Source organism: Colossoma macropomum, unplaced genomic scaffold (genome assembly GCF_904425465.1).
Source record: "Colossoma macropomum unplaced genomic scaffold, Colossoma_macropomum, whole genome shotgun sequence".
Classification (NCBI taxonomy): domain Eukaryota; kingdom Metazoa; phylum Chordata; class Actinopteri; order Characiformes; family Serrasalmidae; genus Colossoma; species Colossoma macropomum.
This window is the reverse complement of record NW_023494784.1, coordinates 16,113,734-16,257,912: the sequence shown is the minus strand read 5'-3', so window position 1 is coordinate 16,257,912 and position 144,179 is coordinate 16,113,734. Positions and strand designations below refer to the sequence as shown.

The window sequence follows — 144,179 nt, the reverse complement described above, 5'->3', positions numbered from 1 at the left end:
TATTATATGCATAGTATTAAAATTAAATGATTGACCATTGTAACTAACAAAACAATCATAACACTACAGAAACTTTACCAATTTCTTTCAGTAGTGACAATTTTAGCTAATTTTGAGCAGAACTCAAAAACGGTAGCCAATTCAAGACTAGCAAACACAGCTTTGAACAGTCATACACACTATAACCATAATATTTTTATCAACACACCAAAAAACGCACAAAAGTTGTGACAGTTCTTAATGTTACACACTGATTTTCAGACTTTGGGACACATTTACTTGAAAACAATGAGATCTAACTGCTCACCATGTGGCCATGAGGGACAGGGATGCACTCTCACTTCCTGCTCTAAAATACAGGGATGTGGCTACAATAAAACTCCATCTAGCTTCCAATAGTGATTATTTGATAAATGATGATTTTGTATATATTTAGCTTATTACTATCGTAGTTGATACCTTAGGTTTAGATAGATAACATTCCTAAGATCTGAGTACTTCAATGTTTTTTTTTATAATTTTGTTTTGAAATAAGTTTGAAATAATTTGGTAGAATTATCCATATAATATTATATTTCTAATAACTTTTCAAGCAAGTAGAATGTTGCGTAGACCCCACAGATGTTCAAGGAATGAAACAAGAAACCAACTTAAAAGCTTGTATCCTGAAAGGTACAGTTCAGTACATTTTCCTCTGAGAGTGTCCAGCTCTGTCTGAAAGGGGCTCCAACCCTTCATACAGCTTTATGGCAAATGAGGTGGGATGATGAACATTTTGTTACTCTGAAATCAGAATGTGCTCTTAACCAAACATTCTTTCTCTATTACCTTCTGATCAACGTACTAAGTACTGTACTACCTGAAAAATAAAAGCTAAATGATATCAGACTCAAATAGAGAAGTAACTTTTTTGCTTTATACTCAGTTCCACTAATCTTATATTGAACTGAGACCCTCTCAAGAGTCCTTTTATTTACCATTGCCTGATCTTAGTCATTGATTTTTTTTTTTTTGTGTGTGTTGGACCAAGAACAGATAGCATTAACGGAAATCACAACGGCGAACGCCAAAATGGCACAAATGAGCAAACAGGGGCTTCATGAATCAGGGTCTTTATATACTGGCCTGTGTTTAATCTCCAGAGTGTTTGGGTCTGCATATTCCCGCAGCAGCACCTGAAATAATACCACCTCTGGCACCAGGCCTAGAGTGGGGAGAGCCTAGAGAGCGCTGGCAGAGTTTCTAATGTAGTGCAGGACCCAGCCAATCAAATCCCTGTCCTGTCCAGCGCATGAGAGCCAAAATTTGTAAAGGAATCCTAAGCTACATGTTTGTGCCAACCCAACCATCTCACATTATGAAAAACTGTTAGCTGGAAAATAGAGTACAGAGAAGAGAGAGGAGAGTTCATGAGTTCTTCCAACTTAATGAAAAAAAAGATTAACTAGCACTGGGAGACTTAATTAGGTTTAATTAATCCATTAGTAACTTTAAATATCTTAAATCGCTGCAACAAATGGCAGCTTAAATTGCGCCTGTGCAAGAGAACAATTAATCTGCCGCAAAATAATTCCTCTACAAGATGGTTTACATGCTTTTATTCATGCTGGATGTAGAGCTCAGTTTATACATTTTTCCAGCCCTTTGTCATATTTACTATTGAGAATATGATATACTTTACAGGGTACAAACTGAGGTGGCGTCAACAGTAAGTGTAAAACATAAGACACAACACAAGGACCTCCACAGTAACTACACTACCAGTCAAACATTGAAATGTAGAATGATTTTCCTTATTTTTGGCCTGTTGTCCATTTTGCCTTGATGCCAACTTCAGCTTCATGAAGAGCCATTGAAGAAGTTCCATAAATGCTGAGACTTTGTTGGCTACTGAAAGGACGTTTTGGAGGGCATTTCAAATAGACACTGTAGCATTTTTGTTTTGGAAATGAAATTATACAAAAGCATGTTGCTATACCTTATACAAAAGGACTGTTGCTATACAGCTGTATCCGAAGTTTTGGCACCCCTGGTAAAATTATTTTTTGTAGATTTCCTAACAGAACAAACAAATTTCCACACATTGTACTGCACAAATGGTCATGTTTTATCATATTTATATCTTATACATTTCATTCAAGCTTTGCTGGATGTTTAATACAACATTTAAATTTTGTATCATACAAATATTTTTAATATTTCACTCTGTGTTTCCTGGGACTTTAAAGTTCATGGGCTTTCCAAACTGCAGAGAAACTGTAGATACCTCTGAATTAAATTCTGAAGCAGCCATGAACACATGACTAGGATTTTATCAGGTTGTCCAGCAAACTTAACTGTAATTTCATTTTACTTATTGTGTATTTCAAACCTGCCTGCTGGCGAGTAAATATATTTTTACTACCTACTACCTGAGAAAAAGGTAGGCTATTAGACGTGTTTAATGTGTCTTCTTGTCAGCTTCTAGCAAGCACCGCACACTGGACCACTGCGCAGTGTGTTTTAGTGTGTGTAGATAGAATGCAGTGCAGAGACACCACATTCATTCAGCTAGCTTACTCTTCATAAACTGGCTGTTTCGAAGCTGAGAGATGGGAGGTGAAAAAGCTTAAATGTAGCAATGTTCATTCAACTCTTTAACAACCTTGTGATTCAGAGGATCCAGTGATATTCGAGAGAGGAACATTCATAGGACAAAACGTTTCAGCTTTGGAACATTTTTGATAATCACAGAATACAATAGAGGCAATTTTCAGAAACTCCATTCATTCTTCTCACAGAGAATTTGTTTTTAGACGGAGTTCTTTATATGGACATAAGAGCATGGTGCCGACTACAAAATGATGACACGACTTCAGTCGTCTATGTAACTGCTAAACCGTTTAGGGTGGAAGTCAAAATTCAAGTGAGAAACTGACGAATAGGAAACCTGTATAACTGTGGTGGTCAGTGTGCTTAGTAGGAACTCAGGAAACTCTTCTAATGAAACTTAAGTATAATTCTAACTTAAAATGCCATGAAGCTTCCTCTGTTTTAGGCTTTAAAAGTGTGCTGTCTTCATATTAGTATCATACTACATTGCATCTATAATGTGGACGTTTCGTTACATAGCTTTATATTTATCGCCAAATAGAACAACGTACCTCAGAGTCTCACACTCTGTGAAATTTAAGTTATTGTAATTGATGCTGTGTCCCGAACCATGCACGCCTCACATACTACACTAATGAGTGCACTTCTAATGGTTGCGCATTATATTTTACACACCATTTAGTGCTGTGGTGTGTAGTTTAGGATGCAATTCTGTGCTTTAAACAACTACACTAATGAGTGCACTTCCAATGGTGGAGTGCTATTTTTTTACACACTATTTAGTTCTGTAGTAAGAAGTTTGGGACTCGTTTCTGTGCTTTACATAACTAAAGTAATAAATGCACTTCTAATGGTAGAGCACGATTTCATTACATTCTATTTAGTGCTGTAGTTCGCGGTTCGGGATGCAGTCTGAGTGTTTTGAAGTCGATGCTGATGCTGCCAAATGATGGCAACTGAAAGCAGCAGGTAAGAACAGTTTGGGCATGAGTGCGATTAGACTGCTGTTTTAAAGGCGTTGCTGAATCCAGGTACAGGTTGTAAGTTTACACAGGTTTTGTGCAGTGGCATGTTAAGCATTTAGAACTGCATTTTGAGAGAAAAAGGGTCAGGCTGACTGTCTCACTTTGTTTAGCTTAGGGTGGCCAAGCTGCACCCAAGGTGCTCCTCCCCCTTAACTAGCCCAGTGTTGTTCGCCTTGGCAATGTGCGTTCATGAATTTGGGGCGCGAAGCTTCTGAAGGAGCACTGAAGGGATGGGTGTATTTGTTTTGTTGTTGAGTTCAAATATCGACAATCCAGATTCACTTACTGCCCAAACAGTGGATAAGGGCACTTTCAGGCAGGTAGCTTTTCATTATAACCATCGCCTGATTTATGAAAGTCTACACACTTTTGTCTCATTTTAATTGAGTATTCTCTAATCTTAGTCATGCTGATGAGTGACAGAGGGAATTTGGCCCCGTGTCAGGTCATATTTACGCCCCAGTGAAACAGGCATTCACAGATGACCGACTAGTACTTAATAACTGATGCAACTTTTGACTCTGTAGTTTCTCACCAGTCACAATCCTGACCAAGTAAGTCTCAATAAAAACAGAAGTTAAAAGTTAAAGTAGTAAGTTTTAATGTTAAAATAAGGAGAAGGCTTGAGATTACCCCTTCAGATAAACTAATGCTACAGCTAATGCTGACCATGCAATGTTAGCGAGCGAGACGGGGGACTCCTTGTGTTCTAAAATCAGATAATGTTTGTATTTTAAGTATGCGTAAATAAACACATTGCGCCTAGAAAAAGCCAATAAAGGATGTTTTTCAATAATTGGGAAACGCCTGTCAGTGACAGTGGAACCTAGAATTGTTAATGGCCTCTGCTTTTCTAAGACCATTAGGTATTTACTTAGTGAAGGGCTTTCCCTCTCTGCAGTCAGCCTGCTAGCCTCTGTGGATTCCCCACACAGCCCTAATAAACCCATAGATTCCCTGTCTCTCCTTATTTGCTATGTGGTCTTTGAGGAGTGGTGGGGAGAGAGGCTCCCAAATGATGATTTATACATCTGTTTACATAGAATTTCACCCATGATTGGAGCTATAGGTCTGCTAGCTCGCATCCATTAGCCTGACAGCAGGTAATTACATAAGTTTCCTCCACTCGGAATTTCACTCCCACAATTATGGAGGCTGTCAGCCTAGCTGAGTCAATGCAAATGTTCAAGCTCTGTGGGGGGGTCATGCCCTCAATGAGGGATTCCCCGGCCAAGCACCACAAGGCCAGGCACAACACCACAGACTGAACCACAAAATAGAGACTAGGATTGTATGGAACAGATGATGAAGAGAATTCAGTTCAAATATTCAGAGCTTTAAACTCCTTAAATGGTCAGGGCCTGCAAATAGGTCCACACTTTTATTACACAGAGAAGAATAATTTGTCTAGTTCGCATTGAATAGTTATTGAATAACAAGTCTTAGGATGTAATAACCCTGGGATTTTAAGGGGGTAAACCATCTTATTTTTAGCAAATTATTAATTTGCGTCAAAAGATCAAAAAGAAGTCAAATTAAGTTTCTGCTGCAAGTTTTAGAATTAAAATATAACATGATTCTGACTGTGTTTTTTTTTTTTTTAATTTTAATTTTTTTTTTAAATTTAAATATAATTCCTGTTAATCAGTCTCTACAGGTCTGGGGATGTACCAAAACGAATTTTTTCAGACAGAATACGAGTAAGTGTACAAGTTTTTTTCGATAGTTGTTGGTGTAGTTGTTAGAATAAACGAGTGCAATGTATCTTAATAATTAAATCATTAAAATCTGGCTGATTAGTTACCTTGGATTAAGTAGAGTGAGTCTTGTTCCACATCAAAAACGCTTTTCTGTACAGTTGTAGGGCTGGGCAATAAAACAATAACGATAATTATTGCCATATAACTTTCCTTGATAGAAATATAAGAAATGTTTGACAAATGTTTGATATAATAGATCATTCTCACACTTCCACATTCTAGCGATGCCACAAGAAGGCACATGTCCGAGTTTTTCGACAAGATTAGAGAGCAGGGGTCAAGGAGTGAAATGAGTTGCCAAATATACTTTAGCAACATCTGAAATGTGGAGTTATATATTGCCTGTTTGAGTGGAGCGATCAGTGATCTGTTCTGCTGACCAAGTGTGTGAGATAAGTGGCGTAACTGTACTGGCCAGCGAACTAACTTCTATCCTAACATCCTAACAAGCTTTAGCAGCGTTAAATCACGTCTGCTCCACGCAACTACAGAGCTGTGTTGCAGCACTCATATTTTAGTATTAGAAAGAGCACTGCACTGGTTTAAACGAAAGTAAACTAAAGATGCTGTACTGGCATTGGAGAGTGAGAGAACGCTAGCTTCACAGGCTAGCTGTTTTTAGCAGCTGGCTAACATGAATCTGCGCTCTGTCACTCGCACAGCACGGCGAATTGATGTTACTGTAGATCAAACAAGACAAACAAGCACCGATTTCAGTTCAAACTTACCTAAAAGGAGGACTTTGTTTGTCCAGTGTGAGAAAATCACACTGCAGTAAAGGCTTTTACACAGTGAGCGTCAGATATACTGCGGTTTTTCCATCCCTCAAAATATTATGATAGAATAAAGAGATCCAGACGTCTGCTAGCTGGTGTTTAAATACTGTAATATGCTCTGACATGGATGCAGTAGGAGTGATGGCAGTAAGGCAGTGTGATCCATCATGGACGTACCGAGCCAACTAATGTTTGCTCTTCAGAAACTGTTGTTGAGAAACTAAACAGTTTAGCACTTGCTAACAGCTAAGCAGCTAAACAGCTAAAAATAATCTGTTTTCTTTCTTAAATTATGTACATTACAAAAATTGCAGCCATGCTTTTCAAGCTTGTAAAAGCAGCTAACCAGACACTTTCTCCCACTCTCCCATGACAGATTTGTGAAATGTTCCACTGTTGGGTGAGTGTTTGCCATGTTCTGACCATAAAGGATAGTTTAACAATTAACCACTCAGGAGAAGTAATAATGAAAGAAATAATGATTTGACATTTATCGCGATATGTATTGATATTGACAGATATGAAATTTTTTATCGTGATAACATTTTTGGCTATATTGCCCAGCCCTAGTTGTAAGCATGTATCATAGTTTGATCCCCACTCCTCATCTCTCTCTTTGAGCAACAGTCTCTGTATCACAGTGACAACAGGAATCACATCCAAGGCGAATGTATCCGGGGACTCACTTGTTGAGTTTCGCATCTTGTTGGAGTCTTTTGTTTGGCTGGTTAAGCTGTAGTTGAACATTGTCTAAAGCCAGACATACACTGAAATATTATTATTTGGTGGCTCATACTGTACGTTTGGCTAGACCACCGTGTACAGACAAAGACTACAAAAGCTTTGTCTGATTCACATTGTATGTATAACACAGCCAACTACTGACAGCTCTGCCTATGAACAATTTCAAATAAAACTGTACCATCTCTATACAGCCTATTTTACAAAGACAGCTTAAAAATCACTGTATTAACGTTTATACCTTGCAGTTCTGATCGAACAGAGTAAAGTCAGCATATATGGACTTAATTTCTGTAAATGTCAAGTTTAAAAACAGGCCAAAATCATACAGTGTATGCCTGATGGGAGTATGATAAGGTGGAAGGTTTAAAGTCACTGACGACTTTGTGCCCAACTGCCACAGAGTCAGTTACACTTAGCTGTGCGAGTAGACGCTCAGTCAATGCCAGCTTAAGTTGTTTGTTCATTAGCGCAGCAGCATACACTACGCTTACATCACATGGTATCAGTTGGTATTCGTGCATTTTTATGGGGTCAGGTACAAGTAAATGAGCACAATATCAGGCTGATGCCTGATACCAGGATTGGTATTGATGCATCCCTAAGCCAAACAGATAATCCTAGTCAAAACTGGTCTATAAGAGATGAGGAACTAATTGTACCTGGTCCCATGGCGCAGGAAGGCCTTCTCATTTTTATTGGGCCCCTCATATAAATACAGACACAGTTGCACATCCATCATAAACAAAGAGATACAGTTTCTTAACCTCACCAGTTAACGTCTATCAACACTACACAACACTACACAAAAAGCTCTGACGTCTATTTCATAACGAGTCTTATCCATAGTAAGTGTTTTCCAATGGACTCTTCATAATTTCAAAGATGACATATTAATTAAATATCATTTTGAAAAAACAAACAAAAATAGCAAGTAAACAAGCAAATTACTTTGTATGTTTTTTATTCACTGAAAAATTCGCCAAAAGATCCTAGACATGCCACTGAGTCAAAATATTCATTAGGTCTTTACTTATTCAAGTCATTATTAGGTGCACAGAATAATAACTGCATTATATATGGAGGACAAAACCTACTTGTGAATTCTAAAAAAAACCAAACATATAAAAATGAAAATAAATAAGTGAGAAATAAGTGTTTCATAATAAATGTGTGGCAATCCACATATAGTCCCAGTTAAGTTTGATGCTTTGTTGATTTTCTAAGTGTCTATTTATTTGCTATTTAACATAAAGGAAAAAAAACAAAACATAAAATACTAAATGCACCAGGCCACACGTTATGTTTTATTTTCCCCAATATGTTAAATTCAGCAAATAAACAGTAATTGTGTATTAAAATGTGCAACCGTGTGTTATCTGTAGAGGATGTATACTTATTTTAAAATCAACAAAACATAATTGAACCGGTGTGCCCAAACTTTTGCATATATCTGTACTATGCATTTGTTCACTCACATGCTTGCTTTATATTTTTAGAATAAGAATAATGAAAGGACTGGACAGTGGTCAGCTGCTTGTACATCAGAGTAGGCTAATGCAGGTCTTTGCTGCATTGAGCAGTTAATCAGGGCTAAGCCTCAGAACTAGTAAAAAGCTCTGAGAGGAGACCATGACATGTGAAACAGGTCACTAGCCAAGCTGTTTCGCTTCATTAAAAGGCAGACTTCTGGAATTTCCCCAGAAACACTTACTTTGAAGAGCTCTGAACGGTCTCTGTAAAACCTGTCCGCTGTTTTCACTGAGGTCCCCCTTCTGCTTAGTAGGTAGAGTTTTTTCAGTCAAACTTTGAAGTTGTATATGAACATAAAAGCTATACTGAAAACAGCCGAGATGTAAGTCTCACTCTGACTTGGCAATACAGGCCTGATTGCAGTAGCGGAAGCGACTGAGTGCTGGTGCTTATACCAGTCATTAGCCCACTGATGGAATCTATATATGCTGCACCAAAACAGTAAAGAATACATCTTGATTATGAATGTGAATATGCCCAGCAGCAATCATTGGAACAAACACTCTTGGAGACATTTGTTCAGGAGAGAGTAAGAGAAAAAGACTTCAATTTGCCACGCAGGTGTTGACTGGTGTCCTTTGCTGTGTACATTGCTGGTGCCGCCCGGCATGATGAGTAATCTTTTAAAACAAATCAGCTGAATTAGTGCTGATTGCAATCATTCTCTGTGCGTTACATGATGGCGTTTTTTTGTGAGCATAGACAAGGCAGTGTTTCACAGTCAAGACTAAATTGAATCCAGAACAAAGCCGAGTCTTCTACAATAAATACAACAAGTTGAATAGTAAACCATCATTATGCACGATAGTGATGATGTTTAGGCCGTTGTTGGGTTTTTTAGTTGTCTCACTACAATTTTTCTCTATTTTACTTGTAAATCCTTCTCAAACAATGTGGTTATAACTCAGTATACAGTACTGTACAACTGTCAGAGACCACTCTTCATTTATTTCCAGTCAAAACAGTCAAAGTAAGTCAAAAGAAAATAAGTGAAAAAACAGGTTTTTAAAACTGGAGTTCAAAAAGTTATAAAAGATATAAAGAAAACTGGGCTTCAAAAACAGTCCAAGACCTGGTAGACCACTAACATTGTCCGCATCAGATAAACAGCACTTAAAGCTTTTTATCTTTGAGAGAGAGGAGAAAATCAAACTACACTTTTACTTCAGATCTTGTATTTTTGTCCATCCTTCCACTGTGAGCTCAACACTATGAATCTGAAAGGATGTGTAGCTTTCAAGAAGCCATTACTGAGAAACGGAAATAGACAACAAATGTGCACTAGAACACTAAAACTGGACATCTAAGGTGTGGAGTAAAGTTTTATAGACTGATCAGTCAAATTTACAGTTACCTGGATCGTGAGAAGAAGAAAATGCAACCAACTTCTAAGACTGGAGGTGTGAAAAAATCCCTGCAGATTTATGTTAAACTATAAAAAAGTATCCTAAAAAAAGAGTGGAAGCTGCAATAAAGCCAAAAGGTGGACCCGCTAAATACTGAAAAAATGCTATAATGTTTGTTGTTGAGACTTTTGTGTAATTTTCTGTGTGATGTTTTCTGTTTGAGAAGTGCATAACTTGTACAAAATGTCCTTTTTGACTGGAAATAACATAAACGAAAGGGTGGTCTCTGACTTTTGCCAGTACTGTATTTCACTAACATTATAATTTATTGTTCTTCCTCATCTCTTTAAAAGACAATTGCATACATTTGTTGTAACAGTGAGGCTTTAATAAGAGATTGTGTCGAGTTTAAGGCTGTGGTCAGGCTTCATTAGTATGTAGCAAACAGCTCCCTGCCATTGTGACGGAACTGTGGCCACTGACAGCGGGCAGCACTTGAATGGCAGTCTGATTAGAGGATGCCTCCAGATGCCCCATCTAAACAAGACTGTGTCCTGTCTGACCTTTCATTTCCTCCTCTGATTAAAGCCTTCCAAATACTATGCCTGAAAAAAGGCCAGAAAGTGAAAGAAAACTTGGAAAATTTCACTTCAGACCACTCCATTCACAGCCAAAGAATACTGCCAAATGGTGCACTGCCGAGCAGAGAAGCTATCATTTTCTTTACACTGCTGTAAAAGCTGTCATCAAAGTACACATTCTTTATTCGGGTGGAGACGTCAGCTTGCTCTGATTTCAGAGTAAGAATCATACTTTTCCACTTTGCTTCTTCATGTCTTTTCATAGTTTAAATTTGCATCTTTAGACTTGTTGAAAACAGTTAGACTCAGAAGCCAAAGGCATGAAGATCCTGATATATACCTGCCTTTGACGTTTCAATTGCAGCCGTAGTTCCTCCAGCATTGACTGCTTTGTGAACTTGCCATTTCCAAAGAAGCAATTACAATGAGGTACACTTTATAGCATGTTGCTAAACCTCTTGTAATTAGAGCAGAGCAGAGTTTTGTGTCTTCAATATCTTATGTTAATGTTTATCCAATACCTAGTCTTGTGGGTAACACTTTATTTGAAGGCTATATACACTGGGACCTTATAAGACATGCACAGACATTGAACAACATGGGCTATTTACAAAACCATACTTAAGTGTTTATGAACAGCTTATGCCAGTAATCATGATGGCACAAGATGCATGAGATGTTTTATGAGGTATATCACATTATACTGACATAAAGGGCCTAACATGACAAACATTTGTTCCATTTATAACACTGTTATGAAGCAAGTAATGAAAGACAGAGGCCTAGTTAAGTATCTACCACATATCAGTTCTGTATATTTCAACTTAAAGCACAAAAGTACAATTTCATTTAAGGAGGCTTGTGAGGCTGCAGATATAAACAGCTAACTTTTTCATGAGTCATTCAAAAATAATATAGCTTTCAAAAATAGTATAACAGAAATGTAATTACTCACAGTACTTTTACTTTTGATGCTTAAGTAAGTAATTTTATACTTTTGTATTCAAGTAAAAAAACTGTGCCATCAAGTCCTGGTGACCATATGGATGGTGTGTCTCCAGAACGTTCTGTCTTCTCTTACAGTTTCTCGGCTTCTTAATGGCTCGTTCATGATTATGTCCATCCATCTTGTTGTTGGTTGTCCTCTTCCTCTGGACATGAGAGATGTGGAGTAAGATTTTATTCGACATCTCTAAACTGGTCTAAACTTATATTGAGATTACTTGGATTGTAAGAAGCAGAAAATGTAACCAACTTCTAAGACTGAACTTTTTCCATTATTCACTGAAAAATGAAAAATGATATCTCTGACTATGTCCATCCATCTTGTTGCTGGCTGTCCGCTTCCTCTTTTGCCTCTTTTACTTTACCAGTTTCAATGAACTGGTTCTTCTCCAGAAATAGTTTTATCTTATTTGGTTATTTTGGCTTTTAGAGAAAGGCAAAGCTTGATTTGGTCATGGATCCATGTAAACCTGTTTCAGCATTAACACTCTGATATATACCCACCTTCCTTCCTCCTGTATTGACTGCAAGGTTGTGACCTTGCCATTCATAATGGATCAATTACAATGAGGCAAGTTTGATAACAAATGGCTAAAACTGTTGTGATTAGAAGTGCGCAGGTTTTCATGTCTTTGATATGCCCCATTCAGTGACACCTTGTTATACTGGATCGGAGTGTAACTAGGCCATAACTAGGATTAAGAAAAGTGCCCTTCATCACACAGTAAATAATATTTTATGCCTATATATGTCTCTATCTATCTATCTATCTATCTATCTATCTATTAGTATCATTATGTCTATGTATTCATAAACTCCAGTTACCCTGTTTAATATAATTAATCATTTAACTATTTAAGCAGCCATTTATTTTCTTCTGAAAATACATGCTGAGGTCTATGTATACTAAATCAGTTGATAGTTACATTGATATTATTTCATTTATCTTTCTCTCAATTTCTCTGTTTTTCTTTTGCTCTCTTCCTTCTGTCTTCACAGATTGCTGAAAAAACATACATTACAAATACTTTATAAAAGTCTGTCTCTACCCAACTCCAGCTAACAGGAAGGATGACATTCATACAGTCAAATGTACCTGATGATTTATGAATTACATTACATGCCCAATGTGCTAGTTAACAATGAACGTTCTCATGCTGGTGGTATTTTGTTATGAGTACGTAACATATTGCAACTTTGAACCATTAATTTCTCATCTAATCGCTAATATAGCCAACTACATGGCTTGTAGCCCAAACTGAACAGCTACTGGAAAAAGACTAAAGCATGATGATTTAGCTAGCAATGTTATGGGTGGTCCAAACAGAAAACGTGTTATGGGGGTTGCATTTCATGCATAATCCATTAATTACCCTCATAAACTCTCACATTTTATCATAGCTGTGTTGTTTGTTAGCCTATGTGTTGTATACTTGTAATATTACATCTCAAGAAGTTGCTCTGGGTAGTGTTAGCATAGCATCTCATTCAGTGGTAAACATAGTGGTCAGTCTGTGGCCAAACCACAGCTGTTGTAACCGTAGCTGAGAGACTGTCACTTAGTGTGTGAAATTCTCCTTGGAATTTGGGGGGTCTCACGTTGGCTGGTTACTTCAGCGCTGGCTAACTGCTAACTGCTAACTCACTCGCCTTAGCGGTGCTGATGCTAGCTTCAGTGGCAACCAAATGTTTGGTTCAGCAATTCTTCTCCTGTAAATGCTCTTTTCTGGTTTGGTAAAGCTCTCTATCACACATTAACTCAGATCTTACACATCTCCTCTTTTGTCTTTGGTTTGAGAAATAAGTAACAGTTCACTCTTTCCACTGAACTCTTGCATAACTACAAGCTTTCATATATACAAAAATGCAAGTTGTAAGATTGGCAGGTTTTCAGATTTACAAATATGTAATGGCATATTGTACATTTTTTTCAGAGGTATTTGGGGCATAGTAACAGTTGTTAGGCAATAAAGGACCAACAGGGTGAACTAATTTGCTACAGCACCACCCTGAGGCATAGTTAGTCTCTTTGCTGAACGCTTTGCTGTCACCGTTGTCTGTGTAGTCTTGTCGTGTCCACACTGAACCTCATAAAACATTTCCGAAACTTGCGATGACTTCAGTGTCCTCACACTAGTTACAAACATGACAGATGCTGATAACGAACTGAAGGCTTGAGGACAGCAACAGTTGCTAAGCAGTGATTAGAGCACTGACAAGATAAGGTGGCTCAGAAAATTAGCACGGCTTTGAGTATAATGATTTGATTGGCCGTAACACAGCGACAGCTCACAGAAACAAACCATATGTTACCATCATAAGAAAAGTGTCCAGTGCAGGATCTGCAAACTGTCATGAGAAGTAAGAGTGCATGCGCGCTGTGGCAGTATGCTTTAGCTAGGATGCTTGCTAAGTTGAGTTTTTCAGTTAGCTGATTTTTGGTCTTTGTGTACATTTCAGCGCTCAGATTTTAATTTGTTAGCTCCATTGGAGTAAATGTGTTGGGTTGTGAAGACTGGGTGCGTGCTTTATAAGGAAGTGTGGCATTAGTTGTTGGGTTTATGTTAACTGTTCTCATTAATGAGTGTGTAATCTTGATATTGTTTCGTCCCAATTGAAAAAGAATATATGCTTATAGCAGTGCCATATGGTTAGTGTGCTGCCAGCATGCTTATTGCTTGGTTAGTGTGCATGCCAGCTGCATGCCAGCATAGGCCTTGTGTAACCTGCTGTGATTTCATGGAAAATTCACTGACTACCCAGACAAAGTAGCTGGTTATGGGCCCACCTAATATTTGTGCCCAGAGGCCGATAAATTGATGATCCAGGCCTGCTTCTGTTAAAACGAGTGACTCTTGCCATTTGCTCTGAGTGGTAGGGAGTAGGTTTTCTTTATTTGGTTTCTTGGAAGCCTCATTTGCTTGAGCTTCTTCCTGAATTCACGCATGATAAAACACATCTGGATTCACACAGCAAGATTCTGGCGCTGTGCTGGTTTGGGGAGCACCGCTGTCATTTAATGTCAGCTCTCCCTGCAGCCAAACCCTGGAGGCAGATCTCCCCGACCTGAGTGTGTGCTGCTCTGTCTTCTTGACTTCACCAAGTGTTTGAGGCAAGACTGATGTAGCCTCAACTTGCCATGAAGCACAGGCTTCCAGAGGTGAAGAGGTGAAAACCCTTAATGACATTCAAATAGAAGTGCTTTACTGATATGATTTTGCTGCATACAATATTGTTGACCGTAAAATGTGAAACAGCTGGCGATGGTGGTCCCAGGACAGTATTCTGTCTAAAAGGAAGGAAGTCACAGACTTTGAGCACCAAGGCCATAAACCTCCTGCAATGTCATTAATAGGGATGAATTAAGGGTCGTAATGTCTGTAAGTGCTTAAGCAAAGATGCTCTGCATGAAAGAAGGTTGGAGTTTTGTTCTGGCACCTGCACAGACATTGTTCACTGGGGAATTGAACTTGCTGGATTGGTGTCTCAAATATAGTGAGAGGATTAATTGTTTTGTTGCAGCTCAAAGAACGGTACACGATCAGCTGGGGAACCATTCGTCATGTTGAAGCTACAGGAGCTGGAGCAGCATTCTCCATTTATGTACAGAACATTTCACAGAACGTTTCCCATAAGCATTGTGGGGTTTTAAACTGTTATACAACCAGTGGATTGAAGGCCGTCATAGATTATTTTAGTAATCAAGTAATCTACTGATATTTTTGCTGATTAGTCAAGTTAGTTCTTCAAACCTAAAGGCCAAACAATGAAAATGGGCTTAAATGAATAATAACAAACTATGTAGGGCCATTCAGTGTTTCCAGAATACACATAAACTAGGAAGCCTTATATTATGAACATGCAACAGCCATATATACCTTCATCAAAGCCATGCACACCATTGGCAGTGATTAATGCAGAAGTTAATAATCGTTTTATGATTACCCTCTTAGCAAAAGTGTTCTATATAGTACCAAAAATGGTTCTTTGGCTTGTGACAATAGTCTACAGCACGTTCTCCATCAATCTGAAGAACTCTTTCACCATGCAAAGAACCAAGCAAAGGGTTCTTTCAGTTTTCATGGTTCTATATGGAACCATTTTCTTTACTAAAGAACCTTTGAAGAACCATCTTTTTTAAGAGTGAAGATTTTGTTTATCTAGCTACCAACACTAAGATAAAGGTAATTTCTGCCTGCATCCATATGGGATTTCCCATGTTGTGGAAGTGGCCGGGGGCGGAAATTGTTTTTTTATTTATTCTTTTTTTTAAAATTCTGAAATACCTGTTTCTGGTGCTTTGAAATATGCCTCAAAACCTTGCACGTGCCATACGCCAATATATTTTAAGAGATGAAGACTTTTTATTTTTCTCTGAAGCTTAACATTGCTACCTTAAATCAGTAATCTTTGACCTTCGTTGTTAAAAATGAAAGATCAAAAACCTTCAAATTCAGGAATTCAAACAAGCTTTTCAACAAGACAGAGACTAAAAATAGCCAGAATGTCAGCTGCTTATCAAAACAATAACTCTAGCAACCAAAATACTGAACTACCTCTTTCACGCCATGATGATCTAGACTGTTAAAAATGCCCAGTGTCTAGTTATGTTTACCTTAGATAATTTGATGTCGCATACTGTTTATATGTAGATAGGTCTACCTCGCTAGCTCACAATGAATGGCTGACATTAGGAGACTAGTTGAAGCTCAGTATCAACACGAATCACATTGGCTAACATGCTAATTCATCATGGACTTTTTAGACTGAGCTTACTGATTAAAACTTTCAACAAAAAACACTAGAATGGCCAAAAATGTCATTTACATCACGTAGACCAGTTATCCAATTGAATTGCCGCCCAAGCTTTGAGGAAATTAGAAAGCAAAAGCTACATTTTTCTTGCCTATTGTGGAGCTACCACATTCTTGGCTACTTTTACATTCCAAACACACTGTGTGCATTACCACAGAGACTTAGTGGGCAGACCCTGCTGCAGAATGGGCTGGAGGCTGAACTTAAGATTCGTTCACCAGACCCTTTGCTATATGCACACACTTTAGAGCAGTGTAAAACAGCTATACACATCTTCCCTATGAAAATAGATAGAGTTTTTGAAATCTGAGACTTTGAAATATTTGAGAATGTTTTAACCTGATAGCTCTCTGCTAGTCTGCTAGCCTAGATCTAACTGCTAAACAAAATTGCATTCTTATGTAGGGCATGTTTAGTATGGTCTTGTGCCTTTTGCTTCATATTATGCAATTTCTGACTGCAAACATACACTTCATAGCCTAAAGTATGTGGAAATGTAGACATCATATTCATATGTGCTTATTTATCAACACATTTCATGCCATCTAAAACCATGGGTGCTAACCCTTAAAATCCTAGGCTTATTACATACTAAGACTCATTATTCAGTAACTACAGGGACAGGTTGTAGAATTGTGCAATAAGACTTTGGGCCCTGGAAGTGGTTACTATGGAGTTGATCCCCCGTTTGCTACAATAACAACCTCCTCTCTTCTACAAAGACTTTCTACTAGGTTTTGAAACATGGCTATTGGCTGATATTGGGTGAAAAGGCCTGGCTCGCAGTCATGTATCCAAATCATCAGTGCTCTGTGCAGGCCAGTCAGGTTCCTCTACACCAAATGCAACACACCATTTATTTATGGACCACATTTTGAACACAGTAGGCACTGTGTATTTGGGCAAGTAGTGTTCTGAAAGGGCTCTGCCAAACCTAGATTTGTTCATCAGACTACCAGATGGTGAAGTGTGATTCATCACTCCAGAGAACACTGTTCCACCATTCCATAGAGTCCAATGGCAAACCTCTTTACATCACTTCAGCCAATGCTAGGCACTGTGCATGGCACTTGTGCGCCTTAGCTATGGAAAGACAATCCATGGAGCTTGCACTTAATGTGCTTTGCGACAGTCCTAGATATTGTTTACTCATTAGAAGGGGTGCTTACATACTCCATAGAATGTATGATGGACGCAAGGGACTTGAGTGCTATAGCTGTTCCTACAGCTCCTCTTGTGGAGAGTCCTCAGCCTGCAACAGAGAATACGCTCATTATTGTTACCATCTAGACACTGCTGATTCACTGAGTAGGTCAGTTTTAATCAATAACTTTTTTAAAATCAAGTTTAATCAAGTTACTGTGATAGCCTATGAGTTGACCATTTGTTAGGGTTGTTGAAAAAATTTAAATTTTTTGGTGAGGCTGACTAAAATCAACAGCAATGTCCGCTCTTTCCCTCAGCCATTGAAACAGCCTACACTTCTACTCATGGGAGGGTTTTCTTTCTTTTTGTTGAGGAAAAAAAATCAAGCACTTCATTATTTATATTTGTCTTCAGTGAAAAGCATTTTCAGGATAAGCCTTGAGATCAAAATGTCTTCAAGATTTTAAAGAACACATTCGATCGGGTGTGTCCAAACTTTTGCCTGGTACTGTATATGTAAACTTGAGTAGTTCTACCAATGCATGACGTAAACTGAGGCAGGGTAAAAAAAAAACATAACATAAACCCTCCTGTTTGCTTGCATGTTCTTTCTGTGAAAGCTACGGGTTCAAAAAAGTGGGTTCCTATTGGTCTAATCCACTCTGTGCTCAGACAGGACCACTTTCTTTCACTCATTCTGAAGGTGAGAACAAATCCAGGAGAGTCACATGGCAGTTAAGCGTGGGGTAAACACACAAGCCCTCCGGGTGGTTCTCCGTGACGTTGTGGAAGCTAATCAATAAGGCAGGAGGGCTATGACATCATTAGTTGCTGTGGTAACGGCGGCACGCAGACGGCGCTTATCTGCTTGGCAGGCTGAGAGGTTGTCAGACAGGGCGTTGCTTGTTGTTCTCTCTGTATGCCTGAAGCCACAGTAGCCACAGCTGTCAGTGTCGGACAGATTTTACCGCCCGCGCTAGTGGACTGACGTTTCCAGTGATGAACATAAGCCATAAGATGCAGGGGCCCTCTGCACTTTCATACACTGGCACAAAGAATATTTTGCTGAAAATGATCACATTCTCCATTTCTAGCTGGATTATGTGTAAATATTTATTGGAATATGTTAGGACCTGCAAATGATTAAAGTAATTAAATGTGATTAACTGTACTGTTCTGAGCAGTTCATTTTGATAAATTAATAGTTGTGTTTGCTCAATGTTTAGCTTTTAAAAAGCAAGTTTTCTAGCCTTGTAAGTGGGCAAAATGCACTTCATAAGAATATACACTGATCAGGCATAACATTATGACCTCCTCCTTGTTTCTACACTCATTGTCCATTTTATCAGCTCCACTTACTATATAGGTGCACTTTGTAGTTCTACAGTTACAGACTGTAGTCCATCTGTTTCTCTGCATACTTTATTACCCCCTTTTTACCCTGTTCTTCGATGGTCAGGACCCCCAGTGGACCCTCACAGAGCAGGTACTATTTGGGTGGTGAATCATTCTCAGCACTGCAGAAACACTGATGTGGTGGGGGTGTGTTAGTGTGTGTTGTGCTGGTCTGAGTGGAACAGACACAGCAGTGCTACTGGAGTTTTTAAACAGTGTCCACTCACTGTCCACTCGATTAGATGCACCTGTGTTGTTGGTCCACCCTGTAGATGTAAAGTCAGAGACGATAGCTCATCACTTGCTGTACAGTATGAGCTAATCATCCTCTAGTCCTTCATCAGTGGTCACAGGACGCTGCCCACAGGACGCTGTTGGCTGGATATTTTGGGTTGGTGGACTATTCTCAGTCCAGCAGTGACACTGAGGTGTTTAAAAACTCCTGTCTGATCCACTCATACCAGCATAACACACACTGACACACCACAACCACGTCAGTGTTACTGCAGTGCTGAGAATGATCCACCACCCAAATAGTACCTGCTCTGTGAGGGTCCATGGGGGTCCTGACCACTGAAGAACAGGGTAAAAGGGGGCTAACAAAGTATGCAGAGAAACAGATGGACTACAGTCTGTAATTGTAGAACTACAAAGTGCACCTATATAGTAGGTGGAGCTGATAAAATGGACAAGTGTAGAAACAAGGAGGTGGTTTTAATATCAATATCATTTACTATGTTATTATAATATTATTATGATTGGTGTTTGAGTTTACCTTCTGGTGGAATTGTGCTTAGTTGATATTTCTAGGTGAAAACGTAGCTAATGGTGAGATTTGCCTCAAATTTTTATATCATAAATCAGTCCTTCATAGGCCTGTCACTATCAGTACATTTTAGCTGATGATTAAATGCCATATCAATAATTGTAATTGTGATTAACAGTATTTGTCTTTTGTGCAGTGGGTGTAGAAACAAGGAGTTAGGTTCAATATGATGGCAATAGTCACTTGTGTAAGATAGTAGGTCAAATTTAGAGAAAATAAGTCATTATTATGAGATGCTAGGTCAATATTCTGAGACAATAAATCACTATTTTGAGATACTAAGTCAATATTTTGAGACACTAAGGCATTATTTTGAGACACTAAATCAATATTTTGAGACAATAAGTCACTGTTTTGCGATAATAAGTCAGTATTTTGAGACAATAAGGCACCATTTTAAGATACTAGATCAATATTTTGAGACAATCAGTCACTATTTTGAGATACTAGGTCTATATTTTGAGACAGTAAGTCAGTATTTTGAGATGCTAAGTCAATATTTTGAGACAATAAGTCACTATTTTGAGACACTAAGGCACTATTTTAAGACACTAGGTCTATATTTTGAGACAATAAGTGACTATTTTGAGACACTAGGTCAATATTCTGAGACAATAAATCACTATTTTGAGATACTAAGTCAATATTTTGAGACACTAAGGCATTATTTTGAGACACTAAATCAATATTTTGAGACAATAAGTCACTGTTTTGCGATAATAAGTCAGTATTTTGAGACAATAAGGCACCATTTTAAGATACTAGATCAATATTTTGAGACAGTAAGTCAATATTTTGAGATACTAAGTCAATATTTTGAGACAATGGCACTATTTTGAGATATTAAGTCAATATTTTGAGACAATAAGTCACTATTTTGAGATACTAGGTCTATATTTTGAGACAGTAAGTCAGTATTTTGAGATACTAAGTCAATATTTTGAGACAATGGCACTATTTTGAGATATTAAGTCATAATTCTGACTGCTGTCAGAAAAACTCATAGCATTTGGTTTGGCCAATGGTGTTGGCGTGTCGCTTGCTGGGTGAAAGCTACAAGCAATGACTCATAAGAATATATAGAATTCATGTTATTGTTCTCTTCTATTGTCTTCAGTATCACTGCGCAAGCACATCATGAGTGAAAATTGGCTCTAAATGTGTGCTGTGATGATATAGGTGCATAATTAATGACACATTAAAACCTGATGATTTCTTTCTCATAACGCTTCTTGCTTTAATGTAATATCACACTTCCTCCTCCACCCCACCATGAGATGATGAATTAAAGCAATTCAACTTGAGTCTGGGATTGGAAGAGACTGAAAAAAGAATGGAAAGCAATTACGACATCAACACCATTTAATGAGCTACAAATCACCTAATTGTAAACCTCCAGCACATGTGCTGAGAAAGTGTGACTGGAGCGTGAACATAAACAGGGGAGGTTGTTTCCAGCTGTCTGAACACACATTTATGATAGGCACTCATAACAGTGCATTTAACAGCAGTGGATCATTGCGTATTTCTCAGAACTCCTCAGCTATAATAGGCTGCCTAATGACAGAAGCGCACTCTCAGTTCCTCCATTACATGCGGGAGCACAATAAACACTCAGGCAGGCTGCCATACACATTGCTGAGCCTGGTGTTATATGGGACACATAATAGAGTGTGGAACTGCTGCATGCGTGTTGGATGTTAGATGGGTTGCTAGGAGTCTTGCAACAAACATCTAACATTATGAGTGCTATTAGATGTTTGTCAGAAGATTACTCAGGCAGCGTAGTGGAGATGCACTGGCTCTTTATGTGAATAAAGGTTAATAAGTTTCGCCTTGTCTTTTATATCTGAACTGCATGTTTTAAAAAGTGTTTCCATTTATTTTTAGGACAATTCAAAATGCCAGCTGTCCTTTACGTTGTGTGAACATTTCATGATGAATGAACCAATAGAAACAACCGAAAAACATATGGAATAAAACCTTGTTAAATTAAATTGGAAAAATATTGTTAAATTAATTTACACTGAAATCACCATACAAAACTCTGGAATCATGATTTGGAATAATATATATTGTTGTACATTCAGTACTGTGTAAAAGTCAAAGATTATTTATGTAATTTAAATTATTTAATTAACAGTCAGAATGGCCAATAAGGACAAGTTATTAATTTTTCAGCATCAGAAAAATGAAGAAAACATATATGTAACAGAAAATTATGCAAAAGCACGTGCATGTATGAAATAATTCAATTATCATGGTTATACTCTATAACTTCATAGATTCCAAAGACATTTTAGGAGATGGTAGGAAAAGTGAAGAAATAGCCAGATGTAGCCAGAATGATGAACAGAGCAGTAGATGGTTCCATAATGACTGAGAAAGCTGAACAACAAAGTAAGAAGCCACAAAAGGCTGTGCGGTACTGTGATTTTATCACGGGGGTCTCTAAAACTCCCTTCCCTTTGATGAAATTGCAGTAACACACAGCCTCAAGTGGCTTATTGCTTTTATAAAATGGCGGCCAACATAAATTACTTTCTGAAAAATTGTGTATTTATCATATTCTAAGTTATTATTCATAATAATCGCATAAACAAGTATTCAGCCAAGAAATGTAGTTCCTTTAGACTATGGTATCATTGCCAAGCTACCATGCACTGCTGAATGAGAAGAATGAATGAGAATGTGACATTTTTTAGACTTTTATACTGCCATTTTACAGTTAATCATACCGTAAGTACTTTAATTCAAGCCTGTGATATTAATGTTGGAGTTGTTTAGACTTTTTGCTATCTTTTAGCCTGTTAGCTAATTGACCAGCCTGGTTCTTGTTAAGAACATAAGTCGCCCCTCAGTTTAAACAAAAAATGGGTTTTTACCTCATCGGTATACTTGGTGGTCCATGTGAGCAGCATGAGAGTCAAAGATTATTCCATTAACAGCACAACGTTTTTTTTTTTTGGTGCACTAATACACAATTCAGTCATAGGTGTGCGTGTATCGTGGATTTTAAAATGGCTTTGACCATGGCTCAGACTTTAGGCCCAGAACTGTCTGTTTTATAAAATAGAATTAACATCCAGAATTCTTTGTATTTGAGAAGTAGCGATCCAATCTCCAGGAAGATTACTATAAAAATGCTGTAGATAGATAATTACAGTACATTGTTTATCTTTCAACAACTTTCCCTGTTGGAATATTGTACTACATTAAATCAAATATCTTAAAATACGTTCTGAAGTTTTTGGGTTACACACTATGAGATATTATTGAAAAAATGAACAGGAATATATGACAGGTAATTTCAAAATTTTGAGTGGTTGTGTACATCTTCTCTTCTAAAGTTTCCATTTCTGAGACACAAGGTTTAGTTATGACAGTATTCACTGTATATTGTGGTGAATAAATCTTTCCTTTTGCTTGTGTGTGTGTGTGTGTGTGTGTGTGTGTGTGTGTGTGTGTGTGTGTGCGTTTGTGTTTTAGGCTTGTGCTTGTGTGGCCAGTGCACATGCCATCCACCAGGAGACAGCCGCGTTCACGGCAAGAACTGTGAGTGTGATGACCGGCAGTGTGAAGATGTGCATGGAGACATCTGTGGTGGTAAGGAGTCACACAAACATACATATTCAAACATCATGATTGTCCATCATAGACAGGGTTTCCATTCAAATGTTTCACAGATTTCAAAAATAAGTAAAAAAAGTTTCTATAAGCTACATTTATGTGCAAATTCCCAAAGATAACATCACACGCTCGCACCGTACAGCGCGAAACAAGAGTCCATTCGACGTGCATGGAGTGGAACCTTTATTAGCTCTTGGTAAAGCAGTGTTGACAGGTCTCTCTCAGTTGTACATAGCTGTAACCCTAACAGCTTAGAGACACCATGAAAAGCAGGTAGTAGCCTATTTAATGAGTAGCTGTCTCACTTCACTGTCGCCTGCTGAACCCCTGCAAACGTCAGTCCAGATGTTGATGGCTGAGTCTCAATTTGCATACTACTGTGCTAATTAGTTGTTCAAAAAAGTAATGGCCTAAATTGGTGGTGTACTAATTTGACATGCTGTTCATACTGTTTGAGATGCAGCCATTGATTTTCTTCTGCTATGTTTATTACTAGATGAAGTGGAACGGCGTGACTTCCATTACCGCTACGTCAACACTCATTCGAAGAACTTGTTTCCATCACTGTTTTCCACATTTCTCTTTTACCTAAAAAATGAGACTGCCTTTTCCACCTCACACATGTGACATTTAGCCATTTTTCAACATTTATGACTTTTCCATCCAATTTTTAATGCGCATTTTCCGAATTTGCGTAAAAGAAGTGGATGGAAAACCCTCAACAGACAACAGACAGAATGACATCATTCTAGCAGCATTTCATGCACTAACTCCATTTTATGTCAATGTGCAGTTGTATATTGGATTTTGTGGTTGCGATTGTATGTTGTGGTGGGGCACGCCCCAGTAAATCCTGTTTTTTGGCACACTTTCTCTCCTTTTGTCTTAAGATTTGTTTTCCAGATGGGATGGTGCCAGTCAGACAGGAGAGACACCAGGTGTCTGTGTTGTTTTCCATCATTTCAATGTTATGATCTCTGTAGTCTTCACACTGGCCTCAGGCAAACCTTTGGCATACATTTTTGTTGGCCACAGAGCATCTGAGCTAGAAATATTTGTCCAAACCTGATGGGAACAACACTTTTGAAATATCTGTGAGGCTCGGGTCAAGTTCACATTTCCCTTTTGGGTTTCTCAGAGCCCCTCTCCCACCTTTAAAGGCCCTTCTTAAGGCCTTCACATATGCAATTTGCTTCTGTATGGCATAAATGAAGGAATTTAATTTCTCGATTTCCTGCTGTGTTCATCAAAATTATATTACACACTTCTTTATGTAAAACTAATCGTGTCTGAATTGTACTTATTACACTCCTTTTAATACTTTTCTGGGAAAGTTTTGGAAGCTGACTAAAATGTGTGAAATAGTTTGCCAGAATCTTAATATTTGACCACCATTAAGCAACTGTGCAGGCTCTGTGGATTTTGGGCTTGCTTTGTACTTTGTGTGATTTAGTTTTTCCCTATTTTTCATTCTTCCTTCCTCTCACAGTTACCTTAAACAGTGTTTAACTTGGTATGCTGGAGTTACATGTGTTGCAGCAACACTCACCAACATCCACATGAGCAGAAGGAAAAGAACACATCAGCCTATGGAAAATCTATCCAAACCAAAACTTTTGAAGTGTTGTCAGAATGTGTTCATTAGTGAATACGACTGTAATTATTTTAGATTTTAGCTAATTATACCTTTTTTGTTTGTCATTAATCTGATTAATCCACATAGGCCCACAAAATCAGCAGGCTGACAAAATCGAATCAGAACCAGAAACTTTCTTTGACTCTACAACGATCCGTTTGCTTTATATCACACAATAAAGTGTTACAAAACTGTTATAGTGTACAGGTTAGTTCATTTTGTTTGTAAGGTATGTTTTTCTGAGTAAAAGAAACCACATGCCTTCACATCTTTAAATGTCCTAAGTTTTTGGGCAAAGGGTGTATCGTGAAAATGTTCAATTTCTATATAAAAATACAGCCCATAGGATTAAAAATACAACCCATTTTCACTCGTTTTTTTGGTATTTCTGTGATCCATTGGCATGATCTACCATGCTAACTTTGGGCATCAGAGTCACACTGAGCCCACCTGCCCTTCTGAACCAACAGCAGGCCAGCTGTTCTTTGCTTCAGCTTTTTTGTCTGGGCTGATCACTGTATGATTGACAAGTCCCCACTGAAGTAGAGTTTGACTAGCGCAATATTTAAGAACAGTATTTTTTTTTATATGAAATAGACCTTTGTTACATTATGCTGTACTATATTATTAATTCTTATTTGCACAATATAAAAGGAACAGGGAGGAAACCAAACATATATATATATGTATGTGTGTGTGTGTGTGTGTGTGTGTATGTATATTTGTATATGTATCCAAAAGTAAATGGAACAACATAAACAAAGGACACATGGCTAAAACAGGGAAGACAAAACCGGACAAGATGTTACAATCTTTGCCTTACATCATATTTTTTGATAAACTCTATATTAATAATATATACTATTTACTCTATACTATTATCAGCTTAATTTCAAGGGTTCTTTTCAAACGTACGTTTTGAGAAAGCACATAGAAAAAAAAACAATCTGGCTCCTTTTAATGTGCACCAGAGGCTAGTAACTCCTACATCTACAGTTCCATTGTGTTTTTAGGTCCACTGACTACATGCACAGTTAACTGCAACCACTATTTTCACACTATTTTGTTCAGCACAAATAAAAATGTTCCATTTCTGTTGTGTTTGGTCTTCTGTTGTTCTGCTTCAGTAATACTTAGAGTAATTCTTACTTACTTTCACCTGGACAGCAATTTTCAGAGCGTTAGCCTTCAAAAGAGACCAAGATGGCCCTATTTTATTTTCACTTTATATGCTTGCTCTTTTAATCAGATGTTTTAATATCTCTTTCCGTTTTTATGCGGATGATACGCAGTTGTGTCTTTCCGTAAATCGAGTAGCTATTGTGAAGCACTTTGTAGCTTTGTCTTAGAAAAGTACTATATAAATTAAGTTTACTTACTTACTAGATTATGGTTGTAGTCCCAAAGGTTTAAGAAAAACAACCACACTAATGAACTGTTATCATTTCAGGATTTGTCCTTTTGTGTTTAATAAAAAGGAGAGGATCAGTGTGTCGCTAAGGTATCAAAAGGAATCCACAGATTCAGGCTCAATTAACATTCTAGAATGAGCTTTTGTCATCCAGATGATATGCCCAAAGCTCCTGAGCTATTGGCATGCCACAATGCGCTTTATGCAGAGGGAGCTGGTGCATTCAGAAATCCCTGTATAGGAGATTGACTGTTCACAGCATATGCAGAGGATGTTTGGAAGGCGTTGTGTGACTTGAAGTGTGTAGAGCTGTAAGGACTTGATGTGTTTTCTGTAGGGGGTCACATTGAGCGCTGTAGCGTGGGCATATAAAGAGTTCTGGGAAGTGCTGGGTGATGAGCGTGCAATCATCCTCAGTTCATGCAATTGGTCTGGCTGTGACCTTCCTTCAGGCTCAGAGTATTCTGCTACAGAATGGGTGAAACAGAACACCAGCACTGTTATTGTTTTCAAAAATTGCTGTGGGAGATCAGCAAGATAGCTGGTAGGGGAATGGAGAATTTTCCAGAATTTGAGTCTTATTGTCCCTGTCTTAATCTGTACCTGACTGTGCATGGCATAGAGCAGTCACAAATACAGAGAAAGACGGCTTGTTAGCACTAATAGTGAAGGAGAATGAGAGGAAATAGAGGGATCTATTTCTAGAAGTTAAATTTGTTGACTTGTTCCTAATATACACTATGTTTTATTATGGGCTATTAGGTTGTAAGACCACATGAAAGTGAGTACACAGTCACAGTATTTGGACATTAACCCCTTACATGGCCAGGGCCTGCTAGCGGGCCAAAGCTTTGTTACACACTTCTATTACCTAAGAATAGCTCATCCAGTTTGCATTGAACTCCCTGTAGTTACTGAATAATAAGCCTTAGTATGTAAAAAGCCTAGGATTTTAAAGGCTTAGCTTAAAGCAGCTGAACTGTGCAGTACGTTGCTTAATACAGGTGACTAACAGCTGTTAAGATTTAGTGGCTCTGTTGTTTTTTTCTCTAGCATTACCTTTTTCCATATTTCACACAGATCACTAAGCTTATAAGTCAGACTTGAGGAGTAATGACAACAACTAGGAAACTAGGCACACTTTATACCCTTTGGAGCATCTGTAGTAGTAATCGCGATTTATTGCTTTAGTGATTTGACAGCCATAGTTTACACTCACAGGGATGTGCATTTGTAGATGAAAGAGCCACTCTTAAGAGATCTGGAGTTAACGATTTCCCGAAGATGAGTGGAAGGACCCAATCAATGCAGGACAAGGCATTAGTACAATTACAATGTTCCCACCCTGTTTTAGCCACTGTTCATGTCACTCCTTAATACACACATATCATGGCTTGAAAGCTGCCTGCAAGGAAGAGAGCCTCCAAGAGGTACTGGGATGTAGATTCAACAGATCGATGCAGTTTGATTGGACACGCTCTCTGAAATCTACAAATCCAATTGAATTTGTGAATATTTCAAAGCCTTTGAAGTTTATCCTCCCTTTCTGAGAAGTTTGCACTCTTGATTGGGAGCGCTTAGGCACGAAGCTCAAAAATGATGAAAAGTGCTATTGGACAACTTGAAACTTCAGCAATTTCATTTTAATTGACATTTTGGTGATTGTTTGCCCTCAATGCCTAAGAAGCACAGTGTGGAAAAGATCTGACCTAATTGGTGTTTCTGCGCTGGTAAAGCTTGGAGCTGTTACATCCCTGTGACTGGAGAAGTGCAGAACAGATTAGCAGTGCTGGCCTCTACAGTAGGGCAAGGCAGCTGTGGCAGAGAAGGCTTGTCAGGTCTAAACCTTACCTCAGATTTAATGTGGGCTACATGCAGTGACCACTTGGAGTGTATGTGGGAAAATGATTGTGTCACATGTGCTGGCCCTGTCCTGCATAGAGCCCTGGGCCAGATGGCTGTCATCCCTTGCCATGACTTTCACTCTCAGGCCAAGGAGATTATTGCCTTCTATTTCCCTTCCATCTCCCCTTGGAGCTGGTGTCACTGTTCCAGACATTAAGGAAACTCAATAACACAACACTAGCCATGTTTGAGCTCTAAATCATCATATGCATCACATGTTTCAGTACAGCATGCGAACTTCATTGGTCCATTGACCAAAACAGTTTCTGAGTCCAACTCTGCAGTTTTTCAAAAAGTTAACTACCAAAAAGTCTGGTTAAAAAGAATAATTTCATAGTGCCTCTGTCCTTTTTGTTATGTTAAGTAGTCCCAGCTCGGTGTGGGTTTACAGTCCAAAATTAAAGTCCATATTAAATACAGTGCAGTTAACGATCTGTAATGCCATAGCTATTCGTGGCCTGAAGTCCAGGACAGCATAATTGGTGTCACTCTCTAGTTGGGTAGGACGACCCTCCCTCTCCTTCCAGCATTCAGTGTGACGTTAGCCGATGCAGTGTCTTTTAGCTGATGTAACAGAATTCACAGTTAGCATTCTCCTCCAAGTGTATTGAGCTCTCCAGTGAGGTTGTGTTAGTAGCAATTTAGAAAGACGTGATGTGTCTCAGAGGAAGCATGTACCAGTCTTCACCTTCTAAGCTCGGTAGCATTATGTGATAGACGGAGACCTAGCTAGTTGGTGGGAATTGGCAATGACTGAACTGGGGAGAAAATTGGGTAAAATAAAAAAATTAATTAATTAAAATAAATAAATACAGTGCAGGCAATAAATTTTTGGACGTTTAGACAGTAGTTTGGCACATTATTCAGAAGAAAGAATGCACTGTTGAGCATAGAAATAGAAAACAGCCTGACACAACAGAAGACCACAGCAGTTGATCAAACAATAATTTCAGTCTCGGATGGCGACTCAAATCAGACGGAAAATCTTTTCACTTTACACTCTAAAAATTAAAGGTACTTCAGTAGCTTGGACTCACCAAGCACTTCATTAGGAACACCTGTACACCTACTCATTCACACAATTATCTAATTAGTCAGTTGTGTGGCAGCAGTGCAGTGCATAAAATCATGCAGATATGGTTCACATCAACCATCAACCATCACAATGGGGAAAAAAGAAAGATCTCAGTGATTTAGACTGTGGCATGATTGTTGGTGCCAGACAGGCTGGCTTGAGTATTTTTATAACTGTTGATCTTCTGAGATTTTCACATATAACAGTCTCTAAGGTTTAATTAGAGTGGTGCAATAAAGAAAAAATCCGAGGAACTGCAGTTCTGTGGACAGAAACACTTTGTTGATGAGAGGGGTCAACAGAGAATAGCCAGACTGGTTTGAGCTGACAGAAAGGCTATGGTAACTCAGATAGCCACTCTGTACAATTGTGGTAAGCAGTAAAGCATCTCAGAATGCACAGCACATCCAACCTTGAGGTGGATGGGCTACGGTGGATGGGCTACAACAGCAGAAGAAGGGTTTGACTTTTGTCAGCCAAGAACAGAAAGCTGAGGCTGCAGTGACACAGGCTCACCAAAACTGAATAGTTTAGGCCTGGAAAAATGTACACTGTAAAAAATGGCTTGTCAGTTCAACCTAAAAAATTACTCCATGTGGTAAGAAGCAATTAAATTTGTTTTATTCAATCTAAATGAACACTTTGAATGAACAATTAATTAAATCAAAATCATTTTTGAGTTGAATAAAACTAGTCAATTGCTAGTCAAACTAGTCAAACATGTTACCACATGAAGTAACTGTTTATGTTGAACCGACAAGCCAGTTTTTACAGTGTAGCCCTGTCTGATGAATCTCGATTTATGATGAGGTACACAGATGGTAGGGTCAGAATTTGACACAAATAGCATGATTTCATGGACCCATCCTGCCTTGTGTCAACAGTTCAGACTGGTGAAGATGGTTTAATGGGATGGGGAATGTTTTCTTGGCACACTTTGGACCCGTTAATAGCAATTAATCATTTTCTTCATATCACTTAAAAATGTTTCGGAAGCTCCTGTTTTCGCATCTATTTTCCTTGACTTTCACCTTCCTTACGCAAGTAGATAACTTTATATTTATTCTGTTTAAAAAAATCTCCTGAAAAATGAATAACCTGTACTTATTGGCTGTTTAAGTTAAACAAATGAAGAGTGGACTTTAGCACTGAATAAACCTCAACAATGTGACACAACACATGCTACAAGATTTTGATACTTTCCTGAATGCCAGACCCTCAGAACATAAGCACTTTAAGCATACACTGATAATAAAATGCATTATAGCAATGTGATTGCTCTGTTTGAGCCAGGAACATTAAAGGCCATGTAAAGAATGCAGTAATGGTTGCATCATTGTGATATATTTTATGGGGCCACCACAGCATGGTCCACTGCAGGCAGATATTTCTTCTTTTTGGCGGTGGATGCAATATTAATGCTGCATGCATTCCGGAGGCTCATTTTGTTGTGCTGCTAAGTGGCAATGGCACAGAGGCCCGACGGGCATACTCGACCCACTGGCCTGTCTGGTATAGCCTCAGAGATGGACTTTAAATATGTATGGAGCTCCGCTGCAGCTGTGCTACACTGAAGCAGATTAGAACATGTTAACACAGGAGAGCTGGGGAACACTCTGATTCTCTCTCCCTCTGTTCCTTCACTCTCAGCTCACACATATTACAGACACGGCCGAGCCTCGCTCACTGATGAAAAGTTAATGTCAGCTAATTGCCCGGCTGATCCAGTTGGAGTGGTTTAGCATTCAGAAGAGGGCCGTGCTCAAAGGCTGTGGGCCCATTGTGGGGTTTTTCTATATCTTTGAACACAGTGAGATGTCATGCTGTTTGTGTGCATTCTTTTCACCCTCCAGTGCTAAAGCAATCGTGTCAACATTTCACTTCGGTTTCTTCCAGTATTCTAAGGCAGCAGTTAGCCACACCCACAGCTATATAGTGGGTTCTCTGAAAACATTTCTCCAAAGACTGACATGAAAGGCTCTGAGAATGTGAACGCACACACGCATGCAAATTGCATTGCCAGCCTCAGTAATGGGGAATCACAGGTGCAATTTAATTGAAAGGGTTGGGGTGCTGCTCTTCGAAAGCAATTAAATGCTCTCATAGGCTGGCTGATTGAAGCAGCCAAGTGTGCAGCTTCCCCCAACTGCACACTGCAGCCCTCCATACCAGTACCTCTAAAATAAAGCAGTAAAAGGAGGGCAAGTCGCCTGTGAAGAAATGGGGAAATATATATAATTTGAACTGTTTACCAAAATGTACAGTGGTACAATTATGTATACCACTTTATGTTGCATGTACCATTCTAGCAAATTAGTTCAAACTGTGCTCCAACAGTACAAAAACTATTAAAAAATAATTAAGTATTCAGACCTTAGGTATTTACAAGGATTATTGTGTGGAGTGGATGCTGATTCTCTGGTGTGAAACACAATGTTGACGTCATGCCTAAAAGACCATCAACCAATGATAGCTGAGCTAAACTGAACTTGTCAGTGTGTATGGACAGACTTATGTATGTATTCAACTTATGGGTGTATGTATACACTGTTAGAAATAAAGGTTCTGTGCAGGTACATTCTCTCTTTATCAAGGTACAAACAATGTAAATGTACCCTTAAAGGTACAACAGTGGCTTTAAGGTCCAATCGTGTACCCTAAATAAGTTTTTTTCCAGTGGAAAAGTATAGATTTGTACTTTTTCATAAGCTAATGATTTAAAAGAGAACAATAAAATAAAAAGCCTGGAGACGAGACGGGGTGTGTGGAGTCAATACAACTTAGAAAATATAATTTCAATGGATTATGGTATAATTATATTCCCTGACTAAAGGTACTGAGATGTACCCTTCAGGGTACCCCCCCATGGATAAGAGGGGTACTGCACCAGTGACAGTTTCGTACCTTTATTTCTGAGAGTGTACGTGCATGTAAGCATGTATTCATCTCATGTGTGTATGCATATATGTATGTACGTATATGTTCACCTCAAGCTCGCGTTGCCCTGCTGACCCCTCATTTTCAGTGTTGGCTTCATCCACGTTTTTTTCTTCCACTTGGCTTCTTCTGTGCAGAAAGCACACACCACCAGCATAGCAATAGCCTTGCTGTCATCCACCATGTTTGTTTAGACCTAAGTCATGTTAGTTTCGACTGTGCTGGACAACCGCATTCCAGGACGCTAGTGTCCAGCACAGTGCACCCCTAATGTACAGTGTTAAAAATGAAAGTCAGCTCAACTTAAAATTTTAAATTAAGTGATTATACTGCAATTCTTGAGTTAACTTAATTTGAGGACAGCAGAGTAAATGCAAACATCACTGAGGTTCAAACTCACAACCTTCTGCTGAGGGAACGGTGAATGTTAGTCCATAGTACCACTCACAAGCTACAGAAACTGCTTAGATTTCTGTGTCCTTAAATGATTAATACACTGTGGAAAAAAAATATATATTTGTTGTTTTAGCTTCAAAAAATAATGTAGTTACATGTGATGCAGTGATCTAAGAATTCACCCCAACATCAGGAGAGTGTGAGTTTGAAACCCAGAGATCCCACAGCTCTCCATATCTGGAAGTCCAAGGAGAAAATGCCTGGTGGGATTAAGTGATAGAAACAGTTCCAGCTAGTGAAGTAAAATGTTTTGCCTTGTTTACTAAACTTGAACTGAGATTTAGGAGAACATTTGACTAACCTAAGACATTTGAGTTGAATGAACTCTGGAGTCCTCAAGTTGAGTTAACTCAAGAAAAGCGTAATCAATCAAAAGTGTAATCAGTTACCTTATAATTTTAAGTTGAGCTGACTTCTCTTTTTTTTTTTTACAATGTGTGCTTTTTTGGTCAGAATGCATCCTGTTTGCTCCTGAATCCTTGTGCAAAAGTCTTTGTACATCTGGCTTCATGGCCTCCGGGCATCTATAGCAGATGCCAAACAGTCAGCTTCAAGAGTAACACGATCCTCACTGTTTGTCTTGTCTTTTCATTTTGAACAGGATGCTGCTGTGTTTCCTTGTTGGACTTTAATATCTAGGCCAATACCTACGTCTATAACGTCTCTGTCTAGTCTAGTCTTGGGGGAATCCGTGAAATTACATGAGAGAGGAAGCAGCACTGGCTGCAGGAGGAGCTCCGTTATTCACTGTTCTTTTTCCACTGAGGCCCTGAGACTCTTCCATGAACAACAGAGAAACTCCAGCCCTCAGAAGCTTCCAAAAATGTCTCATTTCCTCCCTGCCAACACTCGCACTGCTCCTGAACAGGACTCCCACTGTCCAGCTTTAGCCCAGCCTGCTGAGATCAACACCTTTGAGGTCTGAAACAGACAGAGTTGGCCACTCACTTAATGCAGGCTTTGCAGCAGAGATTTGAGTCACATCTAATGTGCCAGTAATGGGGGAAATGCCTTCTGAAAGCATCTCAATGTTCAAACGACTTCTTAAATAAGCAGTTGAGAAGACAAACACATATTGGCTTTTTGTGTTTAGTGGTACAAACCTCAGTGCAGCACTGACTTGATTATCCTCTCAAAGAAATCCAGGTAACAAGCTTGAAAGGAGGAGCGATCAATAGATAATATAATCGCCTCGCCATGCTTCATTCTGGTGGCAGTAAACGCATGGGGAGTTCCTCACATTGTTCAGCAGCTCAGAGGATGTTAGTGCAAGCCAGGTTTCTGTGTGGATTCAGGCATGGCCCATGGCTCAGGCTGCCTGGCTGGGGTAAAAGCCTAGCACCATGACACTAGTAGCCAGCCTTGAATGGAGCCTGACCAATATGAAAATGTTGTGACTGATATCAATTGAGAGGCTAAAATTCCTATATTCAATAACATCAGCCAAAATTTGATAATGCTTTGTTTTACAGTCTCCTAAGTTCTAGATATTAACCAGGTAAGTGTGAGGTACAAACTCCAAAGTATTAGATAATTATTTTGGATAACATGATGGGAACTTCTGACATAGTTTAATCGAATTACAAACAAGTTGTGGGAGTATGTCTTAGGTCAGTATTCTAACAAAAACAAAACTTAATCATTTGGGGCCTGACGTTATTAATTGATCAAGTTATGAAAGCAAAATTTTTTGCCATTCTTCTGCTAAGTCTGTGCAACCATATGGGTTCTTCGTCGTCATATTTGCATTTCATAATGAACGATTCATTTTGTAACGCGAGAACCGCGCTCTCTGTTTATGAAGCCATGATGCTGTAACATGAATATGAACGTTTTGCGCAATGTCCTTGAAAAAGACGTTGTCTAGAAAGCAGCGTAGTTCTAGTCAGTGCACTGTAAAAAATGGTTTATCAGTTCAGCATAGATAAAATGACAATGTGCCAACATTAAATTAACTAGTTTTATTTAACTCAATTAAATACTTTGGATAAGTCATTGTTTCAATCAAAGCATTTATTGGAGTTGAATAAAACTATTTTTTTAGGTTGAACTGACAGACCATTTTCTTCAGTGACCCAACTTCTTAGATCAGTGGTCACCAACCGACCTCCTGGAGATCTACTTTCCTAATTTAAATCTCATCAGATTAGTAAAGCAGAGTTTAGTTTCATATCAGTAAATGACATGCAAAATCATAACCTATGCAAAAGGCTATGATGCAAAATATACAAAAATGCTCTGGTTCATAAGTCTTAATAAGGTTTTTACCAGTACATTCTAATGTCCATCTAAAATAATGTGTTAGTTTTAGTTCAACTTTACTGACTGATATGATGGTCAAGTGTCAATTGTAAATTGTCAGATGTGTCAGATGTGAATTGCTACATTCCTTAAACTCAGAACAGCAGAAACATCATAAATAATATAAATATTGTAGTGTGGGGTGGAGTTTTGCTGGATTCTGTATGTTTATGTTATAACATTCTATCCTCCGGCTAATTGTCAGAATGCATTTGACATGAGTATGCTATTATGACTATTATGGTGTTTTGTGCTGAAATTGAGTTCAGGCCTTATTGTTTCTGTAACAGATGTGCCAAGGTCGTGATTGTCAGTAGTGTCTCTACAAAGACATCAATGAAACCATCAGATTTCCTGCATCAGAAGAGTAAAACTACCATGTGGTATATGGATAGGATTTTTACCTATTTTCAAACAACTGTACCTCATTATTGGCTGATAAAATTGATAAGCCAATAGATTGGTTGGGCACTATCTTGGTATCTGCCTTCTCTGTATTTGAACCAATGAAATGTGCCTGGATCAGTTGAATTGTTGCCTTGTTTTGTCAGAAGAAATAAGCTGTTTTCTTGTGCAGAGCTAGTGACAGTATGTGTGTCTCTGTCTGTCTTGTCCTCCTCAGGCCATGGCTTTTGCTCCTGTGGCCGCTGTATCTGTGGTGATGGATGGTTTGGGAAACACTGCCAGTTCCCCCGCAGCTGCAACATGACTGACGCACAGAGCAAGAGCCTGTGTGAGACAGCCCATGGCGTCATGTGCTCTGGAAAAGGTAAAATAGCGCTTTTCTAGAGCCACACTTTATCTGTGACGGTAAAGGTGGAGGACATTAACTGTAGAGGTCAGTTGTGGCTGTAGCATGATGCTTCACTTTAGCTGTCATTGTGGTTGAAGGTGGTCATAGTAGTCATAGTAGTATGCACCGTATTTATGAATTGCCAATGATTACTGGGCAGTTTGCATTATGATTTTTATGATTAATATAAATAAGTGCATATTTATATGATTCTACACCCTGACAGACACATATAAGATACATACATTTCTGTTAGTCTTTTCAAGTCTTTTTAAAGACTTTCTAGTTTATATTTTTTGATAAATATTTTGGAATCTTTGGAAAGCATTTTCATTGTTTTTTTTAAAAAAAAAACATTTTTATTTCTCATTCTAACTGATAGATTACTCAGATTATATTAATATAATCAATAGTTACAGCCCTATAAGCAGTCATTAAAGCACAGTTGTAAACTGTTCTCAGGGCCCCAGTCCAAATTTTTGCTCAACCCAACCCTCAGTACATAGGGATAGAACAAAAATGTGGACCATCTGGGAGGGGCTGAGGTCCAGTTTGAGAACCACTGAAATAAAGCATCCAAAGAGATGCTCAACAGCACTGTAGTCTAAAAAGATACATACAGCACATACAGTAAAGCACAATACATTGCTCACTGATAAATAGGAAAGTTTTGATAATAATTTTATCAGCGTTCATTTCAGCTCAATAAAATAAATAGCAGGGGTGCCCAATCCTGATCCTGCAGAGTTTAGCTCCAACCCTAATCAAACACCTTTGACCCAGATAATGAAGGCCTCCAGGGGCATCTGAACATTAGAGCCAGGTGTGGTGGATCAGAACTTTCCAGGTTGGTAGACCTCCAGGATCACGATTGGGCACCATTGATATTTAGCGTAATGGATAACACCAACAACCGACAAGAAAGATTATATTCCCTAGCAGGTACACCAGTGCTATACCAATAAGATTCCTTGGGAAAGACTAATATTACATTTGTCTGCCACTATCCCACTGTGTGACCACTGGAAGTCTGCTAAAATGTAAAATAGCATATAATAATGTAGATGTTCACAGTAATTGTCATGTCTTATTTAGCAATGGCATGAACATGTTAAATTAATCAGTGTTCTTACTCAAACTGCACTTCATGTATGGCTTATAGTATGAACTTTCATTTCTCTTTAACCATCTGGAAATGATTGAAAAGAGCTACCACAGAGCACATCAGCCAACTCAGCATGGTGGGTGCTACCACAATATACCTTGACATTAGTTGCATTTATTATTCAAGTATTTTAAGAAAGGCCTAATTGAAAGTGAACGGCCTAAAAACACAAAACTGCAAAATAAGGAAATCCAGCGTCCAGACAGAGAACATTGTGTCAGCAGAATTAGTGCTCTACCAGTGGCATCCAAATGGAGACGAGCACGTTTATCTCCCTCCAACACAGATGGGAAAAAAAGATCAGCCTCTTTTTCTCTCACATACTCACAAACACATTCATGAGGAGGATCGCAAACACGAGCATCTTGCCGTCTTTTCAAAGCCTGTAGAGGTATAAATAGCAGAGACGGGGGAGCTGCGGCTTTCTTCTTTGGGCTTTGAAAAGCAAGAAGACACAGGGAAATGCGTTTGCTCCCACCCTGCCTCAGAACCTTAACACCTTATTATCCTCTCCAACATAGACCGCTTGCCCTTGAACAGCTAAAGGACGCTTCATGTCAGGATTCCATGAGGCCGAGTCAGGAGAGCACATGCTTTTATTATCAGTCTGTAACCTGACAGTGTGGAAAAAACAGACTTTAAAGTGTAGCTCAAGTGGCTATGGAAGTCATATTTGATAAGCAGCCCTGTAATGCCTTATTTGCTAACATAAGAGCTGCTGTGAACAGTTCATGCCCAAAATGGTACTGAACTGTATCTGTAAAATTCAATATCAGTATTACCAAAAATATCACAGTATTACATAACTTGACATTTAGGTTTGCAATAATGAAGCTACTGAACCCATGCTACTCATACTATATGCTAAAAGGAAGTCTTATAAATCAAACATAGTTAATTAGCTAGGGCTGTTTTGTTCTGATTTGCTGTGAACTATGTACATTTTTTGTTAAAATTGAAATAAGTAGCATTACTGAGTCAGGAAGAAATAAAACACGATAGAATGTGGTGTCTGTGCACTGTTATGAGTCACGCTGTAGATAATTCTCGTACATCATCAGAAAACACGTCCTTCACCAAGTTTTGGCTGAGTTCTCTTTGAATACTCTTTCAACGCGCCTACAATCATCAGATTCATCTGCTTGTTGGGGTCCGGAGCACACTGCATGCAGTTTACATCACAAAGGTCTCCAAATCCCAAAAACTTACATAGTGTAGCTTTACTTCATAATATATTAAACATTATCAACTCATCAAAACAATCTGAAGCACATAGCAAATGTCAATCACTACCATTCAAAAGTTTGTAATCATTCGAAGGTCTGCAATCACTGTTTTCAACAATATAAAACCAGTTTAGTTGTAGGTAGATGTATAAATTGATTCCATTAAAATGCTACTACTCTACAACTTTATAGGTTTCAACTAATTAGTAGGAAGCTATAAAAAATGAAGAAATGTTAGATGTGAACAATGAACAGAGTTGTACATGATTCCATAATGACTGAGAAAGCTGTATGACATTGAGAATGTGATTATAATAAAATGAATGTGGTGATCAAATCTTGAGGCAAGAAACTTAGCAAGAAATGTCTATAAATGTATGGTTAGCTGATTCCATGATGTGGTGCAATTTAGCCTTTGCAAATCTTAAAAATATATTTTTTAATTCTTCTTTTCAACATTGAATCAGTAACTCAAGTATCTCAGTATCTCAAGGTTTCATGATAATAGGTTAACCCCTTAAATGGCCAGTGCCCACCAGCAGGCCCAAATTTTATTATTATTATCTCTACCCTAAGAGTAGCTCAGCCAGTTTGCATCGGAGTCCCTATAGTTACTGAATAATAAGCCTTAGTATGTTATAAACCTGAGATTTTAAGGAGTTAAATGAGAAACAGGGTTGAAAGCAACAAGGAAACAAAGTTTTTAGCATGGAAACAAGTTTTTAGCATGGAATTAGCAAATACATAAACTGTTGTTAACTAGCATACATGTTAATGACATGAGAGCATTAAGGACAGTGTAATCGTGACCTTGTCAGTCAATATCACACTATCATATGAATAATGAAAAAAGACTGAGAAAACATACTTTTCCTCTCCCCATGATCTTCAGGGAATTCTGATGAACACCTTCCAGTTGAACATGTGGCTTGGGGAATGTTCCATATGTTTTATAGGGGTGAATGGGTAAACAGCGTTAAGTGATTGTTAGGGGTCACTTAACTAATAATGAATGATTCATGAAAAAGTGTCTTTCAATCATGAGACATTCGCACATTCATGCAATAGTAAGAACATTTTGTGACATATGTTAATGATTATATTTTAAGTTGGTAGGCTGACTGTTTTCTGTGTGCTGTAGAGAGTTCTTATGACTTTATTTATCTTAAACCTGCTCTTACATTGTTGTGAAGGACACTTTACATATGTTTAAAATATCTTTAAGCTTTTACTTTGAATACATATTTGTTACTGGAATGTCAGTGGGACACAAATGGCACCCCAATATAGAATGACCCAATTACAGTTTATTACTTCACCATTTATTGACTTCTTCATGTTACTGATAAGTTGAAACCAAATCACTGTTTATTTTAGGATTTTTTTAGGTGGGGCCACAGTTCCTGTTCAGGGGTCAAATAAATGTTTTCAAATTCTAAAAGCTCCATAATTACTGACAATAAGTATATAATATATTTGTATATATCATATACATTATACACGTATATTATTCAGTGTGTTTTACATTCAGCAGCATGGTAAAAGTTCATCATGAGGCTAATAATTTCACAACTACCAAATATAGACATGCAAACTCATAAGCAGTGAAAAATAGGACAAGTTCAGAAACCAACCCCTTGTACAGGGTCCAGAGGCTTGGAACATTTAGCTTTGAATTTTTACATTTAGCTATTTTAAACGAAAATGGTAATTGCTGTAGAACAGGGAGGACCAGTTCTGGTCCTGGAGATCCACCACCCTGAAGAGTTCACATCCAAAACCCCTGTGTCTAATTTTCAGATGCCTCTGAAGGCAGGCTGTCAGATATCCAGGACCAGGATTGGGTACCCTTGAAAGATTCTAGAAGGATTCAGCTCATTGAGTTCATCAACTATGGCGATTGAACTTATGTCAAAAACTGTACCGCTTTCTAGGTATTTTGAAATATTTGTTTAAAATAACCTTTTGCTTACCATACCAATGTCAGTGTGTATAAAATTTGGCAAACACCTTCTTTGAAGATCTCTCCTTAACAGATATTATGAACAGAGGCCATTCTAAAAACTCACTGTTAGTTGTGTTCTATCTGCTGAAAGGCCAATAGTGGTGCCATAAGGCACAATGTGCTTGGACCCCTATGATCGCCACTTGTAGTGTAATTTGCAGATGATCACTTCGCTCTCATAGGGAGTACAGTCCACAGAAATCAACATGAAACTTTAATTGCACAGAAAAGGTTTCATTTAGCAGCACCATTAAAGCAATGATCTCCAATAACTTTAGCTAAGTTTATGTTATTCAGCAGCACTTCTGAAACTTTCAATCTACACAATTCAGCGAGTAGCATATTTACCATTCAAATCCAGGAATTTCACTGCAGGGCCATAAATTAGTCAGTGATGTGACTAGAGGTGGCAAGTGTTTGAAGAGAAACAGATGGGCTAGAGTGGACTAGATTTAGCTGATAAAATGGACAGTGAGTGAAAATGCTTGGTGAGTGTACGTTATAATTTAAGGCTGCAATGAAAATATTGTGGCATCTCATGAATCTCCTTGCAACTGTTTAAATTTTAGCATGTAAACTCATAGTGGCAGTTTACACTCAAACTAGGCTGTGATTGAACTTACGTTGAGTGGGTGCAGCTATCCACAGGTTGCTAGGCTAAACACAGAGACATAACTACAATACTGTGGAATAAACATTTTTACGGTGTCAACATTTTTTAGCATCAACTTTTAACATTTACAGTTCTACATGTGGAACGTCGACCCTGTGAGAATCTTGCATCAGCTTTTGACAGCATCAAACATTTTCATTACTCTACAACCATTTCCTTATTCTACAGTGGACTTCCCTCATCCTATACAGCAGCACTTATTTTGGTGGTAACCCTTATGGAAAAGGGTGTTTTTTTTGTTCCCACAAAACATTTTTCTGGTATATTCCCGGTATTTTTCTGGTATATTTTCTGTTGATTACTCACAGGAGTTATTTTGGTTAGAAATATCGTGATTGATGTATAGTTACATATAGTGCCACTACATGCATAAATATTTGCCGTGTCATATCAGTGCTGTGATATGAAATACTGAAAAGCATTGCACTAGCCTCTGAAATAAAAGATGAAGGAGCTGTAATGGGCCGGTGATTGTGTGGAGTCTCAGAGCCCATTTATATGCTTTCAGGCTCTTGTCACTGCGGGAGGTGCATCTGTTCACCACAGGAGTGGTACATTTCTGGTGATTTCTGCGAATGTGACGACAGGGAGTGTGACCAGCATGATGGCTTGATCTGTACAGGTAGGGTTCATGTACACCATTTAACACCTCCACAAGCCCTCTTAATCTGGAACACAAACACACACACACACACACAAACTCACACTCAGTTCTCCCAGCTCGACTGCTGCCTGCTCTGTCTGAAGGTCCTGACTTGCTTTGATGTGACTTCAATTTGATTGGTGGATTAGATAGCTCAGCGCCAGGCTTATACTCAGCTGTCCAATCAGTGAAGCCTCACTGCTTCATTCTTTTCCTCAAATATCCTTGGCTGGGGTTCAACAGGTAAAAACTCCAAAGAGAGTGTAGACTCCCCCCAGCCCCCTGGGGAAATGTCTAATCAATGGTAATAGAAAACATGATAAACCAATACATATTTATAATTACTATGGTTCTAGGCATTAACTAGACGTGATAGATATATGTATCACCTACAAGAATAGAACTACTTGAGCAGTAGTATGTGCATTTTTCCCAAATAAAGAACGTCATTTGGGTTCACTACAGCTTCATCCTCTTCATTCTTTTCCATCATCACTATAATATTCACATTTTTGTTGTAAACTCAAATTGGCTGCATGAACAATTGTGGAATGTTGGCTTGTCAGACAGTCTGCTAAAATAGAGAACAGCCAAAATACACTATATGGCAGTATGTGGACACCCCTCCGAACTATTGCATTCAGGTGTTTCAGCCGCACCTATTGCTAATAGGTGTATAAAACCAAGCAAATATCCATGCAGTCTCCATAGACAAACACTGTAGAATGGATCAACAGTAGAATGGATCATACTGCAGAGCTCAGTGACAGGAAATCACAGAGCAGGGCTGCTGAGTGCTGAAGCACATAGTGCATAAAAATCGCCTATCCTCTGTTGCAGCACTCGCTACAGAGTTCCACACTATCCTGAAAGCAACATGAGCACAAGAACTGTGCGTCAGGAACTTCATGAAATGAGTTCCCACGGCAAGCGTCAGCAGGAAGGGTGTAAAGTGCACCACCACTGGACTCTGGAGCAGTGAAAACATGTTCTCTGAAGTGATGAATCATGCTCCACTATCTGGCAGTCTGATGGGTGATTCTGGGTTTGGTGAATGCCAGGAGAACTCTACCTACAGGAATGCACAGTGCCGACAATAAAGTTTGCTTTAGGAGGGATAATGGGCTGGGTCTGTTTTTCAGGGTTTGGGCTAGGGTAACTTTGGGGAAGGCCCTGTCCAGGGGCACAAAGCGAGGTCTATAAAGACATGGTTTGACTAGTTTAGAGCGTAAGAACCCCAGTGGCCTGCATAGAGCCCTGACCTCAACCCCACTAAACACCTTTAGGATGAACTGAAATGTTGATTGCGTTCCAAGCCTTCTCTCATCATCAGTGCCTGACCTTACAAATGCTCTTTTGACTGAATGGGCACAAATTTTCCACAGCCACACTCCAAAATCTTGTGGAAAGCCTTCCCAGAAGAGTGGAGGCTGTTATAGCATTAAAGGGTGAGCCAACTCCACATTAATGCCACTGGATTTGGAATGGCAAGTCCAACAAGCTCATATAAGTGTGATGGTCAAGTGTCCACATAGTTTGAGCCCTACAATGTAGGTTTCATTTGGTACATTTACGGTCAGTAGGGAGAAAGTTGTGGCTCAAAAAAGGTTGAAAACCACTACAACAGATAACCAAAAGAAACATGGAGGGTAAACATGGTTTCAAGCAAATAAATATAGTGTTTTTTGATTGTTTGATTTTTTGAGTTTGTGCCTGCAGGGGTCCCCTTGAGGTAAGGGACCCCTGGACTTCAGCCCACGTAAGCTTATATGAGTAAATGCACCAAGGGTTCAAAGCCCTGAAGATGTTTGGACATCTGTTTTAAAATTGTTTACTTACTGGTTTTAACAAAGTCTTTCTGCCTTTGGTATCAGCTGCAGTGTCATTCAACCAATTATCCTAGTCCTCCCACATAAACAAAAGATTCATTAAAAACAAGGGGAAAACATAGTTGACAAAGGGAATTTATAAATATTGGTTAAATGTCAGTCATTAGCATATTAGTGATTAGGGCATATGTCATAATTACCATATGCATAAGGATTATTAAAATCATTTTCTTATGTTGCACAGGGAATACTGTCTTTTCAAGTAGACAAAAAAATGCAAATACATACAAGCTGGCAGTGGTTTGCTCCTCCTAGGGCAACAGCTCGACCTTTATAAGTATAATGATGCGAAAATGTGTCTGCCAGGTTACGAATACTAATTTTGCATTTGTGAGTTTCATGGCTTTTTCAGCAACAGATTCTCATTACATGTAAATTGATGAGTGATGTGGAAAATGCAATGTATTAGGAATGCCTGGTGCTCGATTTCATGGGCCACAGATTATAATTCCAACTGTTTGAGTGGTGATACGGCACAGGGCTCCAAACGTCTTCACCAAGGTAAAACACCATTACCAACTCTTTGCTGTATATACAAACGGTTGTTACTCCAGGGAGTCAGAAACAGTTCTAATTTCACTAACAAGCTCTTGGTGCACCGCTGTTTTGTATGCTTACAAGAGAACCAACCTTAGAAATCAGTGAGTGTGCATTTCATCACTTCGTGTTTACTGCTATCCTAACATAGCAGTAACCTGGAATCATAGGGAATATTCATGTGTAGTTAGATCTGACGCATCTCAGCACGGGTCACGAGTGACCGAACACTTTTAAGCACCTATCAGCAGACACAGGTCATTTGAACAGTGGGATGGAGGCAGATTGAACAGTGCAACAGCTTGTAGCAGTGCAGGTGAGGAGTGGCATCGCGATTATCTGCAGGGAGCCAGCTAGGAGTGGCAGACCCTTCCAGGAGGGAGCCATGCTGAGAAAATGCTGTATCCTGAATGCTCATTACTATGTGAGGAACCTGTTATTGTTTTTAGATTGTTTAGTTTGACATCTATCAAAGGCCAGATTTACTAAAAGAGGTGCTAATTACTGACAGTCCACCAACACTTTGTGCTGGTGGGAGTGACTAAGTTAGCGGCTTATCTAGTAAGAACTTCCTTACAAATGAACACAAGAGCAACTTCATAATTAACATATGAGCAGCGCAATATAACCACAGCCAAAACATGTTTTATTCTGGATCAGATTGTAACTCATTACGCTGAAATAATGACTTGTTTTCTTGAGTTTTTGATTTAGTAGGTCAAAGTAATGACTAAAAACTAAAGACTCTTTAAGAAAGTGTACGATGATTTTGACATAACACATCACTATTTTAAGAAAATAAAATATTATTTTGACAGTAAAAACAAATTGAGACAAATAATTAAGTAATTAATTAATAAGTAATTATTTCGACTTTCCATTCGCTTGGTGGTTTGAGCTGAGCTTGAGTTTTATGCCGAGTGTATTTAAAATGAGTGTGATATTGTAAAATCCCTTTTAATCTCACTGAGAGCTTCCTGCTCGATTGGGAAGTGTATGATTTGAATTTGTGAAGAGCTCATCCTCTTAGCTTTGTGCAGTGCATCAAACCATGACTGTGATGTTTCTGCAACAGAAGCCACAGAACGAACAAACGTGTAGCCTTAGTACTGCAGAGATCGCAGAGCCAAAAGAGTTTCACAATACTTCAGGAAAGAAAACCTTTGATGAGTGTAAAATATACTCAGAATTTCAGCAAATACTAGTTCAACTAGATCAATCTAGTTCAAAATTGGTTTTCCGAAAACCAACTGGTTCAGTTTTTGCCTTCATCAAATTAATAATGATATAACAGGAAAGGTGTTAAGAAAATGTTTTGTATTTCGTAGCTGACAATAAATAAACGTGTGACGCACTTTCTCTTTTCTATGTATATCAGCAACAATGATGGCAGGAACCTTAGTGGGGAAAAAAAGACAAGCTTTTCACAGGTAATATAATAAATCATGGTCAGTATTTACAGTCAGTTGTAGTGAATCAGAATAAGTTCTTTATTATAATAATTGCCTTCCAGTATTTTATGCTTTGAACTCGTTTAAATGTGATTTAATGAGGCAAAAGCCCCTTTCATAATATTACAGAAACTAAAGTGCCTTTTCCTGAATCACAACAGCCACTTTTTATCACCAAAACAAGGTTTGCAGTGGTGTTAAACATTAGTAAATCGGCCTCTCTGTATCTATTTTGAGAAAAATGTAACCTCTTTCTGCAGGGGTGAAAGGGTGGCGTGAAAAGGGGAGGGGTAAGAAGGCCGTTCGACGGCAGTGTCCAAATAACCCTGTCCAATTGCTCCACTAAAACAGCTTTTAAACAGAATAAAAAAGCATTGACTTGGTTGTTCACCTACAAAGCCAAAAATCCAGATTGCTGTTGGTTTTGTAAATCATACACGTTTCCATCAAAATATATTCTATCAATGTTTTTGAAGAAAAAATGCACAGGGCAAAATGCATATGGACCTCTAAAACAGCCAGAAATCGCATCTTACTGCTGGTGTAACCAAGAAAGTCATAAGTTCAGTTAGTTGAGGAGGAGTTTCGCCCCGTTACCTCCTTAGTGTTTTGACTTTTATTCTTGCTTCAAACATCCAACAGTTTATAAAATATAACCCTAAACATGCAGTTCAACCATCACCTTTGTAGCCTACACAGTACAAATAAGGCTTCAGACAGACTCTACTGACCTACTGTATTTTGTGTCTCAAAACTCCTTTGATCTCCCATGTCTTGAGTTCTCTCTACCTTTTGGGAAAGCGGTGAAGTCGAGCAGTAACAGAACGGCCTTTATTTCAGTTGGTAAGGCTCTGCTGAGCAGAAGCTAGTTTAGAGGAGAGAAAGCTTGTAGAAGGCCAGAGTGACAGTCTGGCTCCCCCCATTCCCTGCGTCTCTTCTCACTTCTCGTTCCAGGGAACGGCATGTGCAACTGTGGAACCTGCGAGTGCTGGGACGGCTGGACGGGAAATGCCTGTGAAATCTGGGTGGGAGAGGAATACTAGCACGGGCAGACACTTTCTAAAGACTGTTTTTATGAAGACAGAAAAGGGCTGCTGCAACACGACCATCCGTGGGCCTGTGAATGTTAGGACAGAAGAGAAGCACTCTGACCCTGGGATATATTTCTCCGCTTCACTTATATAACAGAATTCATTGTACCGGTTACAAATTCTCTTTATTAAAACAATGTTGTTTTTTTCCTTTTCGTATGCAAGTAAAACAGTTGTGGGAGCAAGAGACATGTTGGTTTGTAGACACAATATCTTGTAATCCTTTATATGTTTCTAATACAGCTATATGTACGAAAAGTGTTTATAGGAATGCTTACATAGTTTGCAGAGCGACACACAAGAAGATGCACATACATGGGCAGGATCCAAACAATAATAGACAAAGGAGAATGTTTTACTATTGACGTTATAATTGGTCAGATTATTGTCTGAGTGCAATAACATTTGACCCTGTTATTTCTGACAAACTGTTTAGTCGTGAATATTTAATGATTTAGTGTCTAGAAACCAAAGTTAAAGCCTGCACTCAGGTGAGTGGTACCACAAGCTTTTATTCCCTTTTCATAGAGTTGAAATGTTGGTTGTGACTTGAAATCATGGAAAACCAGTCACTATAATATGTAACTTTTCTAAAATAATTCTATGAAAATAAGATGGGAGACATTTTTTTGCAAATGTATAATGCTTTACAATAAACCACTTGACATACATCACCATGAATCTGTTTGATATATCCATATCCAGGTTTTCTTTAAAGGGGAATTCCACTGATTTTTCAACACATCTGCATACTTGAACCGTTAAAATATAAACATTCTAATCATTCTAAACACACTGGCAAGAAAACGTATGTGAACCCTTTGGAATTACATGCACTTATTAAGACATCTTAAAGTATAGTCTGTTCTTCATCTAAGTGTCTAAATAATGTGTTGTTCTTATCCTTATTTATTTAATCATTCAAACGTTCAAAGTGCAGTTTGGAAAAAATGCCAACACCTGCGCTAAACACCCCAACAAAAGCTAAATGGAGTCAGAAGTTAGCAAACCTGTAGTCCAGTCAATGAAATGAGATTGAAGGTGAGGGTTAGAGCTACTTTGAAAAAGAAAAAAAAAACACTCAAATATTTTGAGTTTGCTCAGAAGACCTACAGTCTATAATTGTTGATGTATATAAAGCTGGAAAGGGTTCTCAACGAGTTCAGGTATTCATCAGTCTATAGCTGGACAAACTGTCTATAAATGGAGACAATTCAGTAGTACTGTGTCTAATCTACCTAGAAGTGGATGATTACTTCAAAGGCACAACACAGACTGTTTAAGGAAGTATAAAAGAATGCTAGAGTAATATCTAAAGACTTGACAGAATCATTGGGCCTGGTTGACATCTCTGTTCATGAGTCTACCATACAAAAACACTGAATATGCATGTTCAGCGCAGAAGAAGTCACTGCTCTGAAAACATCATCACAGTAGTGTAGTATGGTGGAAGGAGCTGCTTCTGGGCCTGGACTGATCGCCATCATCAAGGGAAAAATAAACTTCTAAATTTATCAAGGTATCCTACAGGATCATGTAAGGGTGGGTGTCCACCAGCTGAAGCTCAGTCGAAGCTGGGTAGTGCAGCAGGACAATGATCCTAAACAGAACTAAATCTACAGTAGAATGGCTTCAGTCTTTTGGAGTAGCCCAGTCAGAGCCCAGACCTTATCTCAATAGAGATGCTGTGAAATGACCTCGCATCCGAAGAACACGGCTGAGCTGAACCGGTTCTGTAAGGAAGAATGGTCTAACATTCCTCCTGAACCTTGTGCAGGTCTTCTAGTAGCTCCACAGCTACCAGAAGCACTTGCTTGAGGTTACTGCTGCCAAAGGAGGATCGACTAGTTACTACTTTACTTATTTCTTCCAGCAGCACTGTGAATGTTTAATTGGTGTGCACAATAAAGACATGACAGATTATACTTGTTTGTGTGTTATTAGCTTTAGCACATTGTGCTTGTCTATATTGGTCAGATGAAGATCACATTTTATGACCAATTAATGCAGAAAACTAGGTCATTCTAGAGGGTTCACACTTTTTCTTGCCACTGTATCTGCTCCATTCTAGAGAAAGGTACAAATTCAGCCTACAACGTTCATTTATTTACTTTTTAATCCATTCATGATGGACAGACACATGCAGGGCGTTGTATGGCAAAATAACACCCAAAGAAAACATTTTTATGATTTACCACTGTTTTATCGTTATTAAAATAACATATTTAAAAACGCAGACTACACATCCAGGTACATTAGACATTTTGAACAGTAAATAAAATGGCTATAGTTGTGTGGTAAACTCTCGGAGTCACTATTTTTCTCTAGAATGGAGCCTGTCGCATAAAACTCTGCTCTGAACGACTCTGAGTACATCTCAACAATTGAATTATGTAGAAATTAACAGTGATTTACAGCGCAGGAGAAATGTCTATGTCTAAATGTCTTCGCTTGGATGTTCATGTCTTTGAGATTACAATTGAAGAGAAAGGTCAGAAGGTTCTACTCTGGCCAACCCATGCTGTTCAGTAGTAGCCAACAGTTTTCTTAGTTCAAATCGTCAAAAGACTGGGTGCAGTAATATACTGCACTTAGTATTGCATTGAGTTTCTTACTGACATTACAGTACACCTTTATATAAATATTTTATTCAATATGTTGTATCTGTGTATACAACAAACACAAACTGTACAGTGCAGACAAACTCTTTGCATATATGTATGTAAAATTAGCAGTACATACCAACATTTCTTGATACACATAGCCTACAACATGCAGTTCTTAAATGCCATCCTCTTCCCATGCAACAGATGAAACGATGGTCAAATTTAAAACCAAAAACAAAGATGACAAGGACTCTGCAATGAAAAATTATTACAATGAAAAAGAAACAACAGATTGTTCAGTGATAGCTCCTGTTGACAAATAGACTATATCACACACGACCTGCATGGAACAGAACAAACTTAGAACCATTTGCAAAAGGGAAAAAAAAGACAGACAGACGGACAGACGAACAGATGTACATTTACTCACCAGTCATTTACAAAAATAAATTCAACCTTCATATAACCAGTCAACTGGTTTGCAGGGCAAGTTAGCCCAGCATGTAGAGTTCATTGGAGAGAATGATCAGTGTAGTATGTAGAAGTGGGACACCAGCCCTAAACTGGATTCAAATGGTTTAAGCTCCTTTTGTGTATAGTACTGCATGTCATTCTAGCATTAAAGTAGCGTTATACAGACAAATATGCAAATATGTAAGACTAACTAATGTGCTTTAACACGTCCTAATAAGAAACTAGCTCATAATCCCAATAAATTCCAGAAAATACAGGCCTTCAAATGAAGCCTTGAATATATTTGCAATTTAGCAGCCCAGCTTCAGTCTACATAACATTCTAAATCTTATTCATTAAAACTATGAAAATTGGTAAAGCAAGACAGGCTTTGTATCAAATCCGATGATAGATTCGGATAATCCTTGATAATTCGCTAAAAGTCACGAGTAGATGATGACTCAGAACCGAAAGTGCTATGATTCCAATGCAGAGAAAGTATAAGAGAACCTTACAGTGTCATGCCCATTCAATGCTGGCCTAAACAGACTAATAATCCATTCTACCTTTCTCATACTTTGGTCTTTAATGAAAAGCATGCAGGTGATTAATTTATAGGTACCTTTAGTCTTTTTTTTTTGTTTGTTTGTTTGTTAAAAGAACAGTATATTCTAATGTCACGCCCATCCAAGATTTAATAAAAAAGGCAAAGAGGATCAGTTCTGTTATGAGGATGAATGTTATGAATGTTATTAGTCACAGTGAGCAAAAAAAAGAAACTGGACAGAGTGGACGAGCTTTTTAGTGCTGCCCATTGCATTTAACTATAATTGGTGGGTCTGGAATCTTGGATGTATAGAGAAACTTTGGTAAAATTCAGGATCAACCTCAGTGGACAAGAATGTGAACTGAGAAAAGCGTGTATGAACTGTGTAAGCTACTGTGTACGTGTGTGTATGTGTGTGTGTGTGTGTGTGTGTGTGTGTGTGTGTGTGTATGTGTTTGTGTTTTTCTCTGGGGGCATGAGGCACCTTTAACCCAGCACAGACTGGGTACATGTTTTTGCATGCTGGGTTAGAGGTCATCACAGGCACACGATAGGCCAATATGAGCAGTACTGGACTCTGCATGCTGAGCTAGGAAGAAAAGTCTCCTTATTTAATTGTAATATCTCGTCATTAAAAATCTATTTTTTAAAGCTTTTTTCATTTTTTTATACAGTGAAAACATTTGTCATATATAAGCCATCTCTTGCTTTGCATCGCACTGCAAGAACAGAACACAATACTAACCTTGCCCATGCTTTTGCCGAACGAAAAGGGGATGCAGCCAATAGTAATGGCGCCTACTTAAATTCAGCCATTTTAACGCACTGCCTCCAAGTAGACTTATCTCATCGTTCGGCGGGTCACTGGAAATAGCCCCGCAGTTCGGAGGAGATGCCGCATGAGGGACCTGAGGCCTACAAGGCCTATAGATGTTCCTAGAGCCTGCGCTCTAAACTAAAGAGTAAAGAAAAATAGAATTCAGATTCCTCTCTTATTTCGGAGGTGGGGCTGGCTCGCCGCCCTGGTGGAAATTCAATATCGATATGTATACGTCGCTCGTCAGACGCCTCCGTGCACTGACGGCAGGAGGGCGCAGCAAAACGCTGGTAAAAATCGCCTAAGTGCTTGGCCAGCCTCTGGCGCGTCTCTTTCTAGACACTAAAATAAGAAAGAGAGAGAGAAAAACGCCAGCTCCGAGCCTGAGACAGTGGCCACTTCTGCTTTCCACAGTCCCTGTGGTGACAGCGTTGGCCCACCAGTCCTCCTGAATGATTCCCTGCAAAAACAAGCCACCACTGGCATCTCAGTCCTACACGTGTAACATATGTGTGCGAGTGGGTGGGTGTGCACAGGCGGGACTGCTTTGATGTGTGCACAAGAAATGTATGTGAAAGTAGTAGAAAAAAAATCACACATAGCCCCTGTAGTACTCGACAGAAGAGAAGGAGAGAGAGAGAGAGAGAGAGAGAAAGCAAGAGAGAAAGAAAGCAAGACAGAGCAGGAGACACAGGAACAGACTCTATAAAAAAGAAAATTAGAGGACGACAGTCCTGTTTTTCTTGCAGTTTCTCAAGTCAGTCTGTAGCGAATGATTTCTCCAGAGCATAGCTGGTGTTCACTGTGTATAGAAAATAGATCTGAAATAGACATCGCCGTTATAGGGCTCAAAGGAAAAAAAAGAGACGTCATCAAACGGTGCACCTGCGGCTGCTCTTCCAGCTTTTCACTTTTCACGGATTGTCACAGTCACAGGAAAGGAGGATGGGTGTTATTGTGTTTGGGGCAGGAGGGAGAAAGGCATTCCGTATCAGATAGGGCATTCCATGGTGCGGGTTGAGCTGCTTCGTCCAGTCGGATCCTCCTCAGCGCTACTCTTGGCCACAGCTTCCGCGATCGATCTGCCAAGTGAAGGGAGAGAGTCAGAGGAGAGGAGGAGAGGAGGAGAGGAAAAGGAGAGGGGCTCGTCTGGACCGGATCCACAGACGGGACAGGGAGAGTCTGGCTCTCTCTCTGGGGGCAGGGGGGTCTGACGTGGTCGCTCCGCGGCTGGGCTATGTGCTGGGCTTGCTAGCGGGCTTGCTGACCGGTTTGCCTCCATTCATCACGGCTGGCTCGCTTGTGCTTTTACTCGGAGGCACGGCGGCCTTGGGCACCGTCTCCCCAACGTCGTGCAACGATGGCTCTCGGTACATCGCAACTGCAAGGGTAGAACAGAGGAGAGAAGAAAGAGGACATTAGGGACACATTGTCACCCTGACGTTCATTTGTTTTTTATGTAAGCTGAGTCTGAAGACCTATTCAAACTGAGTGCAATAACTTCCACCATTTGTCAGCAGAAAGTCTCACCTCTGTGAACGCTCAGAAAGTGCGCTGTTAGCTTTGGCTAAGATGTATATTTTGTTAGCTTTCTAAGCTTCTCAGGAGTAAGAGGATATTAAGAGAACAAATCACTAGTCCTTTCAAAAGTATGCTGGATTAAATTGATTTATTAATCCAAAGCATGACTCCTGTTTGCAGTCCCTCCTTTTTTTGAGAACACGCTCTTTGGGAAGGAGGGCCAATTCCACAGCAGTAGCTAAATGAATCCAAGCAATATTACACTGCCTGGAATTCAAGGCTAGACAAGACCTGTGATCTGCGAATCGGTAATGTCTGTAGTTTTTACAAGCCTGATAAGTAATAATTCCAGACTGAATGATCTTCTGTAACATACTGTAATAGCAGTCCCTGTTGAAATCAACCACAAAGTAACGTATTAACAAAACCTGAGTTGTTCTGTGTTGTCATTGTTATTAAGAGTTGCACGTTTCAATACATAATTGAAGGAAACACCACAAATACTTTATCACAGACAAATTAAATAATCAAATCTCTTTGGTAAAATCAATCCAGCTTGAACAGTGCTTAGGTGAACCTAATAATCACAAGACTACCCAAATTGCTGCACAGCCCAGGTGAAATAATGAGCTGTAAATAGCGTAACGGCTGCCATCTCCACATCCAAACTTGAAACTTCTGCTTGGCTGAGAAGATAGCGTTCATTAGGCCAGCTCTGACAGAGCCTGTGTGAGTTTGTCAAAGTTCAGACAGGCTGTCAGAGAGGCTGCGGCTTATGCTAAGTTTCTGTAAAGGGGGCCCGTTCTTCAGGGACACATTTGGCTGCTTATATAACCGAAACTCAGCTTCACCATGCACCAAAACCCCCTGTTCTTAGCTGAGCTGTTGCAGAGCTCCACTCTCTCTGTTATTGCAGGCCCCACTGAAGGCCTTTCTGCATTTGTGGCTGTATAATGAACACAAATCAGCGAGGGAGAAAGAGGCCTGTGAGGCGAGCTGTGATAAAGTGCGGACATTTCTCACATGCAGACAGGACTGTCCTCACAAACCATGGCTGTAAATTATAAAAGCCACCCATCATTACAAATTACACATAAAACAGGACATAAAGATTTGCGTGGCAGCCCGAGCTTGAGGAATGATGGGCATGACAGGGCATCCATATCGATGCTTAAACAGAGTGGATCTGGGCTTACAGCACAACACTTAATGATGTTTTTTTTCTTGTACTTGCAGACAAAATGCTATTGTGTAATGTACAGAGATCAGCCATATCATTAAAACCACCTCATTGTTTCTCACTGTCCATTTTATCAGCTCCTCTTACCACCTACCAGGTGCACTTTGTAGTTCTACAATTCCAAGTGTACCAACAAAATTGGTGTGTCTAACAGAGTGGACAGTGAGTGGACAGTGTTTAAAAGCTCCAGCAGCACTGCCGTGTCTGATCCATTCATACCAGCACAACACACACTAACACACCACCACGACCTCAGTGTTACTGCAGTGCTGAGAATGATAAATAATACCTGCTCTGAGGTGGTCCTGAGGGGTTCCTGACCACTGAAGAACAGGGTAAAAGGGGACTAACAAAGTATGCAGAGAAACAGATGGACTACAGTCTGTAACTGTAGCATATGGTAAGTGGAGCCGATAAAATGCACAATGAATGTAGAAACAAGGAGGTGGTTTTAACGTTATGGTTGATCAGTGTTTGAGTGTACCTCCTGGTGAAATTGTGCTTAGTTGATTTTTCTCGTTGAAACATAGGTAAGGATGAGATTTGCCTTACAGTAGTTTTCCTAATTAAATCAGTCCTTCATAGGCCTGTCACGAATAAGAAATTTTAGCTAGTGAGTAATTGCCATAGTAATAACTGTAAAGAACAATTTGTTTGTTTTTTTTTGTTCAATGTATACAGTCATTAACGTAAAATGTATATATATATATATAATCGCTGTCCAAAAATCCAAGCCTTTGCACAAAATGGCAACTTTACAGAAGGCAAAAATACTCTTAACTTTTATTGTAAGTTAATGTAAAGTAACTTTATTCTTCAAGGGCAGCTGATGTGCTCAAATGATGCCAAAAAGTTCAACAAGAAATAAAAATTAAGATACTTGTTTTTTTGGACAGCAATGATATTCATCATTATCATGCAAACTGCCAGCTAATCACTGCTGGTAAATTTTATCTGCTGCTGGTAATCAATTTATCATAATAACCCAAAAACCCTTCTATAAAACTGCAGATGAAACAACACCTGAGACAAATCCAAACTACCTGAGCTTTGCCTCATCTGCTGAAAACATCTCCACTGTTTAAAGCACATTAAGTAAAAGTATCGCCTCCTCTGAGCTAATGCGCCTCATTATGATTCCGCAGTGTATGAGTGAACTGGAAGCAAGTCCTCCCCTGAGTTCAGCAGAGGACCCAGAGCAGCCATTACCTTCTAATGGCTTGGGCAGGAAGTGAGCAGCTGGTTTGGTTTTCTTCACACGGTTGCCCTTCATGGCCTGGCCCTCTTTATTGAGGCCCAGAAACCAGGCTCTCCCTGACTCCTGCTGTCTGTACAACATGGACGAGTAGATCACGTAGTAGTTCTCAAATACTGACTCTTTGAACTTGCATTCTGCCGTAAAGAGTTCCTGAAAGGGGGTAAAAGAGAGAGAGAACAGTGGTCATTAAGATTTGCAGCTGAGGTAAAAGAAGACTCCACCATTTTTAATTGATTCATAACATGCTTCACATTGGCATCAATCAAACATGTGTTTTGAGTTGTTTCTGTACTTTATAGGGAAAAAAGTCAAACTTTTATAGCTGTGTGATGTCGATTAGAGCTTTAATCATGCCAGACATTTTGGTCCAACTGAAAGTAGCCAGAGAACTTTCTGTCCAAGTCCAGAGGCAGCAAATTTTCAAAACATAGTGATGATGACAACTGATCATCGATCAACGATCATTAAAAAAAAAAATTAAAAAATGTAAGTAGTCAAAATAGTCAAAAACAGTAAGGAGAAAGGATAAATTAGAGAAAAAAACAAAGCAGGGATGAATGCAGAACTTCCGAGAATTCCACTTAGTTTTAAAAACAGTTTAGTCACTGAAATGTAAAAAGTCATTCAGAGTAGATTGAAGTGAAATGGCTCACTGTAGAGAAACTTACCAACTCTGATTTCTTTACAGTGGTGATGATAGGAATGAGGGGTTGCAATGTCTACACCGCAAATATAGTTATTTTATTTACTATCATTTTATTTACCATTTACAACATGACCAGTGAACCAACATGTCATCTGAGTTTTTATATGTAACGCTGTTAACTGTGAAACAGTGGTAAATTTGAAAATACATGTTTTGCCCTACCACACCCTGCATGTTCCTCTCCACCATAAATGCTTTTTAAAAATATATTTTAGACCAAATTCTTCTCTCAAAACTATTGTAATACAGTGTCTCAGGCATTAGGCATCGTATTCGTAATCATTTTGTTTGATAACAATAATAAAGATTTTAGAGGCATTAAACTCTTCAGATGTCTGGTTCCTATCACCACCTCTATGAACAATTCTGACTCAGGAACAGACCATTTCACATCAAACCACTCTGAATGATTTGTCAGCATCTTTATAATTTAGATATACAAAGACTTTGTGGAATTACCCTTTAAATGTGGGAGATGGGCTAAAAGAAACCCATATGTGAAATATGAGCCTCACCCAAATATGTCAAATATATCAGAAATTATGTCCTGTCTGAAACTGATCAAACCCAGAAATGAATAGTCAGGTCTCTTCAGGTTCTGACAAATATTTCAGTTCTAACACAGCTGTGGCAGACAGAGGATAGGTTCAAAGACGACTTTATAGACATAGGTATGATTTATTGCAGGGCAGTGTTCATAAGGCTACCTGACACACAAACCCTTCATGACTACACACATAGACCTAAACACTTATTCCAGTAGACGTCTTTTGTTGTAAAGGTTGCATTTGCCAACTTTGATGTTAAGTTAATATCTGTCAGAATTTTTTCTGATATTAGGTTGCATCATGATGCTTACAAAACGCAGATAATGTCACATCATCTGCATTATTGCACTGTGATATGCGTTACGCTACAAAGTCAGTTGTTATGGTGTCATTTTATGCATGTCAGAAAAAATGGCCTCTTGATATAGATGTTATGTCAACTTGACACTACAGTTGACAAAAGCAGCCTTTATGACAGACACCTATTGGAATATGCCTTTATAAAAGTTAATGTAGGTTTATGTCAGATGTCATGATTGATGTAAGGTTTGCGTTTTGTGAATGCTGCCCTACAGTAAAGTCTTTCTGATATGATCTTCATATGAGGGTATGTAGGCTTTCTGAGGAGTCCTAGGTTTTGCAGATGGGTCACAAACTGAAAAGCTGTTTGATTGCAGCTACAGAGAGTCTGACTACACGCAAAACTCAGGCCCTGACTGTCCTGTCCCTTGAAGGACGAATGCTGTGCCGTCAGGCTAATGCAGAAGCAGACACTCGCACTCAGTCTAATGATGTCTGATTTCAGCAGGTGACATAACCGGGTCTTCAAAGATAATGTGATATCCACTCACGCCAAACTCATTTCTCCTCCTTCACCTTGACTCGCAGTGCTGAGTGGAGTTTACACAGCATAAGTAGATTTAGTGGTCAAAATACGCAGATCCAATTGTACCTCTCTGGTCCACATGCATACAAGGGCATTCTCAACTTTTCTATTCAGAAATGCACTTTTGCATTTGGGTCATCTTTTCAGTGCAAGATTAAAAAATCACTTCAAACTTCCTTCAGTGGTATAAAGTACAATGTCAAAGGTTTACCTTATCAAACCTAACAGCATGCCAGTGATATGTTCAGAGACTAGGGATGCACTGATACCACCACAGAGTACCGATACAGATACTAACTCTATCTGCTCATTGTTTAAAAGAAGCACAGTGCTGTTTATCATAGGATGCAGTGTGATTTCTGAGCAAGTGAGTGCACAAATTCAGAACACAATTCAAATAAATGCTTATAAAAACAATAAAAGATGATTATTTACATTTGCGAAATAGAAAACCTACAAATTTTCATCTTTGTTACACTGTGTTCTTTACATTTCAGAGAAAATGAGACAAGATAATCACGTTATTACAGAGAAGAGTAGATTAAAATGCAGAAATAGCTTGTCTAGGAATAAGAAGTTAATATGGGACCCTGCGATCATGCTGATCTTTAAGACCAAGAGGAGCTCATTCTCTCACTGTATCTGCCAGCTGTACCTTCCTATTAGAGATGTTCTTGTTTTAATGAAAGTCGGCAGCTCTGAGAACTAGTCTTATCCTTTCAGCAGGGGCTCAGCACCTGTTCAAATCATGACTCAGTCTCAGACATCTTATGTCCTTAAGAATTCACACCAATCTAACAAAATCCCAAATGCTATCTTTGAAAAAGTGAATGACACTACATTTAATTCTCTCTGAACATGTAAAGGTGTGAACATGGAAGTCTATCAAACAGATGCGGCAGGTAAGAGGCTCTTTCATTATCCTTTTGATTTTTTACAGATTATTTCATCATAATATTCTCTTACCTACTAGTACCAGTCATCACTTAAATGTGCTCTTGTGGACATTTCTAGCTACGATAATAAACTTCTAGCTTGGATAATAAAGTGTTCACGATGGTAAAACAACAGGCTTCTAAAGTTGCAACATCATTCTGTAGTCGACATCATGCTCATATTAAAAAGTCTAGGTGTAAGCTGGTTTTCTTTATGAGATAAATAAATGGCATTTTTGAAAATTGCTATTGCAAAAAGGTTCAAAAGCTGATCCACTTTGCCGTATGGACATTTTTACATGATTGTCGCTGGATCCTCTGAATTATGAGGTCATTAAGGAGTCAAAATATAAACATTGCTACATGCAAGCTAACACTGCTGCACACACAACCTCAAGAAAACACCCCACACAAACCAGCAGGCCTTGTCAAATGTGCTTGTGAAGTTGCTGTGGCAGTAGTAGCCTACAGTTTGAACAGCTGGTGTTGGTATATTATAGTGTTGAAGTTTAATAGTAGACTAAGGTCTTCTCAATGTGCAGCAGTGTTAGTTTGCTAGTAATATGTATGACTTATTCATCTGACTGCTAAACAACTTTGTTTACCACATGGCATGACAGTGGCGATTATGAGTTCCTAGTGACCCAACGTTCCTAAAATGGTCATAACGTTGGCTACAATATGACGCACAACCTCAGTGGTCTTTGTATTAAAGCCCTAAAGAGCCATAGATTGCATGTCTTATTTTTACTGTTTTTCCTTAATGAGTTATTTTCAATTATTTCTTGAGATCTTGAGTTATTTATATCATCATAACACAATGTTGTGAATGTTGTTTTCTTACATTTTCAAGATATTAATGCCAATATCACGATATAACAAATGCTATCTCAATAAACCAATGTCCATTATGTCATGATAATAGATAATAGATAATAGAAAACAGCATTCATAGTGTCGTAATAATGGCATACATATCAAAAGATCTCCAAAAAACAAATGAAAATAACAAAAATCGTAAGGATTCCTAAGTGATACAACTTGCCTGTGCCATCATGTCAAAGCTCAGAAAAGAAACAGTGATATGTATCGTGTATTGTGAAAGTATTATAACAGTATGTATTTTTGCCATATCATTCACTCCTACACTCAAGTAGCCTTATTTAAATGCTCAAGTAAAAGTACCTTTGATTTACATTTCTGCTGAACAATAAAGCTGTGTTCATTTAGACTGTTTAGACCTCCAGTCTTCTCTTGTTTTATTACCTATTAGTTACTGCACTGTGTCTGTCAACATACTAATCCTAAGTCCTTACATAAGGAAGTGCGATGCCGATGTCATCATTCTCTCGTGATAGCTGCTCTCTAATGACAGCTAACAAAGTCATTCATTCTGAGCGCTGGATCATCTCTCTTTCTTTGTTGTCGTCTGTGAATGCTGTGTGTCCTGTGTATTGCATTACCCTGCAATTTATTGGATTGATTAAAGTTTGTTGGCTCCCTCTGTCAATTCAATAACTCTGCCACTTCATAAATCCAGGAAGCACTACGCTGTGCTTGTTGCCAGCACTGAAACAAGCGGCTGCTTACTTACACATGCTATTAAAACCCAGTGTTATATAATATGAGGCAATAACAGACCTCTTAGATTAAACACCAGATCCATCATGATGTGACAAGCAACAAATGCTGTAAAGCAAATCCAAACTGTGCTGAAGTAATCTGCTGTGAGCGAGGTAGATATAAAATCACTAATGCTGTATCACTGCAGTTAAAACAGCACTGATATCTCATTTGCAAAGTCTTTAACTGGTCAGTAAAACACAGAGATGGACGCCTTCTTACGTTTTTTAGATGAAAGAAAGGGCCCATATTATAGAAAACTGAGTTTTAGTATGGTAACACTGCTAAATTTTCAAAATGCACTTCACTACCCAGTCTGCGCAGTCACGATATAGAAATTAAAGGCAGCCTATTTTCAATTCATTGTTTTTGTGATGTCACAAAAACCAACATATTGACCTATATCCACCTGTTCCACCTATAGCAGTCTATTCTTTGGGACAGCCATCTCCCGACAGAAAGCACCTTATAAATGATGATTTTTTTTTTATTTAGCTTATTACTATCCCAATTAATGCTTTGGGTTTAAACAGATCATAGCATAATCCTGAATAGGTCTGAATACTTACCATAAGTTTAATTTTTAAATAAAAAAATATTTTAAAAATGTTGTCCCACGTTTTCATGTCACTACTGAAATACAAAAAGTTTTAGTCCATAGTCTAATTTCAGCCACACCCCTGCATTTTTAGAGCAGGAAGTGAGACTGCATCCATGTCCCGCATGGCCACATGGTGAGCAGTTAGATCCCACTGTTTTGAAGTAATTGTGTCTCAAAGTCTGAGAATCAGTGCGTAACCTTACGAAATGTCACTACCGAAACACACATTCTCTTTTTTGTGTGTTTTAATGAAAAACATTATGATGTTATTTATGTACAGCTGTTCAAAGCTATGTTTACTAGTCATGTACTGACTAGTATTTTTGAGTTCTGTTCAAAATTAGTTAAAATTGTCACTCCCGAAAGTCACTACTGAAACATTTCAGTAGTGTTATTATTGTATAGTTTGTGACAAAATGGAAAGTTAGACCATTTGTTTTAATTAAATAAACATTACTAAGGTATGGGGTCTCTTAAAGCAAAAGCATTTTAGTCTAAAGTCCAAGTCAGTTAATAGTCCAAAATGTGTTTTCAGCTCTGATGCTGAACCAATTCAGCAGAATAATCCTCTAAAGGTTAAAAAGAAGTTGATGGAGAAACGGTTGTATGAAAATTATTTATGACTGTTTAAGGACATAAACCTATTCAAATATCATAAGTGGACATCAGGGAAAAATATAAAATACAAGACAAATGTAGGATATGAGTCATTTAAGGCCTTCCCAACACAACACAACCCTTCACTGCAAAGCACTGTCTTAACAAGCAAGCCTCTTACTCAGTAAATTCCATTCCTTTTTTATCTTTGTTTCAAGCGCAGACAGTCCCACAGTGCTCTCCGTTATTATCGCTTGTTAAATTGTTCACTGTCAACTTCAGACAACCTGTAGCTATTGGGTTAGAGGAGGAGGAAGAGACAGGAACTAAGTGGCACATTGGGGAGATGTGATGGCTGACTAAATGGGATGAAATTGCATTATGTAAGGGAGTTGAACTCGGATGTGTTTTGGAGGGCTCTCCAGTCCCCTTGATTAAACACTAAAGGAAGGCTTCATTGACTGCATGCTAACTGTGAGCTTCAGGCTAGACAGTAAAGCAAAAGCCTTTGTTCATCCTGCAGCAGGATGTAGTGCCTGTAGATCATCGTCAGCTTCCTGTCAAAACCCCCTCAGCTTGTAGCCCTCCAACACGTGCTGTCAGCTCTCCTCATTAAGCTGAAGCTTTACTACATACAAATATTTTTTGTTAAAAATAAAGGAGTGGCATTTTTGAATAAACAGAAGAAAAAAACGCTAAATCGTTTATTGTGCTGTCACCCTTTAAAGTTTAATGATTAATAACATTGGGTTGGATCTTGTGGGAGTTTTTGGCCTACATCTTTATGGATTCACTTGGGCTCAAAAGAAGGTCTGGAAGTTCTGGTTATAAAAGTGTTCTTCCACGAGTTGCTTGCATTTACAAATGTGCATTAGAGTGCTCCCTAACAGAGAAAAAGTACATGGAAACAGTACTTACGTAAAAGTATGTGTGTCTAAATCTTATACAATTAAAAGTAAAAGTGAATTGTTACTGAGATTCACTACCATCTTAGCACTGACCCTATCATGGGGAGTTTTATCCCCAGTGACGCCACAGAGAGCACAACTGATCTCGCTCTTTAATAATGCTAGCCAACACAATCATCTGTTAGCTCACATAACACAATTAGCAGTTAGAGTTCTCCTCTAAGTGCGCTGAGCTGTCCAAACACCTTGAAAAGCTGTGGTGGTGTTTCACAACCCTCCTGGCTTGGTAGCATCATGTGATGGGGTAGAAGTAACTAGCAGAAGGACCTGGCCACAACTAAACTGGGCTGAATAATTGGGTAAAAAAAAAACCTGAAAAAATATTTAATAGTAAAATAACATTTAAAAGTAAAGTGTGGAGCCAAAAATGTACTGTAAATAGAAACTGTGAAATTAAAAAATATCTACATTCAAAAATATCCAGATAACCTTTCTAATCTGTGAATTCTGCTACTTTAAAGGCTGTTACTGGATGCGTAAGTTAGCAGAGTGCTGCTACAGAACACTGACAGGGAAAGCCCAAACACGCCAGGTTCAAGTTCATTTTTATACTATACTCATATAAACTGAATGAAATAAAGTGTTCAGCAAGACTTATCACGCGTGGCGTCCGTTTACTATCTCTCCTATTGTTATGCTGAGAAGATATGAAAGATGAATTAGGACAGTTATGGGCAGATTTTTACATTGTTTAGAAAACAATTATTTTCCACCACTTACTCAGTGCTGCCTTCATGTTATGTGATGAATGTATGTTGAAGCTTTTATTCACGCACATGGTTTCAGCAAGGGAATCCACTGGGTTCAAGTAAGCAGACCCAGAGCAAGCTCGCAGATTTAGTTGACCATATTTTCAGTCCAGACATAATGGCTTCTACTGTAGCATCGAAATCAATTCACCTTGGATTTAGTCTGGGAGAATCTGTATGGATACTATCACCTGGACCCTGGAAGTCCAGTAACCAAAACTATATAGAGTTATACTGCTCTTTTAAATAACATGACTAAACTATGATTACATTTTACTCACAAAAAGCACGTCTCAAATGGAATAAATGCCATGCCAGACAGTTTGCACGTCAGTTCTCTGCATCACAGCTCACTGCCTTTGTTCTAAGGCTGTTACTGCTTAAGACAATTGCCTAAATGACACTGAAGGCAGATGCAGGCAACAGTTTTGCCTCCATGGCTGCCTGCATCACATCAATGAGGTAATTAATTAAGGATTCGGCTCGTCAGGTGAGGCATATTGCTGGATGGCTGGTTATAGTAATTAGTTAGATAGTTTTGGATAGAGCATGCTCAACACTGTTTCCAAATCACTGCAATGGCACCAGATTTTCTGCTAGACACAGAGCCAGCAATTAAAAGTAATTACAGTGTTTTACATTGCAGATATTCAGCTGAACAACGTGAGAGACATTTTTAATGCTGGAACTCTGCACATGGCTTTCAATACATTTTTCTGATAAACACATTGAGAGTAGTGGCATTTATATGCTCTCCATTTCAAAGTTTCTTTGATTTTTTTTATCAAATTTTCTTTTTGGTTGCAGATTATTGTAATGTAAAGACTACATGGAAGATGTTGAGCAACTCACCCGGAAATTTCTTGTCAAAGCATCTTTGGTGGCGTGCAAAAGTAATTTTGACAGAACAAAAATGCTCAGTGCCTGCAAATAAGGCGGTACGGTTCACAACCGCAGTAAATGGAAGAACAAAAAACATCCATCAGAACTGAAAATAACAGCCAGAGCTGACAGAGAGTTGCCCAATCGAGACATCTATGCTAACAAAAAGAGCATATAATTCAGTCATACCTCTTGATGCCAATATTCCTTTTTTAAAAGCTCAAAATCTTAATGGATGCTGTATTCGATTAGATCTTCTGAAAGATAATGGCTGAGAAAAATAGCACGCTATTCATCCTATTTCACTGAAGTGAAAGAGTCTCAGACAGACAGCTAGACTACACTGAGTGCTGACCCCACAGAGGAATGTGAGTCCAAGTCGAGTCTTGAGTCCGAGTTGACCCTGCTGAAAAAAAAATCTTACATTTACATTGTAAATGGTGTCTAAATTACAGACACCATTGCAAGTTTCAGCTGGTTTCTGGTAGTGTAAACTACTACCTAATGGTATTCTTTGTTTTCCTGGTGGGTTGATATGACAGAGTAAATGATTCTCATGGTGTAACAGGTGTTCTGGGTCTGATTCCAGATGAATGTGAGGAAATGCAGTGTTTTGAGGAAAGACGCAAAACAATTTGGAGCTGCTGCTAGTCTGTAGTTTGTATAGTAGTCTGGTGGCTAGCTGGCATAACAGCTCACTGAGCTGAAAGTTCAGTAAGTTTTAAAGAAGTATGATCCAAGTAGTAGAACTTCAGCTATTAACAAACGCACATCATTTGATGATGTATTGAACGGTTAGCGGTGCTAATTTACTCTGTTTTTTCCCCCTTTAGTCACAGTCACACTGGACATTTGCAGTTTGCGACGCCTTGCGCAATGGCTGATCCGGAAAATCCTCCATGTTGGTGCAGTTAGCAAGCTAGCTAACTTGCTAACCATAAACATCAGTGACACAAAAGTGAACATAATTACATCAGATAATTGTACATTTGTGGGAGAATGCTGAGTCGTTAAGAGGAGTCTAGCCACTTCCTGTTTCCCATTATATCAAAAATATGACTGCAAAATACTAGAGGACGCCTGTAAGCAACTCCTCAGTGAATGAGAGTAAAATGGGGTAAGATGGCTAAAAACAAAAACTAAACTTGTTTCTAGCCATTGATGTGGAAACTTCCTTCACATTTTGGAAAGTAGAGGATGTATTCCATTAAAAAATCAAACAAAATTTTCAGTTTTTTTTTTTTTTACCACAAACAGACTTTGGGTACCAGGATGTTAGCATTGTGCTAGTGCTACTCATTGACTCATTGATGTCATAAACATACATAAGGCACTATTAGTCCTATAACTGAAAAGTGCTGAACAATATAACAATAGTGTTCAAATACTTAAAGCTGTCCTATATTCAGAATACTGGTCCATTTTTTATGTAAAAATGATTAAGCAATTACAAACTATGATTTTAAACAGAAGCTCCATAGGAGCCCATTCATTTGACAAACCCGGAAGACTATTGAGTGGCAGTTCTCCCCACTACACATTCTCTGGTAGCGCTTTAGCTACCCGATTTGCGCCCTGTTCGATTTGCACCGGGCATGTGCATCACTGTCATGCATGTTATGACACTGCCTGATCTGAACCCTGTATGTGTTTATGACTATGTAATAACGCATTAGCTTGGCATGTTTAATGCTGAAACCACTATATAAGCAGTCTTATTCACTTTCCTAGTTTAATACTACATAATAATACACTTCTTTCTATGATTGAAAACATTCAGGTTAGAGTGCATGGTCACAAGGGGGCTACAGACAAAAACATGGTTGCGTGTGGCTGAATCTCAAATGGCTCCTTACTCCCTATATAGTGCACTACACAGGTCATTAAAATCATGGCTTCTACATCCAAATAGTGCACTTTATGTTAAAAGAATGTTGTGTAGAATATAAATGGCTTTTATTTAGACATGTAATGCACTGTTTGTGTAGGAGCTTTTATATAATGATCTATGTAGTGCTACATAGGGAGCAGAAAGCCATGTGAGATTGAGCCTGTATTCTGCCCAGCTTTGTTCATGCTATTGTTATTTTAGCGCCCATACAGGCTAAGAATGCAACGTAAAGCAAAACCACTCAGGTTGATTATCACACCTTAAAGCTCTGTGTATGGGTGACAGTGGTGCGCATGCACAGTGCAAATCAGGCAGGGTGCGCAGACAGACGATGTGACTTTGCGTGTCAGTTCACCAAAATATAACTGATATATAACTGATGCAAAATCAGCCAGTTGCTAAATTTATTCGCTCTGTGACGCAAAGTTGTGGTGAAATCAATTGAAATGAATGTAATTTCACACATGAAAATTAGCTGACAAACACAAGTGCGACCAGGCCTTTAACTGCAAATCTCACAAGTCTCAAGTCGAGTTCCTGTCGAGTCATGAGTCAGTCAACATGTGACTCAAGTTCGAGTCTCCATCTCTGCGTGAAGGCTTTCGCTTCCCTGTGCGAAGGGTGCGATGTGTACACCTCCTACACTTCACACCGCTGAGTGTGTGAGCGACTGCCAGAGGTGGCAACGGTGCAGGGAGCGGTTGGTCAAAACCAGCAGTTTGTTGGAAGCTTCTGCTTCATTTTTGCATCCTTGCCGACAAATTAGATGGGTGACGCGCATCAAGCCTGTCTTGGCTTTGATCTCCGCCTTAGAAATTTTATTAGGTAGAAGCTTCTGACTGCCTTCCACTGATGCTCTTCCCCTGACAGCCCTTCATTTCCACAGTCTCCTATTAAAACAGCACCTACCTTTCCACTGGGTTACCATGGTAACACTTGAGTGGTCCTGGAAGGCAATTAATTTGTTTTTTTCACTCTTTGCAGAAGAGAGACATGAATTGTTCACGCATTCAAACGCATAGGTGGGACCTATTGTCTGTATTTCCAGTGTCTTTGTAGGAGGCAATCGCTTGAGCGCTCCTTGCAAGCATGTGGCAAGACAATTACAGCAGTATTTAAGCAGCTACGAGATGGCACTGCCATAAATATAGGACCTCTGTCACTGCTCCAAGGCTGGCAAGGCGCAACCACAAGCAGCTCCTTATTTGCAAAGCTTCTCACCCACTAAGTATTCTACAGCGATGCGCCGTTGTGTTCCAATAAAGTCAGCCTGGGTGCACTGAACAAAGATGGCAGCTAGATGTGTGTGGACAGGAGGGAGAAAATCAAATCGTTTCGGGGAGACAGAGCAGTTCATTTCCTCTCAGCCCCATCCCGCTGCCCTCCTATATCAGGGTTTCGCTCCAAAGATTCGCTCCACTTTGAATGTGTGGCCATAATTGACCTTGGCCAGCGCCAGAGAGGGGCAGCCTGCTTTAGACACACATAATCGGTCCATCCTGCTGAGACAGGAGGAGAAAAACAGTCAGAGAGAAATAGACAGAGAAACGGGGGGGTGAAAAAAAGCAAAGGAAAGAGAGAAGAAGTGAGGGGGGTGAGGAGAGAGGGAGAAGGGGAGAGAGAGAAAGAAAGAGAGAAAGAGAAATGAATGAGAAGGGGGAGAGAGAGAAAAGGATGAAAGAGAGAAAGAAACGGAGAGAAACAGAGAGAGAAACAGAGAGGGAGAGAGGGATCAGAAGAAGACTTAGAGACAGACAGAAAGAGAGTGAGAGAGAGAAAGAAAGAGAGAGAGGAGGGGAGAAAGCATAAGAAAGAGAGAGAGAGAAAGGGTGAAATTGAGGAACGGATGAGAAAAGAATCAGAGAGAGGGAGAGAAGGGGAGAAAGAGGAAGAAAGAGACAGAGGGAGAAACAAAGGGATGAGGAACTGAGAGAGAGGGAGGGAGAGAAGACAAGAAATAGAGCAAGTGATGAGGAGAGTGAATAAGAGAGAGAAAAAGATAAATCGAGGAAGGGATGAGGACAGAGAGAAAAAGGGAAATAGAATAAAGGATGAGAAGAGGGGGAATGAGAAAGTGACAAAGAGAAATAGAGGCAGGAACGAAGGAAGAAAGTTGGAAACAGGAAGGGATGAGGAGAGAAAGACAGACAGCAGGGGAGAAGGAGAGGGTGAGCCTGAGGGAAGAGAAAGGGATGAGAAAGAAAGTGAGAGACAAAGAGAGAAAGGAGAGAAAGCAAAATTGAGAAAGGGACAAGTGGAAAGAGAAAGAAAGAGGGAGACAGATAAAGAGAGACAGAGTGAAAAAGGAAACAAGGAGAGACTGAAAAAAGAGGGAGAAAAAGAAACAGGAAAGACAAGGAGAGCAAGAGAGAGAAAGGTACAAAGAGAAAGAGAGAAAAAAAGAGAGAGAGAGACAGAATGGCACAAGAAAGAGGTAGAGAGATAAAAGAGCGACAGAGAGAAAAGGGAAACTAGAAAAGAGAGACTGAAAGAGAGAGAAAAAAAGAAACAGGAAAGACAAGATAGAGAGTAAGAGAGAGAAAGATACAAGGAGAAAGAAAGACAGAGATAAAGAGAGAGGGAGAGACAGTGAGAGATAGTGAGAGAGAGAGAGAGAGAAAAGAAGACAAAGAAAACGCAAAAGGGACAAGGTGAAAGAGAGAAATAGAGAACAGAACGAGAAAAGAAAGAGAAGCAGACAGTAAGAGATAATGAAAGAGAGATGGAGAGGAGAAGAGAAGAGCTGACAGAAAGAAAGCTGAGGGTAAGCACAGTTGAAAAATGGAGCTGTACAGCAGTGAGAGGTAACGACACATGACTAAGAGTGCAGGACTAACAGAGAGATGGAGAGCTGGAGAAGAAAAACAAATGAAGGAAAACACAGAAGCGAGAGGGAGAGAAGGAGGGAGCGGCAGACCCAACAGGGTTTTAACCAACACGTGTGCCTTTGTTTGCAGACGGGGGCTGAAACTAGGTGAGAGGTGTGTGTGTGTTGTGTTGTTTCTCCAGTCAGGCATTAGCATGCAGAGCGCTGCTTTCCGAGCACCGAGAAACCGACCAAATTATTTATTAATGCCGTCGGCATAAAGCCTATTAATCCATGGAAAAAGGTCAACCTTTAGAATGCGCATCGCAGACCTGTGCTCATCCACAAACATGAAGACACATCAACACGAGTGCAGTTAACATGACCTACGCTGAAATTCTTCTGATAGACAGCCAAAGCACAAAACAAAGAGCAGAGTTAAGCTGGCAAATCCGACAGCATATAAATATGGAAAGCTTCTACATGCTAAGGTAATCGTTCTGAATAGTAAGTCGTGTACTATATCAGAACTAATGGACAGGAAGAGGTTTGCTGCAGTCTGACTGTACTGACTGGTTAGTAATACTGGCCTTCATTCAAGACCAAAACCAATAAAGCCAATAACAACACCAAGCACTAACAATTACTGGACAGTCTAATATTCTGACGAATGTCTGACGTGAACAAAACGGCCAGAAAATGGCTCAAATGTGAGTCAACAGTGTCTTCCTCACAACAATACAGACTGAACTGGTACATCTGAACACAAAGCATCATCAAGGCTAAAATACCAAAAACGTAAAAAATGCTTCCAAGTCTAACCTTTATTATGAGTATAAGAAAAAAAATCAGTAACACAGCTTGCTACATATGTTGGGAAATCGAGGATCAAGTCCCTTTGAGAAGCACCCTAGTAGTCCTTTTTTCTGTTTATGAGAGAGAGAGACAGAGAGAGAAAGAAAAGAGAGAGAGAGAGATCTCGAGCGTATGGAACTGAAAATAAATATCGGTACTTGTTTCAGCGTGACTCACCGCAGTAAAACAACAATCAAGTGACTGAGTTTTACCCTAGAGCAGCTAGCTCTAGCTAACTTTTAGAAGTAGAGAGTTCTTCTGATCTACAGAAGCCTTAAGCTACAGCACAATTAATTCACAGCTGTAAAGAGTAAAATCTGCAGTATTTTCTGTACAGCTTTATTATCCCAGTGGTTCACTGAATTCTGGAAACTGTAACAGCTGCGTCCTTAACTTAATAAGGTGAATTCTGACTGTAAACAGGATAGAAATACTGACCTTCATCACAAACTATATTAGACAGATATTTAGTGTTTTAAACCAAATTTTCCAGTTTTAGATTCGTAACCATCAGTTTTACACATTTATACATCCCTTTTTGTAATGAACGTCCCCAGGAGGCCGAGAACCCTTGTGTGCTGTGATGTTATGTTATACATGGTGACAGATGAATCTGACTGGATTTTTGCTTTCCCCAACAGCAGCGATGATACAGAAGCAAGTTCAAGACATGAATCTTTCAAAATCTCTGTTTAGCAGTGCACTTTATTAGTCAGTTTAGCCAGTTTACTGAGTAGACAATCAAGCTCGTAACTTAGTGGTCAAAGTTTCAGATCTATGGAAAGTGAAATAACTTTACTAGGTGAACATAAATCTCATTCAGGATCAACTGAGTGAGTTTTTTTTAATATTTTATACTAAATTCTTGAAGATGACTGTAAACACGAATAGCTGTCCTGTAATCTCTGTCTCTCAGCTCTGTAGTGGGTAAACAGGCAACTGAGGTCAGAGACGTTACAATAGAGGAGACAGGTCAATGTGAATGGGAAAGCTCATAATGCTCAACATGGCCTCTGTTTACAGAGAAAATCTCGCTCTTCAATAAAATGAGCCAACAGGCTTGCTAGGGAAGTCGCAATCAAGAAAGCTCCCCCTTGCTGTGGAGATATGCGCATGTGCAGAAGCCAGAACTGAGCTGAAAAAACACATTTTTGTGCATGTTTTGAGCCAAATGGTATTATTTCTGCTGTTTTTCTTTCACTCATAATTTAAAACGTGTTTTTGAAACATTAATGTGGCTTTGAGCTTGGGGTTTATATTCTAATGAACCAGTCAAGTAGATATGGTGTCTTGAAATAAGGAGGTGTTGAGTCAGGTTTTGCAGGAGTTTTTGGATGTAATACATCTTTACGTATTAACATCACACGTGCACGGCTTAAAAAAGAAGGTCTCACTCGATGTTTAGGTCTCAAGGGTAAAATGAATGCTATACTGATAATAAAGCAATAAGCCACCAGAGGCCGTGCGTTACTGCGATTTTATTACGGGGAACATGTCTAAGACATGCCTAAGAACACCCTTCCCATGATAAAATCACAGTAATGCACGGCCTCTTGTGGTTTATTGCTTTTATAAAACAGCAGCCAACATGATATATGATAAAATACAATTTTTTTCAGAAAATAATGTAAGTTATTTTTAATAATAATCTACAAAAACAAGTATTCTGCCAAGAAATGTAGTTCCTTTAGAGTATAGCATTATTGTCAAGCAACCATGGACAGCTGAATGAGGCGAACGTTCAGACGCAAATCGCTGTATACTGCGGTCATTTCATGATTTTTTTTTACTTTTTGTTATATAACAATGAACATGATAACACAGCGCTGTTTAATGCAAAAACTTACGCTTGTAAGTACTTTTTGGTCACCAAATTACCACTGCGAGTCTTATTTAGCACCAATCCAGCGGTGCCCCTCTTCTTGTGCTGGGGATGAATCTCAAATGGCTCCCTGCTCCCTACATAGTGCACTACGCAGGAATTTAAATACTGGATCCTGCAGCACAACAGAGGAAAAAATAGCTAAAAATTAGTCATTTGGGATTCAGCCACACCTATACTCAATAAATGATGCACTATTTGGCTGTAGAGGCTAGAATTTCTAAACTTCCATAGCACACTATTTAGGGAGTATGGAGCCATTTGGGATTCAGCCTGGGTTTGATGCTACTTCTGACTGAAACACGGACATCTGAAGTGTGTAATACATTCAAGTGACATTTATTAGACTTTTATACTGCCATTTTACAGTTAATCATACCGTAAGTACTTTAATTCAAGCCTGTGATATTAATGTTGGAGTTGTTTAGACTGTTAGCTATCTTTTAGCCTGTTAGCTAACTGACCAGCCTGGTTCTAGTTAAGAACATAGATTGCCAGCCCCTCAGTTTAAACAAAAAATGGGTTCTTACTTCATCAGTATACTTGGTGGTCCATGTGAGCAGCATGAGAGTCAAAGATTATTCCATTAACAGCACAAGGGTTTTTTTCGTGCTGTGGTGCAGTAATACAGAATTCAGTTGTTGTGAGGCGGGCATAAGTGTCTTACAGAAGTGTCCTCAGAAGACACGTCATTTAAGTTTTGACTGAATTCTCTTTAAATACTATTTCAACACACTTACAATCACCAGATTCATCCATTAGAGGAAAGATGTCCTTTGCATGTAATTACATATTTCCACCAGAGAGGTCTCCAAATCCCCAAAACCTACATAGAGTAGTTTTAAATCTAAAATATTAATATAAAATGTACAACTAAATTGGTAGATATTACTGATTATCAGAATTTTTAGCTAGTTATCAGCCACAAAGTTTTGATTTAACCTTAACAACACAAAAGCCCACAAACATTCTCACAAACGCCGAAAAGACAAAGCATATCTCAGCTGTCTGTGATCTTTCAGGTTGGAAGTGGAAGATGGATATTATGAAATGCTAGCCTGAGGGTTATATAATTGAATCAGCTCTGCAGAAAGAATTGCAGGTTAAATGAATCACTGACTTGTTAAGACTTGGGGCACGTTAAATCTGTCTAACCCGACCTGCGGGGAGCGCTTCACTTCTCGCATTCGAGGCACTTAACTCGTAAAATATTTGAGCTCCATTTCAAACAAGGCAGAAGGGGGTGAGAAGCTTCACTGCTAAAACAGGCCAGAATTAAATGTAGGGCCATTTTTCCACATCAGGAAATATAGAGGTTAATGTTTGCCCTAACACAAGATAACGTTCAGTCAAGCAAGAAAGTGCAAACCTCACTATCAGTCTCCATCATTCAGCTGCCTCCATTTCACACTCAGACCGAGTTGTTTAAGAGACGGCCAACTAAGAGCACTTTAGCTTTCAAAGAGCAGGGCGAGCAGAACACTTCAAGCTCTCACTAAAGCTCTCCCTGAGGAATGTGACCCTTCAGCTACGTTTAGATGTGTTTTTTTTTCTTTTTTTAACACCAGTGCTGTGAAAAGGTTAAATCTCCAGACACATAAATGTTCTTTAAATGGCACTGGTCCATCTGTCCTGTCCATTCACACAGACAAAAAACATGCAATCCCACCTTCACTGCAGGCCTTGGATCAATGGGAAGAGAGAGTGAGAGCAGCGGTGAGGCGTACAGGGTTTACATCGCTGTCTAGCTTTTTCATTTTGGTATATCAATCCTGTTCAAAGAAACTTCCAAGCAACCAAAGAATGCTTTATTAGATAACAGTTTGTTCTCCCAATTATCATGAAATATTAGTTGTTTTTTTCTTCTCATTATTAATATTGTAAAACGTTAATAAATGTCAGAACTGTTTTTCCTATGATACTCAGCTATGTCAAATAGAGCAAACGCCTTTACTATTTACCAGCATATTAGACAGAAAGTAGACAGTGTAGAGTTACCAAAGTGTTTATCTTAAATAGCAACAGTTTAGAATGATTTTAATAATATAAAATCATTTTAATATAAAATGACTCTGTGCTTGTCCCATATAACTTCTTGTGTTTCAGTAATTATTATTATAATTATTCAGTAATTCAGTAATTATCAGATTCCTTGGGCTGCATGATGTGTATATAAAATGTAAAGTTCAATAAAGTTGTTGGATGTCACAATAGACCACTGTAGTTGTGCATCATTCTGTAGTCCACGTTATGCCCATACTCCGATTTTTAGCTCGATTATGGCCAGAATGAATGGGGGCTTAGAAGAATCACCTCTATCGCACCCTGTACTAAATAAAAATCAGAACCTGATACGTTTTGTCCTGTGTACATTTTTCTCCCAAATATCACTTTTCCTCTGAATTCCAAAGTCGTTAAAGAGCCTTAATACTAACATTGCTACATGCAAGCTAAAGCTACTGCGCGTCAATTTGATGTCACTAAGCTACACAAAAGTAAGGCGGGCCATGGTGAAGAGGGAAACCTGCTTCTTTCGTTCTGGCTTCTTTTCATCTGCCCTCAGTCTGTACATGGAAATACACTTCCACACTGGCAAAGTGTGCTGGTTTGTGCGTTTTTTTAAGGAGGCTGCCAGTCTAATGATGTCAATTCAGTGCTCAGTAGCATTAGTTTACATATAGCAATATTCATATTTCGACTATTTAACACCCTTGTGATTCAAAGGATCCAGTGATATTTGAGAGAAGAATGTTCACAGGACAAAAACGTATCAGCTTTGGAGCATTTTTGATTATCACAGGATGTGTCAGAGGCAATTTTCAAACACTCAATTCATTCTTTTTATAGAGAAATTCTTTTTAAAGTTCCTTACATGGGCATAAGAGCATTGCACCGACTATAGGATGACGACACAACTACAGTGGTCTATGACTAGGTGTGCGACAGGTACAGATTTTTTTCTGTGTAATTAAATGTAAATACCATTAAGTATAATAATTACAAAAACCTCATTCACTGTTGTGAATGTACAAAATAAAAATAATGAAAAACTACTGCTACTTACAACACAACTGCAAACACATTATATATGTATATATATATAAAATAGGCTTCAAAAACAGTAGCCCTAAGATTAAGTGACCCTTATTAGTGCCACAATGGGGAAATTTCACCTCCGCAGTCTAACCCATCCATGCAGTGAAACACCACATACACTCTAGTGAAGACACACACTAGGGGGCAGTGAGCACACATGCCCGGAGCGGTGGGCAGCCCTATCCGCAGCGCCATGGGGAGCAGTTGGTGGTTAGGTTCCCTAACCTCCGGCCCACGACTGCCTCCAGCCTGTACATGAACATAGCATAGTAAGATTTAGCCATTTTATTATTTTATAAAGAAGCAATTTATAGGCTGTAAATGCCCAATTTATTGAACTCGCATTAAGAATGACCAAACTATAGCACCAAAATGAAACAGTACTGTACTGAAACAGGTTGACCACAATGGAAGAGCTTCTGTTTTCTTTTTTGGAAAGTGGCTCTTGATTAAAACATCGAAAACAGAGTAAAACATCTAAAAATACCTTCTGGTATCTAATTGATAATATTGTATATAATATAGCAATAATGACTTTGTATAGCAATAGAAACAGTTATTTTAATAGTTAATTTATTGTTTCACAGGTCATTCATCCAGTGCTGATGTCTAGTCCTCTGCTTGTTACTAGAAGAGAGGAGGCTGAGGCAGCAGCTCTCAGCAGAAAGCGTGCTTAGAGCTCCACATTGAAAAGGCTCCCAGTAGATGAAGTGCTCATGGTCCAGCAGTGACCACCAAACAGCCACTGATCTTTAAATTGAGGCCAGCCTGGTGTTAAAAGACGGTGGCTCTGAGCAATCCAGCAGGCATTACTGAGCCACCAGGAGAGCTCCGGGTTTCCTAACAAGCTGACAAGCACCACTCTAGCAGGTCTGCAGGCCACAGCAATCACAGAGCACACAATGCCCCAGCCAGGGGCCTGAGAGAGACGGAGCACAGCACACAGCTCCTAAAGAGCCGCACGGGAATGAGACAGCTTTCTGAAGGATCTCTAGCTATGAGACTGAGTGAGGCTGAGTTATGGCAATGACCTTTAAAATATGCCAAATAACAGTGATCACCAGCATTAATGGAGTAAACAAAATACACTGGAGTTATCAAAAGTTCAAAGGTTTTCAGTAATCAAATGATTATTTGGTGTAGAAACGTGTGTATGATGATTCTAATGTGATCTTAGTGCTTACAGGCTTCAAATCATTTTTATAAAATGGATCCTTCTGGTCCTACACACAAAGCACAACACTACCTCTGCATTATTTTTCAACTGTTTGAAGCCATCAATGTTGAGTGGAAAAATACTGACTCTTCTTTCTGTAAAAGGTTCTCTGCAAATTTACACACAAAACTTCAACATTCATAGAAATCAAAGCGAAAGCATTTCCCATATTAAGTTACTTAAACTATTTGTTAATTGATTTGTTGTTAAGACCATTAAAAGTTTATGGTTTTGCCATTTTGGACTTGGCTTTTTTTTTTCCCGCCCACAGGCGCAGACAACCCGAAACAGTACTAAACACGTCCTACATAAGAACCCAGTTTTGTTTAAACTTATCTGTTCAAAACAGCAGCCGATCACACATATCACAAATCAGTATTGTCGTTGCATAAGAGAAAACCCGGTGAAGGTTTCTGCATTGTGACTTTGTGACTTTGGAATTCAGAGGATCCAGTGATATTCAGTACACAAAATGAAAAAAGTCAATGAAATGACTGCAATATACAATTACGGGTGACTTAAAAGTTCTCGTCTTTGGCAACAACAGCCCACTCTAAACAAAATTGGTGGAAGTTCTTCTTTGGTGCAATGATTTTAAACAGGTAAAAAAAAATCTAATAAAACATCATATTTACATCAAGCTCATTGATTGGTCTGCTAAAATGGTAGGTAGTTCATTTTAAGTGTAAGTCAATGTCAAACATTTATCTTTTCGATCATGTGGTCAAAAACAGGGTCTTTCAAAAGAAAAGCTTTGACCAACTGAGAAAACCAAGTGCAAACTGAAACACAGAAAATGTAGCAGTGAGTAGCTGGCACTGGTCTTCACATTGTTTGGACCGAAAATGAGCAATTAGCGCTCTGTGTTGTATGTTCAGAGGTCTTTTCAATGAAGCTTTTAAGCCAAACAATTTACTTTGAGACTAAACAGTGAGTATTCATCTAAAAAAGTGAGTATTCATCTAAATCTGTCAAACTGAATTGAATCAAACGGAATTGAATCAAACTTTTGGCTTGATATTCGGGTGCCAAAAAACACCAGTGATCTCAGGTAGCTAGAAAACTTGGATCGGGTTGGATCTTCCAATCTGCAAAAGATTAGCAACCCCTGGTTTTGTGCAATTATTACAATATTAAATAAATGTATTTTTTAACATTTGTGTTTTATCATACTGTATGTTGTTGACGTTTCATTAAAGTGATAAGCTACTTGAGTCCATGCTTTACTGTAATTTTATCGTGGTCCAACTTTATAAGTAGTTTTATTATTTTATCCACTTTGCATTATATCTTACAATACCTCTCACATAATTTGACATAATCACTATATGTACGCTTGTGGCTTGTTGCTTTAGTAAGATGCTGTAAAAAATTAAGACATTTTCACTGTTTTCAAAATGAACAGAGCAGATGATTCAATAATGACTGAGAAAGCATTAAGAATGAAGCTATAATGTAATTAACAACTGAGCCCCAATGTGACATTTTTTGCAAAAATCATATAAGCATGGTATGTAAGCATTTAAAATAAAGAGGTCACTAAAATGTAAATAAAGCATAGTTTGGCTGTTAACTGTAAAAGTTTGTACAAAATAAAAAACTAAACAAAATAATTAATGATCAAAAAAAAAACCAAAAACAAAGAACGATGGAATGTTTTTGTTGGACGGGCTCAATTAAGTAATGCTTTATATTTGAAAATAAAAAGTTCTGATCAAATCGAGGCAGATACCTTGATATGATATTATGATTTTTTTTTATCAAACTGCTGCAAAACGGAAGCAGAAACAAAAGTGTTGCATGTATATTTGTGTTCAGTATAGTTGTTTACATTTTTAGTGCAAGTCTGGGTAAAATGTTTCCCTTTTCGCTTGTACAGAATTAATTCATGATGGATAAATGGTTAAAAACAGGGTCTCTAAAATCACTTTATCATTTATTTTCTAGAAGTAAACAGGCTGTTTTTGTTATGGTGCCTCTGAGACTGATATAAGCAAAATGAATGGTTCTGATTGGCTGCCCTGTTTTGTGTCTCATTCAAAAAGCACTCAGAGCTGAAACACTGTTTAGAACTTCACTATAAATGGGGGGAGCTAAACTGCTGTAGGCTGAATAGGTCGATATATGTGAATGATTTGGTTCTTGTGCAGCATAGTTTCCATACAAGGACTGTATGGACTGGGGAGTAAACTGAAGCTTATCAATGTTTATATATTTATACCCTTTAACTCTCTAGCAATGGAAATTCAGTTTTCCATGATACGAGCCCTAAACGACTAATTGTTACTCTCAAAATTTGAAATGTAGAACAGAATATTTAAAAAGGCCTTCTGGTGACTAGTGTTTCAGTCTAAGCTGTAGTTTGAAATGACGTTGATTCCAGCCTTTTGAACAGTAATGTATAGGGTGCCTGTTTTGCATTCAGTGGAGCAACAATGCAGTTACTTTCATAGAATCTAAATATAAACAAGGCTTGTTCAGGGGTGTGTGTGAGTGTATCCTTGACAGGATTCTCTTCCAGCAGGGAATCCTCTCGGCAGTCGACCCTGGTGAGTCACCTTCCTCCTTGCGCTCGAGGCTTGTGTCAGTGTGGGAGAATGTGTGAGTTTAACTGTGTGCATGTGTGTATGTGTGTACAAAAGTGTAAGAATGATTCTTTAATGTACTCCCACCCTCACAAAATCAATCCTGTTTCCTTGCATGTTCAACAAATTGTGCTATTTTTAGCATTCCCTCTGATTAAGCTACTATAGTGCATAATATGAAGCAAAGGTTTGAACAGTAAACAGAAATGACGGCTATCATCCTGGTAACTTGAGGAAATCTGAGACAACATGTGAGCTTTATGCTAACAGAAAAATATGGCTAATGGCAAGAGAGGAATAAATTTCACTACGACAGATATTTCATTAGAACACTACTTTTAATAGAGATTCTAACAAACAGCACATCTAGAACAGGGTTTCTTGATGTAATCGAATGGTTATGATAAGCTGAATTTCAGAAAGTCGCAGTAACTCAGGCATGCATATTAAACTATCAAACTACAGTAGACATAAAAACCTAGAGAAAAAATGAAGACTGTCCTTGAAAAAGAAAATACTGTAGTTTATAGAGATGCAGCAATATGGGAACTGTGCACTGATGCTGATATCCGATGATGCCTCCCTATACACTCCAGATTTCTGTCTGCTGAGAACAAAGTCCTCTGATGCCAAAGTTTCTTATAAATAGGATGAACATCATGCTGAGTTCCTCATACCTTTATTTCCACCTAAACAAATAAAAGTGACCGCCAACGCTCTTCTTTGATCATTTCCAATTCTCAGTGGCTGCTAATATAACGGTAATGTTTACAAAGCTCCACTCCGCCATCAATTGTGTTATGTTGCAGTTTTCAACCAACTCTGCAATAAGTTTTTTTCCAAAGCCAACATGTACCTGCATCATTACCCTACTTAAGTTTTTCTGCAGATTGTGGAAATTTAGTTGAACTGTGTTCGTTCTAGCATAGCCGACTACTTACACAGCTACAGCGATCTAGGATAGCAGTAAAGTTGACCATAGCACAAAAAACAAAGTTGAATACTGTGGAAAATCACTGTCTTTGACCAGACATCTGTTCCTAGTTCTACAGGACTAGCAAATAGATAGTATTTGCAATGTATTCTGTCTTTTATGCCATCAATTACACCATCAAACCTTCACTGTGATTGCAACAGTGAATAATAGCTGACGTTATGTATCTTTGTTTAGTGGGGTTAATCCCAAGCTTATAGCATACTAAGGCTTACTCAGTAATTACAGGGACTTCAATGCAAACTGGTTGAGCTATTCTTAGGTTATAGAAGTGAGTAATAAAACTTTGGGCCGCCAGTGGGCCCTGGCTATGTAAGTGGTCAATCAGTATTGGTATAAGTTAGCTTAAGTTACATGAGCCCTATAATGTTCTGCCGTTTTCTCAACTGCATTCAATGTCTAGCTAAATCACAAGAGATCAAGACATAAGTAGTTAGATTCCAAAAGTCAAACTACAACCAATGTCAACCATTAAAAAACGATCAAAACTACAGAATTCATCCTTCACCTAACTGTCTACCTGTGACAAAAACATTAGAGCAGACTTTGGCGTATGGAAATGGCTGAAAGTTGAACGTTTTCCCCTTCACTGGCTCAGCTCTTCAGCCTCTTTCCCCTCATGATGTCGGACAGCCAGGTTGCTAAAAGCATTTTTTTTTGTTGCTGTTGTTACTACAACCACAAACAATGCAATGCAACATGGCTCTATTTATATATCTGGCTCAATGCTTCATTAACTAACTGTGTACAAGCAGTGGCTCTACAAGTGCTGCTGTCATCACTATGCTCACAGATGGTATGTCAACAATATTTTGGCAGCAACAAGTGTCAGGTCAGTTGAATACCATTTATACCTGCTGTAGTATGCTGTCAGTTATTAAAGTAACTAGACAGTGAAATTTGAGGTCAGCAATCCTCTGTTGTGTTTAAAATTCTCCTTGATTATGGAAGCTACAATGCAGTTGACCAGTTGGTCACTGTGCTTCAGTAAATGCGGGCGTTTGGCAGACTGGGCCACTCTCAGGCCCGCTGCTTCTGCTGCAGACGGATGGCTAAAATTCCCTCCCCGCTGCGCTCGATGGTTGTCCTCTCTGAGTGCTCATCACACTGCCGAAAAGCTGCGATGGCCTCCTCGAGCAATGTGAACTTGAGCAGTAAAGATCTTGGCATGAACTCTTTAAAAAGTTTGTTCTTCACAGGTTCTTTGACAAATAGTTCTATACAGAGCCACAAACACTCAAAGAACCATTTGCATGCTTTATTTCTTCACATGGTGAAATGGTTATTCAGATTGATGGAGAATGTGTTGTAGATGGTTATATATAAAACCTTTTTGAAAACTGACATTTGACATTGTCACAACAGCAGAACCCTTTTTGGTGCTATATAGAGCCCTTTTCAAAAAGGTTCCATTTCACCATGCGCAGAATTAAAGCACGCAAATGGTTCTTTGAGTGTTCATGGTTCTATATAGGACTATTTGTCAAAGAACCCATGAAGAACAAACTTTTTAAAGAGTTCATGCCAAAATCTTTACTGCTCGAGCTCAAATTGCTTTGTTGTTTCATATAGGGCTGTTGCACAGTCTCGAGGAGGCCGTCGCAGCTTTTCGGCAGTCTGATGAGCACTCAGAGAGGACAACCACCGAGCGCAGCGGGGAGGGAATTTCAGCCATCCGTCTGCAGCAGAAGCAGCAGGCCTGAGAGTGGCCCTGCCTGCCAAACGCCCGCATTTACTGAAGCACAGTCAGTGACATCTCTGCAAAGTCTTTGAAATATAATGGCTCTTGTGGGCCGTGGCAGAAGTGCGAGAGGGAAAACGCTCACTATGCTGATGACATGCTGGACCATATTCAGAGCAGAGGGCGGAAAAAGCTGGTTTCTCCGTGTATGTAAATGAAGGGCTGGCATGGTTTTATTTGACCTTGTCTATTAGCATATTTTGTTTGACATTTGGTGATATGGTGGCTTCTGATGAATTGAGGGCGCTTTTTTTAAGCTTTTACAAACTTTTGTGCTCATAGACAGGATGCGCTTAGCCGCTGTCCAGGGGGAGATTATACCAGTGTGAATCAGTGTAATTAAAAGCATGCATTAACCTTAACTAGGGGTTTACTGTATGACCTACAGTGGGATAAAGCCTCTCTCCAAAAGGCAATGGGCTTTTGAATCTGAGCCATATCCAGGGGCTCCCGTTAATGAAATGCAATGTAAATGTAAAGCAGAGACTCAGACTGCACGCATGGGGTAAGGGCCCGCCTCTTCCCAGAAAAACACTGAACACACAGTAATCATCTCCTAATGATGCTCAATCAGGCATTGTGTAAAAGGGCCCATATCATGTAGAAAACATTCTTCCTTGATTTTTTAAAAATATGAGTTTGATGTACTACATACAGACTTAAGATACAAAATATACATTTCAGTCCCGAGTCCATATAAGACAACTAAGCAGAAAAATTAGACTGTTTTGAATTCGGTTGTGATGCCACAACCATGAACATTTATATATGACCATTCATTCAGCCCAAAGCTGTTTATTCACTTATGCGAAGTAATGAGTGCTGGCACTGCACAATTTGGTCCAGACTGCTTTTTGAACAAGGCATAATTTACAGCAATCAGTGAGAAAAGGGCCCATATCCTGGAAAACCGTATTTTCCTCGCTTTTTTTTTAATAATACAAGAGTTTTATGTAGTACGTACACTGTTAAAATGTCAAAATGTCCTAGTTTATATAGTCCATATATGGAAACTAAGCTGCAAAAACAGTGTTTTGAATTCAATTTACTGTGATGTCATGAAAACTAATGCCTTTACATATATCTGCCTGCAGCAGCTTCGCCCTGCCCATTCACACTTAAGTTATAAGGAGTGCTTTAGCCTGGATGATTTTTTTGAATGAGGCAGATAAAAGGGCAGAAAAGATACATCAATCTTAAATGCACAGATGAAAATAAGCCTGTTCAATTGTAAAGGATGAAGAGAGGTTGGAAATTTGTCAAGTAATAATGAATTATGACAGTCTTTTTGGTACATAAACACATACAAATGCCATAAGGAAATATGAAAAAAATAAAAATAAAATGCAAACAAAATGTAGGATATGGTCCCTTTAATGCAAAAGTAACAAAAACAGCCTATTTAAATCTAAAAGATTAAGAGAGGTTGGGAAAAAATCTATGACTGTTGTTTGGTGCATAAAACCACACAAAATGTCATAAATGGAGTTACAAATTCTAAAATACAAGGAAAAGATTATGAGCCCTTTAAGCTGTTAGTACAAAGGTCAAAGGTGGTGTCCTCTTAGAGGAGTGAATACCTGAAATGCCACTAATCAGACTAAAACCAGCTCATTCAACACAAATCCTATAGTCAACCCTTACAGAAGCAGCCACTAGAACTGATCTCAGATCAGCAGAAAAGCACAAGCTCTACCCTCCAACAGCACCAGCTGAACAGACAGAGGCCAGTGTGTGCCTGCAGTGTGTGTGCACCGTGGCCAGCCAAGCTGTGCAAGCCAGGCTGCAGCCCCAGCTGTTTCAGGTACTCAGATTAATGATGCTGCCCATTAAATCAAATGGCGCAGGGGTGCAGGCGGCTCATCGGCCTCCTCCTGCTTTTACAAACAGGCCTGTGTGATGAGGCGTAATTGGGATCTATGGTTAACAGTGAAAGAGTGACATATGCAGGAGTTACGGCTCCCTTTGGAGGGCCGCAGCTTTGTTTACTGCCACTCAACAGCGGGTCTGCTTGTTTGACTTGTTTATAAGCATGAGATCATTTTAATGGGACTGCCATCAAACAAGAGCGGAAATTGGCCTTGTTTGTGACTAAGGAGACTGTTGGTATGCAGTGCATGGAGGAAACTCTGGGCCAGATGTATGTATGAATGCGGGCGGAGCACCTTGATTCTATCGCAATATGTGCTCACAGTGTGTCTGAAATTAACATTCAATTTACTAAGGCAGTACAGAGGACTGCAAACTGCCCATAAGTCTGCTACTAACCGTGTGCTCGTGAGGCACAGGGTATAAAAGGCGTAGCAAAATGACATCGGCAAGCGCTAATCCTGATAAAGAAACTGAATTCAGAAAGCAATAACATCGACCACAAGCCTGAAACTGGTGCAAACAGCTTAAAAAATTGGGCCCTCGGTGTCTTTAGAAGCAATTTCATGAAGATAAACATGAAAATTAAAGAGGGGTGCCTGTTATTTCTGCATCTGACATATTATTCGCTGATAAATGGGAACATGTCATTCTTATTATCTAAAATGGGAATTACAGCTGATAATCACAGCCGATAATTAAGCACCCCATTAGTGCTGGGCATTTCCATTCCTTTCAACTTACTCAAATGGACAGCACAACTCACACACAGAAGATTAGAGGTTCATCAGCCCATACAGATAGGAGCTTCACTGCTATACCAATAGGAGTGCTTAGGCTAGAGCCCTAACACTACATTAATTGCAAGTCACTGTAGATAAGAAATATTATTATGTATTGTACTAGTTAACGTTTTGACAGATGTCTTAGTGTGAACTAGGCTTTGGTGATATCTAAAAATAATTATCACATTTTTTTTTCTGGACAAAAAAATGATTATCGATAATACCCCCCCACACCCAAAAAACGGCAGCTTTGACCTAATTTCTACTCTATTTTAGTCTATATGCTTTTTTTTAAATAATTAAATAATACACATAATAACTGAGTAAGCCAACATCTTCTGAGAACTACTTCATCTGTCATTATAATAAACGTTACTGCAAACACATGCATTCATGAGCTTCTTCTGCCACAAATCTGCTGGAGAAACTTCAGCAACTGATTTCCAAAGCCACGTCCACATGCTTTTCACATTAAAAATAATAATTCAGCTAACCACCGGGACACTTAATCTGTACAGAAAATACTACACACAGGCCATAGACAAGGATCAGAGGACTTTCTCTTCAGGTTAGAGTTAACTTAACTGCTCTATGCTACCTTTCAGTCATTTTAGCCCATTTTTTGACTGCAACAAGTCACTCTGAGGAGACCTGAAGTTCCAAAGCACGTCAACATTTATTTACATTCCACTCATGTAAAGTAAGTTAAGGGGAATCTGTGCAGTAAAGCTAGCATTACAGTGCAAAGAAATAACATGCGCAGTTTCTTAACAAACCCCCCTCTCTCTTTCTCTTACATTGCTCTATCCCATGCCTAGTAGGAACCTGTTTTAAAAAATGTTAAGTATGCAATAGGAAGGCATGTGGTCAGAAAAAGTATGTCATTTTGTAAATAAGGCCTTCAGTTTACCAAAGGAATTGAAAAAGATGGACTTACATTATAGTTGGGCAAAAAAATAAAAAAGTAAGTAACTGCTGCCATATGGCAACACCATGCAGTAAAGGGTTAAATTATTGGTTACTGGCATTGGTACTGGCCACAACAAGGCCTTAAATATCAGTTATTGTTATCCCCTCCGAAATTCTATATCTGTATATTCCTAAAATATCTTTCACAGCACATCTTTCACACAGTCTTAATCCGAATAACTGCTTGAGGAGAGATGAGGAGATGCATCTAAAACTCTAGACTTTCTGGGCATTGTTACAAACATTTTAACAAGCATGTTTTGCTCTTTGTATGTACTGTGTGCTGTGGAAAGTCCGCTTGATGGCAGGGTCTGTAACGGTCAGACAGTGAAAGGGCATTCCATGAGGTCCATCTATGTTTCAGGAGAAAGCACAGAGACTAAAAGATCCTCTATCTGTATGGGGAGGCACACACATTTATGTCACACATTTCTCTAGGTTACACACACACTAGTTCTGACAGCTCTGACAGCCTCGTTGTTTTGGGGTTTGGAGTGTGTGTGCGTATGTGTGTGTGAGAAATAAGACAGCAGTGGAATCCCAAGCAGTTGCGAGTCTCTCCCTGTCTGCCGGAGTGGATGAAACATGACATGAATGCAGCGTTCATGTCCAGGCGCCTGTGCCGCTCAGCTGTGGAGGAGCTCCACGTTTCTGCACACAGCCATCTGGACCTCAGAGATATGCCGCCACCACCCTCGCAGCAAGTCCTCTGATAAACGACCGCAGCCGATAGCATATCTCACCTTTCATCTCGCTGAGGGTGCATGCAGAAACGCAGTCGCTGTGCCACCGTATCAGACAAACACATCGAGATATGCCACAAGCTCCATTCATGCCCTTCGGTGTGACATGTGCACTTCCTTTCACCAGTTTAGAATCGCCGTTCAATCAATGTGGAATCAGTGTTTTCAACACAAGTGCAAACTAAGTGGGACAGACACTATTTTTTAAATAACTATTTGGGGGGTCCCAGGATAATAGTCACAAAGGTACTTAGTTCATATTATTGCTGACTTATTTTTGAGAGTGGTTTTTCCATAAAATCTCTCAAGCCAATATCATCGCATTGTCATTAAAACAGTATTTGTGTTTTATGACGCTCTGCATGCACACTGAGCTGCAGCAGCACCCAGCTAGCTTAATACTGTTTACATGGCGAAACTTTCATGCCACTAGTTGTATGTTGTGAATTGCCTGCAACAGTCACATGGAGCAATTCAAAAACAGTTGCATGCACCACATTCAGTTGTTACACTAGTTAGCCAAACAAGCAACTCATCAAAAAGCACTTTATAAATAAACTTTGCTATGGTATGGGGGAGCATTAGAGCACATGGCATGGATGTCTTGGATGTCTTACATATGCTGCCATCCAGACAGTGTCTCTTTCAGGGAAGGCCTTGCATATTTCAGCAAGACAATGCTAAACCACACACTGCATCCATCTGCAGCATGGCTTTGCAGAAGAAGAGTCCGGGTGCTGAACTGACCTGCCTGCATTTATTTACATTTTACAAAGCATCCCAACTTTTTTGGAATTGGGGTTGTAATTCTTAGATCAGATTCATATCAGACAAATTAATTATTTCGGTATATTTAAGTGACAAACAACGGACACTGCATCAGGCTTGGCGTCAGAACTAAATCATGAGCGGGACATTCGAAAACCACAGCCACAGCTAAGAAGCCACATATTATTCAGAAGAGAATCAACAGGAGAGTCACACTTACAGAAAATCTCCAAATATCCACCTGTTTAAGAAACTGTCTTACCTTAACATACAGTGCACCTCTATACAATACAGCCAATACAAAGTGATATGTGAAAACTCTTCTATGTTAATTGATGGATATCAGTGGTATCATGACTTGTTTGATGAGTATGCATACAGATTAATGTATAAAATGATTCTAGCATTTTCCTCTATAAAACATGCTAGTCCTGTACAGTTCCAGGTGTCGAATAACAGCTAAATTCTAGATGATGGACTGAGCTCTACATGATTCCATAATAACTGAGAAAGCTGTATAATAATGAAAGTGATGTTAATATAAGCAAAATGTTTCATATTTTACAAACAGTAATCAAGTCTCAAGTCTAGAAATGACCATAAATATAATTACAGTATATCATTTCAATTAATAACTTCTTCTAGTTCCCCAAAAAATGCCTTGTCTGGTTTAAGATATTTCAATATACAATTGTATAAACTACAATTTAATAAAATAACCACAAAAATTTATATTACAAGTGATTCCATGTGTACATATATTCCACAGTTCAAGGTCTTAAAAAAAGACTGGCCACATTTGACATTTAACAAAATATCCTCCAAAAACACACCCGCAGTGCATTTTCTATTTCTATTTGGTCGGAAAACAAAACCATGGCAACGAAACGGGCCCTGTTTTGGGAAGCGTGGCGTGGAGGTCGGCGTTCTGAGCGAGTGCCTGTGGTTTAGAGGAGAGGAGAGGAAAGGACGTGTTCTGCATTAGCCACTGATGACTGCAACTCGCTTTACCCATAATGTGATTAAACTGTCGTCTGCTTTTATATGGGAGCTATGAAAAAACGTAACCTTGTCTTTCTGAATCAGCACCTCACTGCCCTGCCAGCTTGTTCCCTGGCCTGCCAGCCTGGCCTCTCCAAACTTCTCCCCATTACACCGACAGATGTTGTTTTCCCTTGTTTGTGCTGTACATGAGTGTGCATGTGTGTCTCTGTGTGCGCATGTCTGAAAAACCGTATGTGCAGGTGTGTCAGAGCTCAGAAACAGAATAAAACCATATCTGCTCAGTTTACAGTACTGTGTTAGAGACCACCTTTCATTTATTTAATGTCCAGTCAAAATGGCCATCAAGTACAAATTATTCATTATCAGGAGATCAGATATAAGATAATCCATTTTCATAAAAAAGAGCAAAGTTAAAGAAAAAAATGTGAAAAAAATAGATTCTAAATACTAAATACTGGAATAATAAAAGATGTAGAGAAAATGGGACTCCTAATAATTGTGCAAGACCTGGTAGACCACCAAAACTGTCACCAACAGATAAACAGTACTTAAAGTTTTAATCTTTGAGAGAATAATCAAACCCCACTCTTGCTTCAGATCTGAAAATATCCACAGGCATTTTTGTCCATCCTTCCACTATGAGAAAACAACTCAACACTAATAGTTTGAAAGGACGTGTAGCTGTCAAGAAGCTGTTACTGAGAAAAGGAAACACACAAAAAAGCAAAAAAAAGCACTTTTATCCTGTATGTAGGCATTTTTGATGTTTTTAGAAGTTTTATGGACTGAAGAGTTAAAATTTGTTATTGGGATTACTTGGATTGTGAGAAGCAAAAAATGCAACCAACTTCTAAGACAGAACTTTGGAAGTGTAGAAAGAGATCCCTGCAGATTTCTTAGAAAAACTAAAAACAAGTCTCCTGAAAAGAACGGAAGCTGTAATAAACTAACTACTGAAAACTTTGATATTGCATTTAGTTCTTGAGGCTAATGTGTAATTTCTACCAAACATATATTTTCTTTGTTTTCTTGACGTTAAAAAATGAATAACTTGTTGTTTTGACTAGAAATTAAATAAAGGGAGACCTCTTTGCACCGTACTGTACATTCATCCAGGAATTGTGTAGTGAGAGGCTGGAGATGATATAACATACCTAAAGCTAACAACACCTCCTTCAGCCATTGACAGTCAGTTCTCCAGATGCTGCACAGAGTATATACAGTAATTCACTGAGCAAAAGGGCACAAGTCATTCTGTGATTCTAAGACATCTGTGAGTTTGGAGAGCTTAGCAAGACATAAATAATAAGCTAGGTCAACTTTGTTGTGGACTACATAAAAAGAAAAAAATCCAGACTAGTTAAGGATGATTGCCTTGTGTTTTTTGCTTTTGTTCCTAGTAAAATATCTTTCCTTTCTGGTGTTTGTTTTTGTTTTTTGAAATGGTTTGAATGCTTGTGTTAAATGCCTATAGCCATATTTGAGCTGGATTAGTTTTACCAGGGTAGATCTGGTAATGTAATGTGCGTGATTTGACTGGTCAATTCATACAGGATAAAATTTCAATGTAATTAACCCAAATCATTTATCTCAGCATTACGTGACAAGCGCCACATTTCCAAACAAATTCCAAACAAAATGCAACACTGGACGAGGGAGGAGACTTTACATTTCAGTGTGGGGTAACAGGGGCAGTTCCAACTGACGGGTGGTACAGGAGGGAACATACACCGAGTTGTTGTAGACTTCAGTAGTCTTGTCATAAACTTGACAACTAATGAGTTGGGTCAAAATCTCCATTTTTGCTGTTAGCTTTGTCTTCAGGTCACAAAAAAAAAAAAAAAATGGAGGCGCCATTTTCTATTAACCAGATTCATCACATTATTGTGATGTGGATTCGAACAGGACTCCTATTAATGAAGGAGCTCTGAGTTCAGCAAATTCTAAAAGGTAATTCACTCTGGAATTTTACTTGTAAAATCTACAAACGCAGCAGATTCATACTGGATTAAATCACTGATCTCGTCACTAATCACTCACATTACAGCACCTTCCCAGATAAAACTAATCCAGCTCGAATAGGTCTTGTGTGTCATGTACATCCCGCCCCTCAAACTTCTGTTTGCAAAAGTTCTACAAAATGCAAGACTTGAATGATTAAAATGTACTAGCGGTATGGAGGAGGCAGTCCCTTCCAGCAGAGCTGTCTCATGGCATTGTGCCAGTCTTGTCTGACTACCCTCACGTGGTATTACAGCAGAGATGAGTGCACTGCAAAAGTGTGACAGTCATGAATAAATGCAGTGTTTTCTTCCCTTTACAGTCCCTGTGCTTCCTCACTCTAATTTCCTACTACACCCACTGAAATTATTTACACAAATTTACTACAAGAGCAATAATGGTGTACAACTGAAGTCAGCACTGAAATGTGATTGCAGCAGGCCCTGCACTGGCTGCTCTGTAGAGTGGGAGGGTAGGTGGGACGATGGCTGTTTTAATTTTGACTGGGGCGAATGATTTTTTAAACAAACCTTTGCCAACAGCTTAGGTTCGCTATTGGGATCGTGGCTACTGTGACACAGCAAAACCTGATAAAACTGCTACCTTTGTTTCAGGTGCACAGAGGGCTGCTCTGGAGGTTGGGTGAAGTATGTATGAGCTTTATGTTTTTTTGCTGTGCAGATGGAGAGGAGATGTCAGCTCATGTTTTCTGAGAATTTGCCATTCCTCCATTCAGTGCAAAGACACATAACTACTGAGGGTTGAATAGGGATGTTTGTCCTTTCTCTTCATGCCTCATCTGCAACCCTGAGAGTCTGAAACAGGAAGCAGCCATCCAGCCTGTGACACCTGTGCTCATTAACTTTTCATATGACAAACACTAGCATTTCATATCACAAAGCCCAAGACTGAGATTATGTCCTACAAAGCAGCATTTATTACCTAGCCAGCTTTAAACTTAGCTAAATCCAACCCAGACCTTCTGTCTCACGACAGTGGATCACTTTTAACCGGGCTACATCGTCAGGGTAACGTTCTTGTACACCCATCAGTTCAACATTAAGGATTGCAAGTACTTCTTTAACCAATCAGGTGCAACCTTTTTGGATCAACTGCTTATTCACCTCTTTGTGACATTTATGAACCCCCCAGCATTGTGCTGTGAGCAGCGGATCTGTGTTCTCTGGAGTGATGGAGCTCCATTCAATACCTCTGGGATGAGTTGGAGTGGATTCCAGAACTAATCATCCAACATCAGCTCCTGACCTGACCTACTTATCTTATGGTTGAGTCCAACCAAATCCTCACAGCAATGTTCAATATCTAGTGTAAAGCCTTCTCAGAAGAGTAGTAACTGCAGCAAAGGGATACAAACTCACTATTAATATCCTTGATTTCAGAAGAAATTGTGGATGAACAGGTGTCAAACTTTTAGATATATAGTGTAGAATTGTGATGTGTTTCCTCCTCTTGGATTTGAGTGGCTGTGGCTTTACCTGCACTCAAATTCACTTCATCTTCTGATTTAACAAGTTACTCACAGTTGGATTTGCTAGATTTTGTGAAGCTGACATCAGTCAGCATGAAGTTACTTCGTAAGAAAGGCCCCAGGAACTTTTACAAACCCTGCTGAAAAACCAGCACAAATTGTGCTGGTTTAGCTGGTCAGCCAGTGTGGTCATGCTTATTGACCAGCATACCAGCATTCAAAACACAACATATGCTGGTTTTGCTGGTGATCAGCCATGCTGGTCTATGCTGTTTTTCTAGTAGGGAAACTGAGTAATGCCCTCAGTTCTGTTGACAGGATTCAAAACATGGTTTTATAAGAATGGTGGAAGACAGCAACTACTAGACGTGCAGGTGAAGGACAGAAAAACACTGTGGTTTTGTGGATGCCTTTACTTTCACTGAACAAAGAATCCACAAGTTGATCCACGAAACGATGATCTTTTAGCTCCCGGAGGTGAAAGAATGCACAAGCATTCACAATGTAGAGAACAGTGAATCGGCTGGGCATAACAACCCCGGCCTAATATTCGTTCTGTGCATGACTAAGCAAACTCAGATAAGAGCAGAGGACAGCAAACAACGTTAGCAGCAGCAGTTTATTTTCAATAGCCAAAGGAAGATGATTTCAATAACATGTTACACTGTTTTGACAAAACACATCACAACTGAATTATTAAACAATATGTTCCGTGTTCACAACACGTTTTAATTTAATTAGCTTGTTTACTGTTGGCTTGACAGCAGCAGCGCACTGTTCATCGCTGTTTGTAGAACATCACAGACTTTTTGTTTTTATAAGAAAAAAAAAACACAATATGATCACTAAAACTGCAACTCACCACACACACCGCCCACTTACCATCAACACCCCTTCACAGAAAAAAGAAAAAACAGATGCAAAGCTAATTACTGGTCCAGCAAGTCCAGTACGACAGTTAATAAGCCTGTACACAAATTAGTGTCATCAGAATGTTCCGGTAAGATTCCACTAATTACATCTTATCACATCATGCAGCAACCAGTGTTCCAACTGCAGTGCCTCTTAAAGTCCTGCTTGGATTCTTAGCTAATTCATTTCCCTGTTGCCTTACACAGTACTTTATTGTCGCAGCGATGCAATGCTACAAAGCCAGGCATATTTCTGTTGTTTCTCCTCTGTGTACAGGAAAATCATTTCATTGGATGGTGTAATATGTTTTGAGGGTCTCGCTGAAGACAATGGCCATTGTGCACAAGCGTCCTGGGAGTAACAACACATGATATAAAGTTAGACACAAAGAGCTACACTATGAAGTCCCAGTGCTGCATCTGAACTGACTGCACAGGATTTGTGGAAGTCTTCGTGTCTTATCGGGAACCTTTCATGGCTGGCACATGACCACACTGCAGGGCACTGTTAGCCAGCATGACCTTCACCAGCCTTGAGGTGGTAGCCGAGCACTTGGTGAACTTGGCCAGGAACCAAGAGGTCATTGGTTTGATCACAGCTGTTACTGACATTATGCCCTTGAGCTAAACACTTACCGCAGAACTGCTCCAATTAAAATCTGAAGGTCAATTTGGGCGAAATTGTAAGCTAAAACATTGAGAACTGCACACATTTGAAAGCAACACTCAATATGCAGGCCCAGACGTATGTACGAGCGCAGGACCTGAATTTAACAGGGAGTTCCTATTCAATAATTCAGACTTATTTACAGTGGTTTGAGTAGAAACAGTAAATTGTAGAGAAACTTGTAGAAACTCAGGTTTCTTTGCAGTGATGGTGAGAGGAACCAGGGGTCGTGATGTCTACAATGCAAATATAGCCATTTTATTTACTATCCAAAACCACCAGTGAATGTACATGCCTTCTACATTTTTATATGTAGTGATTATAGTTGTAAATCTGAAAATATAAGTTTTCTTTAGGGAGGCTAAGTAAATAAATAAATAAACGTTTAGACCAAGAACTCAAAATTATTGTGAAACAATGTCTCAGGCATCAGGAACATATTTTGATTTATATCCATTTCATATAATAACTTTCTATGGTGGAGCTTTTAGAGGCATTAAACTCTTCAGACATCTGGTTGTTATTTTACTTTATAGTGCTACACATACTGCAGCTGCATCACTACATGTTTTGTGCTGTCTCTTCAGGTATGATCATTTGAGTTTAAACAGTGTTATTCTGAAGGTAAACACCCGTTCAGCATGTGTTCAAGGCTCATGTCTCTGTCTAACCACTGTGTCTGCTGCCATTGGTAAAGGGACTCTCAACAACACGCCTTTGAGCCCCTAATGCAAATTTACGCCTGGTTTAAAAAGCAAATTGATGCAAAACTGGCCGCTGCAAGTTGCTTAAACTTTAGTAAATCCAGAGGAATATGTAATCAGACACTTGTGTAATATCTCCACCCAGTTTTTGCTCGATCCACCCAATGTTTTGTGTAGCCCTCCTTCAAATTAGTGATGTGTTGCTCACAAACGTGTCAGCTCTTTCAATGGTCTCTTTCAGGTGAGCGCTGGGCACTGAATCACATTAAAAAGCTGATTTTTGTTTGCAGTTTAACACAAAACGTACAGGTAGATCTCATGATGCTGTAGCTGAAAATCACAGAACCCCCTGCCTGGATCTCCTTGGAACATTCCAGCTCCTGCTCATCACTGCTGCTTGTTGAATTAGTAAGATAGCATATATAAACTCGACCCAGCCATCCTGCTGTTTTTAGTGAGGACCAGGTGAGGTCAATTGTGTCACTTCCTGATTAGCTTCTCATGCGGTCGATGGCGGGAACACAAGATACTGCGCAGGTGCCTTAATGACACAAATTGCAGAGGACTGAAGGGAACATAAATCATCATAACCATTCAGCATGATGACACGTTTTCAACACATAATGCATTTTATTTACAACTTTCTCTTTCTTTTTCAAACTATCATTAGTTTGTATAAAATATACTCTAGAAAGAGGGACAAGAACAACAGAGCAACAACACAGTAAAAACAAACCTCAACTCAACATGTATTATAACACTGAGCATTACAAAATAAACAAATAAATAAATACATTTTTAACAATAATAATTGTAAAAATGTAAACTATTGTAGTAGTAATAATTCTTTTCTTGGTGGTTTTACATAGTTATTAGCTGTGTTTCCTCATTGGTTCTTCTAAATTTTTGACTTACTTTTATGACTCGTTAATGGATCTGCCTCAGTTTTGGCCTCCTGCCTCTCTTGTGATCGCTGCCTCTCAAAAATCATCAAGATCAACTACTTATCTGACTTTTTTGAATTTTTTAAACAATAATGTGTTAATAGTGAAATAGTGTTAAATAGCTCCTTAGACTGTTTTATTGAAAATTAAATGATAAATAATATCGCTAACTTGGCTAATTGTTTTGGGAAAAAAAACAGATAATGCTGCTGAATAAGGAGCCAAAAGAGCCTGTTCTTAGCTGAACTAATGGATCTGACTCACTAAACAGAGCTGGAACATCCATCTCAAATGGATATGTTTGAGCAAAATAAGTGTATTTTGCATTTTAGCACACACACGGCACATACACCATGCATTTAGGCACATGCACCAGTTTAGGGCATAACAGAATGCATTCAATTTGTTCCTGAAACTAACACTAAAGGCTTACTACATCAGACACTGTATGTTCAACAAAGTCTTGGGCACATACTAACAGCAAGCTACAGTCATACGTTGTGATTCTGTTTGAAATGCCAGTCCTCTCCTCACTCACACACCTCACAAGCAGAAGACAAATTAAAACTGTTCATTCCTGTGCCAGTTGAACTCACATGTGCAAGCTGCACTCACAAAACACACTAAGCTGCAGATCTCCACCACTATCCCAGAGGTCTCTGAAGTAAGTGGTAAAACAATCAAGGAGCTAACAGCCTCTGACGTTTAAGCACTGACAGCGAGTCAATGGAGTTCTTGCCAAAATGGAACCTTTTGGAAATTGATTGGTGGTGCTTTATGCAAATAAGGATGTGCTCCTTTAAAAAGTAGTCACAGGGGATGATGGGATCGATAATCAATCAGGCGAGGTGTGCTGGCGGGCAGCAGCAGCCGTGCCAATGAATCACTCTCACCGGGGGGGTGAACGAGTGCAGTCATGTCATGTGTGGGTAGCCACACACTGGCTGAAGCCTCCGTGAGGGGAATCGTGTGTCGAGGAAGCAGGTGCCTTTTCCATGCAAGGGGCCACTGGACAAAATGGAAAACACTGCTAGACATGCCTAGTCACCTCCTACAGTGGTGCCACAGTAGTCTCAAGAGAGATTTTCCAGTTTAAAGACGAGGAAAACAAACATTCTGCTGATGTACGTCGAAGGTGAGAGAAACTCTTGAAAAAACTACAACTTATCTGGAGGTGGGCCATTTGAAATGTGTTTCACCCCAAATGCTAGCAAATACAGGACGCCAGGTAGCAACTGTTACTACAGGGAAACTGAACATGACATCTGTATTTATTAGCCTCAACAGTAGTGGTACATCAGTGGATTTCTTTATTGCAGTGTGGGGATTCCCAGAGGTTGAATGCAGTATTTCTGTAATGCATGCTGGGTATTGTAGTGAGAGAACATTGATGGATGAAACCTTAAAAAGGAAACAGAATTATCATTCTGTCAACCAGATGAGGCTGAGGGATGCACTGCTGCACTGCAGTATATTACATCACATAACATAACATGCAGGGGGGTCCAAAAGCATGAGACCACTAGTGAAAATGCTTCTGTTTTGCATTCTTTTCTTTTGTTTCATTGCAGTATATTTTATGAACATAACTTGGGTGAAAAGTAAAATCTCAGAAATATTTAAATGAATGTCAGTATTTCTCAGTATTTGCTATGTCCCTCTTTTGCTTTAAAGACAGCTTTCAAGTTGAACAATGGCTGCAAGCTGATTAACTTAAAGCAGCACTATGTAAGTTTGTTTTGTTTAAATCGAAAGGAGTTACTGAGTCAAGAGGAAAAAATCCTGCTAATATATGGTGTATAAACCTGAAACAGCAATTTAAAAGTCAGAGGTGTTGGGCTGGATTTTGTGGGAGTTTTTCGGATCACGTCATACATCTTTACACATTAACATCACACGCACGAGCTCAAATAGAAGATCTTGCTCGATATTCAGGTATCTCAGTATTGCACTGATGAAAATATGATGACAGAAGATAATTTGTTCTCATTCTCAGTAGACAAGTTTTGGCGGAGTCCTCTTTTGATACTCTTCATCAGATTCATCCGCTCAGGGAAGGGGTCTGAAGCACACCCGACGTTACAAAATATTCTTCCACATGTTGCAAGCAATTACACATTTCTACCAGAGAGGTCTCCAAATCCCCCAAATCTCACAAAGTTTAGCTTAATGTCCAAGAAAACACAGAGTAAAATATTAAAAACGTCTGTATGATACTAAAATCGAGTGGAATATTCAACATCCAACAAAGCTCAAATTAAAAATATAAGATATAAAACATAAAAAATACTGATCAGACCCATCTGAGAACTGTGTGGGTGTGGCTAATGAGCAGCTTGATTGACAGCTCTCTGTCCAACATTAGCCTGCTCCGCCACTCATACAGAACTATAATCTTTATCCAGCTTTTATGTGATGGTAACTGGATAAAATAAGTCATGGATGAACAGATGTGCAGACGGAAGGATGTGGTCTCAAACTTTTGGACCACACTGCATTAAAAGCTAGTTTTAGGCCAGAACGTCCCTTTATCTGAAACTGAGAATATTTAAGGTGGTACTCCAGCTCCATTTAGCTCAACTGCAGGAGGCGGCCATTTAGATAATTCCTAGTGAACACGGAGTCTAGTTCTCAAACACAAATTCTGTCAAAAGCTTGCTTCAGGGGCATGTGTACTGTAATTAGCCCCTGTTGGAGTTTAGAAGTTCCTTCCTGCAGCTGTTCACTCAAAATTCTCTTATTGTTTCATCATCCAGTCAAACTCAGAGCACGTAGTGAAAATATGAAGGTCATTCCAGCCTGGGAGGAAGCATTAGGCCGAAGATGATTGCCGATCGCACCGTAACAGCCCGCTGACACATGCTGGGGCTTTCCCTCCAGCAGCACCAGGGGATCCTCCGGCGTGTACCATCCCTTCTTGTATTCTAATCGATAACTTGGTCTTTCCACTGCCTTGCTCTCTGATTATCTGTCAGGTACACATAGCTCATAGATCCGGAGGTGCTTCTCCCATTCTCTGTACTGAACATTTTTTCACTAGTACATCTTTTGATCTATAAAGATACAGACAAAACTTTTACTGTGAAGTTCCTTGCGGAACTGCTTCTTTCAGCTGTAGTTCCAACGTAGAATTTATTTGTTCAAATATCCATGAGTGGATAGAAATGCTTGGTCCTTGCAGTATTTAAGATGGGATGTTGGCCTCTATTTGCAGTTTTTAAGCTGGCAAGTAGCTCTCTCCCCTGGCAGGCAAGGAACGTGCACAACATTTTACAGTCATAAATAAGTGTCTTGAAAGCAGTGACTCATGAAGGAGCAGCCCATGTGATTGCTCAAGAGGTAATTGTTTTTGTAGAAACATGAGGATAAATATGAAATGAGAAAGATGAGAAATTAATAGGCGTGGACCTGTTGACCTACAAAGGGCTGCTGAAGGGAAATCAAATAACTACTCAACTGGCATTTTTCAAATATTGTTTTAAGATATGTCAGCTGTATAGTTGTGTCTACACTGGGGTGCATGAGATGCCATGGGAACAGTTTTCAGTAGAAAACAACAAGCAGAACCTGTAGTGGAGTCCTGCCTACAGACGCCTGTTGCAGTAGCAACTTGCATGTCCAAAGTAGTAAAAATTTAAACACGGCTCTAAACTAGGGATGTCAACGATTAATCACTTGACCATTAACTGACAAATACATAAATGTCCGACCAATGCTTTCGGTTAAAATGTTAATCAAATTTCCAAAAAGCAATTTATATTTGAATAGGCAGGTTTTTCATTCAACTAGTTTTTAAAGAGCGTAACTTGTTCCAGTAGCCCTACTTAGTGATACAAAATGCTGTGTTTCCTGGACTCGACTCGATGACAACAGAGATTAAACCATCCTAAATGTGGTTTACAGCACAGCAAAATCACAGCTAGGATATTTAGCCACATGATACAGTGCTAAAGTAGCTAAGGTAGCTACAGCTGATATGATTTAAACATCATGTTGCTTCTAATGTTACTTCTGACATTTGTAACTATAGGCTACAAATGTGTTTGTCAAGTCAAGTCAATGTTTATTTTTACTTTTTGTATTGTCATAAAGCAGCTTTACAGAAAAATCCAAGTCCAAGTCCCCATGAGCGTCGCCAGTGGCGGCAGTGGCAAGGAAAAACTCCCTAAGAGCAAGAGGAAGAAACTTTGAGAGGAACCAAGACTCAAAAGGGAAACGCATCCTCCTCTGGTCGACACCAGATAGCAAACAGTATTAGTATAAAATATTAGAACACAAAAACGGGGAAAACAGGCGGAGTAATGGTTAATTAGATAGCTTAAGTTTATGCAGCAGCAGCAGCATTATCAGGAGGATCAGTTTGTCAGCTAGTGTTTAGCCTGTGTAGCTAGTCCCATGATAAAAAGGTTTAAAAGCTGCAAGCTACAGACTTTATGTTGACTGTTATGTAAACTATACATATTAAGCCAGCCCTGTGTAACATATAGTCAGACCATATATGTTGGTTGACTTGAGCTAATAATATGTGGTAAATGTAAATAAGTAGACAACATTAAATTACTGGGTAACACATTTGGATGGTCCACTGTAGATGCTTTGTAGATGCTTTGTAGTCTATCTTCAGCAAACATTCAAATAAATGTCTATTAAATACAACCAAACTTGAAGTTGCATGTGTGTCCTTAATTCTAAACCTAACCCTAACCTCAAGGCAAAACCTACACCTACTCCTAAACCTAAGCCTAACCATAATGTTGTTAATTATCAGCTGAGTATGAATAAGTTTGTTAATAATTTAAGTATCTGTAGATAATCTGTAGGGGACTATCCAAATAAAGTTTGACCAATAATTGTTTTTTTACTGCTTTCAGGTTTGTCGGTTAACGACTAATGACAGACTAATAATGGTAATAACCAAAATCCCCTGATTAAGGGATACAGCAGAGATTAAACCATCTAAAATTTATTTTACAGCACTATTGCAACTATCATATTTAGCCACATGACGCAGTTCTATGGTAGATTTAGTTACGATATCAAGCTTGTTATGAAAGAAGAACCCTTGTTAGTGCTTTATAGAACCCTTTTCAAAAAGGTTCTATATAGAACCATCTACTACACATTCTCCATCAATCTGAAGAACTCTTTCATGATGTGAAGAACGCTTTAATCATGCAAAGGGTTCTTTGAGTGTTCATGGTTCTATATAGAACTATTTTCTTTACTAAAGAAGCCTTGAAGAACCATCTTTTTTGAGTGTATGGTAGACTATAACCGACTCTTTTTTAAAACATAATGCTGCTTCTTTTTAGTGTAGCCTTAAGCTATAGCCAATAAATGTGTTTGTTAACTAACGGTTAGTTTATGTAGAAAATCCCATGACAAAAAAGCTTAAAAGCTGCAAGCTACCGAGTTAATGTTGATCATTTGTAATTGAGCCCCAGTCTGGCCATAAATGCCCGTTAACTTAGGCTAATACGTGGAAATGTAAGTAAGCTGACTACATCACAATTTCATAACTGTTACACTTGGCTGCATTTTTTTCTATTGAATAAAGTCAAAGGCCTTGTTCATTTAAAACAGTGCTGTGTCTGATGTTTTCATGGGTCATGTCCATGATTTTAGTTTAGTCAATTAACAAATTTGCCAAAACTGAAATCCCCACTCTAAACAGTGGAAAAGTGTTGATGTAGATTTGAAACATGCCCAAAGTAGCCAAAAAATGTGGCCAGACTACAGAATAATGTCTGAGTTATGGAGTGCACACAGGGTTCCATTTAGCTGTTGCCTGACACTGAAATTGCTTTTGCTTCCATTAGTAGCCCTGACCTTGTTTTTCCCTATGTATTTCAAACCAAGACCTCTTCTGCCACACATGCTCGCACTGGCAGACTTTATCAGGCGGCCCAAGTCCATCTCACCGGTGGGGCTCCATTTACTCCGAAATTGGGCTTCCACTGGATCCCCCCTCTGCCCAGCACTGCGGTAGCTTTTAAATGATTGCTTTGCTCCTGGATGAAGGGGCGCCGGCAGCATATGATTTTATATCCATTTGCGCGCGCCGTCTTTGTGCTGTTGGCTCACAGGGATAGCTTAAGTGCCTTTGGAGTCAGATTTTACTCCTAATGAGGTCCATAGAACACTATTAAGATAATGAGGGAGATGGACTTTATGTGGATCGGACAGGCCACCTTTCAGCTTGGAACAATAGGAGCTGACAGGCCAATGATGCAACATCTCTAACAGATCGATGTTCATTTTTGCATAATGACGGGTATTTCTAGCCTGCTTACAGAAAAAGACAAAGCGATGTAATGACGCATTAGGTTTTATAATACTATCTTTGGGAAAACACTTCAAACGACCTAGTCTGCATCCATTGCTAATGACTGAACACAAAAACAAGGCCAAACATTAATTGTGCCATGATGTAGCTGAAAAGAACAAACCTATTTATAGACGGCTCGTCTCCCTCTTCCACTCGCCAAGCCAGACCAGACGAGGAGCTTCGACCTTGTTGTTCATTAATGCATGAAGCAGTTCTCCCAGTGGTCCTCAGAAGTACAATCCATGGTGACAGTGGCTTCACATTAGACAGACATGCGAGGGCTCTCAGGATAATGAAGCTTATCTAACAGGTCAGGTCCCCTCTTCTATATGTCTAACTAATTATGTGGAAAATTACGATGCATGGGCAATAATGACGGCTAACGTTCCCTGAAAGATAATGAATTGAGCTCCATTTGTTGAAGTAGGGGTGGTCTGTGGTGGATTTCCTTTAAAAAAATATGAATTATTAACTGTACTGTCATGTAATGTGTGATAGAATTAGACACCAAGGTTAGGTGCCTATAAACAAATTTAGGATACTTGATACTTTTAAACTGTTTTCCATTGCGACCGCCTTCCCTGCCAGGTTTGTTTTGTTTTGTGGAGGGATTTTGGAAGGATTTCGGAACAGTGAATCTGTGTAGGCAGATTTTGGACAAGTGAATAGGAGCACAATCAACACCACAAAAACGCTTTCACACTCAGCCATCTGTTCAAATTGTGGCATCAGACTGCAAAGAGATAGTGTCACCTTTCGCTAGACCCCTTTCTTCCCATTTTATCTAGAACTAAATGTGTGATTTTTTTCATCAGCTATCCTGAAATCAAGAGGAAATTACTTGGATGTTTTTCAAGTGATCTAATATCTGAAATCCTACAGAAGCAGCGCTCTGGTAACTGTGCTCTGTCTAGAGGTGGGAAATGAAGCCAAGAATGGGCAGGAATGGGCATGTGCTGTGTCCTATCATTAGCACCAATGCTTCCATTTCCAGCAGCGCCACAGTCATCTGAGTCTATCAGAGCACAACTGCTCCCTACGTTCCTCTCTGTTGATGCTGCTGATGAGGGTGATGCCAAAACTGAGTGTCAGTTATGTCAAGTATACAGAATTGGGCAGTTAGCACCTCCAAGCAGATTAAGCTGTTGTACGACACTGCGTGAACAGCAGCTCAAAAAGATTTGATATAGCTTAGGAGGCATCATGTTTGGGGAGCACACAAGAACTTGGAGAAAACTGGCTGGAGAGAGAAGAGCATGTGCTATTTTCTGATTGGATGACCCCTGGACTTCTGTGCTATTCACACTTTTTTGAAAGTATCAAACACCGGCAAACATTGCATGATGAAATTTAAGCAATTTTTTATTTCTGATAAATCTTGAATAAAAAGTTCCAAAAAAATGAACTACTTTGAACTGTTCTGTGGGGATACGTAGTTGCTTCCCATTGTTTAGTTTGGAAGGCTTAATTAAAACATTGCATTACAACAAATCCCATCAGGTGGAGGCTGTACCCTGGCTGTATTCTGGCTAGCTACATTACAGGCACCAAGGAGGTGATTAAAATAATATACAGTCATATGCAAAAGTTTGTCACAGCATATACTTTTTTTAGATTTTTTAAGCGAAAATGGGAACACATCCTCTGCAGAGAACAAGCTTCTGCATTTTTTCTGCAGACCTCTTAGTGGCTACTCTAGTGGCAAGGTGGAAATCAACTCTTCAAATATTTTTATGACTATAATAAAATAAAACAGTTAAATTTAAAACTTAATTAAAATGTAATTACAATATTGAAAACTATGGAAAATGTGGCCTATACAATTTTTTTTTTTATATTTATACATTTAGTGCAGTATGTTTTATTTTTTTTCCCAATGTGTTAAATTCAGCAAATAAATAGAAATTATGTACTAAATGCCACATTTAATTTCTTTTCATTTGTTTTATGCACACGACAGTAGGTCGCCTTCAGTGTGAATCTAGACGTTGCTATGGAAATACCAGAAGATAAGCAAAAGAACATTCTACTTGAACCTGTTTAACTACAAAGTCCCACTGACAGATAAGAGATCTATGACCTTTCTGTGCTATTTACATTTATTTTACCATTCAATCACTGCTTGTTAGTGGCAAGCCAATCTCTTATGCACTGTGTGGGAAGACATGCTTTAAATATTCGAATACATTTAGTTTTTCTCCTGTATCTTCTTAGATATTTGTGTTAATGCATGACAACAATTAATTTTTGTAATTAAAATTGTAAAAATATTGTGTATATAAATACTAGATTTCACTAGATTTCACTTCCTGGGTATCAGATTTGACTTCCTGACTATAGTCCACTTCTTGATTATTAAACACACAGTCTTGCAGTCTGTGTATAGGCCAGTAATAAAACCACAACAGTAAAAAGTTAACAGATTTGTGTTACTGATTATCTTTACACAGAGGGCGCAATAAATTTCACAAAAAGATGCGTCTACATCTATTGAAAGCATCATTAACACAATCATGCTGAACAACTACATTTATTATGATGAGGAAAAGTACCACAGAACATGAGGTTGGAATTTTGAATAGTTATATCTTGAATAAACATCTTGCACACATTTGAATGTTTTGATTTAATGTAATTTGTATTCAGAATCAAATTCTTTTATTCAGAATCAAATTCGAATTGTCTACTGTTTTTTAAAAGCCAGTAGTCTCATGTAACCAAAAGAGTTTTATATGATAATTGAAGTGATAAAAACATATATGGTAATATTGTCTGGTAAATCGAAAATTATCTTCACAATATCTTAATCTGAAATTTCAGATATGGACATTAAGAGGTTAACAGAAACAAGTAATGCTCTTAGAGGACATATAAACTTAAATATACACAAAGTGTATTTGGTTTGGGTTGGTGCTAATAAAGTCCACTCTGCAAGTGCATCCTGACAGTTCTTTGCCACTGTTACAGTATGCCTGATATTGCAAATTGTTTACAGCATAAACTCAGATTAAAGGGGCGTCACAAGATCTTTATGTTGCATATGCAATGCATGTAGTATATATACTACCTATAAACCTAGTATAATAGGTAGATAGATAAAAAGGCTGAGGTTACATAGACAGTTGTGCATTGTGGTTTAAGATCATTCCCTGCTAAACACAACATGAGCTTAAGGTCCCAATTCCACACTCTTATATAGTGATAATCTTATATAGTGACTTGCTTGTGTATAATTCCCATCTTCTAAAACTGATTACATTTCTGCCCTGTGCCCTATTTTATAATGCTGGTTGTCAACTATGTCAGCTGATGTCCATCAGAATTGCTGTTGAAATGAGGCTCTAAATTTACTGCTATGTATAAGGCTTTTCTAGCATTCTGCCTGATTATTTATCACGTTTTTCTAGCATTTCCTTATTAATGACTCACATGATATAGCGAGTGGGTCAAGACCAAGACTTATATTGTATCCCCTGCCAAACAAGTTTCAAACACAAGCCTATAAAACCTAGTTCATTCAGCCCAGCTGAATTTCAGGTTTAACCAATTAGCTGGTTCCACCCTCCATCACAACAAGACAATCAGTGTGCCTCATTCAGAAATTGATGCCTATTCCCTACTCACTGCAAAGGCTCCATAGTTGAAGGCAAGGTGTAGAGGGGGAAATAATTTGGGACACACCTCAATGGTGCATTGCTATACTGTATATACTATGTATGTTAACATTTATCACTAAATAATAATGTGGGCAGATATGCAAATAGGAAAAACTGTGCCGTTTCCACCACTATCATAACCTTTTAGGCCTACAGTTCATATAGCACCAACTGTGAAAATGACCTAGTATTTATTACGAATACAATAATATTAATAAGCAACCTCACTACTGCTACAAATGAAAATGCAATTCCTATACCCATTCCTATATCTTAGAAATGAAAAACTGTGTATGTGTAATAGCCAATTATTGCAAAAATGTTACTATGAATTGTGTTAATTATTTTAGAATCTGTCTCCCCCACCTCAGCCCCACAGTATATTTAAATCTGTGTACTGAGTACAGATGCTTGACAAAAAGGAACTTAAGTACAGTAATTAAGTACATGTACTTCATTATTAACCACCACTGGCTAAAACTACTTACAGTTACCATTACGAAATGCTGTGTTAATATGATTCATGCAAAAAAAGGTCACATATTCATAGGTAAACTCTAATTTGTTATATTCAAGTGCCACTGGTATCAAAGTGTGCATTGATTAGTCTCTTCAACAGTGTCCATTTCGATAGGCTCTTCAACAAAATAACATTCAGGATTCAGGATTCATCATTCGCTTCATTTATTCCACTGAGCCTCACTAGAGCCACTTCTAAGTTATACCACCTGAAATCAAAGCTGTTCCCTTTTAATCCATTAGTCATACCATTAAATCCAAAATAAAATACTAAATTACACACCACAAATAATCAAATCAGACAGCATTAGCTCATGTGTGCCTTGTATGATAAAGATAATCTCTCTACAGGTTATAAACCCAAATACGTACGCATCCCTCACTTTAGCTGCAGCTGTTTCACTGAGGCTTAAAAAAAAAAGAAAACGCTTAATGCCTAATAAAACCAGATTTGCACCACAGATTTAATTTAGTCTGGTAGGTAAACATGGGATGCAATGCTGCAAACTGCACAGGCTGCAAAAAAAGGCTCTCTCGAGCAGTGCAGTGCTACAGTGCCTGCCTATTGATGTGGAGAGTCAATTTGACACTCATGAAAGCTAGTGTGGTAAGCGATAAAGCCAGCCGTGCCACACACGCCACCTCGGAGAGGAGTGCAAGCGCCTTTGAAGGGGACCGGCAGGCCATGAAGAACCTGAGCACTCAGCACAAGACACTACGACGCTGTACAAGACAGATAAACACCATGACTTCATAAACATTAGTGGAACTAAACACATGGCCCATCATCACTGTCAAAACAAAACCTTATATCTCCAAAATGGAAACATTGCAGTAAATCATACTTGGTGCTTTAATGACATAAGAAATTGTGGACCTTTTTCACTGATCCACTCATGAAAAGTTCATATAATATAAATGACAGTGGGCATTTTCAAATGGTGTATAGTACTGTGCAAAAGTCATCCCTTCTTTTATTTCATTTCCAGTCAAAAAGAGAATTAACTATGAGGTATTCATTTTTCAGGACATATTTCTGAGGAGATTAGATATAAAATAGCATACCTGCATAAAAAGGTGAAAGCCAAAAGAAAATAAGTGAATAAAAACAAAACTGGAGCTCAAAAAATGTTGAAAAGATATAAAGAAAATGTGATTCCTAACAAACATGCAAGACCTGGTAGAAACTGCCACCATCAGATAAACAGTACTTAAAGCTTTCATCTTTGAGAGAGAGGAGAAAATCAGGCTCCACTGTTGCTTCAGATCTGAGAAAATCCACAGGTGTTTCTGTCCATCCTTCTACTGTGAGAAGACAACTCAGCACTATGAGTCTGAAAGGATGTGTAGCTGTCAGAAAGCTGTTACTGAGAAAATAGATAAAAAAAAAGCAAAAAAATGCCTAGAACACAAAAACTGGACATCTTAGATGTAAAGCATGTTTTATTGGCTGATGAGAAAAGTAGTTAAAAAAGAAACAAATCTCCAAATCAAACAAAGAAGCTGCTGATGTTCTCAGAACAATGAACTGACCACCCCAGAGTCCAGACCTCAACATCGCTGAACGTGTTTGGGATTACTTGGATTGTGAGAAGCAGAAAATGCAACCAACTTCTAAGACTGAACTTTGTAGGTGTGGTAAAATATTCCTGCAGACTCAAAGCAAACTTCTCGATAAGAATGAAAGAATGGAAAGAATGGCAAAGGGAAACACAATACTGAAAATAAAAAAATTATAATTAGTTGTAGAATTTTTTTTCCTGACAATGAAAAATTAATAACTTGTACTTAATAGCTGTTTTGACTGTCAAAAAAGATACTGAAATCATCTTAAATCTAGTTGATACATCTAATATTTCTCATTTTGAGATTGCTGTGAGAAATTTATTTGGTATAATTCTAGACATTATTTATTTGTGTTAAGTATGTCTTTCTAGTGAAATTATCTCACTATTTGGCAAGCAAACTTATTTGACAATAAATTGAAACTCCTTTAATAAAATTACTTAAAACTAGTATAAAACATCTATAAATAAATATTCTTGCAACAATTTCAAAATGAGAAACATTACATATAGTGACCAGGTGTAAGATGATTTCACTTCCCAGAATATTAACATAGAAACATTTTTTGCAGTGAAATTTAAATAAATGAAGGGTGGTCTCTGACTTTTGTACAGTAATAGGAACTGTTTGGATTGTAGAGATGGGTGATCTGGCTATAAGATATTGTTATCACAGTAAATTATGTCATTGTTTTCTGAACATATGGTGGGTTTCATCAGTACATAAAGTGCACTAACCAACTACATGTTTCATTAAAATGAGGTTTGTTCAGGACTCCCAAGAGCTGGAGATGTCTGAGGTTTTAGGGAGCCCGCAAGTTCAGATCCCAACAGAGCCACGAGTCCAAGAAAGCATAACATTTCCTGTTAAACTGGCTGTAGTGCTGTACAGTCTGACTGTTTTTGAAATGTTTCACAGTAAAATTTACATACGAGAAGATGGTGAAGATGAAGGAATTGTATTATGAAATCATCACTTGTACATGCTTTGAATTTAACATAGTACATTGACAACATCATTGTCCAATAGATTTGAACAATTTCTTTATCATTTGTGCAGAACATTTTCTTTTTTTTTGAGGTAAAGTCTTCAAGTGTAAAATATCTTTGTATATTTTGAGATATTGTGAGATATTTCTAGGCCATCGTGTTATTGCATGGTGATGACTTTGGTGAATTGTGGATGTTGCGGAAAATAAAAAAGCCATACATTTTATATACATCTAACATATTTTTCAGAATGATTTTCCATATAATCCAGCCCAGTGATACCTTGAGCTATTTTAAGCTGAAACAAATTGGCACATCTCTCACCAGCAGTGTGCAGCTCTGCGCTAACTCTGCTAACATCTGTGCATCAAACATTACATGACTATTAGCTAACTATGCTAAAATCTGCATAAAAATATGCAGTCGCTTTATTCAGAATGAATTAGTTGTTGGATGTTCACAAAGTTGTTGTTTGCTTTATTTAGCAACAATAAAATCATGTTTTCAATTTGTTTGGTAGCCATTTTGTGTGATAATACTAACTAGCAATGTAGCATATTTTTACGACAGACATGGACTGCTGAGCTAATCTACTTAAACTAAGAAGTCCAAGACCCCTGCGCACAACGAAATGAGAAGGCTGCTATAGCAGTAGTTTCGGGAGGAGCTGAGAGAGAAGGGGTCTTAACTAAAACAGGCTGATATAAGGAGCTCATGAACAGGAATAGACGCAAATACATTTTAAATTTTTTTTTGAAAAAACACATGGGGTGACACTGTAACAACTCTACTGCACAGCATGTGAAACAGGCATAAAAAGCTGTCATTGTACACTCTCAGAAAAAAAGGTACTAAATTGTCACTTGGGTGGTACCCCCTGTAGCCCCGAATATTTTTTAATCAGCCCTGAGGCAAGAAGAGAGAACGAGAGAGACTACCAGAGAGAAAATGTGCACAAAATTTTGGTAAAACGGGCAAATATATGGCATTAAAAAAATGAATCACTGGAAAACAAACCCAACTCCAGCCTGATAAACTGAAAAAAAAATGGCCCAAAACCTGATATTCTCTCATGCCAGTCTGCCTTGAGTTGGGGTAGCAGACCTCTAACATGCTGATTAGATTACCCAGATGCAACGGTTTGTTTTAGCCTGTCAAAGTATCAGTAAGATATAGAAAAAAATGAATAAATAAATAGTTTCTCTATACACATTACAGAGTAGACGTGTAGAAGACACGGTTGATGTGGGGAGAGAAGAGATGTGAAGAGGTAGTTAATAATGACATTATTGAGGAAACATCTCTGTTTTCTGTGACAAGAGTTTTCACTCTTCTCTTCTCTTGTTTTATGATTTTGAAGTCACGTCAATAATCGATGCTGAATTCCTGCAAGATTTCTTGATATCTAGTTTCTCACATTACATAAAAAAGGTTTTAAAAATCTTGGGGAGGATGCCCCAAAGCATTCTGAGAGTGAACTGGGTTGGGCCCCTGATCTTTACTTGCCCAGCTGATGCTTGTGCCCCTTGCGTCACTGGGGTGGTATCCTAAAGGGTACGTCTTCAGTACCTTTGGTCAGGTAACGTAATTGTACCATATTCGATAGCAGTTGTATTTATTAAGTTGCAATTCACTCCATATACCCTGTCCTGACTTCAAATGAAGAAAGTACAAATTCATACCTTTCACCTGGAAAAAACTTAAGGTACACAGTTGGACCTTAAGACCACTGTTGGTCTTGATGACTAAAAAATGTACTTGTATAGTACCCATTTTTCTGATCATGTGCTGGTACACTGTATCTGTTCCAACTTATCAAAAGAAAAAACAAAATATTCTGATACATGTGATACATATTTTGAAAATGTCCTTAAATATTGTTCTATTATATTTTGACCATATTGCCAACCTTTATCACACTGAACCACTGTGGACCTTACTATATTTGTTATAGCGTGTGAGAGAGACAGCATTTGTTGAGCTCTAAAAGTCCCAAGCTCTGCATATCATTTGTATATATGCATGTAATTTGTATAATTACACGACTGTCACACCTGCAGTCATCCAGAAAACGACCTTGATTATTATTCCACTGGGTGAATCATCCTATGAGCATCACCGAGAGAAAATGAGACTGTGGCTTATGGCCTTCGAACAAAAGCCTGGACCGAACTCTTCCGTTCTCTGCCATCAGACCATTGTGCAAAGTCTCGCCGTCATTTTGATCTCATTGGGTCACTCGTAGTACCGCACAAAAAAAGGCCTTTCAGACAAAAGAAGGGAAGGCTAAGCAGAGCGCTTTAATGGAATTCTGCACTCTATTCTACGGGACCATCACCCTCTCTCACGCACGCCTGCGAGAAAGAAAGGAGCCCCACAAATCAAAGTAGGCTATTCGACTGGCTTCATTTGTGTTTGACTGATTATAGCTGAGGAACGACAATTGATCCTACACTATCAAATGTCATTAATTTTATGGCCAAATAAAGCAGAGAGCAAGTGATAGAATTGGGAGTGAATTTGCTCCCAGTTCAATCAGTCTCAACAGACTGGAGGATTTCCAGCCATCTTTTTGAATATTAATGAATTGTGGGTTTGACCAATTTCATATGACAAACAAACTGGCATGGGTCAGCGTAAAGTCGCTGGTTGTTGCCACTGTCAATCACTATGTGGTCTGAAAGACTCACTCAGTCCTAAACAGGCAGAGAAGTTGAGCATTTCTGGCTTATTTTTTAAATCTGACTTAATGATCATTGAGATATCTTTGCATTTTTCATTCGAGTTGACATCCCCTTTAAAAGTTTCTACTACAACACAGTCATAAGAATGTTATAAGATGATACAATGTATTTCAAAACATTTTCACTTAACAATAATAACAATAATAGTAAGTAATAATATCAAGCAGAAATATATTACTGCACTGGATTATTTGACTTGAAGCATTATTTCTTAAAACTAAAGCTAAATTATACACCATATAATTGTAAGATTTTACAAGATTACTTTAAAGTCTAAAAGTAGGTTAAATTATCTAATAATACTCATATAACAATCTTACAATGAAATGTAAGATATACTGCCAACACCTTAAATGTGTAAATAATTTATTTTTTGCAGCAATCAAAGTGCCTAAAAACGTGAAATACATGCTTTTGGGGATATATTTTAAAAGATCAACATGTAAGAGCATATCTTTGCATTCAGATTCAATGAACTATATATGTATGTGGAAAATGGCTAAATTAAAGGGCTGAATTCATATTTGACACGATGGCACCTGGAAATATGTCAGACGCTGCAAGCATTTACTGGGTAAGTGCACTGAAATTGCTTGTAATGAGTGATGGGCACCTAATGGATGTTGGGATCAAACGATAGCGGCACATTCTTGGAGGAAAGAGGGACAATAACAGATGCTCCAAACGGAGTCCAGAGCGAGGAATAAAGGAGGTGAGAATTCTCAGCCATTACTTGACTCATTCACACAGCAGAGAGAACAGAGAGAAGGAAGAGGGGAGGGAGAGAGAGAGAGAGAGAGAGAGAGAGAGAGAGTGTGCGGGGGCACATCTTTAGAGTTGATTAGCAAGTAAAGAGAGAGAGACAGTCATTGTGTAAGACTCCCCTGTGAAAGATGTTGGTCAGACGTGGCTGAATACAGGAGGTTTTAGTTTCCAGGTGAAGCCTGAACAACCTCTGCAAATGACATTTGTGTGGTTTTATATACCAAGAACGGTCAGAATTGATTTTACACGACCATTTTTCAACCTCTCTTCGTCTCTTAGAACTGAACAGACTGCGTTTGTTACTGTGCCTTTAAGACTGAAATATGTAAATAAGCTCTGTTCTGATTAGCTGACCTGTATTGTGCCTCATTCAAAAAAGCAGTCCAGGCTGAAACACTCCTTTTAACTTCAGCGTAAATGAGTGGAGCTGAATGAATTCAAAACGGGTAGTTTAAGGACTGGGGAGTGACTGGTAGATCTATCTATCTACTTACACTATATTTCCAAAGGTTTGTAGACACCAGCTCACCCAACGTTTCTTCTGAAATCAATGGTATTAATAGGAAGGAAGTCACCCTGTGCTGCAGTAAGAGCCTCTACTCTTCAAAGAAGGATTGCACTAGATGTTGCAACATTACTATGAGGATTTGATTGCATTCAGCCACAAGAGCATTAGTGTGGTCAGGCACTGATGTTGAATTGTTAGTTCTGGCACTCCAACTCATCCCAAAGGTATTAGATGGAGCTCCATCACTCAGAGGACACAGTTCCACTGCTACAGCCCAGTGCTGGGGGGCTTTATACCTCTCTAGTCAACAACATTCAATTGCACACAAACTGCTTGTAAAATCTCCATAGAAAAGCACTACCAATAAAACACTATCTAACTGTAATTTTAAATAAATTAAAAGTTTTACTATTAATCTTTACTACCATCCTACACCTTATCAACCTATATATCAGCACTGGTTCCCAGTCCTGGACCTGGAGTACCCCTGAGTTCTTTTGTATGTGAGCTCATGTGTTTGTATTAAAGGGGAAGTTCACCAGTTTTTCAAATGGTTTCTGCATAATTTAATTGTTGATGTAAACATAGACATTCAAAGTTTTTTGATGTGAAATTCTAGAGAGCCAGAATGGTTCACAGTGGTGCTGATACAATCCAGATGTCTGAAGCATATAACATCTCTAAAATCTCTGAAATCTCACTGAAAGTCATTACATGCTAACAAGACTCTAATTGATGATAGTTCTGAGATAATGATTTGGCGTTGTACACATTCTTGCTGGACAGGTACGTGTAGGGTGATGTATGGAAAAATAGTCCCCAAAGAAAAATCAGCAACACTGTAAAGAAATCTTTAAGCTTCTCTACAGTAAACCATTCCAGATAAAACCACACTGAATGACTGTTTACATCTCAATGACTGAATTATGCCATAATTTAGAATAATCAGTTGAATTTCCCTTCAATCTCACAGCAATGGCTTCAACTGGGCCTCTGACTGATGCTGTGGCATTTGAGAAAGTGTGAATGTGATTCAGCTCTCCATGTCACCCATGTTCATGGCGTTTTATGAATTAAAAAAGTCACCAGTTGCATGAAACAGGTTTCTTATTATGAGCACATGAAAGAAAGACAGAAATAAATAACCATTTCAGAACAGCTCTCAAAAAGCTGGTATTTGAATTGTTTGCCAAACCTCAGACAAAGAAAAAGAAGCTCAAAACAAAGAAAACAAACAAAAGCATAGATAACCTAAGCATTGTGATTCCGATGTTGACCTTAGCCAGAGGGCATGCTGCTCTCGTGATGTTTTTGGGTACTCACTGATGTGTACAGATGGCCTTCTCCATTCATGGCGATGTATAACCCTGTCTTCACGGACTGAATAGCAACAACTCGGAGGCCCACAGGGATGAGATTGAACAATGCTGCAGGGAAACAGCAGAGAGCAAAGTCGTTATGTAGATAGTGTTCGTCAAATGGTTAGAGCACAAAGCAATATGAAAGCAATAGTTTAGCAAAAAGTTAATTTGCATTATCTTTTCCCCTGACCCTAAATGTGGTCAATTAGCCAAAGCAATGTTTGGTATCTGGAGTTTATGGTGCAGTTTGCACCATAAACTTCCATTACAAATTTGTTAGCTAGATTAGCCTCGTAGCAAACATGGCTGAGTACTAATTTAACAAGTTTCATGAATACGGGCCCTGGTGGGTGTGTCTTGTCTTCGTATCTTATCACCATGTATAGTAATGTATTGCACCTTATTGTGAAAAACATCATACTGCAAAGCTGATAAAATATTGTACTGTAAAATACAATATTGTATTGTAAATACTCAGCCCTACTTCTACACAGCAAACCATGAATACTAGAGCTACATGTTCAATACAGGCTATAAATGTCAAAACTCAAAATATTAGAAAAAACCTCTAGGATTATGCTAACTTCTGCTAGTGCCCCTATGGAATTCTAGTGATTTCATAGTGCTAAGCTAACAGTAAATCAAAACGTGACTCATTCCTCATTCCTGACTCCTCTGTCCATTCACAATATTGCTGATAATGCTTTAGGCATTCTCTTCAGCTCTTGAAGTTTTAACGAATTGGACAGGTTGCTTAGCTATATCTATCTGCCTAGATACCATGGAGAAAAACAATTCCTGATTGGCCAATTTTCCACTGGGTGTTTTGAGATTTTAGCACTTTTGTTTCCATCTACAAAACAATGAAATGAGTACTGTAACACATGCAGAGTTTAAATTCTACTGAACACAAATGAACTAAAAATTCAGACATGTATTTTTTAGCTCCCAGAAATCATTAAAGGCCTAGAAAGCCCTGAGGGTTCCCTTCTGCCCATACATCACCATAAAAATATGTCTGTCAAATAATCGCTTGAACTAACCTGGCACCTTATTAATGCTTAACACATAGCTTCCCTCAATGTTTTCAGCCCACAACTCAATACTCATATTGAGAAAATGACGGGGCCTCACTGGATTTGGCACAGCACCATAATTATTCTAACCCGCTCCTTTTACACACACACTGGCATTCCACTGCCGGTCATTCACGATCCATATCACTACAGCTCGACTGAGCTGTCAGCAACACCCCAATCACCAATGTGCTTTAAACGTGCAATGCTGAACAATGCTGACTCACTTCTCTGATCCCCCAGTGGGCATCTCCTGTACCCCGCCGGATCCTGGAGCACTAAGGCAGGGATGGGCTGTTACAAGGAAGTAACTGGAGGCAGCAGTGGTGCATGGCAGATTTAAAGGATCCTTTGTTGGTGGAGTGTGCTCTCCGGGCTTATTAGGTAACGGCTATTGTTTGTGCAGCTGAAGAATGGCAGGCCCGGCGGGGAGAGTAAGCGCGTCCGTACAGCTTATTCAAACCTGCAGCGGAGTGAACTCACGGGTAATTGCTATCGGCTTCCAGCTCACGTGATTGACTGATGTCAGGAAAGCCCAGCCAAGAGCACCACGGTGCTGCTGTAGCGGAATGCAAGTGGCCCAGCTGGGAGTGCTTTGACTGATTGTGAGAAGAAATTCTGAACTGTGTTTATATAGTAGGGCTGTCAGGATTCACTGATTAAACTAGGTTCTAAAAAAAATCTTAACGTTTTTATGAATTGATGAGTTTGCAGTTTGCTTGATGATAATACATACTTAAAATTCTCTTACTGGTTTCTCTTGCTCTAAGAAATAAAACTTGATGGATCATTTTTTACACAATATTTAAATATAATGTTTATAAACTATATTATAAAACATGTTATTTGTGATGTTATGTAATATTCTGTAGCACAGAATATTACATTGTATCCCTCAGCCTCATTAATTTGACAGAATTCCTATTCTCAACTTCTTTGCTCAAAAGTTTAGATACCATTTTAATTTTAAAGTCTGAGCACCAAATTAACTCATTAGGCTCTAACTGACTTGTTATACAGAACTGATTAGGCGGGTCAGGAACTGCCATTAGGAATTTTCAGCTGATGACAAATCCAGATAGTGATTAATTCTCTGACTCTTCAAAATTTGTGCTAATACTCAACAACCATAGGCTCCTCTAAGCAGCTGGCTGAGTATCTATACTATTCTTTTACCACAATACCCAGCATGCACAGCACTTCATATAATCATTGGGAATCACCCCAGCAAACAATCTTGATGGCTAGCATAACTACTGATGTAGAGGCTAAAAATACACATCTGATGGAAGTTAGACAGCTAAGCTTGCTAGCATTAACCCTAGCTATACGGCTTACCGGATGTGTTACTGATAATCCGTTAAGAGTTAATTGATCCTCTAAAAAGGACAACTCCAAATAAAGTGTTACCAAAAAAAATCTATCCCAAACAAGTTGTAGTTTTTCCAAAGTTCCTTCCACCACAAAATTCCCCTCTAGACACCGCTGTGGTACAGCTGTAGGGGTCAAGTAGACGTGTTTCCAACAGATGTAACAATATTTTCAATTTCCATCTTAGCTGAAGTTCCATTTTAAGTCTTTTCAAAGGCGTCCCCATTTATCTTTTTCTGAGATCTGTGAAAAGCTATACATGCTTATTATTCCCTTATGGAAGAATAAAACAAAAAAAGATATTTGATATCTCTTTCATTTTCTCCTAGTCAACAGTAAAATCAGACGTAAACACAGAAGAGACTTTTGTTTAAATCTCCTGCTGTTCAGACGTTGCAAAAGACCCCAGTAACCTCACATCCTCTCTTGAGTTTTTGTAGAGGTCTCAGTGAAGTCACACGTTGTGCTCTGATTTGCCAAAATAATAACATTCATCTTCATCTGCAACTGAACTAAAGTCAGGAAGTCAACCATTGCACATTCAAGACTGAGAGCCTTCTAAGTTTTGATGCTGTGAGTAATTATTATGATTTTATGGGGGTCAGAGGTTTTTCATTTCTCCACTTTGTCTAAAGAAATTTTAAAAGAATCATCACTATTTTTCCAGAACCAAAAAGAGAAACATTTAACCAATAAAATTTTTAATTTTGATGGTTTGGCTTAAATAAAAATGTCTTTATTGGTTTGGGTTGTCTCATATATCCATGAAAAGGCTCTAATCTATACTGGGGGTATAAAGCAGGAGTCCAGGGAAGCCACAGTCTCACATTTTCACTCCTATAGAAGTCCCCATTCAGCTCATCATCTCATTACCAAGCCTTTCACAAGCTGAATATACTATCTATACACGTTGAGGCAAACTGCGCATGTTTGTGCATGTGTGCCGGTGTACGTCTTTGTGTGACTCACACAATACTCTCTGTATGTCACTCTTTCTGCAATCAACTGAAATCAAATTAAGCAGCTAGCCTGAAGCAGTAGAAAAGCAGGCTCCGTACATGCTATTAATACTCCACTCCTTCCTGTGCCACTTCCTTGCATATACTCACACACATATGCATACTTCTCCTCAGGGATGATCTTACTACCATTTCATCAACACCAACTACAGGCAGTTATTGAATCATTCTACTACAGTCAATGGAAGACTTCTCTTGTGTATGAATGGGAAACTGGGCCTTATTTATTTAAAGGAATGGTTCAGCAAAAAATCAGATTTACGCATTTTGCCATGTACCCAGATGTAGTTGATCAGCCAAGACATGTTTCCAAATTTTGCTTCTTTAGTTTGATGCTGGAGCTTTGAGGGTAACATTGCTAACAACACCGGAAGTCAATAGTCACCTAATTATTTCCATAATTACATCCTCAACACCTTTTTCAACTCTCTAAAACCACACCTGACTTACTGAGATCTACAAAAATGAACAAAATACCATTTTTGACAACAGGTGTTGTGCTGAATTCTGACACCCCATCATGTGCACGCATGTCATGCCAGCATATAGATAACACAGACTACGTTCACAATTTCTGGTTTTTTTTTTTTAGAAATAACTGTTAAACTTGAATTTTCAGAGTGAACATACACTGTTGTATGTTTGGGCACTCCTGGTCAAGTTTGTATATATATATATATATATATATATATATATATATATATATATATATAGCTGCAAACACAAGCTCTGTAGTAAACTTATAATAACATAACTTAATAATAATAATAATAATAATAATAATTGCAATAGGTGCAAAGGTTTGGACAAAGTTGCAACCGTGAAGTCTCACCACTTACTTAACTCGTCACCTTAACTGACTTATTAGAAAGGACCGATTAGACAGGTCAAAAACTGTCATTAGGAATGTTCAGTTGATGAAATGTGGGACTGTGGTCTAACACTCAACAACCAGGATCTGAAAATGAACCTAACTGATGCCTACAAAGAAAGGCAAGGCTACAAAAAGATATTAAAGTTCTTCCAGCACACAGTTTCCACTGTCTGAAATGTCATTAAGAAATGGCAGTGAAAGGTAACTGTGGAAATTGAGGCACGAACTGGACAACCAAGAAACTCAGATAGAACTGCTCATATGCTGGCCTGATAGACAAAGCAAAACCTGCATATGACAGCAAAGGACCTGCAGAGGAGTTTAGCTGGCACTGGAGTGATGGTGCACCATTCTGTGTTTGCACAAACATGATCTGCATGGAACAGTCATCAGAAGAAAACACAGCCTGAAACCTCATCAAAAAAGACATGTGAAGTATGTGAAACATCTATGTAAGACAGAGGCATTTTGGAAATAACTGCTGTGAGCTGATGAACTGAAAATTGAACTCTTCGGCCACCATCACCAAAAAAAAAGAAGGCGGCGAAAAAAGGAAGCAGCATTTGATGAAAAGAACACCTTGCCAACTGTGAAACATGGGAGTGTATCTATTATACTTTGGGTTTGTATGGAAGTCAGTGCCACAGGGTAAATGGAAAAATGGATTCCTCTAAATATCAGCAAATCTTTTACGCAGCTGTGACACAGTCAGTAAAGAAACTGAAGCTGAAAAGAGGCCGGTCTCTACAACAGCATAATGATCCAAAACATACATCAAAATCCAAAATGAACTATTTCAGGAAACTCAAGCTGACAGATCTCTGACTTGTAAAGCGTTTAAAACCAACCCAATAATATTGTAGAAGTGTGGGTGAAAATTCCTAAAATAAAAATAGAGAGATTCCTAGCTGGCCATAATATCTGCCAAAGAGGGTGCTACTAAGCACTGACTGTGGTGTTAACAACTTTTGCACATTGTACACTTACTATTTTCTTACTTTCAAATTTTTAAGTTAATCAAATGTCCATATCTCTGTGTGATACGTGTTAACATGGAGCCAAATTCTGCATGGGAGTTTTGAGCAGGTTAAAAGATGTTTTCAGGATGTATTTAACAAAAACATTTGGGTGACTATTGAATTGTAGTGTTTGTTAGCAACATGTAGCTTCAGTGCTAAACTGAAGAAGTATTTGGGCATTAAACATTTCTTGACTGATATAATACATCTGGGAAATTACTGAAATTGTATTCAAATTTGAATTTGTATATATTTGAATACAAATTCTACATTTCAATTCAAAATAACAGTCAACACATAAGTAAATTATTGAAATAAAATACTGGACCAGTTATCTGTTTCCAGCAAATGTATTCAGTGCTGACTGCATTTGCAGTCAGTGAGTGAAGCTCTTTCGTGAGTACACTTGCTCTGACATTTAAAACTGATCAAAAATCATAAATTTCTCATGATTCATTTAATTAGCCAACAAATTGTAAGCAGTGTTTGACTGAAGTGAGGATGGAATTTGAGAACATACAAATGATTTAATTTAAAAGGCCAAAGTCTTTTATTCACTGACTCTATTTATAAAACTGGGCTTATGCTACAATGCAAAATGAGGTTTTCAGGTGAGACTTTCATTTAATTATTTTTCACACAAACCTCTGCATACATTCATATTGCACCGTAAATGATAAATGAGGTCTAATATGTCCACATTCAGTTTGTGAACACACATTATTTGTGTGCATATAATAATTCTTCTACCAGTCAATATTATATTTGAAGCATATCTAAAGAATTAAACGACATGTGGGGGACATCATCCTGGACATCATTAATATGAGAAAAAATGTAAGCATTTACATTTGAAGCAGAATGCTTTGTCTTTAAAACCAGTTGTGCCTAAATCTCAAGTGAAATCCTTGTTAAAATATTAAAAAAAAAAAATCTTAAAGAAAAACAAGAAGTTTTATTAAAATATCTGTTCTCTCATTGGGTGAGGGGGTGGGAAAGTAGGGGTAATCTTCAGGAAAGGCCAAATCGAATGTCCTTGTGCACCAACTTTCAGCCTCAATTGGGGCGGCTCTGGTATATTAAATGTATTAAAAGTACGGCTAGAACACATTTACAATCATACGCAAAAGTTTTGTTGCCCTTGGTCAAATTAAATAAGGTTAAACATCCTCTACAGAAAACACACCTCTGCACATTTAGTGCACAATCACTGTTTATTTGCTGTATCTTACATATTCGAAAAAAAATAAAATGTGGACTGTGCAGTCCACAAAACATGTAAGCTGACTTGAGCGTTCAAACTTTTGCATACAACTGTATATGTTGATTATATATACTGCTAAAATACATCTATATTTAGGGTCCTGTAACAGTGTACCAAAATTTTGATTTGCATCACTGAGGCACCCCTCTGTCTCTTTCTGAGGGTCTCCCATGGTGCAGCAGGGACAGAAATATTTTATTTGATAATCAATCTGTGCAATATATAATCAAGGCTCTATAAAATAAAGAGAATTTCAACATATAAAATATCAAAAATCCAAAGGAATCCTAAATCGAAAATCAAATCAAACCTAAAATACGTGTATTGTTAAACCCCTAATATGTTTGCTGCATGTGGCACAATAAAATGAGCGAAATGAACTCACAAGAATTACTGCTGTCATCCTTGGTCCCATCAAGAGATCCATCTGGGTTCATTTGCAAGTAGTATCCCTGCCTGCAATATAACCTGGTCACTATACCCTTGAGCTGGGGATCTATTGACAGAGAGAGGGAGAGAAGAAAGAGGGAAAAAAGAGACAGTTAATCTCTGCTTTTATCAGGCAAAACTTTTTCCTGAACCACTGAAAATACAGCACATGTATGACATACAGTAAATGATAGCAGGATATAGTTTTGACTTTAATCCTCTCACAAGGTCAAACATTTCTGAACATTCAGACCCCAAACATTTACCTTTTATTGTTACGTTTACGTCTGTACCCTGATATATTTCACCTGTATGCAGTGAGACTCATTAAAGACTGTGCAGATCTGGAGAATCTCATCTTAATCAGAAGGACGATAGCCGACTGAACTTCACTAATATGAAACTGTACTAATACAACCATAATGAAATATGTCTGGGTGAGTAAAAGAGGATGTCAGTAGATCAGTAGATTATATCAATCTTATCCATCAGCCAAAGCAGAGTAAAGCGTGCCAGGTCCAACACAATATCTCTGCTTACATGCTCTGGCCCTCTGAGTACTGGACTGAGGGTGATACAATAACAATTATAAAGCTTGTATTAAGGTCATAAGTTGGCTGGCCTTATTATACAGGATTTCTACTGCCCAGTCTACTGAGAGAGGTCATACAACGAACTTATTCACAGAAACAAGTAGGCCCATTTTATATCAGGCCAGGACTCAATATTTTCATAATTATTATTTCAGAATTATTGTTTAATATTAATTGTCTCTTAGTAAGGAGCAAAAAGCGATATGAAAAAATGTCTTCAGCTTGAGCTTGCACAAAAAAGACAGAAATCTAAGCTTTTATTGAGGCAAACATACAGAATAGGAAAAAAATAAACATTTCACTTTACTGGCACCTCTAGAAACGTCCAGAAAATCATATCAACAAAAACAATTGCAAAAAAACAGAAGTTTCCAAAACTGGAATTGAAAAATTATTCAGAGAGAAATGCAGGGAAATTGGGACTCCTAACAACCATGCAAGACCTGGTAGACCACCCAAACTATCGGCATCAGATGAACAGTAGTTAAAGCTTTCACCTTTGAGAGAAAATCAAGCTCCACTCTTCAGATCTGAAAAAATCTACAGGTGTTTCTGTCCATCCTTCCACTGTGAGAAGACAACTCAACACTGTGAGTCTGAAAGGATGTGTAGCTGTCAAGAAACTATTGCTGAGAAATGGAAATAGACAATAAAAGAAAGAAATTTGCTTTTCAAACAAAAAGCTACTAGTGTTCTCAGAACAGTGGACTAACCACCCTAAAGTCCAGACCTCAACATTACTGAATGTGGAATTATTTGGAATTATTGAGAAGCAGAAAATGCAACCAACTTACTGAACTGAACTTCAGGGTGTGGAAAAATATCTCTCAAAAAGAACAGAAGCTGTAATTGTTGAGTCAACACATTTTCTGTGAAATATATCTGCTAAAAATGAATAACTAATGACCACTTTGACTGGAAATAAATAAATGAAGACGGATTCTGACTTTTGCACAGTACTGAGGTGTAAATATGAAGCGATACGCAGGACAAAAACCCTCAGGCATCAGTTAACATGGGAAGGTCAGAGAAAATACAAAAAACATTAGACAAACCCTATAAAACACAGCTTTGCATCTGAAGCGAACACTGTCCACGCTTAATACCACAGTTACTCAGCTGGAGCTGTGATGAACCTGCCTGATAGACGGCGCAGGTTTATTGTCCCTACAACAGTGTAAGAGGCAAAACTTTCTCAAAGGATCACGTTTACAGTTGGTTGCATCATCAAACCTCCAAAACTACAATTAGACACCACTTCTATTCAAACAACCTTCAATGTACAATCCGGGATTGTCGTGATTCCTACTGTTCCAGATTGTGCTCCCCTACTATATTAAATCAGTCAACATATCAATCAACATAACAGACAATTAATGAAAGTAGGCCAAAAAAACGAAACATATCAGTCCAGAATGTCACATTATGCACATACTAAAAATGTGCACAGTGATTTTAATGTAGCATATAATTCTGCACATAATTATTAAAGTAGCATATTTAACCTAAATTGTGCGGCTGCATTGTTTAGGAAAGTGCAAACATCTGCATTAGCTATTACTAATATATATTTATATATATTATGTGGATGATTCACAAAACCAGAAGCAAGCTGGATTTTCATCTTTGTAGGTGAGCAAGCAAGTCAATATTTAAAAAGTGTTTAGCATTGCCCAGCATAGTAATGAGACTACAGCCAGTAGACCAGGGCACTAGCCTGGAGCTGGAAGTGTTGTATAATACTGAATATGCATGTGGGATATGCTGACTGAAACACATTGTCACATCTCCACAATGAGCAATATCACATTACTGCATCACAGTGCATTGTGTCGGTAAGTATTGTTACACCCCTAGTGACCTCTTTTCTGTTGTGCTGGCTCCAAATGCAGAAGACAACAACCGAGATATGTTTCCATCAACTTTCTGTGCAAACTGCAAGCGATACAATGAAAATGCATCAAATAATTTTGCACTTTTTTCTTTAAACTGACTTTTAGCGATGAAAAAGCTTTACGTCATCTCCTGCAAAAAACTGCCATGGCATAAGTTTTAGTTTAACGGGAAAAAAGGTCCGACATGTTTCTGGTTTCCCTGTGTTCCCCCTACCTGGTGTAGAAGACAACAAGTCCTCATCAGCATCCAACGTGACACAGGTTTGTTCTGTAAACTCATTATGTCACTAAAGAGGCAGTTACTCATCCAAAACAAAAACCTACTGATTTCCCTCAGCTGTTTCTGAATAACAAAATCTGTTCCTCTGCGTGGTGCTATTTTGTGCAACACCAGTGCTGCCTCCTAAAAAGTTAAGTTCCTTTCTTCCTCCTATTTATCTGTTCATGAACTTTTATAGATACTAGACTATCAAAATGAGTTGGAGTGCACATCTCCAGTTACATTTTTTCATCATTGTTTAAAAATCATTGCGTTGAACCGCAGCTACTGCCAGTGTATAACAGAGTTTGAGAGGGGAAAAAAAACAGAATTGGAGAAACAGTAAGGTTATATTTACATTGTCTTTGTGTGTCAGTTTGTGAGTGTGAGTGTGTGTGAGATGTTGCTGGAGGCAGTGAAAGTCACAGGTTGTTTTGTTAGATGGTCGAGAGCCAGAAGGCTTGCATGGTAAAGAAGAGTTTGTCAGGCAGAGGTAGCATGTGGCAGTGCACTGACCTTTACTCCAACACACACGCACACACACACACACACATGTGCGCGCACACACACACACACACACACAGTGTATTTCATGGATATGCTACAGAATGTGTAGGCTCATAGGCAAGGCTGGAGAAAATGTCAGCTGTGCATGGACGCCACCCCACTGTGCTTATTCAATAAAGCGGTGCGGAACAGCTCGCTCAGCGGGAGGCTATGTAAATACCGCAGGACTAAATACCACAGGACTGACACACGGGAGCTTTTATAGTTCAACATGCACTTAAAGGACTATTCCATTATATTTATGCCTTACATTTCAACCACTCTATTGTGTTGTGTGAAGCCAGGGAATGTTTGGATGAACTGTGTAGTTTACAGGGCGTTTCTTGTAGGAGTTTCATAGACTAGTCCAGGGTTTCTCATTTTTTTTAAAGTGAAAACTACAGCCCACAGCAGTTTTGAATGACCAGTTTGGGAGCTTGAGGGGAACGCCATGAGACACAAGATTAGCCTATGCTTTTTCCATTGTTGAGGAATGTTTTGTCTCCAAACGGTGAAGTGATTGGACAGCTTCATAGCCTCATTTGCTAGCTTCTCTCCACATATCACACACAATGGTTCTGCTGCATTAATCTATATTTTACTTGGATCACATTTTGATTCTTGTTATTGATTTTGTTTTCATTGTTTTTTCCTGGCTCAAGTAAAATATTAATGTTGATAATTTGTTTATTCAAATTCGCTTATGCTAGCTGTCAGCCAGCAGCAACCTACACGCATACACAAGGCTATACAGAGATATGATGTAGGCCAAAAGTTTATAAAGATGTAAACGGCAAGAATTAATCCTTAAATAAAAAACAACTATCACTATTATTTACATTAATAATAATAAAATAGTGCAGTTCAACAATGTGTGTGCAACAAAAACAAACTCAGTTGAAATAAAGTGGCATAGCTTCAAACTAAATTCTTCAATAATTTAGGAACAGGAAAGGTTTTTTTTTTAAATGGGACAAACTGAAGATCTTAAAAACATGATACTGGGCTTTTTCATTTGTTTCATTGTTGCCAATTTACTTATTTCACTATGGCAATGAGAACCAATCAACTACTTTTTAAAATTAGACTTGTGCAGTAAAAATGAACAGCCATACAACCCCTAGGTCAGGAGTCGGCAACCCAAATGTTAAGAAGAGCCATTTTGTCCTTTCAACAAAAATCAAACCACCTTGAGAGCCACAACATTTTATGTCCATTTTACCATCTTGGCTGTAAATATTTCTCAGTATGAGCTAATGTGCTAGTATACGCTAAAAATATAATTTAAACGAAAATGCAGACTTACTTTGTTTTTAGCTTTAGCTCAGCTATAGCCACTTTTCTCGCATCTCCAGCAGGAAACTTTTCCTCCAAAGTGAAATAACTTCTTTTAAAATGTCTCTCAACGCTCGACTTTTTACGAGGCTGAATTCAGCTTCTCATTTGCCAGCTTCTTGATTGAATTTCCCCTTTCCACCTTAAATGGTGCCTGGGGTAGCAGAATGTAACTGCTGCACCATTTAACGTGGAACAAGAAACTGGCGAATGAGAAACTGACTTCAGCTTTGCGACTTTTCAGTGTTTGACAGTTTCTCGTTGCAGATTAAATGTAACAGGAAAGCAGCTGGAGTGCTAATGAATGCAAATAAGTCCATTCGTCTCCAAAATATTAATGTTCGTCTTAAATCTCAGTTTGTCTTTTTCGTTAGCTACTAGCTAAGCAATACTGTTGTCTGTTTTGCTGTGACCAGCAATGTGCGCGTTAATCTGCAGGGTTTACCTAAAAATCTAATTCTGCTATGGAACCGCCACAGGGCAGTAAAATAGCCGCACGTTGCTGACCCCTGCCCTAGGTTATAGAGCAGATACCCCTAAACTTGTTGCACTGTACTGGACACGGTAATGCAATTAGAGGCAACATTTGACTTAGATATTTACATATAACCAAACAAATAATATCAGATACATAATGACAAAGGTTTTCCTGATATGTACAAGGCCTACAAGAGATGCTGTGCTTTTCTGCTCTGTATTAATTTACTCAAAAACCAGGTATTGTTATGAAACATCTTTATGCTATTAAATTAGCCTACAAAAACACACAAAAATGTAATCATTTTAGACCACATCATGTCTTACAGTGAGAGAAATAAATAAATAAGCAAAGGTTTGGTTCTAAGCATCAACTGTATGTCTGCTATGTATTTGTGTTCTCACTGTTGATGTTAGAAGAGTGCTATGTTTGTTTTCATAGACTGGCCTACTGCCCTTTAGACAGCACAAGGCATTATGACAGCACTGTCGAAATGGACACATCAAAGGCTGACAGTGGAATACTCCACAGAGAGGAGAGAGAGAGAGAGAGGGAGAGAGAGCATGCTAATCACAGGAGCACTTTCTGACATCTGCCTCCAAACTCTAGAGCTGCCTCCACAGCTCTGCTGAGACAGCACCTCAAGGCTCATAAAAACTCTGCTCCACAGGGAAGCAGCTGAGCTGTAGCCTGTATTACCTACACCAGGGCTTCGGTTAAAACAGCCTGTGGCTGGAGGATAATAAGTGTTAATATTAACCGTATAGTACCTAAAATTTTGTTGCCGATTAGGTCAGAGACTCTGCCGATCTCTGGTTTAACTCATTAAAAGTCTGTCCCCAGAGTAGTGGGGATGCACACATAAGTTGGGCAAAAATTTACACCATGATATATGAAGACATTTTCATGATATTCATGTAACATGATGTTTATTTCTCTTAAGTTGGCAAACAATTTGAAACAGACATAATGAACCAGCAAAAAGACAATGCAATTTTCAAAATGGGCTATGAAAACTACAAGTATACTACACACACACGCACACACACACATCATCTGAAACGCTTATCCTTCTGGGTCGCGGGGGTCAGGGGGGCGGGGGGTTGGGTGGTGTGGCTGGAGCCTATCCCAGCTGTCATTGGGCAGAAGGCAGGAAACACCCTGGACAGGTCGCCAGTCCATCGGAGGGCAGACAGACAGACATATACATCCACACACACACAATCACACCTAGGGGCAATTTAGCATGTCCAAATAGCCTGACTGCATGTCTTTGGACTGTGGGAGGAAACCCACACAGACACGGGGAGAGTATGCAAACTCCACACAGAAAGGATCCTGGTTGCCCGGCCGGGTATCGAACCCAGGCCTGTTTTTTGATGCATGCAGTTTTTCAGTGTTATTCAAATACTAAGGATACCCACAACATACTGAGAAAAATATACTGAGACATTATTTATATGTGCTACTTTGTTTCCTATCACTCTGTATCACTGTCTATGCACAATGCTGCCTTTGCACCTACATTCAAGATTATATTCAGATCCCTAGGGGCTTATCATTGATTTGATTCGTCTGAGCAATAACAAAAGACAACCTGTAGTGTAAAGTATATTTCTACAGTACTACTCAAAGATCAGAGACCAATCTGATGTTAGCAACCAAATGGCCATTAATCAATCTGCATAAGGAAAATAAGCAAAAAAGGCAGTTTCCAAGAACTTAAATGAGAAAATGGGACTCCTAACAACCATGCAAGACCTGGTAGAGCACCAAAACTGTCAGATGTGAAAAAAATCCACAGGTGTTTCTGTCTATTCTTCCTCTGTGAGAAGATAACACTATGAGTCTAAAAGGATGCGTAGCTGTCAAGAAGCCCTCACTGAGAAAAGGAAACAGACAAAAAAGAAGAAAATTTACAAAACATTCAGTGAAGCTGCTGGAATTCTCAGAACAACAGGCTGTCCATTCCTTCAGGTTTCTTTGAAAAACTGAAAGCAAATGTCCTGAAAAGAATGGAAGCTGTAAAAAATGCAATTCGTGGACACACTAAATATGGAAAAGGTATCTTACATTTAGTTGTTGAGGGCTCTGTGTAAGTTTCTGTTAAACATGTTTCCTGCATTTTCCTGATACTGAAAAATTGTCCTTGTATTTAAACTTGCATTTAATGGCTATTTTGGAATTTTATGGAAATGAAATAAATGAAGGGTGGTCTCTGACTCTGACTACACAGTGCTGTATGTATTTGTTCAAAATGATAAAAGCTCTGAATTTTGTTTTGAAAAGCACTAAGAAATCACATTATTAAATGAGTCTTTTAAAATGTCTTTCATTGGTTAAAATCATTTTAGGGAGAAGGTCACACCCTACGTTGCAGTGAAGGGTTGGTCACACTGTGCACAAAGCTATGTGTGTGTGTGTGTGTGTGGGGCAAGTGTGATGCGTGAGCGGTGCGACAGGCGGGGGCGGAAAGAAGAACACACATACGCAAATACACACATTCTTGCAACTTACACACCCGCGCAGAAAGGAGACAGCGTATCATTAGAGGTTTGTTTCCGCCTTAAAAAGTACACAGAGGAGGACACTTTCAGCCTGAACAGCGTGCACTGCTCTACAGCACAATCAAGGCCTGCGTCCCCACAAGGACACTGATCACAGTGTACCATGATAGAGCAAGAATAACACCGGACACTCCCTCCAGCATCTGACAGGACATTATTCAGCAGCACTTATACAGCCACTGAGAGATGTTTAGGTAAAACACTGGCTAATAGTGTTCATCTGTGATGTCCTATTATTAAGTTATTTATACATATAATATATATAATTGTGATAATGTAACTTTATTTTGAGTTCAAAATGTATTTCGGACTTTTGCTTTCAGTGACCTCCTACCTTAATTATGTTTATTTCATTAAAACAAATTATTGAACATTCCATTTTGTCACTAACAAAACAGTCATAACTTTAACAAAGCTTTACGAAATGTTTCAGTAGCAACTGTCTTGGTAGTAACAATTTTAGCTTATTTTGTGCAGAACTGAAAAATGCTAGCCAGTACATGACTAGCAAACACAGCTTTGAACAGCTGGACACACGTAAAATCATAATATTTATCATTAAATACAAAAAAACTTCAATGCAGAAAAGGAGTGTTTTGGCGGTGACAATTCTTAAGGTTAAACGTTTATTTTCAGATGTTGGGACACGTTTACTGCTCAACATGTGGCCATGAGGGACAGGGATGCAGTCTCACTGCTCTCAAACAAAGGGGTGTGGCTAAAACTCTGTGTTTCTGTGGTGATATGAAAATTTGGGACAGCATATTTTAAATAAAGTATTTTTATTTAAAAATTAAACTTATGAAGAATCTAAATCTTTGAACTTCAAAAAACAATAAGTACAAATTTCACAAGTTGAAATTTAGAGGGTGGGGTTTGGGACAGACACCTCCCAACAGAAAGTACCCTATAAATAACGATTTTGTGTATATCTAGCTTGTTACTATCTTAATGCCTTGGGTTTGAATAGACCACAACCATAATAATGTTAATTATTATAGTCATAACCATAATCATGGTAAAATATTTAAGGTGTTAATACTTTTTTTGGGACCGCAGTTTGAATTTGGTAGAATGGTCCATATATGACTTTGATAATGTAATATATATGTAGATTTTATCATAAGTAAAATATACATCATTTCAAAGCTTTCATATAATAGTGACCATATACAAGAAGATGTAGAATAGATACAACTGATATATTATTGACATATATAAGAATTATAATACATACAGCATTATGCAAAAGGCACCTAAGCATATTGTTTAAAACCATTTCTATTGTCTTCTGTTCTCTGTCTGTTTTGTTAAAAAACATTATTAAAATCCATTATAAAACCATCATCTTTGTGATACATGTGTTTTGCTCCAAAAAACACTATATCATTAAAATAAATGCAAAAAAACAATAAATACAGGAAAAAAGTAATAAGATTTTTTTCTTTTTAAGTAGTTAATAACTAGTTCCAAGAGGATAGTTTGGTTCCAGAATTTTCCTGGATGCCCCCTGACATTTTGTAAATTCCGCCATCAGCAAACCTGATTTAACATAATTTAGTATTGATTAACTATAGCAGGTGTTAGATAACAACTACTTATCATACACAGCTTCCTTGAGGCGAGGGCTGAAAAATGTCAATTTTAATTTAATGTTATTTGTATTTATTGTAATAAGTTATTTTTGAGCGAATAAATAGCTGATAAAATAAATAGCTTTTAAATAATATATATATATATATATATATATATATATATATATATATATATATATATATATATATATATATATATGCACACATGTAAAGAGAGGGATCCAATGAAAGAAAGTCAAAACACTGTTCCCTGACAGACATATTCTCATGGTAAAGTATGGGCAATGCTCAGAAGACAGTCAAAAAGCCATTCTAAAGTGTGTGGCTGATTACAACCAAGAGTGGAGGAGAAAATGAAGATAAAAGATCTCATCATGTGTCTTTTCTCACAAGCCTATGACAAGCCTCACAGTGTAGAGTGATAGCAATACGGGACAGAATAGGGTGTGATTGCAAATCAGCAGTAAGTGTTTTGACAATCTAGGCACCACTGAAAGAGGCATGTAGAGCTGACAATGCTGTTCCATTACTCCTGATATTCAGAGAGATAGATGAGGATCAAGGAGAAGAGAAGAGAAGAGAAGAGAAGAGAAGAGAAGAGAAGAGAAGAGAAGAGAAGAGAAGAGGGAAAAGAAAAAGGAGAGGACAGATGAGATGACTGAGAAGAAGAGAGGAGAGCAAAAGAGAAGAGAAAACATGGAAAAAGAAGGAGAAAAGAACAGAGAACAGAACAGCAGAGAACAGAAGACAAGAGAAATGAAGAGAACAGAAGAAAAGATAAGACAGGAGATGAGAAAAGAGGAGAAAATCACAAGAGAAGAGAAATCAAGAAGAAAAAAGAAAAACAAAGAGAACAGAACAGAAGACGAGAAAAAAGAAGAGATGCGAACAGAGAAGAACAGAAGATGAGTAATAAAGAGAAGAGATGACAGAAAAGAGGCAAGAAGAAAAGAAGTGAGATAAGAAGTGAAGAGACGAGAGAGAAGAGATGAGAACAGTAGACTAGAAGAGACTAACAGAAGACATGAATTAAAGAGAAGAGTGCAGAAGGGATCAAAGACAGAGAGAAAGAGAGACAGTACAAGAAAGGCAGAAAGAAAAAAGGAAAAGGGAAAAGTGTGTGAAAGAGAGGTAGAATGAGAGAGACAGAGAGCAGAAAAGAAAGGATCAGACAGAAAGAGACAGAACAAGAGAGAAAAAATGTAAAGTAAGAGAAAAAGGTAGAGAGAGGTAGAGAGAGAGAGAGAGCTACAGTGAGAGGGAGAGAGAGAGAGGTAGAGACAGGTAGAGTGGCAGAGAGAGAGCGAAAGAGAGAGAGAGAGAGAGAGAGGTAGAAAGTGAGAGAGAGAGGTGGAGGTAGCCATGATCAGACAGAAAGGGGACATGCTCTGCTGCACACAGCGGCAGCTGCACACTTAACCACAAAATGTGACTGACCCACTTTAGATGCTTCTGGAAAAGGAGAGGGGCTTTTCCAGCCTACACAGACACAAAGGCACATTGCCGTTGTCATGGTAAAGCTCCAAGAAGCATAGACACAGTTTGGATATCAGGTTCCAGCTCCTCAGTTTAATCTGAACAGCCCTCCCTTCACCGCAGATTGTGGAGATGTTCATAACGGCATGTGGGCGTGCGACAGACAGGATTTCTTGCATTTGAGAAAACGGGATTTCTGCAGTTATGGAAGTGCAGTCACATTTGTTTGCTTTAGGTGCAGAAAAAAGCCATATGGAAATGTATGTGTCCCTGTAATGAGGCAAAGTGAATGTTGATCTAATGCAGGTCATCCCTCCCAACTACGTGGCATGACACTATCTGATCAATAGAGGCCATCAATAGCTGAAAGCGGAGCTTTGACACCAGAGGAAATATCAATTAGTTACAACATGAGAGCAGTGCTTCATTTAACTCTGAACACCACAGTGTGTACAACCATCACCTCACACAGAAGAGCAGAGGCAGCACAAAGACACGGCACTTCCAAATCGAGCTTAATGGAGTGAATTCGGGAGCCATCTAACATATTAATGAGACATGGCATGGAGAGAGATTAAAAGCTAATCTCCCGTGGTGGTCTTCCATTCCATTGAACGTTATAATTGGACGCAACACGTACCGACCAGACGCTGTGTCAAACTGAGCCATTATGAAGTCACCCTTAAGGAACAGCTTGTCACGTTTTGTCTCCTGTTTATCAGCGCAACAGGCTCGACGTCAAAGGGATGTGACTGCAGAAGGACGTGGTAAATCCCAGCAGCGAGCACATGTTCCTCTGAAGTTTCTCTGGTCAGCTAAAGGGCGCAAAGAACTACCATCCACGTACATCAAAGAGAGAAAACGGCTCCAAAGATGCTTCTGTGAACTTGTCCATTCAGAATAACTCCATGCTAACTACCAGAGACACATCACGACAACTTCCATGCTGAAATACGTGGCAGGATTGAGCATTGTGCTAGTTTTACTAAATAAGTGTTTGTTCAAAAGAACTTCCACAAGCACACCAGCAGCACGTCCGCCTTCTACCAACAACAAGAAGCTCATTTCACCTTCAGATAGCGCACATACTCAGCACTAACCACTGAGTGAAACCCCTGATCTTGTTTTCATGAGCCTAAGGAGTGGTATATCCCACTGAAAAGAAAAAAAAAAAACAGGTACAAAGTGTACCACGGTACAGTGCTGAGAAGCAATCAAAGGAATATCCCTCCTTTAATCTGCAGAGCAGAAGTGAATGGGTGCACAAAAGAGATGTTAAATAAATGAAAGCTGTGCTCGGTTACACTGGCCTGCAGAGGCCTTTCATGTCTGAAGCCGTTTGCTAGCGTGTTCCGGGGGCTCTCGAAGGCATTAGCATACAGCACGGCCCACTGCCTGCCTTCAGATCCATGTCAATTACAGTGTAAGGAAAGGAAAGTCGTGAGCTACGGACACAGCATCTAAAGCTGAGCTGAGTTAATAGGGAATTCCACAGATTTTTCAACATTTCTGCATTATTAAATCATTAAGCTGTAAACAACGTCATTCAGAGTGGTTTGATGTGAAATGCTATGTTCTAGAGAAACTTGCCAAATCTGAACTGTTCACAGCAGTGGTGATAGGAACCAGACATCCACATTCAAAAGCACCGTCACAGAAAGTTATTATATGAAATGGGTATGAATATGCTGCCTGATGCTGAGACATTAAGTTTGTGACTTAAAATAGTGGACAGGCACACACGTGGCATTATAAGGCCAAATAGTCCCCAAATACACTTATTTTTTTCATATTTGCAACCATTTTACTATTATCGACATTACATATGAAAACTCAGGAGACGTGTACTGATGGTTTTGGAGAGTAAAAAGAGTAAAATGGCTATATTTGTGGTTTTAGATGTCTGGTTCCAATCAACACTATCACTGTAAAGAAATTAGAGTTGGTGAGTTCCTCTAAAGTGCTATCTCACGTTGAACCACTCTAAATAACTTTGCTTCAACGTTTAATTTTTTTTTAAAAATTCCCCTCATGGTTGACTAATGGCTGGAGAACTTGCTGTAGACTTCTACAATTCCTTTTCTTCAAGTTTTCAGTGTGGGGAATGTGAGACAAATTCCCAATTACTGCAACTACCATGGCCTTAAATGACTTTTTTAACTGAAAGCGTGATTTGAAAGAGTGCACTTTTCAAATCGCAAGAGCTGCTTTTTTAATTATAGCCTACAAGTTTTAAACAGGCAATTTTTACCAAATAACATGGAGCTTGTGAGCTGCCTGTAGAAGAATTAGACCAATCATAAACAACTAAACACCCACATGGCCATCTGGCAGATCAGTGTTCAGTCTGAAGCCAGAAAAAATGGATGCTGTAGGGTTTTACAATGGACAGGATGGGATAAGGACAACTGTGAGAAAATTTGGGCTAAGTGTGGGTGGGAACATAGAGTTATTATTAAGATGAGAACAAAATAATTCAAAACTTCTAAACCAATCCATAGCTCAAAGTAGGGGGTGCACTCTTCAACATTGTCCAACAGACAACAAGCCTGTTAGTAGCCCATGGAGGTAACGTAAATTAGCACAGCTGAAATGTCCCCCAAAAACTCCAATTTAGAATATACATATGGTAAAAACATAACATTACCTCTTGCAAAGGAAAAACAGTTCCATTAAACTAACTACAGCGTTAGCTAGCTTGTTTTGCTTGTGTTGTCAGTTGCAGTCCAGATGTCAAAAGAGCGTGAGCTAGAGGAATTTGGGGGTGGGTTATAGAGGTGGTGCGTCCTTGTTAGTGGCAGATATTGCTACAATCTAACACCAGGAAAGAAATAATGCATTTTTGGGGAACTCTGCTATAGGGGAAGATTATATATCTTTATAACGGAGTGGACTAGACAAGTACCTGCCTGGAATCAGACTATGGTTTGGGAGTTGAGGGAGTGAATTAAGACAATATGATGCAAAGTCCCATTCTGTGTGTGATGTTTATAGTGGGAGCTCTTCCAAATCAGTGTGTAGAGGAGGGGCCAGGCCCACACTGACACTCTCTAAGTGCAGATACAGCTTTGCACGCTATTTTTAGCAAATTGATTCGGCAAATATTGCTATTGAGACTGCGGAGTCCAGACAGTCACTGGAGCACTGAGAAACGCTTGTTTTAGACCCAAATTACAGTCTTAAATGGTGCCACTTTGAGCAGTCCAATAAAAGAACCACTTTTGATGACCATTTTCAGATTTGTGAGTATGAGGAACCCTTTAGAGATTTAAAGAACCTTCATATAATGTAGAGGTTCCATTCCAATTTGAGGGTTCTTCCTAAAACCTTTACATTATGTGGTTCTTTAAGCCTTGTAAATGTTCTTCAAGCATGTCATTTACAAAAATGGTCCTCTAAAGAACCATCAGTTGAAAGTTTTTTAGGGAACCAAAAGTGGTTCTTCTATGTCATCATGCAAAGAACTGTATTTTTAAGCGTGTAGCTGGACACACAGATCTAGTTTTCCAGACAGGGAATAAACACACACACACACACATCTTCTAACCTGCTTCTCCTTCTGGGTCGCGGGGGAAGCTGGAGCCTATCCCAGCAGTCATTGGGTGGAAGGCCACGGAATAAACCTTAACTTCAAATAGCAAGTAACTTGGTTGCCTTAAAATTTTGAGTTCATTTAACTTCTAATGGTAAGTTAACCGAACAATAATATGTTTTACATTCTGTTAACTTATTATTTGAAGCATAATGAAGTCAAAATTTTAAGGCAACAAAGTTACTTCCTTTTTAATTTAACACACAATAGAGGAACCTTTTTTGATGCTATATAGAACAATTTAAAAGGTTCCCATTTTACTAACATTGGAGCCCTCCAGGGCTGTGAGGCAGCTGAAGTTCTGATGCAAGGACAACAGTCTCTCTCTGAATGGAACCAAGACAAGAGACATGACTGTAGACTTCAGAAGGACAAAGACGCCTTACACCCCTGCAGACAGTTCACAGCTTCAAATTCAATCTTTCCTGGTCCTTGAACACTTCCTCAGTGAAGAAGGAACAACAGTGCCTCTGCTTCCTGAGGAGACTGAAAAGTGCTGGCCTGTGAACACCTAACCTCAACAGCTTCTATAAAAGCATCATTAAGAGCCTCCTGACCTGTAGCATCACTGACTGGTATGGAAACTGTTCCGTCTCAGACAGAAAAGCACTGCAGAGGGTATTGAAGACCGCCCAGTCCACCACTGGGCCAAATTCAGACTCCTGAACAGTTTCTGTTGTCTGTTGCTGTTCTAGGCTAAGTGTAGCACCGTGTCCTGGAGAAACTAGATTTCAGTCCTCTCTTAACACATCTGTGACGAGAAGAAATGATAATAAAGCTGACTTTGAAAAAACCAAACCGAGTATTCAGACACTACATTAAAACACATATATGTGAAGGTTACACAAAAAAAATAAATGTTTAGATATTAATGTTGTAAAATGATGTCACCTGGTGACATTAATTCTAAAACATGTTGTCATTTGTTGAGAAGATATCATGCAACAAGTAGCAAGAAGGTGAAGCAGTGTACTAAAGTGCTCAGAGACAACATTTCTCATGGAAAGGAAATGAAAAAGCTACAGTGACCTTGAAAAGACCTTAAACACCCCTGTCAGTACAACTAGTTTGATATTTTGCAAGTGGAACCAAAACTGATCGTCCTCAGGCAGATGTACCACGCAAGGTGTCACAACATGCTCTCACACTAATGAGAAAGAAGTTAAGAGGAAAGCCAGCAGTCCCTTTGAAAGAGCTGCAGGACAACCTGAAATCAGCAGGAACAACAGTTAGACAGAGAACAATTAGCAATGAGCTGCACTGCGATCATCTCCACTCATATATATACCCCACACAAATCATCATGATATGGGGCTTTTCTGCAAACTGGACCGAGGCATTAGTCATTAAAGGAAACATGAATGGAGTGATGTACCGGAACACAGTGGAGAACGTAATCTCATCAGCCAAGAAAGGCGAGAAAATAGGTGTTTCAACAGACAACAACTCCAAACATACAGCCATAATTACTCAAGACTTGTTTTTAAAAAGGAAGGTGAACGTGCTTGCAAGGCCTAGACAATCTACTGACTTCAATTGCACTGAAATTTATGAAGGATTGTGATCACCATCAGAATGACCCTGAAGACAGTTGCCAAAAGGAACTGGTCAAAATCAAACATATCTTTGTTTATGCTTATGAATACATCCTTTTTTTCATATTTACACATACAAAGTTAACATTATGTAAGTGAACCTGAAGTGGAAATATGCACTGGAAGTACATTAAATAACAAAAAAAAGACTCTGAATTCTTGTTTCCCCTCATTGTAGTTCTTTGCAGGATTAAATGGTTCTTCCCTTCGATAGAAAACCTGTTGTATCTGGTTCCTTAAAAACCCCTTTAAAGGGGTTTTATATAGCATCAAATATATTCTTACATAATAATATTATGAATAATTATAAGTAATACCATACACTGACTGTAATTCAAAATAATACTGTATAATAAACACAAACCTGCTAAATACTTAATTCCTCTCAAATTTAAATGCAGTTAGAATGAGACCTTGTGCCTCCATTTTGTATTTTTTTTTTCATATTTTGGAAATTCCAGCTGCTGTTTACAGTGTGTCAAAATTACATGAAGAACAGAACAGTAGAAATGGTCCAAAATTATTTAAAATTAAATTGTGTTACATTAACTTACATTAAAAGTTAAGAATGTTTTTTCCTCCTCCTGTAAAGTTACTTTTCTGGATGCGAGACTTTGTTATGAAAGAAACAATATATAAAACTAACAAACTTGTAAACAATCTCTCTGCTTAAGGGTGTAGTCTTGGACCAAACTGCAGTGCCAATGATAAATCACCCCTGGAATTTCCTTTTAGTCTAGGCTAAGGTCTAATCAGGGTCTGAAAAACTGGCCCAAAAAGTTCCTGATGCTTTCTCCTGACAATTCCTGCAGAAACGTAATGTCATGTTTGTGTCTCGGTATCTTGACATTGGCATTCAGACCGAGTTGTATACGCTCAAGGCAATATAGCTCTCTCCACCGTCTCCACACGCTTTGTCCACACTCCAGGGGGACTCCCATTTCCTGGCCGCATTCAGGCCGAAAATGAAGACGGCAGCGGCGTCTTAGAGCCTCTTATGATGGGTGGCCGCGCTCAGGTTTATTTGCTGGAAATGTCCTTCCTGTGGCAGCAATTGAATTAAGCTCCACCAAACAAACCATTCGTCTTCCTTAGTGCACGGACTACATGTGAGGCAGAGACACACAGAGCAAGAGACTCAGAGAGAGAGAAGAGGAGAGAAAAGACCGGCTCCCTCTAAGCAGCCCCCAGTGAGCCCTCACGGCTGAGCTCAGAAAAACGCTCACTAAAGATTTTCCAAATCTCACAGCAATGGGAAATTAATGAGGTAACTCCCAGAGGGTCCTCCATCACAAATAATGTAGGAAAGGACGCAGCAAGACTCAGAAGAGCCTCTCTCCCCAGCTGTGCGCCAGACCTGCCGTCAGCCGCAAAACCAAGACAAATCAGCCATTTCGGTGGTGGTTCCTTGCGGGGGCTTCTCCTGAGTTCCTTAAGAGGTGAAAGGGGCTTGGTTTGGCTTAATGGTGCAGCTTCTCGACATGCTGCAAGCCAAAATTCAGAGCGCATGGGGCGGCCATGAGGTGCTGGCCAGCTGTAATAAAATGGCCGTCACAGGTGCGAGGAAGCCGAGACGTTCCAGGGATAATTCATCACTCGCACAATCTCCTGGCAACAACTGCATCCTTTACTCACTATTTATTTGGGTGCGATTCCACTTCAGACATCTGTGACAGACACTGAGATATACCACACACTAACCTGTGGCCTCTATTACAGTTTTATTAACCATCTATTGCCCAGCCTGACTGCCTTTAATCTTTTAATCATGCAAATGCTTATCCAACCTATATAACATAGACAAAAACTAGCTCACATGTAATTCCAATGAAATAAGCACCTATGTGCGAACATATATGCGCACACATGCTTTCCACATTACTGTTACTAATGTTATTTTATGGTAAGTCATTCATTTCATTTCTCTGAAATTCACTTACGAAATGTGCAGTACCAAAAATAGTCATACTTCATATTTACATCACCATTTTCCAACCTCTCTTTATCCCTTACAATTTAACAGGTTGTTTTTATCACTGTGCCTTTGATATATGTAAATGACCTCTGTGTTTAGTGGTCTTACACTGTAAAAAAAAGGTCAAAAGTCCAGCAGCAGGAGTGCCAGACAAAACCCGTTAATTAACGGTAAAAGTATGTTTTCTCAATAATGGTAAAAATCTGTAAAATTACAGTCATTTAATCTCTTAGAACTACTGCATTTTACTGAAATTCAACAAATACAACTAGTTATTCTGACATACAGTATTTTACCATAATAATAACAGTAACATCCATTAAAATAAATGTAAATGCCTGTGAAATAAAATGGTGATCGTTTGTTTTTTGTGAATGTATCTATTTCTGTAAACAGACTACAGTATGATGCATGATTTATTTACATACATTTAACCTATTTTTCAAAAACGTGTGCTTTTTTTTTGTCGCTTCATTCCAAAAACGGTCTAGGCAGAGACTCTATAACTTCATTGCGAATGGGTGGAGGTAAACTTATGTAAAAAGAATAGGTGGATGTATGTAAATGAATTGGTTTTTGTGACATCACAAAAACAATGAATTCAGAACAGGCTTAATTTTCATATGCGGAAAGTTTACGCAAGTTTACATACTACATCAAACTCATTTATTTAAAAAAACAAAGAAAATTTGAACATGTACATTACAGTTTTACATCCGTCATATCAGCTCTTTAATATTACTGCACTGCACTGTAATAATCACGTTTTCACAATTTGACATCAATTATTTTGAAATTACTTGCCCATTTAATTGCCAAATGCCAAAAACTAGTAGTAGTTTAGTGAATGTGTTTCTGATTAGTGAGTAGTTTCTTGTTCTATATATGGAAGGCTGTCAAATTAAAACCAATAATGAAACCTAACAAGCCTCAACAAAGAAAGGAAATTAGAGTGAGCTAAAAGGAAATGTTGATAATACTAAACTGTATCTGAAGGTTGGTGATCCTACACTTTGCCCACATTCATCCTCATCAGTAAAACAGGCTACACCTACAGGATGTGCTGCCTTGAGAAGAATAACAAAAAAGCTTGACTTGACACTAACGTACAAAAACTGTGCAAAAACGCCACGTCATTTCTTGACATTTTCACTAATGTTGCCATTTTACTAAAAGCTGTCAGCTCACTCTCACTCTGAGATCTTCACAGCAACAAGTAGCACACCTGCTGCTCAGCTCGCACTCCAGAGACCACTGATTCATCATTAACGACTCACACGGACACAGGAATAACACAAAATGTAAAAGCGGTTGCTTAAGGCCAAATCTACACATTTGAATGGCGACAGAAACCTTTCACAGGCCTAACGCACGCATTGTCTGGAGAAGAATACGTGCGGCCTACATGGAGAGGCGAGCCTCCCAGACGCAATATTGACATTTTAGGTTGTGTGGGAGTAAATTTCGGTCGACAGGCTACTGATGAGTATGCACTTGAACGCATGAGCTTAATACTCTTCAAACCGCTTCTGCCAAGACACTGTGACAGTTCTGCATGCTGTCGGAAACATCACGAGGAACTTCTCTGTACACTGTCAGTTACATTAAATTTCAGACACAGCAGACGCAGCCCAGTTCTCTGTTTCAGCCTGAAACTATGAGCCTGTGAGTGCCCTTTCCTTCCACACATGACACCATAAACAGAAAAGCAAGGTTTCGTCATAAAAAAAGCAAAATCTTTAGTGTTGAAGTATCACCTATAGTGTTATATTAGGACCTATATGTCCTAATATATATATATATATATATATATATATATATATATATATAGGAAGGTAGATATTTATGTAGATAAATAGATAGATAGATATAAATATATAGATACAGGTATGTATACACACATATATATACACACATATATGTGTATATATATGACACACAGACACACACCACACATACACACATATACACAGCACTTTTCCATTTGGTGGCTAGTGAACTTCTCGCACCTTGTCTCCGTAGCCTCCTCTTCCTGAGGCCGAAGATTCGCACTTTGGAGAAGATGTCGACAAGGTTGCCGTTGCAAAGACCTTTGTTCTTGTTGGGGCTTTTCCTCCTCCTGTTCGTGGAGGGTCTGTCTAAATGCTGCTCCCGTGCCTGCCTCTTTTGCCGGATCAAACCGCTGGCAATTGCGGCTGCCATGTCTCCAAAAGCCCCCCACAAAAAAAAAGAAAAAGAAAAAGGAGCCGAACTGTTTTAACTCTGCACGCCGCCAAGCACAGACGACAACCTCCTTCACCCTTGGTCACTGTCCCATATTTATGTCCGTCCGCTCTGCCCTCGCTCTGTCGGCTATGTCTCAACTTGACGGTGTTCAAGAACAGCGTCCAGAGATTACAAGTGATGGTGTAAGACACTGGATGGACATAATTGAACGGCTGGAGAGGTTTAGAGATTCATGCTGTCCTGCTGTGCTTCCCAAAACATCTGCCCTGTAACTGAAACGGTTGACTTGTCATACCTGCGTGTCGGCAAATCCCTTACAGGATTAACAGCAGCGGTAGTTCAGTCACTCTGTCCGCCGGCTTCAGCCGCGTCCGTGTGTGTGGTCTCTGATGTATCCGGAACTTTCTCCCTTTTTCCGTTCGCCGCTTGTTGTTTCAGAACCGCGGACAGCGACGCGCTGGAGGCTTCAGCACCGCGGACAGCGACAGAACGTCCACCGCGCTTCTCTTCTTCTCGAAGAAAAAGAGAAAAAAACGTCCACCTTCGCTCAGGTGGAGCTTCGCCACGTCTGCCACGTCCCTCTCTCTTTTACATATTTCACGCCAAGTTCAGCGGCAGCGCGCTCCTCTCATAAGAAAAAGCCCTTCGCTCGCCCCTGAGCGCGTCCGGCGCTCGGCGTTGATGATGATGAATGGCGATGAGCGGTGATCGCCGAGATAAGTTTGAACGGAGCGATCGCGCTCTCTTCCTCTGGGTGTCCAGACACTTCTCCCTCTCCTCGCGTCTCTTCAGACGACCCTCCGGAAGCGTTCATGATTTGACTCGGCCGGAGTTTCAGCCACGACCTGCATTATTTTCCTCCCCTTTGCATTCGCCAGCGCACGCATGTCAGAGTGGGGGGCGGGAGAGAGGGGGGGGCTGGGGGGGTGTAAGCAACACTGACCGAGCGGGAGTGCAAGAAAACGCCGCCCGCCTCGTGTTAATAAACACATAGATGAACTCAAACAGAGCCGAAACGCTGCTTCACTGTCTGTCCAAACCAGGCAAAAAAACAAGATAAACGCTCGATCGAGGGCGTTTCGCTTTCACCTCTAAGCGCGAGCACTAGTTTGCATCTGTAACTCGCGCGCTTAGAGGTGTTGTTGGGGGGGGTACTGAGTGGGTGTGGGTGGGTGGTTGGGGTAAAAAGGCACGAGCTTCTCCGTCTCAAGCCCACAGATCAATTCATCTCCGGCATCAACAAGTCTCAACGACTAACTCCTCCTCTGCGATCGTTTGAAAGGAGAGAGAGAGCGAGAGAAAAGGGAAAAAGAAGGGAGGGGGGGCTTAAAGGAAGTGGGCTCTGCTTTTTTCCAGCAGGCTGTTTGCTGTGAGCTGATAATGAGATTCAACACTTGCACAGCTGTTCGTATCTAAGCAGAAGCATGATCCCTCAAAACAGTCAATAAGAGACGATTATTGTTTATCAGACCGATTCGGCTCATTCGAGCTTTTCACTGTTTTAAAGCTGCATTTTCATTTTTCAAAACTAGCGCGCTTTTAGGTCATTTTCAGAAACAGGACAGTCACTGGGTACCTCTAATAACACTCGCAGCGCTGTACTGACACATACGCTGTTATATTCAAGGGAAACTCCAGCGCTTTTTAAAATGACTGCATTAACTCAATCAATACGATGTAAACAAAATAATTCAAAAGGTTAGATGTGAAATGCTCCGTTCTGGAGAAAGTCAGCAAGTCAGAAATGTTCACAGTGTTGGTGACAGGAACCAGACGTCTGAGGAGTTTACACGAAATGGTCATGAATGACTGACATGTTGTTTACTAAAGTTTAAAGACATGCATTTGGCCTAGAATGTATCTTTTTTAATCTATGTATGGAAAGTTTTTTTGTTTGATTTGTTTTGTTTTTGTTTTCTAGATTTGCCACTTGTTTAGCATTATCAACATTACATATGGATAGTAAATACAATGGCTATATTTGTGTTGTAGACATTGATATCCCTGGTTCCCATCACCATCACCATAAAGAAATGAGTCTGTAAGTTTCTCTCACATTAAACCACTCTGTGGAAATTCTGAAAAACTGCTGGCATTCCCCTTCAGCACCCACAGTGTTTAATTAACCCCTACCAGCAGCTGCACGGAAATGAGCCCTGAGAAAGAGCTCAGCACAGGAGACTTTGATGTGCAACATCTAATTGAACAATTCAATTATGGATGAAGCAAAAAAAAAAAAAGAAATCTCTTTATGTGGATCACTTTTAGAAGAGCTCGAGCTCATCAACTCCAGCTCATCATGTGCTGCTACCTATGAAATTCTGCCAGGCAGCAGTTGTGTTTGATCACTGGACTTGAAGGGGAACGCCATCAATTTTTCAAATAAAAAGTCTGCATAATTAAATGGTTGAGATGTAAACAAAGTCATTCATAGTGGTTTGGTGTGAAATGCTTATTGGACCAGAACTGTTCATAGTGGTGGTGATGGGAACCAGACGTCCAAAAAGCTCCCTCTCAGAAAGTTTTTATATGAAATGATCTCTGATTCCTGAGACACTATTTAATGTTAGTTTTGTGATATTTTTTTGTACATGCAGGGTGTTGTGAGGCAAAACAGTCCCCCCCCAAAAAAACTATTTTTTCAGATTTTCCACTATTTTGCCATCAACAACTTTACACATAGAAACACAGAAGACACATGTACATTCACTGGTGGTTTTGGATAGTAAATAAAATGGCTATATTTGTGTTGTAGACATGGTGCTGGTTCCTATCAGCACCACTGTAAAGAAATCTGAATCTGTAAGTTTCTCTACAAATGAACCGCTTCACATTAAATCACTCTGAATGGCTCTGTTTTAATCTCAAGGACTGAATTATTCAGAAATTTTGGAAAATTGGTGGAATTCCCCTTTAAGAGGGCAAGCTTTAGGGTGAAGCAGCAGCAGCTCCGCTCGTCTGACAGAGACTGGAGAATTACTCTCAGCACCCCACCCGCCCTTCACACACACACACACACACACACACACACACAGTTTGAGAGAGCGGCACAAAACCCACCGCCGCCTTACAAACGTGCCGCACCGCTCACACAGAGTCAGGACAATTTTCCCGCCAATATGTTTACAGCGCGCGCGCACACCTGACGCGAGGCACGTTAGTTAAACGCCGAGCTAATGAACGCGAGACAAGAGCGGAAGAACAGAGTTAATATCGAGCCCCCCTGATAACGACCCCTTATTCTCTCATTCTGATCAATATCAGCGGAGAAAGCCAATCACAGGCGGAGAAATAAAAACTCAAGAGAGCCATCTGCTGTTTGTCGCAGTAATGAAATATCCGCTTAAGCTTTGGGGACTCGCGAGCCCCGCTTTTTCCTCGCATCGTTCGCTTCTGTCGCGTGTCGTGGTCTTCTTAAAGGGGAATTGCACCAATTTTTCAAAATTTCTTAACAATTCAGTCCCTTTGCTATAAACAGAGTCATTCAGAGTGGTTTGGTGTGAGGTGGTTCATCTGTAGAGAAACTTACAGACTCAGGTTCTTTCACAGTGGTGGTGATAGGATGTCTACAACACAGATACAGCCATTTTATTTACTACCCAAAACCACCAGTGAACCTGCACGTCTACTGACTTTTTGTGTAATGTTGGTAATGGTAAAATAGACATGAAGTTTTCTTTGGGGACTATTTTGCTTAACAACACCCTGTGCGTACCCCTCCACCATGAATGGATTCAGATAAATGGATTCAAATACATTTTAAGCCAAAATGATCATAAAACAATATCTCAGACATCAGGCAGCGTACATCTAACCATCTCATCTAATAGCTTTCTGTGAAGGGAGCTTTTAAAGGTGGACGTCTGGTTCCTATCAGCACCACTGTGAAAAATTCTGACTCTGTAAGTTTCTCTAGAACTGAGCATTTCACACCAAACCACTCTGAACGACTTTTCCATCACTACATACAAATAATGTAGAATTTTTGAAAAATCGGTGGAGTTCTCCTTTAAAGCGGTCGAGAAACAACTTTGTGCCCTGTTTAGTTGGAACATGTTGTTAAAGTCATACAGATCACCTTATATGGTCTAAAAGAGACACCCGCCTGCGTGTGTTTGTGCACGTGTGATGAGGCGTCTCAGTGTCAGGTCAGGTAAGTTTTATCTGCTTAAGAACAGAGAAACACCTTGAAGATCCTTCTAAGCGCAGCTAATCCTGAAGCTCCGGTTACAGCGATCAGCTCTGAGGCCAAAACCCTGAAAACAGCAGCTTCTCCTGTTCCAGGACGCGACGCGCTGACTGCATTCACGCGCTGCTCTGTCAGCCAACCTGCACTGGCACTGCCCCCAACTCTCCTCTCTCCCTCGCGCACGGGTGACTGACGGGCTAAACAGGCTAAAGAGGGCACGAGCGTGCTTTCTGCTTAATGCTCAGTGATTATTTTGATGATTTTAGGCGCGCGCAGCACTGCAGTTTGCGTTCCTACCAGCAGCGGACACTGTCAGCTCACCAATGGCTCTTCATTCAGCGTATCAGAGCGCAGCTCACAGAGGAACGGGCTCAGAGTCAGAGTGAGGCAGAGAGCTCACTCTACAGGTAACCAAACCACTCCGAACGGCTTTGTTTACATCTCAACCCTTTCATTAAGTAGAATTTTGGAAAAGTCGGTGGAGTTCCCCTTTAAAGGATTCGAGAGACAATTTAATGTGCCCTGTCTAGGTGGAACATACTGTTGAAGTCATAGATCATGTATGGTGTAAAAAAATGACACCCGGCTGTTTTAATACTCTACGTGTTTCACCCAAAACTTAAAGAAGATTGTTTTCGTTACTGTACCTTTAAATTATATTCAAAAAGCAGTTCGGGCTCCTTATAACTTTAGTGTGAGTGGGCGGAGCTAAGATGCTGTAGGCTGAAGAGGTGAATGTATGTAAATATGTTGGGTTTCATGACAAAAAAAACAAAACAAGCTGCTTTTGCTGTTTTTGAACAGTAATGTTTACACACTACAACAAACTCTTTGTAGTGTTCTTTTTCTATGACATCACTCCTATGGCACCTTCACTTTCAAAGGGGAACTCCACTGATTTTTCAAAATTTCTGCAGAATTAAATTTTATGATGTAAACAAAGTCCTTCAGAGAGGTTTGATGTGAAATGCTTTATTCTAGAGAAACTTGCCGAGTCAGAATTCTTCATAGTGTTGGTGATGGGAACCAGACATCTGAGGCATTTAATGTCTCTAAAATGTCTCCCTCACAGAGAATTATCACACGAAATGGTACAAAGAATACAAATGTGTTGCCTGATGACTGAGGCCTTGTTTTACAGGAATTT

General features: G+C 39.0%; 2 protein-coding genes across 2 annotated transcripts in view; one reads left to right on the top strand and one right to left on the bottom strand.

Moving 5' to 3' along the window:
* itgbl1 (integrin, beta-like 1) overlaps positions 1 to 46,848 on the top strand; it is a 111,083-nt gene extending 64,235 nt beyond the window's left edge. The window contains exons 8-11 of the mRNA XM_036579028.1: positions 23,031 to 23,147; positions 35,515 to 35,661; positions 41,263 to 41,376; positions 46,229 to 46,848. Of these exons, the coding sequence (XP_036434921.1) occupies positions 23,031 to 23,147; positions 35,515 to 35,661; positions 41,263 to 41,376; positions 46,229 to 46,317 (467 nt within the window). The 3' untranslated portion in view covers positions 46,318 to 46,848. The remainder of the gene's footprint in view (positions 1 to 23,030; positions 23,148 to 35,514; positions 35,662 to 41,262; positions 41,377 to 46,228) is intronic.
* A 4,601-nt stretch (positions 46,849 to 51,449) lies between these two features.
* On the bottom strand, positions 51,450 to 138,831 carry fgf14 (fibroblast growth factor 14). Its single transcript, XM_036578912.1, has 5 exons — positions 138,627 to 138,831; positions 118,668 to 118,778; positions 111,622 to 111,725; positions 54,759 to 54,957; positions 51,450 to 52,169 (listed from the first exon to the last, which is right to left on the bottom strand). The coding sequence occupies exons 1-5, from the start codon at positions 138,817 to 138,819 to the stop codon at positions 52,024 to 52,026; spliced, it is 753 nt and encodes a 250-aa protein (XP_036434805.1). The 5' UTR covers positions 138,820 to 138,831; the 3' UTR covers positions 51,450 to 52,023.
* Positions 138,832 to 144,179: the final 5,348 nt, after the last annotated feature.

Coding starts and splice junctions, on each gene's coding strand:
- fgf14 (XM_036578912.1), bottom strand. CDS start 138,819: ATGGCAGCCGCAATTGCCAGCGGTTTGATCCGGCAAAAGAGGCAGGCA. Junction 118,779..138,626: donor GAGGAGGCTACGGAGACAAG/GTGCGAGAAGTT, acceptor CTCTGTCAATAG/ATCCCCAGCTCAAGGGTATA. Junction 54,958..111,621: donor AAGGCCATCTGTACACATCA/GTGAGTACCCAA, acceptor ACCCCCTTTCAG/GAACTCTTTACGGCAGAATG.